The following is a 121,896-nucleotide window of genomic DNA, read 5'->3' on the forward strand; positions in this document are numbered from 1 at the left end:
AACACAATGATTGAAAACCCCAAGATTTAGGCTATATTCAGTATTTCTACCATAATTATGACAAAGTTGTTTGTATTGCAATTTTTTTAATTAACAGAAACTGAGACTATTGATGTATTTAATTAACCGCCGTTCACTGTGTGATTTCAAAAGTTTCAAGAACTCAACATTCTTCAATTAAAACAACACTATACAATAAAATCATTATTACATTTCAAAAATGTAATTAAATTTAAGGTTATATTTACATTTTTTTTAGCATTTTAATTCAAATTAAAGTTCAATTATTTTTTAAAAATGACTATTGATTTACAAGGTCATTATAGTTAATAATAAATAACCTTTAATAAAAAACATGGTTTATTTCAGCTAGCTGCCAAGGCAACATTTCTCAATTTCATTTAGTATAACTTGATGTACTAAAAATAATTAAAGCTAAAATAAAAAATAATAAAAAATTATACATATTTTATATTTTACAAAAATGAATAAAAATGACAAAAACAATAAAATTACTAAAACTTCACTCTAAAAATTGCTGGGTTGTTTCAACCCAATTTTAAGTCAAATATGGACTAACCCAATTGTTGGGTTTAAAATTTAATAAACTAATTTCCATATTTGACCCTAAAGTTTTTTAAAAGTGTTTAAAATTAAAATAAATAAATTCAAATATTCAATATTCAATGTCACTAAAATACTTTGAAGTTTGCTGAGGCCCCCAAGTGGGCCCTGGGCCCCTGGTTGAAAACAACTGCTCTAGAACAAGAATGTCCCTCCCCCTAAACCATGATAACCACCTGCCTCTGCAATAGTAAGTAGCAAATGCTGGTTCGGGGTGCCTTTAGCACTAATGCTCATAATTTATTTTCTCTTTCCAGGCCATCAATTTGCTGCAAAGGAAGTGGCTAGAATTCATTCATTTCGAAAGTGACATTTCGTCCACAGTACTTGTCAAGGGTGGTTTTGACAAACTAAAAGCTATTAGATATTAAAAAAAGGAATTTGTGGTATCTTGACTGATATTTGCATAATGTGGATAAATCAATGTCGTTTCATGCCTGTGAATTTAAAAAGCATTTCAATTCATCTAACCTACTTGTGAATATTACACTGATGACAGTGGGGGAAAAAATTGAAAAATTCTGTTAAAGGCTGTTCTTTTGGACTTCAGATTTCGTTGACTCAATTACACCTCTGCTAACATGGCAGTGGCAGTGATGCTAATGCTGAGAACACGTCAGCAGAACATTATGCATGTGCCGATTTACACCAACAGCCTTCGTTTCGCAAAACCTGATTAAATGTTCCCTCCAGGCCAAGGTAATGATCCCTCACCCATTGTTATTCATATTCGCTAAGGGTTCAGGGCTAAGCAGCTCCTTGTATCTCCACTTTGGGCTCCATTAATAATGTCTATTCACAGCCGTAAATTCTGCATTCGTAAATGACACCTGGGGGTCCCCGCAAATGGTGCGCGATTGCAGATGGGGCCTGGTCGTGAGTGTATTAATGTCCATTTGTTTGTGTGTTTGTGTTTGCGTGACAAGTGGACATATGTTATCTAGCATTTCTAGCAAAGGCCCAGATTGCCCTCGCTAATGCTCAGATGCTCCCCAAAGAATCACAATGCACATATTTACATAATGCGGGAATGTAAAAACAATCAAACGAGCGGGCAGGAAGGAGGGAGGAGGAGGCGGCAGGAAAGAGGAGGTGAGGCTAAATTTCTTTCTCATTCTCACTGCAGCTATAATGGATGCTGCTGATTACCACTGATGGCGTCACGCTTCTTTCAACTTTTGCATTAAATCTCTGAATATTTAAAACAATTTATTCCAAATAATTTCTTTTTTTTGTCAAAACTGTGTTGTCAGTGAAACCGATGCCTGTTCACTCTGGACGGCCGAGCTAATTGGATCTAGAGGGATTTAGGGAGGTTCTGATGAGTAGAACTGAATGTTCTTGTTTTGTTTAAGTTAAAAATGGAAATTTCATGTAAGAGTAGGAACTAATATGGTCAAAATGTAGCACTTGAAGTTCAAAAGTTTAAAGGTAAGATTCAGCCTACACAACTCTAACATTCACCTGTAGCATTCAGACTAGAATTTGGGGGTTTTCGGGGGTTTGTGGTTTTCAAATAAATAATTGGATTGGCTATAGTAATGAGGTAAAAGCACGTATGTGACCCTGGATCACAAAACCAGTCTTAAGTAGCACGGGTATATTTGTAGCAATAGCCAACATTGTATGGATCAAAATTTTTCTTTTATGCCAAAAATCATTAGGATATTAAGTAAAGATCATGTTCCATGAAGATATTTTGTACATTTCCAACCGTAAATACATCAAAACCTTATTTTTGATTAGTAATATGCATTGATAAGAACTTCATTTGGACAACTTTAAAGGCGATTTTCTCAATATTTAGATTTTTTTGCACCCTCAGATTCCAGATTTTCAAATAGTTGTATCTCGGCCAATATTGTCTGATCCTAACAAACCATACATCAATGGAAATCTTATTTATTCAACTTTCAGATTATGTATAAATCTTATATTTACCCTTATATTTTATTTTGATTAAAGAAATGCATGGTGTTTCAACTTTATTACAAAAAATAAAAAATAATGTCTACTTTATTACATTGGAAAGTAATGTTGAATCAAAAAGATTCTCCAGTCATTAACATTGTCATCTTTCTGCTCAGTCATCTCCGTACTGCCACCGTTCCATCCAATACATTTTCTAAATCATCTTTCCTAGTTCAATACCTCCCCAGACCCCCAGCATGCAGACAATCAAGTGTTTTCTGAATCACTCGCCCCACCGCCTGATAAATTATTCAGCTGGATATAAGTAGACACTAAAAATTTAATGATTTGCCGAGTTGGATTCTGTTGAACAAACTGGAATACGAAGACAGGATCGATGGGGCCTGGATCTTAATATATTACTATAACGGCACAGCCGGGTTGTTTTAATAAAAGCCTTTTGAAATATTGGCCCATATAGGCAGATTTACTGATTTGTGATACTGTGAGCAGAGGAAAAAACTCGGTTTGGAAGTGATATATACACGTTCTAAGGTGAAAGTTATGTTCCTATGAATACAAATGCATCAACAAGCTGTATGTTAGGCAGCCTGAATCGCCATAAAGCTCCATAAATAAATAAACGCTCAATCTTCCATTCATCATCTTGGAAATGAAAGGTAAATTTAGATTTAATATGGGGTTGTGATTCACACACCTGCTGAATCCACATATCAACACAGCAACACAAGGCAGTGTCAATTGAAGTGTGAAGAAGCACTTTACACACACACACACACACACACACACACACAAACACACACGTATGTTTGTTTTTCTAATATGGTCAGGATTTCTGTCATTTTTATACTTGGCTAATGATATTTTCCATCCCCTGCTCCAAAACCTAACCTTCTCACCTTTTTAGATCATCATTAAAACAATTATGTTGTACAAAGCCTTGTTGTCCTTACATTTTAGCTTTAGTCGTACTCTTAAGTTGTACAGTAGTACAGTTAACATTTAAATGACAAATGTAGCAAAACTATTAAAAAACACAGAACATGCTGACTTCAGGCATCTCAGATCAGGTTTAATGTGTTAGTGGTTGCTACCTGCTACCTGCTCAAAATCTCCTGCTTCATTGGTTGGGTTGTGTCAAATCCACTGATCTTCACTCAGTAGGACATTCTGGAGGACAAAAAGTCAAAAATCAAAGTGTGTTAAGTAGTATTCCTTAGCTAAATTGTAATCATAAATGAAATACACCAAGCTCTTAAGATCACATTCTAAAACCACAGGGAAATTCTGTGAATCCTACCTTTGACTTTTCATCTATTCTACGTGGAATTTTATCACAGTGTTCAACACGGAGTCTCAAATCATGGGTCACAGATGGGTCAGAAACTAAACAGTGCTATAAGACCAGATAATTCTGTAAAACGTATTGAGCAGAGTATTTGTTTTATGATGTTCTGTGCATTTGTTTTTACTTTATTCTTACTTTTTTGCATCAGGTACTTTGCAGTATAGAAGCTGATTCAAACTGAGATGTCAATAAAAAATGTTTTATATAAAAGCATAAAAAGCCCCCAAAATCAAGGAGCAAATACTGATCCTTAATGAAAAAGTACATTTTTGACACTAGTTGAAGATCCGTTTGGATCATTTTAAGGACAGCATTATTTAAAAATAAATTATTTAATTAAAATAGATAGATAGATAGATAGATAGATAGATAGATAGATAGATAGATAGATAGATAGATAGATAGATAGATAGATAGATAGATAGATAGATAGATAGATAGATAGATAGATAGATAGATAGATAGATAGATAGATAGATAGATAGATACAACAGAAGGGTATTGGATTACAGACCATGTTTTGTGTCAAGTTGAGTGTAGAAATATCAAAATATTGATAAAACAAAAGGTCTGAACTGAGGTATCCTGTTCATATGTCTGTGGTATTGGAAATCTATGTCATTTCATTACAGCAGTTTACCTGCAAATCTCTACTGCCCCCAAATGGGATTGAGCCACTGCATAACATTTGCACAGAATTTGGTCAGTTCTGCATTTTTGCACACAAGTTTGATTGATAGTTCCATTGTTTTCCCAGTCCAATCCCTTTCTTCCTTCTTTCACCAAAATCAGCAATATCACATGATTGCTAATACACGGTTTATCACCAGCGACGTCACTTCCCTTCACCTTACGTGAGCACTTACACAGAGGTGCAATTCAAGCAATAAGCCTGCAGCCCTGAATCAATGGCTGGGTTTTGTAAACCTAAACACGGAGCTCCAGAGTCAATTATAGAAAGGACAAGACATGTGCCCACCCTCAAGAGCCTGGCCTTCAGACCCCATGCTATCCAAAAACAACACCAAACACAACAACACAATGATTGTGCAAAAGCAAATGCTGCTGACAAAATGAAAAATGGCTGTGCACATCTTCTATACACTAATAAGGGTGTCTGCACTTCCATGCTTTGTATTCAAGCTAGTTTGCGCTTTGTTTTAAAAGCTTATGCTGTATAAATAAAATTGTGCATGCAGAACAGATTTGGTCAACACTCTCAGAAGCAAAAAAAAAGGCTGACAAATAAGTGCTGAGAGCAAGAACACTCTTCCAGACCTGCAAGTCAACACTCACTGTGAATCAATAAGAGAAACAGAGCTCAGTTTCCCCATTTATTACTCCAAGAGGCGATAAATTACTGAACAGCACTTCACGCCGCACCTAATAAGTTCAAAACAGGGGAGTTTGCAACTTTCCAGGGCATTATCATATTCTGTTTCAAATCCCGGCTATTGACATAATTGGGCAGCTGAACACCGCGGTGACTATAGCAATCCACACTCTATTCAGTGCCATGTCAGCCAAACTGCGTGTAAAGAGACTTAAAGTAATAAGGTCTCCTGTGAATTCAACCTGTGAGAGAGATGCCCTAGGATCCATCATTTTGAGCTTCACAGTAAGTGGCACTGCAGAGTTAAATGCCCCATGTGTGTGTTGAATAGCCAATTCACAATGAGGAGTTTTGGTCAATCTCTTAAGAAAATGAATGCAGTGGAGTCTCTGAATTGTAGCCACCTTCCAAATAGGTATTGAGGCACCTACAGCCACTCAAATCCAATATTATACAGTGAGGTCTGACACTAGTAACAATGCTTCTATTATGCGTTATTTAATAAATAATTTAAATTAAATATTTATTTATTTAAATAAATAATCATTTAGTTTAAATAATTAAACAATAATATACCATTTATCATTATCCTTAATGTTATCATTTTTATTTACTTAGAATTTTTTATTTACTGTATAATGTTTTTATTATTATCTTAAATACCTTAAATATTTCTTGTCCATTTTACATCATGATGTTGAACATTAAATGCAGAAATATTTCTTCATTTCAAGTTTTGTTTAATTTTTTTAATAATAGAACATACTTTATTTCCAGTACTGTAAAAAAAAAATTACGTTTTAAATAAACAAATTATTGGAGTACAGTACATTTTATAAGAAAATACTATTTCAGTCTTTAATTCAATGTGTTTGCCATTTCTTTGTCATTATTTGTGAAATTAACTAGCAATTTCTGAGTGAAAATTGTTTCAAAGTAAATCCTGCACCCGTTTTTTGTTTTTTGTTTTTTCTTCAGTGAGATTTAAGTAAAAATGAAAAGAAATCCAGATTTTTAATGTGGTATACAACATTTGGACCCCACTGTCTGTTCCCATCAAGAGAACAAAGTTTTAGTGCGGGGGCCAGGGGGATAGATTTGGACTGTTTGTACAGACCGCAATGTCTTTCTGTCTGTCGTTCTTTCTCTCCCTCTCGCTTTTAGCCCCCTCGCTCTTCCTCCATGCCCTGTCATTACTTGCAGAGCAAGAAATGTCACAGTGGGGCACTGATGTCAGAGTGGTACAGTCCCCTCCTGAGCGTTAAATTAAGCATTCACACCGAAGAGAGACAGAGAATGACCCTTTTAGTTCTACTGTAGACATGTGATACAAGACTGTTTAGACCACCCGGTCACATCGGCAGATGTGGTTTTCTTTTTTTGTCCCCTTCTTCTGAACCTAAATCTTCTATAATAGAAGCCTACCTCTGAAATAACCTTCAAACCTGAGAAGATCAGCTGTGAATTTGAATTTTTTGTCCCTTTTAAATCCATTTTCTCCTGCTGACTACCAAGACACATCTTGACCATGATATCAGTGTTCCAGAATGCAACTCATATCTTAAATTAATCTTAAATGTTTAGAAACAAATTGTTGTTGGGTGGTTGCGATGGTGTTGCTACATGGTTGTTAAGGTGTTCTGAGTGGTATTTAGCCTATCATATTTGTATATGGTTTTTAGGTGGCTTGCTTATGGTGGATTCAATATCAGTGGATGCATGTCAGCAATATCATTTATATGAGTTGAACGCACATGAATGCCACCACAAAATCTCAAGAACCTCAAGAATTTCTTTGAGCTCTGAGTTTCCAAGTTGGAGAGAAATGAAAACATGGTGGACACATTGAATTCACTAAAATTAGTTTATTTGTTAAAATAATAAAACCAGCTAAGTTGCACAAAATACAACTATAATTAATCATACCTTTTATAGTATGGTAGAATATATAATCATATCAATAATATAATTAAAACATAAGCAAAAACACACATGAAGTGCATTCTTTATTCATCATTTTGCAGAAATTTCAATGTATTTCATTTTTGTGATCAACTTTTTAGTGTCTTTCAAATATAAACAAAATAATAAAATTAGGATAGAAAAACAAGGAAAGAGGAATAACAGACATATTACCAATAATTTAACAATCTGATAAGAAATTTAAAAAATTAAAAAATAAATACAATTTTAAAAAATAAATAAAGAATAAATAAATGAGCTTCCCAGGAGGACTTGAAGTCAGAAGAGGCAATCTAAGAAGTCTCTAATATTCTGGTCCTTAGAAATTTGAGTTGTTTATTTAATTCAAATATATGGGATTTTTTTCTGTTTTACCTTTCAGTCAGAGAAAAATCGACATTTGATTTTTTTAGAAGTAATAAAACATCCCTCATCCACAAGTCACATGATTTGGCATCGCTCATATTCGCAAACATATTGCAGGATAAGTTTAATCATTTTGCAAACCCCCTAACCCTATAATACCAAATATGTATTCGTGTTAGAAAATCAGAAGCAAAGAAAGGAGAAAAGTAACAAGTTGTCCAATCTATCAGTTCCTCCTCTCTCTTCTACTGACAACTGCAAATGCATGGAAATGACCTGGCTTTGGCCCCCTTTCTGACATGTGACAAAGACACCATACGCAAAGTATTTTCGCCTTTGTGAATGAGAGAGAATTTTTGCACCTGTTCACCACAGGACTTGCGGGGGAGGAAGTCACAGATGGAGATACACAGAAAAAAACAGAGGGAACATAGAGGAAGAGAAGGAGAGATAATATGAGATGAGAAGCAGGCATGGCAACAGGTTACGAGGGAAAAGCAAAAGGTGCCGATATCTTAATGGTTCAGTAAATTGGCTGTTTGCTACACATCAGCCCACAGACAGACACTCAGCACCACAGGGCCTCCCAGAAAACACAGCAGAACAACAGAGAATTCTCCTAATTATGAGCTGATTGCACTGACAGCAATCCGTGCTCTGATTACAGCTGGAATAAATTATACAAGCCTCTATTCATGGTTAAAGGGCTTGGTCTATTTCTGGCTTCATTCCTTCGTTCACCACCACAGATAAGGCCTGTCTGACTGTGCTTGGCAAAGATCACTCTATACTGCTGATTTGGTGATTCCAACATTTTGTGTTGCTATTTTTTTACTTAAATATATACACATACTGTATAACCTATTTTTGAGTCATTAATGTAAACAGTCCTTTGTTTTGACAGTTCCACTAATGAAACTCTAAATAATTAGTCAAACGCTTATGAAAAACTGCTTGAATTATTAAATTAGCATGGAATTAGGACAATTTATGAGCATTATGTTGAAAAATACATTCAGGAAGCCCTGCATCAGTGGTTGTCATCCTTTTTGACTCCAAGGCCCCTCATTGTCAAAAGCGATATTTGAAGGCCCCCCGAGACACTTCTGCTATAATGAAAAAGCTGACATATTTTTCAGACTTCTTAAGTTACAGAAATTTGCGGCAATATTTTTTTTTTTAATTATAATATTTTACAATTTCAATTGAATAATTTTAATTAAAATAATTATTCATTATTCATTATTTTACCTGTTCATTTACATTACACAATTCTGCTATAATAACAAAGCTGAAATTCTTTTTCAGACTTTTTAATTTACAGAAATTATTTAAAAAAAATTAAATTAATTAATAATTAAATAATTATTAATATTTTACCAATGAATTTACATGACCTCTGTGATTATATTCAAACTAGTTTGTGATTATAGAATGTTTAAATACTTTTTTAATATTTAATATTTTTAATTAAATTATTTCTACCCAATAAAATATTTTAGAGCTTGACAATGTTCATAAAATATACAATTAATTTATTTAAATTAAAAATTATAGTCATTGTATAAAATAAGATCACCCTTTTTTGATGCAAAAACATTTTCTCTTAGATTAAGATGCAAAGACCTTAACATGTTCTACAACATAAATTACAATCAGTCATACTTCAAAAGTGAATTTCAAAAATGTCATGTCATTAGTTTTTAAACTATCACAAAAATGTGAGATTTTTTGCATGATAAATCAGGCAGCCATTGTAGTCCTTATTTTGGAACTTAGATTATTTCATAAATTGCTTTAAAAAAAAAAAACATTAGACATTCCAAAGGGAACCAACAAAGTATTAGCCTTCCAGGCCCTACAAACTGACGTCATGTACAGGAAAACTGTTTTAATTTTTTCATTAGTCACACAGAAATTACATGCTTCAGCTTTAAATCGAATAATCTTAATAAAAGCGATTTAAATTGTCCCATAGTGCACTCTGGTGGCTTTGTCTTCATTCATGAGTGTATTAGCTTGATCTGATATATAAGCATAGCACAATTTGTTTTTCTCTCACAGTTCATTGCACTAACATAGTCTGTTTAGATCTGTGACAGGTCTCTCGGTCTGTCTTTGCCATGTAAGTGAGTGAAGCGTCCATTATTCCTCCCTCAGTGGCTTCAACTCGTGAGCTCCTCACTGGCCTGACAATTACCATGAATTATCTTCACTTCCAGACAATCAATTAAGAGAATTATTGAACTCCTCCGAAACCTTATCGGTTCTCCCCAGCAGGGCAGCACAGTGGAGATAGATCGCAGATTTTGAAACCTCTAAAGACCGACTCTTTATCACCTGAGAATTTGCTTTGCGTACTACCGCATGGGCCTGCAGTCGCTCTGTCACAATGCTTAAGGATAGGCTGGTCTAAACAACCTTTAAATTAAAGCTTTATGCAATAAACTAAAGTGGACTGCAGGTCCTCTGCCAATAACAAAAGATGCCAAGCTAATGGAGTGAAATTATATCCATTATACAATTTCCCCACTGATTAAACTGCATTTTTAATACAGAAGCGTGCATTAACTGGATTAGATGCAGACAATAACAAAATTAAATAAACTGTACAAAGTCACAAACTCTGGTTTGCTCAGTATTGGAGAAATCTGACATTCAGTCAAACACAAACAAACACACACTGTTGTCATCACAGTCGTGTGTGCCATCAGTCTTCATCCAGCAACCCAAAAATGATCATTTTCTGCCATCTAGTGTTACACATAAATCAAACGGACGCATTTGTGATACTATATTGCCCTCTTATGGATGTTCTTAAACTTAACAACGGTCATTAACTCTTTTATCGTCTGGTCTAGTCTCGTGATCAAAGTTACTAAAAGACTTAAATAGATAAGAAGTTCACGCTGGCTTTATTAGACCTGTGTCATGATTTTAGACATATTATCTGCAAAAAACATTGCCTATTTTTCTTTAACGAAACGAAAACCAAAAGTACCAAAATTCACCAAATTCAAGATTTCTATAGATAAAACAAAGTATGGACACCCGATCGCGTCTTTTCCGTTCATTCATACACGTCCCACAATGATCAAGAATCATCAAGGTTTAATGCGAAACAGGTGTCTGCAGTTTTTTCCCAGGGACTTTTATTTTGCATTAGTTTTTATTTTGAATTACAGTTAAATATGAACGTCTCGTCCAAAAAACAGGAAGGATAAGGATATGCATAAGAATAGATACAAAAAAAAAAAAAAAAAGATTTGCCTTCCTGCCAACATAACATAACACAGGAAATATTTTATCATAACAAGGTAAAAAAAAAAAAAAAAAGATTTAAATATGCAAAATAAAATAAATGCAATGCTATATAATCAATAAAACGTATAATTAAAATGCAATAAACATTTTTTGCACCATATTTAATGAACACTGTATCTTATTTCACGCTAGTTTAATTTACAGTTAAATCTGAATGATCCATTTTCATTCAAATCAAGGAATATAATGACAGATGACACATCTAAAAGCAATACAGTTACAAATACCAACATAAAAGTATATATTTTGGAGAATAATATTTCAGACGTTTTATTAAAATGACAACAATAAAATATTTTATATATATATATACTAAATTATTCAAAATAAATAGATTTATATAATATAAATATAATAAATTAATTTAAATAGGTCTATATATTTGTTATTACATTATTTTCTGTTGCTCCATCCTGCATGTTGTAATTATTCTAACAAGAGAAAACATTTTATTATAACAAAATGAACAATAAAACAGATTTAAAATACCAAATTAAAATAAATGCAATGCAACAAGAAATAAAACGTATAAAATTTAATATTAACATATATTTCATTATATTTAATAAACAACTCATTTCACATTAGTTTAATTTACAGTTAATGTGAATGATCCACAGCAAATCCAGGAATACATAAGGACAGATGACACATCTGAAAGCAATGCAGTTACAAATACACACAAAATGCTTTTGCTAACATAAATTATACATTTTAGCCAATATTAGGAATCAGACATTTGATTAAAATAACAACAATAAAATACATTTTAAATAAATAAATAATTCAAAGTAAATTAATTTAAAAATATTTATTTCTTTATTAGTTTATTATTCTCTGTTGCACCATCCTGCATCTAGCATCTTTTAATTATTCTGACAACATAATAGAAAACATTTTGTTAGCAAGATGAGTATTAACAATAAAAATAGACTTGAAATGATCAAAATTAAATAAATACAACAATATAATACATAAAACATATAATAAAAATGCAATAAATAATAAACATATATGTGATCCTGGACCACAAACCCAGTCTTAAGTCGCACGGCTATATTGTAGCAATAGCCAACAATACATTGTATGGGTCAAAATTATCCATTTTTCTTTTATGCCAAAAATCATTAGGATATTAAGTAAAGATCATGTTACATGAAGATATTTAGTAAATTTCCTACCGTAAATATATCAAAACTTAATTTTTGATTAGTAATACGCTTTGCTAAGAACTTTATTTGGACAACTTTAAAGGTGATTTTCTCAATATTTAGATTTTTTTCTTTCTGCACCCTCAGATTCCAGATTTTCAAATAGTTGTATCTCAGCCAAATATGTTCCTATCCTAACAAACCAATGAAATGAAAAGCTCACGTATTTCAGCTTTCAGATGATGTATAAATCTCAATTTCAAAAAAATTGACCCTTATGACTGGTTTTGTGGTCCTGGGTCACATATTCCACTATATTTAATAAACAACTGTGTAACTTATTTTGCATTCATTTAATTTACAATTAAATGTGAATGACATCTGAAATCAATGCAGTTACAAATACACTCACACACACACACACACAAAACTTTAGTTTTAATAGTAATAATATAGAATATTGTTAAGCCATGGACCGTGTCACAGTTTTTTTCAACTGCTTTCAAAATCCTTACTTGTCACACAATTTCTGAAACCCAAAACACCAGAACCACACACCAAATCTAAAAATCCATACACTAATTCTCATCCTTTGACTCTTTGAAAACACTTTTTGCAAAACACATCACACAATTCTCTATGTAACACACAAAAAATCTAACAGGAATTAATATTATGGCAAAGGTGTTTGCTTTTGAAATGTGTTTGTGATATTTTTAATGCAGTGCTTCATTTTGCATTTTGCGTGTGCAATTCTTGGATTTGTGTGTAAAGTTTTGAAAAAAAAGAGGCAAAGTTTTGAAAAGGTGTGTAAGCAGCTGAAAAAAAAAAAGTGTAAGAACAAGTTTGACCAACTAGCAGTTGCCAAGGGGTAATCAGTCTTACGTTTCCAATACAAATAAGACCTATCTAACTTTTTAAGACTAGTCTAAACAGTTTATGCAACCGGCCAGGCTTTGGTGTGTAGACTGAGACTGAGAGGGAGGGGCGGGGTTTGTTCCGCGCGCACCGCTCGGGGCCGCGCAGAGGCCAGGACGCGCGCGCTCTGCCGCTCGTTCTTTGTCCTCCATTGCAGCTGGTGATCGCAGCTCCGCCGCACAGCGCAGGCCCGAAGTAGCGCAGCCGCTCTGAGGTTAGTGCCCTACCGCGCAATCTCCAGCCATTTCAGCCCCGGCGCAGCCGCACCAAACAACCCGGCAGCGTTTGCCTTTCACACACTCAGATGCAGATCGCGACGATGCGACACTGAACTCGGGATGATATCGAGCGCGTTTGACAGGATGGCAATTATTATTTACCCCGCTCAAATTGGGGCAAAAAAAGAATCATGGCGCTGTCGCAGGCCTTTGGCCTACTGAATTTAGATGTGCAATCGATTCTCTACTGTTTTGTCCAGATGCTAAATGGGATTTCAAGGCTTGGTGGCTTGTGTTTATATTCTTGATTAAATTTGAATGCGTGTTTAATGTCATATTAGCGCTGCAGTGTTATCGATCACTCGACTTTTTATATCGCTTTATACAGAGCCGACAGCGGTGCCCGGCTAAATTTGATCTAAAAGATAATTTCAGGTGTTTTGTAGCTTGACTGAATGTTTACTTTAACTGAATGTGTTTGAAATAACAGTTTGAATTGTGTTAGTGTTTTATATTTCTCTAATAAACTGCCCGCTCTCTTTACACGTAACGTAACGTTATTATTCACAGTTTGAAAATAACCGCCATTTATATATTTGTTATTGATGCTCGACTTCACTAGTCTATATCGATGTCGTTATTTCGGAGATTCAACCCTACCTTTTTAATGACTATCTGTAGTTGTTAAATGTCTTTTCGTGTTTGTGAACGTTTTTCGTGACTTGGTCAAATCAAATGTACGTTAGCGTTTTCCTTCCAGAGCCTGGGACTGTCAGGCCGTTGAATTGAACAGAATGATACTGTAGCTGCGCGAGCTGCTTTATTTATCAATAAATAATTATTGTGTGTGGATAAATCATAGCACCCACGTCATCCTACGTTATTCACACACACACACGTTTTTATTTTTGTTTCATATTTTTAAAATATCTAAAACGTTTAGTAAATGTAATCCACACTGCTTGCTGTCAGGGACATGTCATTACATTGTCATATTATTCAATAAAATAAAAACATAACTTAAAGCAATTTTCAATCTGTGTCATTTAGTTTATTGATACAGCTTTAAATTCTTGCTGAAAATTAATAGTGGAGTATTTTCATACGATTGCATATCGCCAAAATATTATATACAGCAAATGTATATGCTGTTATCGAGTTCGATTATTCCCATATTATTTTGGATCAATACCGAAAGCAGGTAGACTTATAGACTTTACAGTCAAACCTCGTCAAAACATTAATAATGTAAAATAAATATTAATCTTTAGAACAAATTATGTTGATTATATGTGATGATTAGTGCCCCCTAGTGGAGTGATGTTTAAAGTAGCAATAATAGATGCAATGTTTTATGAAAGTGATTATTAGAAAGGAACAGGCCCTTTTCCATACACACTAAATGTAAACTACTTGGGGCAAATATATACATTTACACACAGTGTAAATAGCTGCTGCTGAAACCTTTTTGGCTTATTTAATGCCATTTTTTTGACATTGAGATCACATGCAGTGGCAAATTAAATGTTTTGTCATGCTGTTTCAATATAAAAGCATATCTCCAAACACTGTATTAATAGAATGTCTTGTCACACTTATGCATCATATGTACTAGTAAAAGGTGATTTGGTAGTCATTATAAGACAATATCATAAGATGTGCTCCCTCATATTTTTTTAATGTGTTTTAAATGCATATGCAAATGAAAATCTATGTATTTGAGCACTTCTCCCCCCTCAAAATAACAGGTGCATTACACTCGCCTCATCTATGAATCTGAATGATGCAGTTGTTTGTGGAATCTGTGCTATTGTATTGTTTGTGTTTGTCTCAGTGTGTTTGAGAGAAACTGTATCGGGTGATGGAAGACCACACGGTGCATCAGACGGAGCACATGACCACTATCGAGGCCCACGCCGTCAGTCAGCAGGTCGGGCAGGTGCACGTGGCCACGTACACAGAGCATGGCATGCTGAGCGCTGACGAGGATTCGCCGTCCTCGCCTGATGATGACGCTTACGACGACTCTGATATACTTAACTCAACTGGAACAGATGAGGTCACTGCACATCTGGCTGCTGCAGGTAGATTTTTCCACATTGTTGTATTCTGATTTGTGGTTATCAGATAAACCACTAGATGGCGTACTTAAACCATAAATTGTCAGCCGCTTTATTGCTCAAGATAATGCAGTTGTCAAGTTCATGGGTTCAATTCCCATGGAATACACAAACAGATACAATGCATATCCTGAATGATATAGAATGTCTAAAAACAACTGATTTTATTCCCATAATTCATTTTTAGGGCCTGTTGGCATGGCAGCAGCTGCAGCTGTGGCAACAGGGAAGAAACGGAAACGGCCGCACATCTTTGAATCGAACCCTTCAATCCGTAAAAGACAACAGACTCGTTTACTTAGGTGAGTTGTTTTTTCAATATTGTTCATTGTATTGTAATTGAATATGAGATGGTTTTACAACATAAAGTAAAATAACTTTATTGATAGATAGATTAAAAATGTACTGTTACCAGTGTTGTTTATTTTAGTGTTATTAATACACTATTGTAGTATTAATTTAATATTTGAATTGTTTTTTTATATATATTTTTAGTTTTCCTTTTAATTTTTGTTTGTCATTTTATGTTTTTCTCATTTTATTTCTTATTTTAAATATATCTTTTTAATTTAACGTTAAGTAATTTCAGTACTTTAAATTTAAATTATTATATTTAAATTAAATAAACCGTTAAATATTTTTCACTCTATATATATATATATATTTAGAAATAATATGCTCTTGCAGTGCTTTTAGTTTTATTTACTGTATAGTATTTATTCATTCATATTTTGAATTAGCCTTCATTGTTTTCAATTTGTAGTTTAATTTTAGTTCAGATTTTTAATTTTAGTTATCTGCTTTTGTTCTTCATATTTAAAAAAAAAAAAAAAAAAAATGTTTATTGAGCTATTTTCTACTTATTTTTATTTGCGTTTTAGTAATTTTAGTACTTTCAGTTAGTTGCCAAGGGAAAAAAATCTAAAAGTTTTTTTAAATTAATTAGTTTTTTTAAAAAGTAAATTTTAATTTTTTAAATCTATATTTTTGTTCTGCATTTTTTCCAATAATGCCAAATCCAGTTAAATTGATTTAATAGTTCACAATGACAAACCTGTCTCTTACTATGTCTGCAGGAAGCTTAGAGCAACTCTAGATGAGTACACGACACGGGTTGGCCAGCAGGCTATTGTGTTGTGCATCTCTCCCTCTAAACCAAACCCTGTATTTAGAGTATTTGGAGCAGCACCATTAGAGAATGTGGTGAGTATATTTGTTGTGCATTTTGCCTTCATATCATTTGCACTGTTTCAGATTTCATCCCTGTTTTGGCATGTCTTGTGGTCAGGTGAGAAAATACAAGAGCATGATTCTGGAGGATCTGGAAAACGCTCTGGCTGAACACGCACCCCCTGGTGGTGGAGAACTGAGCTCTGAACTGCCTCCACTGACTATTGACGGCATACCAGTGTCTGTGGACAAGATGACACAGGTGGGCAGCAAGGTGGCACTATGAGCCAGGAAATGCAAGTTATTGAGTTTTCTGCTTTGGCATGCAAATTTGAAATTTTCTAGGCTCATGGGACAGCAGTTAAAGTGAGAATAAGTCTCACTTCATCCACTACAGGGCTTTAGCACAGGTTACTTGAAGCCTTTTATGATATAAGACCATATAACCACTACATTTACCAGCTCGCCCCTTACTCATTACCCCGCACTGCTGATAGCTAGTGTCCCTCAGGACAGACACACCTTGCTTGGTTTGTGGCAGTTGGAGGCAGGTCTGTGCATGGATCATCAGGTGAGGCTTGTACGTGCGAGTAATTATCCAGCACATCGTGGCTGAGCACAGAGGTTTCTGATTGGCTCCCAAGTGGATTAAAAGCAGAGCTGGGGGAGGGAATGGGCGGCTGATCAGTGTGTTTGGGGCGTGAGATTCCTCTTAATTCCTTCGCCACGTAATTAGACCATCTGCACAAACACAAGGAAAAGCCTACAACTCATGACGCCACTGTGGACAATCTGTTACATGACTTTAAACAGTGTACTTAACAACCGTATTTAAGTTCAGATATGTACGTTTAAGCAGTCGTCAGGATTTATTTTTGGCTTTTATTTGCAATTAAATTTATTATATTCAAAAATGTATTAAGCAAGTATTTTATTATGGATTTATTTTGTATGAATGTATACAATATATATACAGAGAAGAGCACATTGGTCAATATATACTGTACTATATATATATATATATATATATATATATATATATATATATATATATGTGTGTGTGTGTGTGTGTGTGTAATTTAAAACTGTTTCATATATACTTTTTTTCTAGTTATGCTTAAACTTGTTAATTTGATTAATCATGATTTATTTTCATACAATGTTTTTTTGATTGGCTTTTATTATTATTAAATAATATTTGACATTTTATTTTAAATATATTATGAAGCAAATATTTTATTTGAACTATTTAATTTGTAGTTATGCTTGAATTTGATCTTTATCGGTACAGTGTTGAAGAAAAACAATTTTTTAAATTATCCAACAATCATGACTGGAAGAATCAAGTTAATTCGTCAAAAAATTCTTTCTTTTTTTTATGTTGAATTAGTTCTATCAGAACCGCTCTTTTTCTGAAATCCTCCTTCACTAGCTCTTCGCCATGTTGTCGTCTATCACTGTCCAATGTCAGGCTTACAGCAAGTGTGTTTGTGACAGTGAGAGAGCGGGAGGGAGGGAGGGAGGGAGGGAGAAGCTCTTTTGGGAACTGATTTATTCCTCCCAAGCCAAATTTAGCCTGTGATGTCGAGGTGAACAGACGTTGCTACAAGAGCGCTGTGCAGTACAATCCCTGGCCTGCCTATGGAATTACCAAGGGCACTGAGGGCGCTGGGATAAACTCCAACTTCACCCTCAGGATGGCTCTGTCTCTGGGCTAATGGACTGCCCCATACTACTCAGTGTGGATTTTAAAAAAGTCTTAAGCCCCTATATTGTCAAGTTAATACCTAAAAATTCCTCTCTAGCACTGCTTTTTAAGGGTTCTTATGGCATTACCCTTACACAAGCAAGTTGGCATTCTGGCATTTTGCATTTATTAGTATATTTATTTATTAACCATATTAGCAGATTAGAGGAATATAATAAGCGATTCATCATATGGAGGCAAAAAGACAGGAAGTGCTTGCAATACAAGTTTCAGACATCGTTGAGATTAGTACAATCTAGAACCAGGAGGGATTTTAATATTTAGATATTTAAGAAGTGATTATGTTAGCGAACAAACAGAGCACAAATTTGTATGTAAACTACTGTTCAAAAAGTTTGGGGTTGGTTTTATAGTATTTTTGAAATGCTCAGCATGGCTGCATTTATTTCTTCAAAAACAGTAAAAACTGTAATACTGTGAACTTTTATTATGATTTGAGAACTGTTTTCTGTTCTAATATATTTTCAAATGTAATTTATTCCTTGTGATGGCAAATTTTCAGCATCATTTCTCCAGTCTTCAATGTCACATGATCCTTCAGAAATCATTATAATAGGCTGATTTCAGGATTCTTTGATAAATAGAAAGTTGAAAAAAGAGCATTAATTTTAATGAAAATATTTTGTAACATTTATAAATGTCTTTACAGTTGCTTTTGCTCATTTTTAATAAAGTGTTAATTTCTTTAAAAAAAAAAAAAATCTTGCTAATAATCTCAAACTTTTGAATGGTAGTGTACTAACCCTAAAAGGTTTTGTTTTTTTGTTCTACATAATCTGTAGTTTAGTGGTGTATGTTCCATCTCTCAATCTCCTGCAGTCAGTGTGCACTGGAGCCTTACCCATAGATTAGTCTTTAAATAGAAACCTAATAGTCTACTTTTAGCTTTTCACAAGCTATATGTGTGGACAGACTGTCTGCACTCAGCTGCTGAAGGAAGAGGAAAATCAATGGCTTGCTGTTTCCAAACTCTTTTTCACACAGATTTTATTTTTCCAGAGGCCATGCTTCACTCTGCCACTCCCAGTATTAAAACTCCCACAGTGATTATGTGCGCCCTTTGTTGCTTTGCAGGCCCAACTCCGAGCGTTCATTCCAGAAATGCTAAAGTATTCCACAGGCCGTGGGAAGCCTGGCTGGGGGAAAGAGAGCTGCAAGCCCATCTGGTGGCCGGAGGACATTCCCTGGGCCAACGTACGCAGTGACGTCCGAACAGAGGAGCAGAAACAGAGGGTAGTGTTGGGTGCTCATAATACGACTGGGCTTTGAAAGATTATATATATATATAGACATATAAGTGATGACACAAACAAGTTATTGAATCAGCCACACCATAGTTTTGTCAGCTTTCCACAAAATGACATCTGAATTGAAACAAATGAGCGAAAGCTTGCATCATGTTGACCTATCGAGGGCTTACTTCCGTTGGAAACAGGTGTCATGGACGCAAGCCCTGAGGACTATCGTTAAAAACTGCTATAAGCAGCATGGGAGAGAGGACCTGCTCTACGCCTTTGAGGACCAGATCACCACACAACAAGTTGCCACAACAACCACTCACAGCATTGCACACCTGGTGCCGTCACAGACCGTAGTGCAGACGATCAGTAATCCTGATGGAACCGTCTCTCTCATACAGGTGAGCTCAGGTCCCAGCTGTGGGAACAGCTACACGGTTGTTTTTCACTATGATATAAACTAGCTCCACTGGAGGACTTCATTTAGATCAGGGGGAGACCAAAATATTGAAAAATAGCTAATAAGTCATAGTCAACACAAAAATATATATTTACTGTTTACTTCTTCAGGGCTTCCGTGTGTCTTAAAGTCTTAAATTTAGTTGTATCAAATTTAAGGTTTTAAAAATCTTAAATTGTACAAGAAAGTCTTAATTATGATTTCAAGAGGTCTTAAATTTGGGGACAGAAAGGCCAGAATTGCGATATGGCTGAATGTGACGATTAAACTTCAAAAGGCTATGATTTCATGAAATAAACATGAGCACTGCACGTTCAAAGTCCTGTGCTGCTTTGTGTTCTGCTGTTACTGGGGAAACATTTATATTTCTACCAAACGCTCCACCTGCTGTCAGAATGAATGAGCATTTTCAATAAAACTTGTTTTGTTCAGACAAATGCAAAAATCGACCCATGTTTTTACCCTGCAAACACGCATAGCTTTAAATGTGAACTGGTGGATCGATGAGACAATGCATTATAAAGATCTAAACATTATAGGGTGTGCGACATGTATGGTCTGCGATACTATCGTAATTGTTTTAACGATGTGTGATTTGATATTATCGAGTATATCGCAAAAAGCAAAGAAAACATCTACAGAGTATGCGCATACATTACACGATGAAGTCTAGCAGGTTAGACTGGTGCGTGTGCACATTTAGAGTGCGTTCTTTCACTGCATGAATCGGTCAATTAAAATGCACTTAGAATTATCACACAATTCAAGATATGGGGCAGAAAATGTATATATTTCTATCATTTCATGTAGTTAACATCACACGAAGAGTGCTGTTTTTTTACAAATGTGATATTGATTTTATACAACAGTTCCGTAAACGAGAAGTTAATATTAAGAGACTTAGGTTTTAGACACCACATTTCCTGTTTTTGCTCTCTCTCTCCAACAAAAATCATTCCAAACACAGCCACAACACTGTTTTGCTTCTCTGAACAACATGACCGTGTTTCGTTCCTGAATGAATCAACTGTTTAAATGATTCGGTTCAATCGCAATGACTCTCTTAACAGTGACTTGCTGCCACCTGCTGGCAGTTTTAATTTCACATTTAAGGTACCTTTTCATTTTTAAAATAATTTCAAACATCAGTTTTCAATGTTTTATGATTAAAATATAAAAACATTATTTATGCATTTGTAACTGCAGGTTAAAGTATTCCATGTTCCTCAGAGCTGCATTAAACAGTGTAAATACATCTAATTGCCACTTCTAATGCAGCTTCTGTGTTTCTTCTGCATTGCAAAGATCAATTTTGTTGATACTGATTTCATTTGCTTGTTAAAAGTCTAAATGCAAGACTTTGACTCAAAAGATGGTGCACACTTTTCGAAAAAATGGCTTAACGGTAAAAATGCCCATAAAACAGAATATGAAGAGTATCAAAAAATTCAGGAGTCAACTGGCAGCACAATTAGAGATAAGATATCAGCACAAGCATCAGATTTTTTTTGTCAATATCACACACCCCTAATATGTTATTTAATTAATATAATAATTTATTGATAATAAATGTATAATAATATAATAATAATTAATACTTTTGACTAATCCATTTTCTTAAAAATGGTTTAAAGGCTAAAATGTAAAGTTTATAATTTTATAAAACCTTTTGTTTTTGTGAAAACTTGTATCTACACTGTAAATTATGCTTTTTACAGTAATTTTAGAGTTTAATATGGTACTATAGACATTGCCCTACCCAGCTCATATGGTATTAATTTTATTTGTGCAGGTCTTAAAAATGTCTTAAATTTGAGCTTAAAAATCCTGCAGAAACCCTGTTCTTTAATACATGTAACTTGTATAATTTGTCTAAATTCTATCTACTATTTAGTTGTTGTGGAAAGAAAATAAGTGTTTTTCATTATATTGATCAAAAGTGAAAAGTCTTTTACAATGTTACAAAAATCTAATAAATGTTGTTCTTTTGATCTTTTTATACCTCAAACAATCAATACACAACTGTTTTCAATATTGATGATAATAATACGTTTTTTGAACACCAAATCAGCATATTACAATCATTTCTGAAGCATAATGTGACACTGAAGACTAGAGTAATGGATGCTGAAAATTCAGCTTTGCCATCACAGAAATAAGTTGCATATATAAATGAATATAGAAAAGTTCTAATATATTGAAATATTAAAATAATTGTAAAACTATTTGACAATATTTTATTATTATACTGTCTTTTTGAGATTTACAAACAATTCTTTAAGCATAAGAGACTTCTTTCAAAAACATAAAAAATTCTTACCAACTCCAAACCTGAAATGTTCATTTTTCTTATGCTTCTAATTATATATATATATATATATATATATATGGGGGGGGGGAAATTACAGTTACATTACAGTGTTTAAATATTATTACAACAGTATTCCAACATATAAATTATTAACTAATCCACAGGTTGGGACTGGAGCCACGGTAGCAACTCTGGCAGATGCGTCAGAATTGCCAGGCACAGTGACGGTGGCCCAGGTGAATTACTCCACAGTGACAGATGGAGAGGTAATGTCAACACACACACTTTCATATCTGAATATTCCATGAGTTTGCATCTCCTGCTTGTTCTGTCCTGTCCTTACACACATACTGTGCTTTTAGGATATATCTCTTTCTTCACACCTATTATTTTTTGTCTGTCTCTAAGGTGGAACAGAATTGGGCCACACTACAGGGAGGCGAGATGACCATCCAGACCACGCAACCGTCCGAAGCCACGCAGGCTGTGGCCTCCTTAGCCGAAGCTGCGGTAGCTGCCTCGCAAGAGATGCAGCCAGGGACAACTGTTACTATGGCACTCAACAGGTACTCATGGGAAGTAGCGGTGAGGTTGGGGTCGGAGAAACAGAGAAAGGAAATTCTGAACCGCAGCAGCACCTAGGTGCAGGTTTATGTCCCCAGGGGCTTGTTACCTGAGCCTGTTCTCCTGTTTATCACAGGCGAGTAGCTGCAGCAGCAGCCCAGAAATACAGCACAGCGGGAACAATTGGTTCATACTCCATTCCCACAACAATTAGGCTGAGGAGGCATTGTTTTCTGCTCAGAGGCCTTCATTAAAGCAGTAAATCCACCATCAGTCTGCTGAGCATAGTCAAGACATCTATAAACGGAACCAAAAAAAGTGTTATTTTCCTCTACTAAAGTCCCATAGCACTGTAAATAGCTTCATTTTTATCATTATCTCAAAGGAAGTCATTAGACTTTAGAGTCTTTAAACTCTATTTGGTATAGAAACTCATTTACATAATGCAAGAAAAAAGTACTTTGTTAAATTAAAATTATGCCATTAAACGTCATATGTATAACATAAGTCAGATTTGTAAGATGCTAAGTCGTAATGAGTGTTTAAAAATTATTGAGATAAGACCAAATTATAAGAAGTCAAAGTAACGATTAAAATTGACGTTCAAAGTCAAAGGTGTGAATTTATTCAAAATGATCAGGTGCTAAGTTTTACTGAGGTAATTCAAAATGATGACAGAAAAAGTCCAAATTAAAACAAAAACAAAAAAATGTCTAATGTAGACATTTTATCAAGGGCTTTTTAAATAATTTTGGTGCGTTGATTTAGACTTCACGTAATAATCTCAAATGAACTATGACACACTAAAAAAAATTTTATGACTTGTCAGTTTTATCTCTTCATGTCAGCTTTGTCATAATTATGACATGCTTCAATTTTGACTTTTTATCTCATCTCATTTAAATTTATCTCATAATTATGACCCAAAATGTTGAAATAATGACAAAAAAATGTCAAAATGATACCTTGTCAATTTCATCTTTTCATGTTAGCATTGTCAATCTCATTAATTCAACTTTTTCAATGTTGTAACTAATGACAAACTTTGTCAAAATGATGACTTTCAGCTTTTTATGTCAATTTTCACTTTGCCATAATTATGACTTGGTATGTCAGTTTCAACTTTCTCATATTTACAAATTAGTAAATCTAAATTATGGCATGCTTGTCAATTTTGGCTGTTCATGCCAATTTCCATTTTGTCAATCTCAGATTTTTCTCTTAATTGTAATTTAGAAAATTTAAATGATGATGACTTTGTCATAATTATGATTTACCACAGCATGATTTTTTTCTTAAGTGACAGAAATGGACTTGCATATTTTGGACATCTATCATCATGAGAGCCAGAGGAACTTGTTTGGGAGAGTGTTTATATTATTTTCTAGTGACTTCCTACACTAGGGGGCAGTACACACCAGTCCACATCAATGCACTTCAAATCCTGCTTAAATCCTGTATAAAGCATTATGGAAAAAACATTTATGAAAGCGGGGTTATTGTGAGATTATTTCCTTATTTTTTGTGTGTGTGTGTTGCAGTGAAGCAGCAGCTCACGCAGTGGCGACGTTAGCAGAAGCGACTCTTCAGGGAGGAGGACAAATCGTGTTAGCAGGAGAAACGGCAGCTGCAGTCGGAGCTTTAACTGGCGTTCCGGATGGCAGTGGTACGAACCTCCTCTCTATATCACAAGCAGCCACATTTACCCTCTTTAGTCTCCTTACACACTCACTGAATGATGAAGCTTAAACAGGAAAGTTTAGGGTGGGCAAACATCCCTTTCGTCATCAGTCGTCTAGCTATGTGAGGGCACGTATGCATCTCATGTAAGGTGTGTCAGAGCGTGAGGAAGTCCGTGGAGGTCTACTGTAATCCCCGGGGTGTTTGTGGGACAGATGGTGCGTGTGTGACCTGTGTCACAGACTCCAGCCTCTACACTTCTCGCTAATCCTCACTTTGCTTCAACCACTAAGCGCTCTGCATATGCACGGCAGCCTCTAGTACTAGTGCGTACACATGCATTAGAAGCCATGTTACAGTGGAATAGCAGCGCTAATGTGTACTGGAGGCATTCATTACTGTGTAGTGAATGGCACATAACACATTTCCTTTTTTAGCTATGATATATTATAGGTTTGGTTGAAAGAAACTAGAATATCATCAAAAATGTATGCATTTTTGTCTTCTGACTATAACATTCTTCCAGTCAAAGTATTGCAACCCATTGTATTTCTGTATTGCAACATTTCCGATGTCAGCGGAAATGGAAAATTATTGGAAAGGAAAAGCAAGTTGTTTGATTTTCATTTAAGATGATGTTCGTTTAAATCGTTTGATGTTATGGCTAATAATCAATAAATGGCTAATATCAAAAATAAAAATGCTTTACAATAAGGTTCCATTTGAACGCATTCCTTTAATATGAACTAACCATGAAAAATAATTATGAATAATAATTGTGTGGTAATGTTAATTTCAACATTACTAATACACACGTGGTCAGAATTGTTGGTACCCTTGGTAAATATGATCAAAGAAGGCTGTGGAAATAAATCTGCACTGTTAATCCTTTTGATCTATTATTTAAAAAATTCACAAAAATCTAAGCTTTCATTGGAGAATAAGAATTTAAAATGGGGGGGATATATCATTATGAAATAAATGTTTTTCTCTAATACACATTGGACACAATTAACGGCACCCTTTTATTCAGTACTTTTTGAAACCTCCATTTGCCAAAATAGTATAGGATTTTTATAATACCTGATGAGGTTAGAGAACACCTGACAAGAGATCAGAGACCATTCCTTCATCCAGAATCACTCCAGACCCTTTAGATTCCCAGCTCCATGTTGGTGCTTCTTCTCTTCAGTTCACCCACTCATTTTCTACAGGGTTCAGGTCAGAGGACTGGAATGGCCAGCAGAAGCTTGGTTTTGTGCTCAGTGACCCATTTTTGTGTTGTTTTTGAGGTTTGTGTTTGGATTATTGTACGGTTGGAAGATCCAAACATGGCCCATTATAAGATTTCTAACAGAGTCACTTTTTGATTTTTGATCTGTTGGTAATTGATGGAATCCATGAAGCCATGTGTTTAAACAAGATGTCCAGGACCTCCAGCAGAAATATAGGCCCACAACATCAAAAATACAGCAGTATATTTCATTGTACACGTGGGGTACTTTTTATCCCTGTGTTCACCAAACCCATCTTGAGTGTTTGCTGCTAAAAAGCTCATTTTTTAGTTTCATCTGACCATAGAAGCCAGTCCCATTTGAAGTTTCATTCGTGTCTGATATATATATAAATAACTGAATATGAGATTGTTTTTTGGTGAAAACATATATATTTTTTTCCTCCTTTTTTTTTTTTCTTGAAGCCCTCCCAAACAACATGTTGTGATGTAGGTGCTGTTTGACAGTTTTTTTTTGTTTTTTTTTTAAGGTTTTCTGACACCGAGACTCAACTATGTTCTGCAATTCTCCAGCTGTGGTCCTTGAAGAGTCTTTGGCCACTCAAACTCTCCTTCTCACCGTGCATTAGGACGATTAAGACACATGTCCTTTTCCAGGCAGATTCATAACATTTTATGTTGATTGGAAATTCTTAATTATTGCCCTGATGGTGGAAAGCTCTTTTCTTAAAGCCACTTTCTAATTTGTGAAGCTCAATTATCTTTTTCTGCACATCAGAAATATATTCTTTGGTTTTTCTCATTGTGATGGGTGATTAATTTGGAATTTGGCCTTTGTTTTCCCTCCTATTTATATTTCTGTGAAACAGGAAGCCATGGCTGGATAATTTCATGTTCGTAATCGCGCTGGTGTGCTCAAAATTGTGAATATGAATGGGAATATATTTCATATATATTTTCATCATAAGAATTTCTAGGGGTACCAGTAATTGTGTCCAACATGTATTTGAGAAAAAACATTTGTTTCATAATGATATTTCCCCCCCAGTTTAAATTCTTATTCTCCAATGAAAGCTTAGATTTTTCTGGTTTAAAAAAAAAATAATAATAAAAGATCAAAAGGATTAACAATGCACATTTATTTTCACAGCCGCCTTTGATCATATTTACCAAGGGTACCAACAATTCTGACCATGTGTGTGTATATTATTAAAAACTGTATCTGTTGATGTCATTTAATGGACCTGAGCTAACATGAACTGACAATGACAAGTTTTATTTTTATTAACTAACACTCACAAAGATTAATGAATACATTAATCAATACAACTGTATTGCTCATGTTAGTCAATCCATTAACTAGTGCTACACAAAATTCTATAGGAATTAATAAATGTAATAAAAATAACACTTATGAGTTTAAATGTAACAATTCATCCAATATCATAATATATTACAATAATATATTTTTAATATTCACTGACAACAATCAGTATGGTGCATCCTTATTTTTTTCTTTTTATAATAATTCATTCATTAACAGTAAATCAAGAAACATGCATTGAAGTATGAGATTTAAAAAGTCATATTTATGACATAAAAAAAAAACAATATCGTGAGAGAGTCAAAACGATCAAAAACCGGACATTAAAAGTCATAAGTATGAATTTAGTAGAAATTATCAGTTACTAAAAGGAAAGTCATGAGGAAAAAATCAGAATTATTAGATTAAAAAGTCAGTTATAAAAATTTGATGTCATATTTTAGATGTTTTCATATTGACTTTTTATCATTATTAAGACTGTCTATTTACACTTTACATCATAATTATGACAAATAATGAACAATAACAATTGATGTGGTGCATCTTTTAATTTTTTTGTTTAATTATTCAGATGAATTCATTAACAGTATGACCAGGAACGTGCATTAAAGTAAACGGAGGCAGTTTTGATTTAATGTTGATTTTAATGGGTAAAATGATTGGTCCAATCATACCTGGCCATTTCCCAGTGACCTATCTTACCCAGTGTCCTAGCTTACCCCATTGCCCTCAGTGACCAAAGAGAAGCCCCTCCTCGTCCCCCTCCTAACCCCCCAGGAACCCTCTTAAAGGGCTTTGATCCTCTCCATTATCAGTGCATAGTCTAATCACAGAGCCAGCTGTCAGCACCGGGAAGCCCAGTCTATAAAACGACACACACACACACACACACTCACTCACTCACTCACTCACTCACATGACATTAAGAGAATAGACTGGAGCAAGGGGTGTATTTAAACATAAAAGCTGATTAGCAGGCATTAAAACTACATTTAAAGACATGGGTGTCAGGCCTTTCCCCACTCTTGGTATAAATATTTGACCATGGTTGTGATATTTACTTTCCTTCTAATAGTTCATATTATTGGATCACTCGAATGTAAAAATTGAGGTTTATTAGGAATTGTACAATGGAAAATGATTTAGCTAACATAGTGTCCCACTGCTTAGAAGGGGGATTGTAGACTCACTATCTCTTAATTGACCATCTGTTGATTTCTTTTTCCCCCTTTATCTTTGAATTTTTTTGTGAATGAAGAAAAAGTTGCATGATAAGAGGATGTCAATTTATATAATGCTGTACTGACCTTGTGTACAGAGAATGCTAGTACGTCCCGTTTCCCACATGCGTAACCGAGCGTGTTGACTGCTCATCTGAACCAGCAGTGAGTCCCAGAAAGCCGCTTCTGCCCAAAATGAGGCCCTCACCTTTAAGCTGCACAATTAAACCTAATTTACGCTTCAGCATTGGGAGGCTTGGGAGAGAGCGTAGTCAACAACAGACACTTGACGGACAGCCAGCATTTATTGACCTTATTCAATCAGTGAAATGGCAGTGCGGGTGCAGCTTTGAAGTGGCTGGTCTGAGGTAATCGTGACTGATTTACGTTTCCTGCTCCAGTGGCCCTCTTTCGCTCCGTAAGCCTCGTAGAAACCTTCAGTGTCAGAGTGATTGAGGGTTTGTAAGCACTTCACTCAAAAAAAACAATGCTTCCAAACTCCCCGTCAATTATTGAGACACGATGTGATTACGAGAAATCAGAGCAGTTGGATTGAGTCACTCATGCCATGTGGGGGGAAATGATTTTCTGATGTTCTTTTTTAGGAGTGAATCTCACAAAGAAAAAATTGTTTTTAATTCCAAAATAAACACATAGAAATAGAGAGAGACACTTTTTTTTATGTTAAAGAAAAATAGCAAAATAAATTGAACAAATAAAATAAATGTACAGTTGTGCTGCACGCACACTTTTTTTTTTTTACACCCACATACGTCATTATTCAGGTGTTATTTAAGGTTTTTAATATTTAAATATTAAATAATATTTATTTAGTATTTTAATATGAATTGTTTTATTAGTTCTAATTATGACAATGATTAGGAAACTTAATTGTCATTGTTTTATACATTTATTATAAAAACTTTACCATTTAAATTAGTATAACTGATATTTATTTGAATTTACAGTAATTCAAATTAGGTGGGTTGCTTAATTGTCATGTCAAAGTTGTCTTTAAAAATGAGCCTCATTTTATTACCTATTTTATTTATTTACCTTTTCATTATTATTTATTTATTTGTATTTTATGGTGAAAATTTCTTGACGGGTTTTGTGAGAATTACCTTAAGAGGACATGAAAAGGATTCTGAGGCAATAAGACATTTTTTTTTTATGCCTGTTTAAGATACATTTAAGGTCAAAACTGATCTGCTTTTGTGTTAAGCTGCGATTATAAGCAACATTTGAAAAGATAAACTAACTGACAGGCTAAATGGCGAGTTTGATTGAAATATGAGCCCTTCCTTGAGACACTGAAGCGGGGTTGCGCATCGTGAAACTATTTTAGGCACACTTATATCAGAAACACGTAATGCACAAGTACAGTGGCCAACTGGTACCATAAAACTGACTGGATGGGTTAACTAGTCACATTTCGTTCTGACCTTCCGCTTTGCCCGTATGAGTTTGTGGCCCGGAGAGATTGGCCACCCGCCCGCCTACCCCCTCCATATGACTGCAGCAATAATCCAGGCTGCTCCGCTCACAGCTGGGCATGGAAAGAGAGGTAGATTGAGAGAGAGAAGGGTTTACGTAGAGTCAGAGAGAGAGAAACGGAAGCTGGGAGCGGTTGCCTCAATTACTCCATTGTTCCGCATTGCAGTGTGATGCAGCAGCCCTGCCCTCAGCCCGCTTTTTAGGGCCGGCCCTATCCACGTAGCACGCAAACTCTTAACATGGCCGCTCGATTGCGCACACGCTCTGCAGCCTCATCCGACCGCACTTCTAAAGTCCCCTCCCTCCAGCAGTCTCAGATAACAACTACGAATGTCCCAAACCACTGGGCCGCCACCTACACTCATGACATCACAGTTGTGCCAGCTAAAACAGAAATGGTCTTGTATAAATATAACGGGTCTGTGTCTCATCCCAGGTCTCGTCCAGATTCCAGTCAGCATGTATCAGACTGTCGTCACCAGTTTGGCCCAAGGAAATCGACCCGTTCAGGTGGCCATGGCTCCTGTAGCCACGCGCATCGACAACACGGTGACGCTTGACGGACAGGCAGTGGAAGTGGTGACCCTAGAACAGTGACATACTCTACCCCTGCAGGTGTGTGGGACAGGACATTCGGCGCCTATGTGAATAGCTGCTGGAATAGAGTGTAAAAATAATATTTGAAGCTGTTCTCATACGTCTGCAGGGGGCTGGAAAGTTTTTTCTTTTTTACATTGTACACAGTTCATCGTTTTTTTTTTTTGTTTGTTTTTTCCTAGTGTTGTTAAATTTGTTAGTCTTTTTTTTTTTTTTTTAGCTGTTGTTTGATAAATGTATTGCAGAGGATACTTAGAAATTACAGGCTAATTGTTTCTCTACAATTACAGTGCAAGAAAACAAAATCAACCACATTTTCAGCGTTCAAAAACTGGTATAATTTAATTTCTTCCCATGCAAGCTTTGTGTTGGTCATTTCCTCAGTCTTTAATCTAGGTTTGTGCGTGTATATACATATATATATATATATATATATATATATATATATATATATATATATATAAACATCTTGTGCCATATTTGAGTCGTTTCATTAATATATTGTGTAAATTGCATTATGATTTTAGTGTTAGATCCCATTGACTACTGAGATGACATGCATGTTTTTTCTTTTTCTTTTTGTCAGTCTGTATAATGTAGAATTTTTTGTATGCATTTCACATTAACTCCCAATGTAAAAAATGGTATGACCTTGAATGATTATGTGGTATATTGAATGAGACCACCATTTCCTGTCGGTACAGAATTGTTCTGAAATTTGAGCACTGTCGCTCAGTGCTATCTATAGACTTTCACTGAATTGTACTATTAATCGATAACTATAAATGTTGACGACTTACCAAGGATGAGGCTGATGATGTAGCACTCCATATCGTTCAACTTTTATACTTCAGAACATGAACTTTGCATAGCTGATTCTGTTATGAAACTGCTGGGGAAAAGGTTTTATTTATTTTGTATTTATTTTTCTAAATGTTTTTGTTTAGATGTGCACTCATATCTTTAGAACAACACAAAATCACACATTGAAAGAGGTAAAGGTATGATGGAGGATGCATTCTGATTTTATTGCATATATTGCAAAGGAAAAGAACCATAAATTCATATCTCTTCCTTTATCTCTCAAGCTCTCATATTGTTTCTACAATGCAGATTTGTGTGGCAAATATGGATGTTTTGTTACTGTTTAGCACCTCTTCCACCCATAACCCATCAAGTTTTCTTCTCCTGGTCGGATTGAATTTTTATACGACTGTAAAACCTCATACAACAAGATCCTTTTTATGTAAATTTTGTAAAATATAAGGTTTGATGAAACCAACCTCTCCAATGTTGCCGGTGAACAAATAATGGTGACGTTGGTGGAGTTTGTCTTTCCCTTTTTATCCAGTCTTGGAAATAAAATGGCCACTATTCAAAATTGTGCCTTTGAAAATTATTACACAGAAATAATCACAGGTGACATAAAGAAAGTGCATTTGCTTTCAGAATACAGATACGTAAGAGTACATAATAAAATACTTGTACAATTTATTAAGGAAATTCACAGTGCCATTATAGTTCATTATATTCCAGAAGTTAAAATTTGGCCTCAATAGGAGATCAACATGTGTTTTACATCATAATTGTGTTCATGTTGCTCAGCTGTATTGACCAATCAGCATCCAGAACTAAAACTGTATTGTGCCTTACTAAACCAATAGTGTCATAAATCCCCAAATTTAAGACAAAAATCAATATAAAAGTTGATAATCTGTGTGCATTTAGATCGTCCGCTTGGTTTTATAAAGTTAAATAATCCCATCACTAAAACTCCATGACCTCTTTACAAAAAAAAAAAAAAACACATGGTGACATCCGCACCCCACCTCCAGCTTGTTGTGATGGATGGGGCTCCTGTTGCATCATAAGCCCTGATCCCTCCCTCCTGGCTAAAACCTGGATTTAAGGCCTGTGTCCTTCTGCCGAGGGAGGAGGAGGAGGAGGGATGCGCACTAATCCATCAGGCACCGCACACATCCCAGCATCCCACTCCACTTCCAGATTATCAGTGCGGAGCAACATGATCGGAGAGAGACTGTCTAATCCCTGTCCCACCACATCCGTTCTGAACAGAGCAAAACGAGAGGGAGATGTTAAGGGAATCATGTAGAGAGAGCGAGGACTTGTGTGTTTGTGGTTTCCAGGTCATGGTGGCAGCTGGCAGGAGCTGCTCAGTGCACGCGTGCGTCAGTCGTGAGCTGCAGATTAAGGGACTCTTATTAGCACGCTTTCTGAGAATCGCCCCTGGCCCCACCCTCATCCCGTCCAAGTGCTCGGGCCAATCTGTTCCTCAGTCAGGCCCATGTTCACAGAACAGCGTTCAGCTCCAATCCTAATACATAACCACAATTCTATCTTAACATCAGAGCGTTACGTACCTGATTTAAGTGTGATGTCATACATAAGACCATTGACAAGTATAGTTCAATCACTGAGCAAATTTATGCATACCGGATACTTATGTAACCTAAATACAAGAGGTTCAAAGGGGTATTACTTTTTTATTATAATAATAATAATAATAATAATAAATTACAACAAGGTTAAATTCATGGCGTTTTCAATTTTACAACATTTATTAATTTAGGTTCATTTATAAATATCATATTGTTCAATGCTAATTCAGAAAACATTAATGTCAATTTATGCAACTTGAATGTTAAAAGTGCATTAGTAAATGTAGAAATTGTTATTATTGCAATTGATTGATTATTGCAATCACTTGTTCCCCAAAGATCAACTTTAAAGATTTGTGTAATCAGCTAATACTAGAGTTGGACAGACAGAGGGAAACACAAGCAGGCCAAAGTTACCTCAAAGTCTCTGAGCTGCAAATGTATAGGAATCCTCATTAGTTTTATCTTTTTATGAGGGTTGCCATTAGCTCGGACAAATGGCTGTCTGGTGGTATTGTGTCATCAGGGGAATATGGGGCAGAGGTATTGATTGTGTTAAGGAGAGGATATGGCTCTGACGGGGCTGACGGCTCCAGTCTCTGTGGGGGGCTTGTTCCTCCAGCCTGGAGCTGCACAAACTCTGGGGCAGAGCTTTAATCTCTACTAATCGTATCTTAATACACACTACATCCCTCTGGCCCTCTTTCTTACACACACACACACACACACACACACACACACCCACACACACACATACACGTGCATGCTAGCAGTAGCTCTGAACTAATGGATTATCCCCCTACTAAACCCAATCTACCTGTCTGTCTATCTATCTATTTGATATTTTATTCAGAAAATATTCAGAGTATTGTTCAGAAATCTATCTATCCGTCTGTCCGTCCGTCCAATCATCCAGTTAGAATATTCAAGATCTATCTGATTGATATATTATTCATATTGCTATTCAGAATATTTGAAAATCAGATTATATGATGATATACTGTTCGAACTATTCAGATTTTTATTCAGAATATTATTTATAAATCTATCTATCTATTAATTCAGAATATTCAAAAATCTGACTGAATGATATATAGGTCTATTATTCACAAATATTCAGATTGTTATTCTGAATATTATTCAGAATCGGTCCATCCATCTATTCATTGTAGCATATGATATTATTGATAGAATATTAGTAATTATCTATTTCTAAAACAACATGCAGATACACACACACTTATACTGCCCTTAAATAATTCTTTCCTCAAAACAAAATACAGTGAATAAAAATGCAGATGCTTCCTGGGGTAGTGGATTTTTTCCCATCACCACCACCAACATCATCGTCACTTTCTTACATCGATGATGTTCTCACCATCACACACACCTCGGCACCAGACAGTGCGTAAGAGAGATGGACCCTAATCTCATTCCACTAATGCTCTCTTTACATTAGAGTACAGACCGAGCTCTGTCTCGGCCATGCTCTTTCTTTCTCTCCTAACCAGGGATTATTCACTGAATGAGAGAGAGAGAGAGAGGGGAGGTCGGTACAGAGGAGGGGGCCTGAAAAATGCTGTGTAACCCGACCCGGGCGGCCCATCTGGAGAAGGCCCACATGGACAGAGATTTCCCACAAAGCAATTACTGCAGCAGAAGTTTCGGCAGGAATCTGACACAATGTTCCTTTCTTCTCCAATATACGCATATTTGCTTTGGATTTTCTGACACAGGCAGGTAAACAACACACAGGTGAACAGCACTAGCAGAGATACTGATAATAAACCAATGGATAAACCGAGATATTGATCAAAATAAAAAAACAACAGAGAAACCTATGTTTAATGGGATATTGCAATGCATTTGGAAGGGTACCTAAAGTGAGGGCTGCAACCACTATAGTAGGTCAAAATGGTTCTTCAGTGACCAATATTGAATTTTTGACTGCATTGTTTTCTGTTTAACTGCTCCTAAATAATGCATAAACATAAATTGTCAAACATTCAGATTCAGTACATCCTCAACAGAAGCATTCACCATCAACCAAAGACCTAAAGATAGTGATTGACACTAGGAATAATAACATTAAACTTCAATGATGGCTATAATGTTTTCATATTGTCATTCATTCTGTATGAATAGATTTATGCAAAAGGAGATAAAGAGGACTTAATCCAGCAATCCTCTCCTCACCTACATTAGCAGCCCCTGACCCAGATACAGGGCCGGCCTCTCCCTTTACCAAGCGACAAAACACAAGCTGTTTCACACAAATGCCAAACCACTGAGTTCTCCAAGAGCTGTTTCATACAGTCATTTTTTTATTTATTTTGAACATGAGACTTTGATTAGCAACCTATAATACAATGCACTATTTTGCCAAACACAGCCCAAAAAAGATGAATAAGCTGGACCAATCCAACACAATGAGATTCACAATGGCACTAGAATGAAAACTGAACATGGCCGACTAGTATCAGCGAACAGCTTGGATCAATGATAGAAGCATCAGGAGCTTTGAGACTGTGGTGTGCAGTGGGGGAATATTTGAATTTCACCCCAACCAGCACTACTCGCAGTCACTCGCTCAGGGGGTGGAGCCTGTAATATCACTGAAACGCAGTTTCAAACCAGTGCTCTCAATTCTTCAGAGATTGATATCCACGCTTCACAGTGGAGATGTTCTCAGGTAGTAGTTGGCAAGTCTAGAACCACCGGATCTGACTACCTCACCAGTGTGAGTTCTACCATTGCCAAATACCGTCGGAGAACCTTCGGGTTTTGTCCTTGAACTCTGTAGCAGAAGAGTAAAGGGCTGTTCTTTGCCACAACAGACATTCAGTAATACAAATGAACTTTTATTTCATATTAAAGATACTTTGGATGAAAGGTAAGAGATGAAAAATGATTGAAGGTCTTCATTGGGCCAGGAAAAAATGGCACTTACTAGTACCTCTTAAAACTAAAGGTTTCAAAAGGATTATATAAGAACCATTTTGGGTTTTCCAAAGAACCCTTATTTTTTATTTAGTGTGAAGAATATTTTAATAATCTAAAGAGCGTTTTTCCACTTTAAATACCCTTTTGTGCAATGGAAAGGTTAAATGTTCTTTGTGCAACCATTAATGCCAACTGATATCAAATACCAAAAAAAACAACTTTATTTTAGAGAGAATATATGCATAAAATAGCCTCTAAAAAGTCAAAAAACTCAACTGCACATCCTTTTAATCAGCAGCTATAGCATTGCATACAAACACAGCATGAAATATTTTGCATTGATCGATGAAGATGCAGTTGCTTCCAAGAGGAGATGAATATCTGAATATCCGTCCTCCAGTAATGACAGTTCATGGCGTCTGATGCAGACAAACCATTTTGGTGTCATAATGCGTTTGTGCAAATCATCTCTCTGCAAAAACCACCGCGACTACTTCTTTTGGGGTTCAGCTGCAGTGACCGAAAGGAAAATGTCTTCATGAAGATACGAGATTATTGAACTTTCGGCTTTCCGCAGCAAAGGTCGCTTCTTATGTTACACTGGGCAGAAGGACTGAAAATAGAACATGACTGCCAAAGAGAGGATCAATCACGCCAATGGCCTGCTGTCTGTCCTTTGTGATCACATGATTTTTAGCAGCATTTCTGTCTTGTCCCATATTGGCACTACACATAATTGCTCAACATATATATATAAAAGCAAAAATGTGCTAGTGCCAAAACAGGCAAAGAAGAGGGACAAGAGCGCATCCGAGAGTTTTGAATCCGTACCCACTTACACCAGAGAAGCAAACCGGATATCATGTGGTTCTTTCTCTGCTCTGTTTATGGCCCTTTGGTAATTCACTGATAGTGTGCTTTCACAGTGAATTCTACCAGTGCCATACACAGAACAGGAGTCTGTCAGCTTCACCCCTTTAAGAAACCTGCAGCCTCCAGCAACACCAATGAAAGAACGACAGAGCAGCGGGGAGGTGGGGGGTGTATGAGGGAGGTGGGGGAGATTTGGTTAAGGAGGTTGAGAAGAACCCTTCTTCCTAAAGGGAAAAGAAAGAGAGAGACAGAGAGTGAGAAAGGAACGCAAAAGTGCATCATAGGAGATTCAGAGAGACAGCAAGCTAAGAATGCAGTACAGAATAACCCGGTGTAATGATCAAAAATATAGTCAGGACATCTGGCAGATGCTTTTTGTCTAAAACATTTGCACTGTATTTAAAGATAAGATGCTGTATTTCAGTTCACATATTTCCTGAGAATCGAACCCATGACCTTGGCAACCTTGGCTTTTCTATCACCAAGCTCTATACTGTTTGAGATTATGGAGAATGAAAACAAAAATTCAATTTTTCCGAGCCATTTCTTTTGTTGGATTATCATTGTGATTATAAAGAACACACTAGTGATTCTCCACATGGATAGATGGATAGAGCATTTTCAGTCAAATGAATCACAAAATGCTGACATTATCCTCCATGGTGTACTCAAACAGACATTTTAATTAGCTTTTGAGAAGATTAAACCAAGTTGTATACATAATCATAATACTTTATACCGAGGAAGGACTTGCATCTCCTTAAGAACGAAGAGTCTCTTCCTCGGATGAAATTGTCTTTAGATAATCTTCAGAGATTATCAAACAAAGTTCTGGATTTACACCAAAAGGATGATCCCTTTACTGTGAAATGCATGTCCAAGTATGATGGGGGTAACATCACAAAAGCATTTATGTCCTTCAAAACACAGCAAACAATTCCTAGCAATAAAAGCCTGCAGAGATCCATCAACATGAACATCATCATAACCACTGTCTAAAGTGACACGAGAGACGCCATGTTGCTGGGTTCACTAGCCTTAAGCAAAAAACCCAACACTACATTATCAAACACACAGCACCCAAGAGAGCTTGCTGCCTTTGAGAACCCATATCTTCTGGTTACACGCCATCTGCTATAGAAGAAGCCACCAGACCTAGAGCACCCTCCTCCCCTATAGGCGAATCCTGCAGCCCCACCCAGAAGGACCCAGGAACAGCCATTAGCTCCTGCTCCCTCTGCTCCTGCAGGAGATGGAGGCCAGATTGATTCCAGATCAAAAATGATGTTCTAAGTGATTTTTCAGACGCCCAAATGGCTCCCGGAGCAGGACTCCTCTTGCAATTTCCTGGAATAATCAATACCTCTAAAAAGCCAAGTTGAGAAGCCAGCATAGTCAAATTGGTCTGGCTGGTTCTGTTTCGCCCCCACCCCTGCATAATGAAAGAAAAAAATTCTCATATGATAACATCATGACGACTTAATGGTCTATTTTTGCTGGCTGTCTTGGCACAAGGCATCATTAAAAACGAAAGTGCTCAGAACAAAATGTCATCACCTTCACAATTTCCCAAATAGTGAATACAAAAGCGTGAAACCATATAGTGCCAAGACCAAAACCATATAAAATGTTCAAAAGATCTACTTTAACAAATCATCCATATATGTTTATTTCCGTTCTGTAAATAAAGAAAACAGGCAAGGTTTATAGAAATAGAATAAATGAATAATGCACGTAGGCCTATTTGTACTGTAGCAACGCAGATTATTATTATTTTTTCAATCCAGACTCAATAAGTATTATGTGATTTTATTATTATTATTATTATTTTTTTCTAATTCAGGTCAATCCATGATAACTAAAAGACTAATTCATTTGAGCCTGATAAAATTATAACCATTTTTTTTTTCGTTTAAGGTAACCTAATGCAGTGTCTTTGAACCCTACATGGCATTATGCCTGCACTGCGTCATATCCATGGCCGGTTGTTTTTGCGTCAAACAGATCCAGAGTTATCAAAGTTTTTGGAAGATTTAAGTCTCATCATTTTTATCATTATTAATAAGTTGCGTGTGGGTGCGCTGCTCACCTCTTGTTAACCTCGGTCTCAAAGCTCCCGGTTAATCGCATTTGTCTAATTAGCGAGCATCTCCTCGAACTTCAGTTATTTTAGGAAAGATTTGGCCAGACCAGTTCAGTCTCCCCCAAAAGGACAACGCCCGGGGCGACTTGTGCTCTCAAGGTGATTGAAGACAAAACAGTCGTTGTAGATAGGCATCTCGTGGATTGTTTACCGGAAAATATACAACTATTTTCTTTGGTAGAAAATGTGAATATACTTTTAATTTTAAATACTAATGTAGCTACATTTATTTTTCTGCATTTAATTCATGCATTTATATATATTTTTTTTGTGGTGAGGCGTGACAAATCAAATGCACTTGAAAGTTACACTGCAAATAAAATAATAAAAATATATATTATAATAAATTGTAAAATGTAATTAGGTAATTGTTTGTGGGCTTAATGTTTGGCATCGTACCAGAATCATTGTCGGCGTCATTGTTTTCGTTTTTTATAGCAAAACATCGTTCCATAATAAATGTAAGTTATTAATATAAATAACCCACGCTTTTTGAGGTTGATTGTGGGTTACTTACTACGTTTTTTTCCACATGAAGTTGCTAGCATAACGACATGTACTTACTAAACAAATCTCTTTAAGCCTATGCAAACGACGCAGGGCAAACTGATAAATCAAAGAAAAATTGGAGAATTACATTTTTGTTACATTTTGGCGGGATCCTGGAAAAGGTGTAGATGGGTTGATGACATGAAATACTTTTGGGAAGCTGACATGCTATAGCCTACTCCATCTAAAAAACACATTTTAAACTAAAATAATTAGGCTACTTATTATTTTACAGCTACTATAATACAGCATTTTTTTATTTTACAGAGTTTATTTTGGATTATTTGTATTTTTACAACCATCAAATTTAAAAACTACAAATAAACGAATTAGTGATAGCAAAAAAAGTGTTTAAAACTGCAAAAAGGCGACCAGTTACAAGACCTAAAACATTCGTAAAATAATGATGTTGATAAAAACGTTGCGTCAACCATCCAAATAGGCTATCCAGCCCTATATTTCCAGAGGGATGCTGTGAATGCACTTCCACACACGCTCCTTATTTTTGAGACTACAATTATCCTATGTAATAAATGATTTTTTTTTTTTTTTTTTTAACATCCAATTCAATGGGATATATTTATATGTTTTAGTAGTAAATAAATAGCCTATAAATAAAACTCATTTTTGTTTCCCTTTTTTAAAACCCGTAAAAATAAGGTAAACACGCAGGGTAGCATTTCAAAAAGAGGACAGTAATTATATAAACAGTCTATAATGAGTCTAAAATTTCCGTATGATTTCAAAGAATTATTCTGGAGCTTACCTGATGCGTGCGTCTCAAAATCCTAATGACTTTTTCAGACTCGGCTTCTTCCTTTAGTTTTTTTATGTATTAATTTTTTTCTCTATACACTCACAAAGCTTTAAACACAACTAATATCTAAAACCCGGTCTTATCGACCTGATTTGCACAGACTCGACGAACATCTGAGCGACTGCTATCAAAAACGACCCGACTTTTTCTCCAAACACGGCACGCAGAGCTTGCGCTGATTTAAACTCATTCGCTTCCATGAGTGAACACGGACTTATCAAGCTCTCTCGCCGCACAATCGAGCATTTTTCAATGAGACAAAGAAGTCAAAGCGTCGTCACTGACTTCCTGAGTATCAAATAACAAATGCAGCCCAGTTTCCCCCCCTTACATATTCTCCCTCTCTCCCTTTTCCACCTGGAGAGTCGCTGTACCTGCGCAGCTCCAGGTGCTCAAACGACTCCCAGAATATCGGCTTTTCTTTTCGTAACATGCAGACAAAATTAAACGCGTTGAAACGAACAGAAGGCAGCCCGCTTGTTTAGTCTGCAACCGTGAGGATTTGCCAATGGAAAGATAATTAGTTAAGCATCTTACCCCAGTGCCGAAGGAATAATCCAACCCTCCTCTTGTCTCCTGCATTTTGCGATGTCACTAACTCAGGTGCTTTTTTTCTGTCCTTTTAAGGTGGAGCTGAAGGGAGGCGAGGCTCTCTGATTGAGCTCTGCTGCAGTTCGACCATACAGCTGTCACTGGTTTACTTCATCTTCGGATTAAAAGATTTTCAAACCCGAATTATTCTGGAGACGAGTTTTAATTTTACCATACAAAAATGATGAAGCGAGCAGCTTTTTAATTGCAACGACAGCATCTTATTTTTTCATAGTCTTGGGCAGTGTGGGAATTATTTCCAAGATTGTCAAGGCGCTCGGCTTTTTACAATAATTCCTGTCAGGATTTCGTTTTGCGCGACCTAAATTGTGCACAGTTAGCTAACCGTCAACTAGCATAAAACCGTTTTAAGCATAATAGGTACTAACGATTTTTAATATACATTTCTGATAACTCTACAACGAGATAAATATAATATCACTTATGTAGGCTACTTATATGTTGTCAGCGTTAGCTGTTGCTATGGTTACCTCATCACGCGAATGTTTATTTAACGAATGCGTAAATTCTAACTTTTTGTCGTTACTGAAACGTTATATAGAGCTAACGTTACTTATTTTTAAAAGGATTTTACACCATTGCCTTCGTGGTATGACTTGAAGTTACGATATATTCGTTTGGCAAAAATACAGCATCCGACACTTTTTAAATTTCGTGCTCGTCCATCACGCAACGCCGTTTTAATTTAACTGCGTAGCATAGCCTAGATTTGACTCTGACACGGTACATTTTGACCTTTATTTATCAGTACTGTAATAGGCATAAGTAATTTGAAAATTTCTAGCCTCAATAAATCACAAATCTGAAAATAGTGCTTTAGAATACGATCTCTTTAATATCGCAAAGTTTTGTCTAACGTTAATTTGTCCTTCTGTTTAGCAAGTGAGCCCACAGACTCCTACAAACAAACACATCTTTGGACCCAATGTGACGTGTTGTGTCTGTAGAGGGCCAAGACAGGTGTTTACCTGTATTACTGGCAGACAAAGAGGCTCTGTCTGCACAGAGAGAGAGAGAGAGAGAGAGCAAAAGGGGGAATGAAAGAACTCTGCTGAAGAAAAAAACCCATCTTGAACCAGACTAAATTGTTTTGCTGGTCTAAATTCTGAGCTGGTCTAATCAAAGAGGACCGTCGACCGGTTTTAATGAGGTTTTGTGCACCTGTCAGTTGATCCGTCTGGAAGCTAAACCAGCTTAGGACCAGCTAGACCAGGCCAGGAGGCAGACTAGACCACCTTTTCCCAAAAACAATATTTCTATGATCATTTAAAAAAAAAAAAGAAAGAAACGAGAAAAGAAAGCAGCCTATATTCAGCAAAGCCTATCAATATGTGATAATGCATTGCCTTGGTTTAGGATTTTCTCCCTGTGTGCGTCCCGCAGGTCTTGGGTTTTGGGATCAGATGACATCATCCAGATGGCCAGTAATGAACAAGCATTCAAACGCACCATTTCATCTGCTCTATATGCCTGCAGGCCCTACCAGCTACGAGCATCCTTTTACATAACGGTCCTCCTCAGTTAGCAGCCAGAGTCCATCTTTGCGCTCAGCATGTTGGTTGAATAGTTAAAAAAAAAAAAAAACTTAAATAGGACTGTATGCTGTTATATAATATATTATATAGTCTTTTTAATTCTGTCAAATCTGAATCTATCACTTCAGTCTATTATTATTATTAATGATAGGTTTAGGCCTACCAGCCTATGCCCCAATGTCAATTATTCACAGACCTAGGACAAAATTTTAGCAGTCTAAAAATAAAATGATCTCAAGTTAAACTGGTATAAATGGTTACCCCATGCAGGCGTCATCCTGGAAAGCATCAGGACCTCTTTAGAGCAGCCGCAGTGCAGTCGGTGCATCACACTCCAAGTGCTTCTACAGAGTCTGGAAGCGATGCTGTCCTCCATTGGGTCGCTCTTCGTATATATACCCATCCACGTTACCCTCAACCCCCGAGTCCACTTACCTGCTGTTGATAGTTGAAGCCTATACTGACACCTCAGTGGAAAAAAACGGCTCTATATTTTTAAATTATGCCAGTGGTGTTAGTCTGGCGGCTCTGGTTACATCTATTCAAACCGAATAGCCAGAGTGAAATCTATCCCAAGGGCTCTTTGTTGACCAGTCAGCCCTGGCTGAGTCGTCCCCTCTCCCGTCCACTCTTCATTCACCTGATTAACTTCTGGAAAAGTCGAAACACGAGCCGCGGATCACCTGTATGAGGGAAGCTGAGTGAAGCTCTTGAATTTTTAAAATAGTCATTTCGTTGCAGCTACCTGTCGGTCCATATGACGATTAGAGCCCTCCCCACCTGCCAGGATGGGTATCGGGTGTAACCGGGCCACTCTTCTGGCACGACTGACACCCCTCATCGAATGATACATGATACGGGCCTGCAGAACAAAGAGCATGGTGGAATAGTTTACAGATGACCAACGGAGCATTTGATGTATTGACAAACTCCCATCCACTGCATGAACCCCACCTGTTATATTATATATTACATATTATACACTTATAAGTATAATAAACTTATGAACACATGCTCAGACAAAGTGTCACCAGCAGTTAAGTCACCGTTTGTGGTTTAGGTTTTATGATATTTTATGAAATTCGGAATTGGGACAAAAGTCTGTAATTGGACTTATAGACTCTAAAACATGTTTTAGTTGGAAAGCTAATTATTTGCCTTCTTGAGTTTTTAGTGCATTTTAAGGTCAGCATTACAATTTAAATAAAGAAATGTGTTAAATTTTGGCAACAAGTTCCAAGTTTTTATTGTGGAAGGTATTTTTTTCATGAAAAAAAAAAGTATTTATTGGTTTAATAATTTTAAAAATAATTTTTGACAAATATTTTAAATTAATAAATTCTTATCATATAAATAAAATAATTTATAATAATATAAATCCTTTACATTATCTAGTCCTACTCTTCAGTTTATGATATTAACAACAATATTAGAATACTACATATTTGTATTTATTTTCTATTTATATACGTTTTTATTAATGCTGAAATTAAAAATAAATAAATAAATTAACTTTAAAAGTTAACTACTTTCACAAAGAGTTATGTGATATTATTCAGTTGCAGTAGGCTAAATATGCCTGTAATGCACTATACAGATTAAATCTTTAATACTTCTTAAATAATCACAAAAAAATTAATCCTGATGAGACAGAAATTTGTTAATTCAATATGCTCCATAAATTATAAATATTACAATCATACCATTGTTTTGAGCATATACACATTTTAAATACAGAAAGAGATAAAAGATCAACTGAAGACAATATTAACAATTTTTTGGAGCCAAAAGATTGTTTTATGGAGCCATTTCTGTCACTCATAATTTAGACACTTATTTGTAAACAAATAAATGCATGCATTACAGTTTAATTTCTGAAGAATATTTCACAGCATCACTTACACTTAAAAGCTTTAAAACAAGCTGCAAAGACACAGGAAGAAGAATCTTCTTTGCAGACTGTCAAAAAGCTCATTTTTACCATACAAGAAGGAATGACGGTTTGAAAATATATTGAGACGCTGTTAATAGACTGCATGGGGATGTAATATAATTAATATCGATCTGATATTGTTTGCTTCGGCTCTAAATGGCAAGAAACATTTCAGAAGATAACTTAGTATAAAAATGCTTATGCAATTCGATAGTAATTGGATTAATACAATTATGCAGTTATTTAGCATATTACAAAATACCTGAATATAATGATATATTCAACTAATACTAATGTCGTTCTGCATGTCATCACCTTACCATCGGCAACGTTAATTTTGACCAAGTTGGCATTATCAGTAGCCATGGAGACGGTGAGTCAGAGCATCTGCCATTTGCGTTTTTAATCAGACGGTCATCCATTAATAACGGAGTTGGGCTGGTTTAGTAACCGAGTCCTCGACATGAGACACGCTCGTCGCGGTCAAGATCCTTCGTCTCACATGTCAGCATCAGGATGCCATTTCACACAAGACGCACTCTGACATGAAAAAAAAATTATAAATAAGGCAGTAGTTTAGCCTCTGATCTTGTTGTTTCTTACACTTATATTGTTATATTTTATCGTACAATAACGCGGTCGTATCAGCCATCGTGTTATATGATGCTTCGTAAGACATATGATGATTGTTGGGTGTACCTGGCAACTCATTTACTAATGAGAGTTCAAAAGTGCAGGAGCGATTATTATTGTGATGGATATCAACTGAGCAATCATAACAAAGCTGGAGTCCTGATAAATCCGTCCTCCATTCTGCAGCACTTTGAACCCCTTTTTTTGTATATCGTTCCGTAATTGCGTTTTCTGCGTATGCCATCTATCATTTCTTGCGATAACAAATCCCAACACATTACCTCTAAGCTCTGTAGTCCGAAATTGTTTTAAGTGAAAATAATGGAGACATTAACGAATATCAAAGAGTATCAAGCTTCTCCTGTTAGTTCTGTGAACCGCTGGGACTGGTCACGTGACGGCAAACTCTGATTCCAGCCAATCACCGCGGCCGTCTGGGGCTGGGCATTACGTCATGTAGGCCTGTAGCCCTCTTGACCATCGCACTGCAGATAAAGGCCTCTAAATATTTCATTGAGGAGCTCATGTTTCTCCAGCACTGGAGGTCAGGGCTTTGGAAAGAAGCGGTATACGCACTGTCCCGTCTCTGTCTCCTTCTCCTTGACTGTTTACGGACAGGTTCTGACTCAGTGGAAGAGTAATAAGTTATAATGGAGTAAAACAAGTGTGCTAAAAGTACAGAGAAATAGAAAAGGAGAGGGAAATGTGGGAGGGTGAAGTAGAGCTACAGTTTGTGTTCATTTTTAATTCCATCTCACAAGAGAGGACAGATTGCTGCGTGACAGAGACATTTTGGTTGAAAAGATTAATTTGCCTTATGTTACTAAATTGTTTCCTCCCTTGTAAAACCAGTGACATCGTCCTCTGTAGGTCACTGATGGTACTAAAGTTGGATTACGATTCTACTTTCTGTAGCTTGAGGGACACCTGGTGGTCTATGTTGAATTCTGCACATAAAATTGGAAATTTTATATAATATAAGTTAATAAATTAGATGATGCAATTCATAGGCCCGCTTTATAGGCTACATTGATATGGCCTGAATTATTTCTGTGTTGTCTTTATGCTGTAATCTATAAAGTCTATTTTTGGAATCAAATGAAGAGGATTTTTGTTGGACTTGGAACAATTTCAAAATATTTTATTTGACTTCAATGTATAATATTCTCCTCTTGACCACTTTGATAACATGACTGCCATCTAGTGGTGGTACAGAGTAACAACAACATGCAAATAAATGATAAGGCTGTGCCCTTCAGGCTTTACAGTTTACCCACTTATCGAAATTGAATTGTGGCTGGCATTTAGAATATTTTTGTATATTTGTAATATACATTCAAATATATGTGAATATCATTTGGGTCATTCCTGCAGCATCATTTGAGCTTTGTATTTTTTTTTTTTTTTTTTTAATGTGTGGTAATATAAGTATTTTTTATTAAGGAATATAGCAGAATATAGAGGAAATATGCTCTAGTCAACCCCATGGCTATATTTAAATTGGTTATGATAGTTTGTGAGGATATCTTATTTTTAAACGATTATATGATCATGCTTATTTCTGTATTGTGTGAAATGTCAAGTGAAACAGGTCAGCTAATAACGCAAACACAATAGAATGAATCAGACTGATTTATAAGAATTGACTGATGTTTGTGCTGTTATTTTCGCACCAAAAATCATGTCACTTCCTGGAAGATGGCGTCATGAGCAACTGTCTTTTTTGATAATTAAAGGGACATTACAGCGTTTCTACCAGAGTGGAAAACAGTAAAATATTCGCTCTAATTACCAATTAAAATAAAATACTTAAGAAAAAATGCTTTTATTTTTGCGTTTTATTTAGCAACCAAACAAGGACATGAACATGACAAAGCAACATACTTATTTAATATTCATCCCATGTTCATTTACTTGTGATATTGTCTTAAAACTTATTTATTGTGAGTTTAACATTTTACCCAATGTATAAGCCTATACGATGGGGACACTAAAATGTCTTGAATACCAATATAGAAACCAAACATGAGTATGACAAATAAGGAAACATTCACTCAGAATTCACACCATGTTCATTCAAATGTGATACAATTTTTTTTTTTTTTTTTAAATGTATTTAACATTTTACCCAGTATACTGTATTAAGATACAGAGTGAAAGTGGGCCACATTTAGTTAAACTTGTAATTTAAATACCCATATATGTTTTTTTCTTGTCTTTTTTTTATGTATTTGCTAACTTTAAAGTTATAGTTCACCCAGATATGAAAATTGTCTATTTTTTAAATTTTGTTCCAAACCTTTGAGTTTCTTTGTTCTGTTGAATATAAAATATTTTGTTAACCAAACAGTTGATGGTAGCCAACTTTGGAAGTCAATGGCTACCGGCAACTGTTTGTTACCAACATTCTTCAAAATATCTTCTTTTGTGTTCAACAGAAGAAAAAAACTCATACAGGTTTGGAACGTGAGTAAATGATTACAGAATTTATTTTTTTTGGTGAACTATCCTTTTAAGGTCCAGCTATAATATTTACTTTTGAATTCAATTCATATCATTTGTTATTTGGAAGGTATACCAATAAATATTTTGGGATCATGCACTCCAGACGAATATATATATATATATATATATATCTTTTTCTTTCAAGTCCAGCTGGTCAGGTAAAGTGTGTCATCTCTGAATTCATCAAAAAAGAAAATCCTGTATTTTAATGAGAAATTACAGAAACATTTATTTACACCAAAATGTTCAGAATAAAAAGACTGACCATTTTTTCACAGAAAATAAAGATCCAAAGCAGTTTGTACACATATTTAATATTTTATTAAAAAAAGAAGTTATTACAGTTTACTGTACACAGCTATTTAAGAGATTATAATCCTATAGATAAAGAGCATTTGTCTTTGTGACAGGCATGCCCACTTCACAATGCAAAAGAAAAAAGAAAAAAAAAGAATGGCAAAAATAGTGTGTAAGATTAATGGATAAGGAAATAAAAGGGGCAAATTACCATAAAACCTGGGATAAAAAAATAAAAGAAAAGAAAAAGTAAAAGAAAAAAAAAAATATTTTTTTTAAATCAGCGTATCACACACTAGGTACTAGATACAGATACTATTTATAAAAAAAAAAAAAAAAAAAAAAATCCATGCTGTGTGCCCACATAAGCCCCATGTCTGAGCACCCTCTTGAAGCACAGGTATAAGGGACTAAAGGAGTAGACAGCCAGGACTGAACTAGACTGGACTCTACACCGGACGCATGCAAAGTGCACTGGAGAGTTCAACACAAATGCGAGACGCGATGCCATTGGCTGAGAGGGCCAGCAGGGGGAGCCTCTGAGGCCACGGCAGCAGCCGGAAGACATCTCTTCTTCCTCTCTCTCTTTCTCTCTCTCTTTCTCTCTCTCTCTCTCTCTGGCAAACAAACAGCTGGAGACCACAACATTAATAACTGCTGTCCCCTAGATGTGCGCGTGTGTAAGCACTGGGGGCTTATGGGTGCAAAACACAAAGGACACACTGTAATAATTTATTTCACCCCACCCACTAAAATAATAAAATGAAATAATAATAATAATAATAATAATAATAATAACAACTCCCTTCAAACCCAAACACATTTTTAGCATGTATTACCTGCTCCAGATGGGCATCTCTGTTATTGACATGGGGGGAAAAAACAGGAATCCAAAAATTAGTAAAATTCTCACAAAAAAAAAAAAAAAAAAAAAGCAGAATTTCTAATTATAATGGAAGCACACTTATACATGTTTATTTGAGATTCTCAGACTCTTTAGTCATTTTACTCTGACATGAGTTAAAAAAAAAAAATTAAAAAAAAAGGAAAAATATATAGTTCAAACTAAATGTCCATATTTCGTCTCTCATATTAAAGTCCAGGGATCAAAAATGAAGCAGAAATGAAATAGAGAAGCTGAGTTTGTCTTGTTTGTCGGGGGTGCATGTTGCTAGGCATGGCAAAATGTTTACCATAGCAACCAAACCGCAACCGAGAAGCATTTTCTTCCATGAGTGTCTGAAAGATGTGAAACAAAGCCACCTCTAAAAGTATGCAGTCTCTCTCCTTGTAAGATAACTTCTTAATACAATACTGCATATAAGTGGTGTTTTTCTTTTTTTCTTGAAAATATGAACAGATTTAGACTCAAAACTGAGACTTTTCTTTTTTCCCATTGCACAATTTGGCCAATTCTTGACTCGGGCTATAACAACATCAAATGTTTAGCCCATAAAACATCAATTTAATATGAAAAGAAAAGTTGAGAACGTAAAAAAGCCACTCCACGGGAAAAACAAAAAACAAAAAAAAAAAAACAGGCAGCTCTGGATCAAATCACATGAGCCGAACTGAAACACCTCCCCTTATGCCATTCCATCGGGGTCGACGTCCGTTTTTCTCTACACTTCAACCCCGTTTCATTTACATTTTGGACGATGAATGGATCTGCAAGTGCATTCTGAATGCGAGATTTGTGAGAATACTGCAAAACACACACACACACACACAAACTAAATCTGGTTCTTCATGGTACCAACATGCCACTGATGATATCTGCAGATGTTGAAATTCAAAAGCTCTTTATACAGAAGATATCTGCCTGTGTCCACACTGTCGTGGCGAACACTCACCCTGTTACTCCTAAAACCACAAGTCGTTCCAAGGCAGATCTTACCAAATGGGATCCTTCGGATAATATCTGTATTCAGACAAGCAGGTTACAAAACCTAAATCCATATGAACATCTAATTTTGATTTCACCACCCAGTAAAACTAACTAGATCTACATGAGGTCAAACAACAGCTATCATAGTTATGCACAAGCAATAGGAAAAGATGATGAACTCTACAAATGTTAGTAAAAATCTTGTTTTTTTTGTCTCTTTTCTCTTTAAGGTTTTTCTAGGCTAGACCAACAAAGTCCTACACAACCACTTCCAAATGTACAAAAAAAGATGCTCGTAAATAGGGAGAGGGTGCGAGACAGAAAGAGGAAAAAGACAAACACTCTGTGCATACATTGTTGGTACAAAATAAACGATTTGTGCTCCGTAAAGCAGGACAGTCACTTCCTGGTCGTTTTGTGAAGGTCACTGTGGAAGCGTAGAGCCATGTTTGGTGGTGTGGGGCTTCCACAACGAGGGAACAAAAGCCAGAAACATCGAGCTAGTGGAAAAGTTGAGCTTCGGTGTGCTAGCCTCTACATCTACATCCTCTTTAAAAAGACGCTCGAGGAACTTAAAGGGAGTCGTATTGAGATTTTCCGCTGGCGCTGTATCGTGGGCTTGATCGGTGAGCGGCGTTCGGTAAAGTCCTGATGATTGCTTTAGCATACAGCGTCGAAACTTTCCCAAATAAAAGAAGAGAGCTCCTCTCTTGAGCGTTTTTATCTTAAAACAGCTGTTTAAAGAGAAAACAAACAAAATGAAAAATAAAATAAGGGGGACAACCAGGGAAGCAACGATAATTCAAAATGACTTGCGTTGGGAAGGTGGATGGAAGTAATGAGGCAAAACGTGTCCGATCCAATTGCAACAACTCCACCTGAGGACCGTCCTGGCAAAAGGTCTAAGCCAAGGGGATTCGTGTATCAGAGCATCACGGACACAACTCTCAGTACATTAGTAACATCACAAGGGGACATAAAAATGGGCACCCCCGTTTAAATACAGCCTCTGTCCGGTCAGTCTGCATCGGAAAAGGTGGATTAGGTAGGCGATGACATGCATTCCAGCTACGCAGCTACCAACGTGGAATCAACGGGCAAAACTACAAGCCTTTCTTTTGTTGGGGTGACGGAGAGAGCGAGTGAGAGAGTGAAAGAGAGAAAAAAGGGGGAAAAAAACAACCACCAAGAAGTAGAGATAGAACACCTAGAGAGGGTGCCGTATTCATCATCAACGCTAGATATCCATAAAAATCCTGGTTTAGTAATAATAACGATAAAAAAAATCAAAAAAAAAAAAAAAAAATCACCTTGTTTAAATATGAATCTTTTATAGTCTGCTTCGCATGGTTAGGAAATAATATAGTCTCTGTGGTAAAGGGGAGAAACTGTCACCCTTAACTACAACTCCATGTCCTGAGCTTCGTCCTCTGAAAAGTCGGACATGGAGCTTTCTGAAGAGGAGTCGCCCGCTCCTTCCTCCTGCTCCTTCAGAGCCTCCTCTGTTGCATATTTCTGGATGTATTCTGAATAGAAATGGGGATGGGAAAAATATGTTAGACATAGAAAGCAACTATTTCACTACAAAAAAAATGTATGTAGGCAACTAACTTGATGCTAAAACAGTAAAATCTTTTTTTTTTTTTTAAATCTAAAATGATGTTTATCACTTTTGTATCACTAAATTAACAAATACATTTATACTACCATTTAAAACTTTGGGGTTGGTAAAATTAAAATTTTTTGCTTTTTTATTAAAAAAAAAAAAAAAAGCAAAGCTCACCAAGGCTATATTTATTTGGTCCAAAAACAAACAAACAAACAAACCAAAAAAAACCACTATTACGATGAATTTTTTTTCCAATTTAAAATTTGAAATGTAATTTATTCCTGTGATGACATATTAATTTTTATTACTCCAGTCTTCAGTGTCGCATGATTCTTCAGAAATCTTTCTAACATGCTAATTTGGTGCTGAAGAAACATGCATTATTATTATCAATGTTGAAAACTCAATAAAGAAAAGCATTTATTTGAAATAGAAATGTTCTGTAACTTTATAAACATCTTTACTGTCAAATTTGATTAATTTAATGCATACTTGCATACAAAAAAAAACAACAAAAACAACTTACTGACTCATCTTTTCAATGCAAACAAACTGTTGAACCAGTTAGAATCATAAGACAAGAAAGGGTCATGAAACTAACATTCACGCTTTTGGAAACAGTTGCCTAGCAAAAAGCACTGAAATGACAACACATCCAGCATGTTGCTTAAAAACACTTTGAAATACATACACTGTTATTTGTCTTTTTTTATTATTAAAAGTCTTAACTTTTGGCAGAAACAGAATTTAAAAGTCATGACTGATATAACTTCTACTTTATATTTTTTTGTTGGAATGGAAGGTCAGGCCAGGGTCAAGCAGAGCACCTTTCAGCAAATAACATAGACATGTATAGAACATTTTTTAGAGCAGAAGACATCGTAAAACTGTGATGTGAAATATGGTGACAGATATAAAACCAGAGGCCAGATGGAGGTTAAACGACTCGACTGCAACTCTTCAAATCACCTTTGATTTTCTGTTTGTAGTCCTCTGGCCGGTGTAGGTACATGGCTGCGGCGTCCCCGTTCAGAGGGTCGATGGGGTTCGGGTAGGCCAGCAACTGTGGCAAAAACGACTCGAAGATATTGGTGAGATCTGTGAGGAGAGAGAAAGAGAGGAAGTAGCCTTTAATACAGGAGCAGAGCAAAAGTCTTATGAGCCCTACGCGCAGCACAAAATGGAGGATTTGTGTTGAGTGACATGATTATGGCCTAATCTCCCTTTCAGTGTGGGGGCTGTGGACATAGATCTCTCTTTCTCTCCGTCTTTCTCTTTTTCTCTCATAGGCTGCACTGTATGTTCTAGCTGTCGCTCTATTACACAAACACAACCTGGTCAATGGCACAAAGCAGCTGAGTACATCTAAACTAAATACGAGAATGTACAGTCAGCCGGTCATTATCACAAAATAAATCCCTGATGATCAGGAGGCTAAAATAAAATAAAAAATAAAATAATATAAGATAAAATAAAATTAATTAGGATTTATTATGTGGGAAAAAAGACCATAGAGTGATACTTCAGTACAAAAGTTAATTAAATAAATAAACCAATAAATTTATATACACAACTATTCAAACACAAAACACAGACCAATCAGAATCAAGTATTTCAAAATAATATCATCAAATCTAGGCTGCAAAAAATCACTTACACTACTGAATAAAAGATCAAGTCACCATATAGGACAATTGCAATTATTGTATTATAAAGACAAAAACAGACAGACATCTGCAAAAAGACAGACAGTGGTGCTGAGAATGATAACTGGCTGGATGAGGCCACTTAAGTGTGGTTGTTTAGGGGAGCTGATGCTGTTTTCTGACCTTGCAGGTATTAGCTCATTCAGAGAGGGTAAGAGGATTACAGTGCACTGCGATCCTGTCTAAGGGGCCGGAGACTTTATTCTACTCCTCAGGCAGCATCAATGCAAGTTATGAGTTTATTCTCAATGTTCATGAAAGCAAACACATGCACAGTGACCATGCTCACATATACGTACCATAAAGAGCGGTCCATGTCTGGTTGATCACATCTAAACACACGGTCCCTGACCTGGACAAAGAATAATAGTCTTGGCATTAGAGGGTAGGTGATATGACACACCATCACATTGTTTTACTTCCACTTTTCCATTGCAGAATAATGTTAGCAGTTAAATTTTGCATGTATGCAATCTTTTCTAAACAGCATTTTTCTTTGTCGTATGGCTCTTTGTGTCAATAGACATTAAAATAATAGATATCACACATACACACACACACACAGTGGGGGGAAAAAATTTATTTTTGTATGTTTGCCCTCAGACAAGGAAATTATCAGTCTATAATTTTAATGGTAGGTTTATTTGAACAGTGAGAGACAGAACAACAAAAATTAATTAATTAATTTTAAAAAATAATAATAATAAAAAAATAAAGAAAAACATTTTAAAAAAGTTATAAATTGATTTGCATTTTAATGAGTTAAATAAGTATTTGACCCCTTCGCAAAACATGACCTCGTACTTGGTGGCAAAACCCTTGTTGGCAATCTCAGAGGTCAGATGTTTCTTGTAGTTGGCCACCAGGTTTGCACACATCTCAGGAGGGATTTTGTCCCACACCTCTTTGCAGATCCTCTCCAAGTCATTAAGGTTTCGAGGCTGATGTTTGGCAACTCGAACCTTTAGCTCCCTCCACAGATTTTCTATGGGATTAAGGTCTGGAGACTGGCTACGCCACTCCAGGACCTTAATGTGCTTCTTCTTGAGCCACTCCTTTGTTGCCTTGGCCGTGTGTTTGGGGTCATTGTCATGCTGGAATACCCATCCACGACCCATTTTCAATGCCCTGGCCCTGACAGTACATGTTGTCCTGTCCCCTTAGCAGAAAAACACCCCCGAAGCATAATGTTTCCACCTCCATGTTTGACGGAGGGGATGGTGTTCTTGGGGTCATAGGCAGCATTCCTCCTCCTCCAAACATGGCGAGTTGAGTTGATACCAAAGAGCTGGATTTTGGTCTCATCTGACCACAACACTTTCACCCAGTTCTCCTCTTAATCATTGGCAAACTTCAGACGGGCTGTACATGTGCTTTCTTGAGCAGGGGGGCCTTGCGGGCGCTGCAGGATTTCAGTCCTTCACGGTGTAGTGTCACCAATTGTTTTCTTGGTGACTATGCTCCCAGCTGCCTTGAGATCATTGACAAGATCCTCCCGTGTAGTTCTGGGCTGTTCTCATGATCACTGAAACTCCACGAGGTGAGATCTTGCATGGAGCCCCAGACCGAGGGAGATTGACAGTTATTTTGTGTTTCTTTCATTTGCGAATAATCGCACCAACTGTTGTCACCTTCTCACCGAGCTGCTTGGCGATGGTCTTGTAGCCCATTCCAGCCTTGTGTAGGTCTACAATCTTGTCCCTAACATCCTTGTACAGCTCTTTGGTCTTGGCCATGGTGGAGAGTTTAGAATCTGATTGATTGATTGCTTCTGTGGACAGGTGTCTTTTATACAGGTAACAAACTGAGATTAGGAGCACTACCTTTAAGAGAGTGCTCCTAATCTCAGCTCCTTACCTGTATAAAAGACACCTGGGAGCCAGAAATCTCGTTGATTGATAGGGGATCAAATACTTATTTGACTCATTAAAATGCAAATCAATTTATAACTTTTTTGAAATGCGTTTTTCTGGATTTTTGTTATTCTGTCTCTCACTGTTCAAATAAACCTACCATTTAAATTTTAAACGGATCATTTCTTTGTCAGTGGACAAACGTATAAAATCAGCAGAGGATCAAATAATTATTTCCCCCACTGTGTGTATGTGTGCATGTGTGCATGCATGCATGCATATATATATAAAAAACACAATAAAATTAATGAAACGTCAACAAAAAAAAACCTAAATATAAAAATGCTAATTAAAAACATTAATAATACTACATAAAAAAATACAGCTGAAAACAAAAGAAAAAAAAAATAGACAGGCATAGTTTTGGATGCATGTCAAATGTTTCATGGCATGTAGAGTTAAAATATGTGATTTGAAAACTGTAAAGGTCATTGCACACTGAGTTTCTGTATGCGTTTTTTCGTATTCATAATCCTTGCACACTGAGCCCGATGCGTATTAATTAATCCATTGCAAAAAAATTCACAAAACAGTAGCCTACTAAATGGAGTCTTCAAGCATTGAGGATGATTTTGTTGTCCTCTCGCTTCTTAAAAAAAAAAAGAAAGGAAATACTGGGTCCATCCAATCTTAAAATATAGAGAGGAAGGAGAGTTCCCAAGGAGCAGCGGGATTATGACGGGCGATTCAAAGTTTACTTCAGGATGTCAGTGGCTCAGTTTGATGCTCTGCTAGCAATACTAGAGCCACATTAAATTACTCGAGTCACATTTCTGTGAACTCAGTGTGCAAGGATATTTTTGGTCAATTTTGAGTTGGAAAGCCTCTGTTAACTGTATGTGTGAAACATATGAGAAAGAGCAGCATGAACATTCTTCAAAACATCTCCTTATGTTCCACAGAAGTAAAACAAATGTTTAGAAGTTTTTAGAAATAACATGAGTGTGAGTAAAATACATATTAAAAAGTCTAATGTTTTCTTCAGAGCACACCAAAAGGCAAATTAAAAATCAAATTTAGACTAAAGATACTTACGCTTCGTCGATGTTTGGATGAAAAATCTTATTCATAAATCCTGTAGAGAGATTAAAGAAGAAAGATGGAGTGAGATCAAAGATATAAATAAAACATTCAGTTGCAAAGGTTAATGAATTTAATGAATTTATTTTTTTCTTTTCCATGCATTAATGAGAATTCGGGAGGAAGGGAATGTGCTTAATTGTTATGAAAATTGTGTCAAATGTCAAATATCTTAATGGTCTTAGACACAAATGACAGCATTTGATTGCACAACAGGCTATTCCTAACTTTTCTCCAACCACACCATCTTTACAGACCATTAAATATGATAATCACAGAAAAGTCATGTGCTTTTTTTCACCTTTCACACCTCAAGTATGACTGTTTGAATGTACTCTACCCATCATTTCACAACCATACCAACGTTCGTGACTTTTAAAGGGCACTCAGCTGGCACTTTTGGATAAATGTATAGTAAAACTTTACCTATAGAGGGAGATTTGAAGGGGTATTTGTCTGGAAGATCTACTCGCACCTTCCATACGCCCCCTTCATATGGTGCTGACAGGAAAAACAGAAAGACACATGACCATTCAATTCACATCTGCTCTAGCATGTAACAGAGACTATGAAAAGACAAGCGATAATCATATAATGCAAACTCTAAATGACTAAGCGTAGAGGTCTTTGTATTCAGAAGTGACAGTGTGTGGGAGTAACCGTAATACTTAATTAGATGATTATGAATTATATGTGGAATGACACACGTGTGGGTGTGTACACATGTGGACGGGAAGCTGTGCTGCTGGCCTCGTGCAATATGGGGTATGGTGCAACATGTGCTCGCTCCAAGAATAGCCCTTTGCAATCTGACCCTTGTGGCCAGTAGCTCAAACTACGAAAGGTAAAGCCCAGCCACAGATAAGACCTGCTTCTACCTCTCAAAGCAGAGAGGCGAAAGATCATTAACCGTAAAAGCAGATGATATGATAATTACAAATGGGTCGCAAGATGAAAACAATTACATCATGTCCCAAATCAAGAGTTGTGTAAGATGTGCATGCTTAAATATGCAAAAGTGTCATGATTGCTTCATGTGATAGCTAGGTAAAGAAATCTAATAAGACTGTGAATGTCACAAAACATGTCATGACATGTCCGGGTCTTATTTCACCCTATTTAGAAAGTAGTAAGAAATTACTGTAATCAAAAATGAAAAAGTCAATTAGGATAGTAGATGCCTTTGATTTTTGTAATAAAAAAAAAAAAAAAAAAAAAAAGTGATGAGTCATAAATATGACTGTAGTATTAACAAAAAAATACAACTGTCATAATTGCAGTAATTCATGTAGTAGTCATGACCTTAAAAAAAAAAACACACAAAAAAAAAAAACACATTTTGTTCTATTTTTATTTTATACATGCATACATATCAAAAAGAAAAAAAAAAGAAAATAGAAGGCCGTAGTGCCAAACACTCGTCCGAAAGTCCAATAGATCAGTAATATACGGCGCGTAGATCCAAAAAATATGAAGATTAATAGACCAAAAAGAGCCACACTCATCCAAATAGCCCAAAAAGGCTTATCATTTATTATTCAGAGGTCATGAAAAGTGCAAAAAAGTGCAAAGGTGCAACAGTACAAAACATTTTTGGGTATTACCCTTTGCACTTTTTTGCACTTTTCATGACCTCTGAATAATAAATGATAAGCCTTTTTGGGCTATTTGGATGAATACGGATCATTTTGGTCTATTAATATACATGTATACATACATACATACATACATACACATTTACTTATTTAATTTATTTATATAGAATCCTATTTTGTGCTTTACAGTAAAGAAAATGTGCCTAATTTTTAAAAATGAAAAGAAAAAAAAAATCAATTAGTATAGCACTTTCCTTTGATTTTTGTAAGAAATAAAAATATATGACATTCATTTTTTTGCATTATTACAATTATGACAATATTTATTTGTAAATATTATAATCATATTACGACACATTTATATATTTTCATAGCATTTCTATTATGTATTAAATAATTCCCCCAATTCTAATTACTATATTATATATACACATTTTTATATTATTAAAAACTTATTTTAATTTATTAATATAGAATGTTATTTTTGCATTACAGTAAAGAGAATTAGGGAGGAAGGTGAAATGAGACCTGTAATGTTTTCATGAGGTTCAATTCAGCATGTGTGTAAATAAGTTAAAAAAGAGACTTACTTCCTTGTGGTCCATAAAACTTCACTACAAATTCATTGAGTCCACTCAGGATTGTGACTTCATGTTTACTCTCGATGCTAATGGAGACTGTTAAGGCAAATTCAAGAGCTTTAATACTGACTGTAAGCAATTTACAAAAGCAAAGACAAGCAATAAAATTCACAAATTCATTTATAGAAAATACTTTAGGGGAAAAAGTTAAATAAGGGTCAAATAAGACAGACTCACTCAAATAAAAAAGACAATTAACCTCAAGTTAAGAAAAGATACAAGTGGGAGAATGCACCAAAATGACCTTTTAAACAACAAAAAGAGTAGATTTACACCAACAGATCAATCTCTCAAACCGAGATTCTTTATTCTTTGACCATCAATAATTATCAAGAGGTTCAGCTCAGGAGATCGGATGGCAAAAACACAATCCGTGGATCTGACCCACAGCTCTCCGACTGATGCACACAGGGCGTCAGGGCAACTCAATACGACACACCCGTCATTAGCTATGGTTGTCAGGCTGTCACTTCTCATATTGCTGGCGCAGAGAGTAGCAGTCAGACCCTCGCTGAGCAAGACAAAACATGCTCACCACCACACCAAGACCATGACGGAGACCCGACGCTCTCAAAGACTCACACACAGTCTGCCATCTCAGCTTGAACACAACATGCATCCAAAACGCAATTCTCAAGCAGACTTTGTCATGGTTTGCGTTTTAATTGAATGAGTTACCGATGCTCTGATGCTATCGTGTGTGTGTCATGTGTCAGCTGTTGTGTAGGCTGCACTGTGACTCAAACCGTACATTCTTGCTGCCCAGACTGGCTCATGAAGGCAAACATGTTTACGGTCTGTTGAAACTGTGATGTGTCCTGTGACTCGTGTGAGAATTAACCAGTTGAGTGCTCGTCTCAAGGGTGCCTGTATCAACTGATGATTCTGGGCTCTACTGGGAAACAGAGCTGTCAATTTCAAGTGGTCGTCTTTAAACATCTGCTGCGAGAGACTGCAGGGCTCCCGGGAGAGGTGTGGAAGCCGCTCTCCGTCAGATTATCGTTCATTGTGGCTTTTCGACGCCAGAGTCTCAAGTTGCATAAACTGAATGACTGTAATTTTACAGAGATTTATCTCCAAAAATCTGACAGTGTGGAGCCAATGAATTGTATACCACAAAAAGTTGAAAAATCATTTTCAATATTCTATCATTTAAATTTATCTGAGAGAAAAAAAACAATTTATTATTAAATTAATTAATTAATTAATTAATTAATTATATTTATTTAAAAAAAAAAACACTGAGACATTTCTCAAAATATCTTCTTTTAATGTTCCACAGAATAAAGAAGGTCAAACAGGTTTGGAATGACATGAGGGTGAGTAAATAATGACAGAATTTAAATTTGAATGAACCAAGCCTAAAATTGTTAAATGTTAAAATAAAATCATAAAAACAAATTAAATACACCTTTAATAACCTTAAAATTATTTTGAAAGTTCATTGATTTGTTCCTACATTCCAATGACTTTTTTAATCTATCGACAAGTATTTAACTATAAATTTAAAATAAGAGTAAAACATTTTTAAAAAAGCAAATATTATAAAAAAAAATTAAATTTAAATTTAAACATTGAATTTATGGTTTGATTACATTTTTTGTTACCCTTAACTAAATTTTACACATTAAATTATTTTAAATATGTATTTGTGAAAGTGTAATTTACACATTTCACCATTTCTTTTTATTTTATTATTTTTACATTAAATTTTTCTTTTCAATTAATAAACTGATAATTAATTCCTTCATTTTTTAATTCCCACTAGTCCTCCACAGTGATACAAGGGAGCCAGATTGAGAGAGGATGAGTGCGACAGAGAGGGATAGTGTTTTCTGTTACAAGACACCAGCTGGCTTCTTCATCAGTTGTAGCTCTAAGAGGCCGTGGTCAACAAGGTGTTAAACATCAAGGGTTTATTTTAGGCTGTGAAGCATCTGCAGAGGCTGAGAGAATAGTGGAAGCACCCAGTAACAGTGCATCTCTGCACAATGCGCTCATGCTTTTACTAATCCAAATCTGAACAACACAGAACCATCATTAGCTGCTTATCCTCAACCAACACAGAGACTCGGAACAAACGTGATCCTGAAGATCGGACTGATGACTCATGCATAATAAACATGAATTTCACACAACTTTTTTTTTTTTTTTTTAACACATGAGATCAGATTCCATTCAGGTAGGAATGTTGCCGTCTGGCAGCCCGTACAGGTTGCTCTCGAGGAGACTCGTGAGATAAAGAAAGGGGTGAGTGTGTGTGTGGAGCTTCAGCAGACCTGTTAAAGAATCTGTGCTCATTGCTGTGATCATGAGACCTCCAGTGGAGAAGCACCAAGCTGAGCTGTCTGGCTGTGCCCAATGACATGTGGGACTACTTTTCGCCTGTATATTAAGCCTCTTTTGGATAGACACAAAAGCAATTGCTCATGCATGTACAGACACACACACACATACACACTCTCAGAAAAGCAGAAGCCTGGAGGCTACAGGGGTTTTTCTCCATTCCCCATGCCTTTGAGGCAGTTTTGATGCCTGCTGTTTTCCTTCATCCTAAAGACTACACAGGAAGAGATGGATTCATACCGAAAACACAGGTTATATTCCTCTCCACCTTCATCCTTTGAGAGTCATTTATCAGCACTGTACATTAAAACCTCTATTGATTTGATAATTCAATTTTCCTTCAGTTCTTCGTCTGAACTGCAAGGCACGTGTTTCTCCTCTGAGGCATCGGTGGCACAGATTTAAAATAGATCATTATTAACTGTCCAGAAATCCTGTACGCATTAAAGAAATGGTTCTATCATTATCTATTCATCCTCAAGTCACCCCATACATGATACATGATGTTTTTTTCCAGTGTGGAACACAAAAGGAGATATTTAGTAGATTGTTTAAGCTGCCCTTTTCCTTACAACAAAACAGGATGGCTATTTTGACTCCATAAATGTGAAAGGAAGAAATAAATGGTCCATAGGATTCAGAAGTTATAATACAAGTGTTTGAAGCAGCTTTGAGTCAGAAAGACAAAATTTGAGTGATTATTTATTACAAATTTCAACCTTAAATCTTCAGAAGACTTGAAACGGAGCAAACAAGTTGTGTGGACTACTTTTAGGTATTTTTGAAGCTAAACAGCACGAGTCCCTATTCACTTTCATTGTTTTGAAAAGAGCATTCTTCAAAATATCTCCTTTTGCAATCCACTGAAACAAGAAAGTCATTGCATTAATGAAAACTAAAACTATTAAAAATCATTTTTAGTATTTTAAATAAATCTGAAATAAAATAAAATCTAAATATTAGATGAAAAAAAAAAGTTTAAGTCTAAGAACTGAAATTAAAGGAAAAAATGAATTAAAGCTAAATATAACTATATATATAAAAAAATAACTACAGCACATAGCAAAATTACTAACACAAATTAAAATTAAACTGAAAACTAAAAATAAAGGGGAAAAAAATTAAAGCTAAATATAAAGAAAAAATAACTACAGCACAGAGCAAAATTACTAACACAAATTAAAATTAAACTCCAAACTAAAAATAAATTTTAATTTCTGGGTCTACTCAACTACTTCTTAAAGTTCTTATAAAGCGAAACCACACTGTACTATTAATCACAGCAGTGATGCATCCCTTCCCCAAACATATAGGCAAGAGAAAAGCTATGATACGCCTCTGATACTGTTCAGCGCACACAACCTTTAGTGAAATTCTTGTAAACAAGGGTTTAACTCCTGCCCAAGTCTCAATCCGGGTGCTGACAAAGCAACCCAAATGTGTTCTCTTCTCACAAGATGCTGTCTTGACACCCACCTGTTTTCACCCATCTCAACGCTCCCCACCCCCCCCTTCAATGGATTTGTATGGATTAAGCCATAATCTACGGGAGACCCCTGGGCCAGTGTTCCTTTACGCACACGTATAATCTAATCATACTAAAGAGACTGATCAATCACCTCACTCAAAAATATCAGATACATTTATGGAACAAGAGCGAGCACCACTCGTATTAGCACTGAAACAACACACGCTTAGACATGGATTCCTACCAGCTGTTGTGGTCGGTTGCACAATGCCGTCTTATGCACAGATGATTATGAGTGTTTATAAACCTGTGTGAACGAACAGGTCCCAACAAGCACGTGTCTAGGTATATGATCTTATAGAGAAGCTGCTTTGTTCTGCTTTGCCCTTTGGGTTAAAAAAAGAACAAAAAGACAATTTGTGTAAATGGTCACCCCATGCAGAAGAAAACCACAGGGGGTTCACCTTCTTTTAGAAGTCTGTTGTGAGAAAACAACATACTAGCCTGGACAGACAAATGAAAGACAAACCCAGCATGGAAAGAAAGCCTTTGAATTTATGCTCAAATAAACACTTCTTGTGCAGTAAAAACTATTTTGGTCATTTTGTCAACTTAAATTAATGAACAAAGAATTTTGAGTTTCCATCTGCACTACTTTATATCGTTTTATGAACTGCTTTGGCAATTTATCATGTCTCACTGTTTTTTTTTTTTTTTAATTAAAATATTTATATTAGTAAAACTCGTTACACATTACAAGTACATATTATAGTAATAACACTAAATTATACATAATTGCAAGCAACTAACCCTAAACCAATCACAAATCTTAAACCTAACCATACAAGTACATGTTAATTAATATTACTCAGAACTTAACTGTATAATTAAACTTTAACAAGGACACTTTAAAATAAAGTGTAACTAAAAACTTTTTGTAGATTTTAAATTATCAAAGTTATTACACTATTGTATGTACAAAATTAAATAGACATCTTTGGCCATTTATCATGTCTCACTATTTTGTTTTCATAAAAATAAAAAAAAATTATTAATCTATATCTATCTATCTATATTATATTATATTATATATTTTTTTTAAATCTATTTTTACATCATAGAATAGTAATGCCACAACCAATCATAAAGAAAAACAAACAAACCCCCATCATTTTAGTATTTTAAAGCTGCTACAAATAATGCCCTAATTTTAACATTATGTTTAATGGTGTAGCAAAAAAGCTTTTTAGCTAGTTTTTTAGTAAATGTATCTTGGTTTAGGTTCTGTTTTTCCCAGTAGGCCTAATGTCTTTTTTCTTCTTGTAGGTCCATTTCGTGTGATTCTTGAGAATAAAAATTTGAACTAAAATCAGAACAAAATTGAAATACAGGTATGCAGACTGTGGAGTGTGTTCTCAGTCATTTAGAACCGGTTAAGTCGACGGCCACCGCACTGAATCACAGCATGAGTCACAGGGTACAATTACAATTAAATCTGTCTCTTGCAAGAAAGACAAACACAATAGCCAGGTTTACCCCCTCCCTGCAGGAGCAAATCCCTCCTGTTCATTCTGGATAGCCAAGGATGAAAACAGCGGGCAGACATCAACTGCCAAGGCACGGCGGCGTAGCAGCATGTTCTTTCCTGAGACGCATTCATTCATCATTACAGACAAACACAGAGAGGAGGGAATCTTGTTCTCTGACACCTAATGCTAACGGCTAGCCTTGGGGTGCAGGCAAAATATTTACCCACTGCCAACAGGGTGGAAACAGTGTTAGTGCCACATTATTTACAGATGATTAAAGACAATACATCACTATTCTTCTGCAGGCCAGTTCAGTTCATGTAAGAGCGTCTGCATAAAAGCTTTGTGGTCTAAAATATTTATGTTTATGCCAAAGGCTGTGGTCATTCTGTCCAAAGAGTTTCTATTTTGTAATCCACTCAGACACCTCAGTCCACTAACAGTGTGAAGTCTGCTAATGTTGGTTAAAAAACCAGCTGGAGCTTGTGGTGCACATTTACAAAACAGACAGGCCCTCACACAAGCTAAATGTGCTCACTATTTTTATTTAAACCTCATATTAAGGTATAATTGTGTGCAAAACTTACCACCTGGAATTTTCCAAGTGCATCCTTAATACAGAGCAACAAGCCTGGACACAAATCAACAACAATTTTTCAATGCATTTTCTAATAAGGAAACTTCTGCGAACAGGTAGGCAGATAGCTAGCTAGCTAAATAAAATTAGCTAACTGTAATTAGCTACTCTACGTCATTTTTTAAATTCCAGAACTGTTGCACTCTAATAGAAGAGTGACTTTTTGTGAGAAGGGAGGACCGTTTTTCTCTCTTGCTGCCATGCAGTCACAAGCACACCATTTTTGCTCAAATTGGGCAGATGAAAGACAGGAAGTGTGGCAGTTTTTAGTCTGCACGATGCTAAGAGGAAGTACACGGGTTCACTGATGGAGAAACAGACAAGATGTACCTTGAGGTTTAAGATTCCATTCAACCATCTAGTGAATATGGGTCATGATTTGCATCAGGTGAAATAGGGTTAGAAAGGCAGACGTCAAACCGAACAGGAAGCCATCTATGGCCAATGCCAGTACCCCTAAAACAACTTCCTATCCTAGTGTAACTTCACACCCTTCCCCAGCTGCCTGGCTCAATGACTCACTGTGTAAGTTTGCTCTGCTCAGGACTGAAGTTATGCTGTGTGCAACTTACCTCTGGAGTCACATGCATGAAAGTTCAAGCATTTTTCTCGAATCTGGTTAGCTCTCAGAAAGAGATTGGGTGAATTAGTGAAAAGTTATTACAGTGACCCTTCCTGAGTAACAGCGAAACACTCAAAAAGAACTGCATTAAAAAAAAAAAATTTTTTTTTAAATCTCCCTTCCCTTGTCCTAACTCTCTCCATTAGGGCTCTATTTAATTCCCTAATTAACTAGCTTTCATTTGATCAGCAGGCACATGCACAGTTCTGAGACGGTCTTCATCTCTCCTGGACATCTGCTGCACTCTAAGGCTGGGCAATATCTCAAAAATTCATTATGTAGTTGTGATTTGGCTGGAAATAAAAAATGAAGTAACATTTTGAATATGGCAATGATTTTAAGCATTAATGGCTCCTTGGCCATTATGTTTCTTAAAGACTGTCATTAGGAAAAGTTTGCAGTCTTTCCTTAGTATGCAAGCTTTAATAGCAATTTAAAGTGATTAATAGTAATCGTCATTTAAACTTCAGCAAAAGCAGTTTAAAGCGAAGTGTTTTATTTATTTTCTTAAATTAGTCCAAACTGTTAATTTCAATAAATGAATTTAACAACTCATCTGTGTCATCATTCTACATTTGGTTTTCGGCAAACGGTGCAGGCAATCGTGGTACGCCTGTTTCACACATACTCAGTTTGCAGTGTGTATGTGGTGCTTATTTTTCTCCACACCCATGTTAATGGATTAGAGCAGGGCTATTCAGTTAGCTTCATTTGAGGGCTGGATTATCGAACTGAAAATTTGAAGGGGGTCGTCCTGATCTCTTTCTGGGGGGACCTATAAAATTAGAAATTAAATTGAAATCAAAAATCTATAGAAAGGTTTACATTAGTGCTGTCTGTCAATCGATTAAAAAAAAAAATTAAATCACACATTTTTCTGTAATTAATCATGAGTAATAGCATATTTATATTGTCATAATTTCATATTGAACCTCCAAATTAATGTTGAAACAACATCAAGACAATATATTTTAAATATGTTTTTAATGGCATCTTTTTACTAAGTACCCTATTATTAATGAATGAATAGTTCATGTATTGAAGAGACCTGCACTCCCATGGGAGTACCACGGAACCCAACGTAACAGGGTGCGGTGCGGAATAACTCTTGATGGGCGAGTGCGGGTGGGAAGAGACTTGTGTGTGTGCGGGATGCGGGAGAATAAAATTATTTGCGGGACTCCCGCAAAATAGAAATGATCTAAACATAAAATGTCTAAAACATAAATTGTTATTTATCTGTTGCATAAAAGCAAAAAGAACAACTAATATTAACATTAAAATGATTAACATGCGCAAGCTAGGCAGAGATTCTATTTATAACACGTGTTTAAAGGGTTGCGCAATGTAGCCAATCACAGACTCAGCTGTTGATTTCTGGAATGCAATGGCCAGTCAGAGGTGACTCACCACAGTGCTGAAATTGCGTGCTCACGAATGGTCTCATTTTAATACACGATGTGTAGACATTGTGAAAGAATCATTGTTTATCGGGAGCGTTTATGCTGGGACGTTGTGGAGTTTAGGAGATGTACAGAAAAAACATCTATATAGATTACTTTTATGCGGGCTTCTGCGGGCGGGAGCGGGACAAAACATGAATGTCGCGGGCGGGAGTGGGACCAGATAAGATATATTTCTGCAGGAGCGGGCAGGCGCGGGACTGAAAAATCCGTCCCGCACAGGTCTCTAATGTATTGAACCATTAAATTAACATTTGTGATTTTAAAATAATCTTCACATAAACTATAAATTGTATATGCATAAACTATACAGAATAATCTTTATTCAAGCTACAAGTGTTAATCAGCGACTAGAGCAGTCGAGTGATCTTTTTCTTTTGTTCTTTGATTTACATCAATGACAGACTTCAGCAGGTTTTACTTTAAAAGCAGTGCTGTCTCTTTAAAACCTGATGCACATGATGCGGATCTGACACATATCTATCTTCTCCAAACTTTTGATGGTCATTTAAGACTACGTTTACGAGGTAACTCGCCAAAACCGCGTATTTTGACATAATTGTGTGTTTTTTCATCCGTTGAAGCGCTTCTGGTGCACTGTCTGATGTGGCTCAGCGTCTGTGTACAGCCGAACGAGCAACCTTTCAAACTATAGCCTACTTCACTGCACCGTTTAGCCGTTAACTCACCACATTCTCGGGTTATGAGGAATAAAGAAGGGAAAAGTTAATCTTCCGATCTGTAGCAGCAGTATCTTCTCATGTAAAAGTTATTAGAACCGTGTCTAGGGACAAGCTGGCCATCACACTGCTCTGACCTTAGCAGCCCGTTTGTATCCTATTATTTGATTCGCTTGTGTCGCTTATGACAGAACAGCTAATCACGACGATCTGGTCTTCGGAAAAGATTATTTTATTTGCTTACATCAGAATCTTTTTAAAAACTGGCTGTTGTTCTCACTACATTGCATTGTTATATTTCATAAAAGTTTTTCCTGCCAACTGGCGTTACATATACTCGCCAATGCTAGGCCTGTCGCAATAATCAATATATCGACTTATTGCACAATATATGTACATAATCTCTATAATTTTTGGTGATGCAATATATTGCCCATTGTATTTACAAAAAATTTGTCACATTCCACTTGCGCCTGTGTCTTTTGCAGCTTCTTGTACGTAATGTGGTGTAGTTATTAGGTGCTAGTATAATTTTTTTTTTTAAAAATGCTTCTATAAAAAAAAAAAGTTTAATATGCAGATATGGCCTTAGTTAGGTATCTGTGCCTTTGTGCATGTGGACATCTCTATGTTTTAACTTTGTCATAGTTCTTACATTAAGCATTTGAACTATACATGGCAACAATGGCTGTTTGACATTGTTATTTGCCACCATGCAATTAGAGCAAATACATACAAATATCTACCAAGAATACTTAAAAAAAAAAAAACACACAACAACAACATCTAGCAACATCACACAGCCCTATGCCAGAACAGAAACTCCACCCTACTGTGACACGACATCTACTCTCTGTGATACGTTATACCACATCACAGCACATACTCAAACAACTACAAGTGCAAACACCTATATAGGCTATGTGGGACTGTTGTAGATGCGTGCACTGTTCAGATCAACTCCAGATGTCTGTTTGCATTATGTCTCATAAAGGCATAGTCATCTGTAGCCATCTTCACTAAAGAACTGTTGAATAAACATTATGACACACTTGCATATTCCCTGCCAACGTGCACATCACAAACATTATGCGCTGTGCCAGCATGTCCCATAAGTGTGCATTTGTTGATTTGAAAGCGAGCAGCAGCTGCCTGGTTATATATGTGTGTGTGTGTGTGTGTGTATAAGAGCAGATGAGTGGGGGGGGGGTCTGGGAGAGAGAGAGAGAGCGGAATCTGGCTCTACCATTCACTTTTGGTAAAGCCTTAAGGGCTAAAACTGTTTACCTGTAAGATTAGCAACCTCTTCCACATCATCTCTTATAGCATTAACTAATAACGTAGCCACCCAGGAAACCACAGCAGGAAATTAATACTACGGAGACTCATCATATGCATTATCAGTGGCATTATGAACTATAGAGGACAAGTGGTTTAGAGAATGAATGGATGGATAGGTCATTATGAAGTCATGAAGTAAGACTCAGATGATCGAAACTAACCCTAACCTAAAAAAAAAAGAAAGAAAACAGAACAGTGACCAAAATATAGCCTATTATTAGTGGTTGACAGAGTATAAAGGGAAGCATGGCTGAAGGTTGGAATAAATTTGATGTTATTTTAGTATTACTGAGATGTTGGTTTTTTTTTGGATAATTTGAATAGTTTTGGTATTGATTTTAGTTATTTTAGTACATCAAGTTAAACTGAAAAATGTGAAATATTTCCTTGTGAACAAGATGAAAGGTTTCTTTTTAAATAATTTATATTTCATATTTTATTTCATATAACAATTTTTAATGGTTTTAGTTAAGTTTAATAACCCTGGTTAATATATATATGATTGAATTTATTGTAAAGATAGCAAATTATAATTTAATCACAATAATTAATTTGAAATGTACATGAATTATAATTACTTAAAGTTACAGTCCGTAAGTTTTGCCTCTTTGTCGCCATCTACGTTTGAAAACCTGGAATTGCAAGCTGCTTGCAGAATTATCTCGCTTGCATGGGTTGTGAGTTTGCACGGCTCGGATGAATCTAATGTTTTGAGGTGAATGTGTGGCTGTCAGTCACTGCACCAGTGTGGATGTTTACTGTACTTCGCAATCACAAATTCTAGCCTGTGTTTTGGAATATATGACCCAAATAAGAATTTTCACCGTATACTGCCATCTGAACAAGTAACAAGTCTGCCACATTTGTTCTGACCAGCTGAGGAAAAAAGCATTACCATAAATCACGCTACCAATGGTAATTAAAATCTAAAGACCGGTCAGCTCATATCACATCTAACCGTGCAAAGTATTATTATTGTTACACTTTATTCTCAAATTATTAAATGTTAACAACATCAGCATTGCGTGACTATGAGTACAGTGTGTATTAGCGTGTAGATTTCAGTTTCTGTAACGTTTCAGTCTAATATCTAATTATCACGCCATTTGAATTTCATGTTAAGAAATTCTTTTAACCCCAAAAGCAAATTATTCTCCCTTCGAACTGGTTTTCTTTAAAATACAAATCTTGCGTAATCTCAGGCTATCTGTAATCAGAAGCACATTTAAAACTAAAATATAATTTAATTTCATTCACATGCGTTTCATAAACACATAATCCTTTCTGGATTACAATCCACTATCAAAATGATACTTTTAATTATACAGGCTGCTGTGAGAAAAGGCTATAAACGATCCGTCACCTGCAGGATCCTCACATGCGATAGCCTAGTAGCCGGGACAACTTCTTTATGTTTACAGACGTGATGTAATGACGCAGTGCCATGCTCGAATTTCCCGCAGAAACCTACCCATACCACTCAAACTAGAAAACATTATTATACGCTAACCATTGTGAATCGGGCTAAAGTAAGGCGTTAGTTTTGAACACTGGCTCAAATATTGATTTCGGATCACTTTTAACCAAAAAAAAAAAAAAAGTGTTACGTAGTGCAGCTTCAAAAAAAAAGGAAATTTGAAAACAATTTGAATTTGCTAAAATAAAATAATGCAATTAAATAAATAATAATAGCTTTCATTAATGGTAGTCTGACGCTTCTTAAATTGTTTATTTTAAAAATATATCAAATGGCATGCATTTAATATATATTAAAAGAATTTATAATAAGAAGTTATCTTGTAATAACATAACTACTAAGAAAATGATCCAACAAGTACAAACAGGCAATATTAATAGTTTTTTTCCTTGATGTTGTCTCTTTGCAAGATTTGCTGGCATCTTCATCTCTATAATATTTTTTTCCCCCCAGGTTTTTTTAAAATCTCGTTATCTTGTCATAACATAATAACTACTAATAAAATGATCCAACAAGTATGATCAGGCAGTAATAGTTTTTTTTTTTTTTCTTTAATGACATTATCTTGTGTAAGATTTGCATCTTTGTGTGTAATTTATTTATTTTCATTTTATTTTTTTTGGCCAGTTGGTTTATTGCCTTAAACAACAATGGCAGTGTTGACCATCACTGCTGACCTCTGGCCTATCTAGCCGAAATGAACGCTGACCTTAAATACGGCATGCCGTGCCCTCTAAATAAGTGGAGCTGTTGCAAAACAGTGCTCTGGGCAGTGACATACGTGTGTGTCATTTCACACAGGGTCACGTAAAGACCTGGAGTTCAAATCCTGAACTGAACATAATAATGCATTCTGTTGGCAATACTGGAGAACAAAGAGCTAGATGCAGTTAGAATGTGTTTGCTCAATCTAACAGCATACAGCCTGAACATATCAAGGGTTTGGAGTCAAGTCGATTGCAATTTTGACCGTTGACAATTATTGAACTCTGATTATCTGAAGAAAAAGAGTTTATGCTAGACATGATTGATGTGAAGATTTTGCATCAGAATTTTTGTTAACTAAACTATTTAAAATATAAATATAGTAATGAAAACTTTAAAAACAAAATGTAGAAATGTTGCCAATTAAAAGTAAAAAAAAAAAAAAAAATTAAAGCTAAATAGAATTAAAAAAAGATTTCAACTAAAATTAATATGACTAAAACAAAAATTGAAATGAAAACTGAAAGTATAAAAATAAAGGCCAATTCAACATATTAATAAATACTATAATAGTACATAAACAATACATAAATAACATTGTCTCGCACATGATTTTCTCTGTTGTAACCTTAAGGACAGGAAATGACATCACGGAACCTGACATGGCTCACGTTTTCTGCAGTTAAAATGGTTTCAGATGTGCATGACTGTAGCAATAGTCTCTTGCAGAAACCAATATCATGGTACCCGACAAAACTTCACTTTTAATCTAACACTGGCAGCTGAGTTCATTACCGTTCTGATTCATTTGAGGTGCACTTTATTGTTCACTGGAGGGGAAATGATTGCTACTTGGAATCAGTGTTACTTTTTCCCGAAAGCCATTTTCAGAATGGCCACACACATTCTGGTCCCCTTCTAACAACCAAACTATTCATAAAACATACACAGAAGACGCAATCCTAAAGAAACACTACAAAATCCCATAAACAACAGTTACATACGGCACAGCATCAAGGTTGAGCGGCCCGTGATTTGCTGGCATGCTGAGGTGAAGTATTCTGATCTACTGTAGCGCAGGATCCAAATCTGTTTTGATTTTACTCCGCACCAAAGCAGCTAACTTCCCTTCCGACATCACAAGTTTCTTATTCCGAGTGGAATGTCGCAATCTGAAGCGCTCTGTTAGGATGAAAACTCTGATCCCAGAGGCCTGAACATAGTCTGTGAATACTGATGGAGAAAAAGAGACGAGGAAAGAAAAGCCTCAGCACACTTTACATATCAATGCCCGCCTCAGCCCGCAGTTCAAAGGCAGCAAAATCCAAATTGAAATGCCCTTGTGTATAAAACATCAACCTGTGCATTGCCGCATTTGACCCGGGAATGTTTGTTGGCATACATTGGACAATTCAACTGCATTTCCACAAAGAACACAAAATTAAGCATGACTTGTACTTTCAGAGCTAAAATGCTCTTGCTAAATCAATACAGTTTCTAAACAGAGCTGTGACTTTGACTAAACATGCATTTCATGCTAATGACTAATAAATGAGGCCATAAAGTTTACAGTTGAAGCATCACAAGGCTACGCTGCTATTATGAGTTACATAATCTCCTGTGAGAGATCTTGATCTCTTTCCTGCACTCTTAGGGCCGGCTCCTGAGAACACACAAACCAGCCAAACACCGCCTCTTGCCAGAATCTCAATCACATGCTGTGGCCAAGTGGACCCTGCTCTTATTTCCATAGACAAACAGCAACAAAACAGAGTGCCACAATGAGCTTTCAATGTTAGCCTGTCTGATGCTGCTTAAAATGTTTATTTCGTCCCTCGGCACACTGACCCGCATTGCATTTAAAAGTATTTCCTGGAGTATTTTATTTACAATGCTACTTTTTCTAAGAGTAAAAAATGGTCTAATCTTATTATGCTATGAATATTTATCATAATAATTACACATACAGTACTAATGTTAAAAGGCTGCAGAGGCTATATATATATATAGGCTATATATATTATTTTATATATAATAATTCTAATATATATATATATATATATATATATATATATATATATATATATATATATATATATATATATATATATATATATATATATATATATAAAATTCTAATAATTGTAATTCTATATTAAATAATTATTAATAAGAAGTTATCTGATCATAACGATAATTACTAATATAACGATCTAATAAGTACGATCAGGCAGCAATAATGTTTTATTTTTATTTTTTATTGACGTTGTCTCTTTACAAGATTTGCTGACATCTTCATCTCTATAATATTTTTTTTCTTTTTTGCTCCAAACTGGTTTCTGTGGGTTGAATAGGGCAGGGTCCATCAGCATGCAACAGACCATGGCTCAAGCAACCATATCACCTGTAACATCCTGCAGCGGCATGATAAAGCGCCTGTGCACTCAGCTGATTACACCACGACTCGTACAATTGCAATACCTCAAACTTCTCCGTCAAATAAGGGCACCTAAACTTGACATACATTATACATTAGTAGAGCAAGACAGTCTAATATAGGTCACAAAGATATTCATATACATCAAAGCTAATCTGATTATCTAGTTTCACCGTAGTGATTACATCTGTTTATCTGCAGCATTTAGATTTGATCTAACAGATAATCGTTGTGCGTTTTGGACCGTTGTAAAACACAACCCTTCTATTCTCAAAAGGGAAAAAAGCGCACATGCGGCACAGCCCCAAACATCATCAGACAAAGAGAGGAACTTCAGTCCATCTGTTTTCAGCCCGAGGTTGGCCATGCGTGCAGGAAACTGCAGTGTTATTGTGGGATTACAGAGGGCCTCAAATCTCCCACTGTCAAGGGGCAGACTCATCCACGACCCGACCATTTGCCCTCCCTGTCCATCAAACCCACTGTAACAGAGACAATCCTTTACAGTCAACAAACTCATCTACATTTAGACTCTAGCAAATAAATTGAGCTCGCATACAGAAACACTGGGTAAAGCTATAGGAATTATACGCTTTTGGCATAGAAACCGAAACGAGAGATTTAATACAAAAATGAAAATTATGTCCTCATTTACCTACTCACCCTCACACCTGTCAAAAACCATATAGCGTCTTTCATCTGAGGAAAGCAAAAAGATGTTTAGCAGAATGTTCAGGCTACTGTTTTCCATACAATCAAAATGGATAACAAATCCAACTGCAAAGCTTCACAAAAAGACAAATGAATGAATGACAATAAATAAGTATAATATATAAAAACAACTAAATTAATAAATACTAAATATAAAAAAATATATATTATTGCTGAGCAACGATTAATCGTGATTAATAGCATTCAAAATAAAAGTTTGTGTTTATGTGTACTGTATATTTATTATGTATATATAAAGACATACAATATACAGTATATATTTTAAAAATATTTACATGTATACATTTATATTCATATATTATATAATAAACAACATTTTTCTTAAATATATACACATGCATGCGTGTGTATTTATATATACATAATAAATATACAGAGTACACTCACATATATTATGCACACAAAAACCTTTATTTTGGATGCAATTAATCACGATTAATCATTGCCCGGCACTAAAAATGATAAAAATAAATAAAAATAATTCTAATTAATATAAATTTTTTATAACTTTAAAGCCATATATCAGATGGCAAATGAAACCATTTATTTTTGCATTTGCAAATTTGTGTTTATGGTTTTATCAAAAACAACTTGCAGTTCATTCAAGCTACAAGCCTGCATTTTATCAATAAACACATTCCTTGGGAATCAAACCTTTGATGCTGACATTGCTAGCGCCATGCTCTACCAGTGGAGCTACAGGATATCAATGCTTGGCAAACCTGACACCAAGCGTCAACCTTTCAGAGTCATTTCACTTCAACATGCACATTCTAACAATGCACAACAAAAACAGATGCAAATGATGGGGAATATCGTTCAGTAGTAGCCGTCAGACAGGTACCAATACAGCAGCAGTGCAGTCATAAGACTCCATGGGCATATGAAAGCAGGCTGGGGCAGGCCGGATGTCAGCTCGTGCACAAAGAGGCCGATCGCACCAGATAAAGCCCTCGGCTGGTCTTACACACTGGGGCCTCTGCCTCAGCTCCACAGGGATCCGATACACTCCACCAAACACAGGGGGCATTTCTAACGTCCCTGGTTTTCCATGCTGGCAAGGGCCCCGGAAAACTTTTGCTGCTCCCTGGATCTTTCCTCAATGTAGCGGAGCCGAACAATGGATGCTGGTACACTAGGAATCCCCCTCCCCCTCGCCGCCACATACATGGCGCTGAAGTGTTATGGCAAACCTCCAGGCCGACAACATGACTGAAACACAGCATTTTAACAACCAACAGTCTTACATGGGAATTCATATCGCTGAGCTCACTTCCATTAACAAATCCTGTTTACAAACAGCGACGCCTGGGCATCTAAGAGAAGGTGGGATTGCGTAATCATCTTTGTAACTAACAGTCAATCTCTTTATTTTTCCTGTGTAAAATCGCTTATGTGGCCTTTGTTTGCTCGTCTAAAGACTTGGCAGTCAAACAAGTAGTTCTATCTCAAGATAGAAACGAAAAGCATTCCTGAAGGAGACTTGCTTTCAGTTTATAATCCTCTACTTGTTTCTTAGTAGTCAAGATTAAAGAAGGACAACACCTAGATATTTTATGTGTTTGCATATTCAAAAGAACATGTAGGAGCTGGCAGTGATGCCAGTGGCCATTATGCAGACTATTAAACAGGCCCTAAATGCTCTTATTTGCCAAACAATTGCTCACAGTGGAAGCAAGTTTACAATAATCCAGCGCAAAAGTCCCCCGATTACAGATCAACGAGTTGTGCAAGAAAAATAGCAAGTAGTCATGGATCTACTGCATTTGTGTTAAGAGCATACCATGATATACAATGCTCGAACCCAGCACAAGTCATCAAATCAAAAAGGTTACGCCTTCTGAATGCTGAACTTAACATCATACCATGTTTTAAACATGTATAAATGCGGCAAGTTTCCAGTACATAATTTGTCTGTCCACATTTTTATATTTAATGTCATGTGAAGTAGAAGTTTGAATTAATGAGATTGTATTATGGGAAGGGCTACTCGGCATGACACTACACTATATGTAACGTCTGTTGAGACAAATTGAATATAAGAGACTTATCATGGCTAGTTCAGATTCAGTGTGTGTTATATATTTCTATAGAGACAGTGACAACAAACACTAAAACTTAAAAAAAAACAATTTACAAATACATTTTCTGAAGAAAAGTTGCTTGTCTCCATGGAAAATTCCATGTGGTTGCTAATGTGTTCTGAATAGTTTTTAAGAGCACTGCTATGGTGTTTACTGGGAGGATCCTTATTTACTCTATCATTTACTTTTTTAAATAAATAAAAACTTTTTAACATTTCAATTTTAGTCGAAGTAAATAATTCACCTTCTTAAAATATTTTGTAAAAGCTTTTGTCTAACAGAAATCAGACCACATTTTGTGAAGCTGAACTAAAAGGTCTAGCTAGATAATGCAATTGGAGCTTGGATTCATCCATTATGAATATACATAACTTATTAAACATAAGAACAAAGATGCAAATTACAAACAAATTAAATACAAGAAAGATACAACTGAAATAAACAGTATTTTTTGATACAGTAAGTCTGTTTAACAGTGGCATTCAAGTCTGAAAAGGAATAATCAGATGTAAAAATAAAACACTGCACACACTTCACTGTATGAATTAAATATACAGTGATTCTTATTAAAGCTTCACAAGTTATTCAGTCAAGAGCCGTGAGTGATCATCTCATTTTCGTTTGCTATTTGATTAACATAAGTGACACGCAACATATTTAATCCCTCATATATTTAATTGCGCATTGTAAATTGTATATATGGACGGACAGAAAGAGACTATAACAGCATATGTAAACCTTAGTCTTAAATTGAAAGAGATTTAACATTTTTCTGTTTAGTCATTCAGCAAGTGGAAGTCATATTTCACAAATGATAAATTATGTTCGTAGCACAAATGGTGTGCAATAGTTTAGTATTGTTTTATAAAAAAATTAGTTTTTAAAGCCAAGCTAAATTTCAAGCACAAAGAAATCTATGTTGATCAAAATAATAATAGCAATAAGATTAGTTAAACTCTGATGTGTCCAGTGAAATCTTAGTAATGACTTTCATAATGACAAATCATTACACTCAGTAGGTAAACTGACCTTGATAACTAGAGCAATTTGGTTACAGTTACTCTAGCTAATTAGATCAAGACGTGGTTTGGCAAAGTGAGAAAAAAAAAACATGAGATAAGAACCACTAGAGCTCAGTCCACACTGATTAAATCAGGAGGTCTTTGAGTTCCAGATAAATAAATTCAAAAGACCTACATCTCTCAGTGAACAGACGATAGGCTAAATGAGAAGTGCAACAGATGTTACACAACATATTGACATTATGCTATTCCATGCTGCCCTGTCAAAGCCAACAGCCAGCTTTGACCTGTTCTAACATGTTTCAGAAGTATCTGGTGATGTCAAAGACGGGTCATCATCTCTCTCTCTCGAGCTTAGGAAGTGCTTAAGGCAGCTCGGCACGGCGAGGTCATTCTGACATTCATTTTGTGAATTCCCAGTTGAGCGTGCTCCAGATCCGCAGCTCTCTGGTGCCTGCAGCAAATTACCGAGCGTGGATCGCGGTGTCCGAACATAACAGCAACTCTCTCTCTAAACAGCCCTGCTGCTTGCCCTTCATAAGGTGTGCATTTCAGAAGGAAAATGCAGAAAACAACTTATGCATAGAAAGCTCCACATCCCAGTTGCAAACACTTGTCCCAAGCAACAGGAGGCACTTTGGAAACCTGCTCCCAGTTGTCACATGTCTGTCGGTTTCCCCTAAAGGGAATTGGGTATTTAAGTTGTGTTTTCTCATGGCTGTTTTCTCAGTGTGTATTCTGGGGGATGGTGGGCTTCTTTGCATGTGTTTTGCAATGACAGAAATGAAACAGGCCACCCACCATATTGTTGCATAGCTGTCCTAGATTCCGTGAATAAATTCTCACGATTGAGCTAATTTAAATGTGACAAAAATCACCAAACTGAGCGGTTTTGAGTGATTAGGCTCCTTCTCACCTGCCAATAATAAGTCAGCCAACAGTAGTCCAGCCAGACAGCCTGGACAATTAAAGCGGCCTTGTTCTCCTAGTGAAAGGTTTGTGGGATCCAGCTGACCAAAATAATACAGGAAGCTAAATTACATCATTACTGTAATTATCTGTGTGTGTGTGTGTGTGTGTGTATTCCACCTCTGAACTTCCTTTAAATACTTTAAGAGGAAACTTTTAGGTCATACTTGCCACCTGCTTGAAGGGCTGTAAAAAAAAAAAGTTGCCCCTGCCATCGGCTGTTTTCAGAAATTAAAGCCCTTCAACTTTAACTTCTACCCTCGGATCTAGAAGTATTTTTTTCTGCACTAATAGCAATACCAAACAGGTTTCCTTGTGTGCTATTGGTTTATAAACCGATGACTCCACCCCCAAACTCATAGGGGCACAACAATGCCAGTCCACTTTTTTTTAGCTGCTTTGTTTCCAGAAGTATTTTCCCCCATTCATGTTATACCTTAATTTTCGAAAAACTACAAGGTGAATCTCAACATTATAAACTTTGATTTGAAGCATATAAGTATTTAAATTTGGGGAAAAAGACAAAAGTACAAGATTATGTACTTATCAGCTTTAATGAGGGAAAGAACTACAATCCCAAGAAGCACTGCAAGTGACATAATCGAAAAAACAACAATGATGAATTACTATATAACTTAAAGTTGTCGTTTACAGAAATAATATATTTATGTTTATTATAAAATATGCAAAAACGTAAGTAATTTGAGAGCTCAGGAGACTGACTTGTTTATGTCATTCGCAGTGCTTCATGGGAGTGGGCGGTTAGCTTCTGATTGGTGGAGATTTCTCTGAAGAATGATGGGTAATGTAGGTTTTCCACCAGGAATTCTGCTGCTGAACACAATCATTTAAAAATATGTTCAAATAATGCAGATTTATGGCTTCAACAACACCGTTAACAACTTTGTAGCCCAGAGTTGGGTTCGGATGTCCCGAGTTTGAGTCCCGGCTAGCGGACCTTTCCCAATCTCTCTCCCACTTCACCTCCTATAAAGTCCTATCACAATAAAAGGTAAAAATGTCAAAAATACTTTTTACATTTAGTTTTAGAACTCAGCTGTTGCACTCCATTGGTTGCTGGTCACTCATACAAACAGCTACGCTTTGACAGCATCACAGACCTACACGGTTCACACTTTTATTTAGAGAAATTAACCTAATAACAGCCCAATGATAAATGGCAATTAATATTATACAGGAAAAGGGTATTTTTAACATACACTTCAGCTTTAACTAGGAAATACTGTCACTCAACTCACTGTTTAATCCCACCTACTTGCAGTTTCCGGGTAGTAACAGAGTGGCCAATCATGAGGCTAGTTCCTACTGTTCGAGACAAAAACATAACGAGACATTCCCAGAGCCTTTCAGGACTTTACCAAGTGTTTCATAATTTACTTTTTAATATGTAGACGTCATAATCATACATAAGACAAGCACTAAACAGCTCTGAGTAGCATGACGATAGTCAGAAGCAAGACAACTTTCTTGAGCTTTAAAGCAAACAAATATATGCGGGTTTCTTTTGTTTAAAACAGCTCGACATAACTGCCCTTCATAAATGATCAACCAAACGTTTAAAAGACCAACAGAACTGCGTGTTCTAGATGCTTAGATAGACAAAAACCTCAACAAAACACAATGACAGCACAGCCAAACCACATTAGGAATAAAGGCAGTTACACGCACAATAGCCATAGCACTCGAGCAAAAGCGGACGAAAAACAACTCCACAAAACTTTTGCCGTTTGTCAATTATGTCATATAAACTAAAGGGATTCTTATGGACTAGTGACATAGAGACAAATATCCGCACCCAACCACTGTAGCAACAACACAACTTCCCATGTTCTCAAAAGCTTTAAAATCAGAAAAGATGGTAAATACAGGCTAAATTTCCTGTCAAAACATTTAACCCCAAACGAGAACATTCGATGTTAACAAAAGACAAAAAAACAAAATGGATCCTCCATGCAAAAGAAAAACACATTCGGACAGAAATCTAAAACGAGGCCGAATGTGAAGTTTGTCATTTGTGATTTGTTGTTATTTAAAGAGCATTTTAAAACGTCTACGTTTAAATCAACAATCTGTATGTGAGGATCTCGTTGTTTTCGTGTAATACTAATAAATCCGTGTTAAAATATCTCGAAAGGCTAACAAACGTCTGTTTTGATTATAAAACAGCAACAAAAACAATCAACAAATAAATAAATAACTGGCTTGTGAGGTTGTGCTAGCTCGCTAGCAGGCCAAATGCACATTAACATTCACTATTTTGTTCAAAAACACGTCTAGTTTTGTCAGATATCATATAAATATCGATATCCGATCGGTATCTATACAAATATGTGTTTAAATGCTGTGGATGTCAAGCGCTGGTGTGGATTTGAAGAGAAAAGCGATGACAAAACACTCAAAGGACACAGAGCAACATATCTGCTATAAATAATCCTCAACATTTCTGCCTTTGAACGCTGACAACGAACAAATCCCGTCGAGAAAAATCTGATTTCTAGGTTGAGTTGTGCTATTTGAGAAATGAACGTTTATGAATCTTGGCTTTGTTGCTGGCCGCACTGACAACCATCAAAACACTTTTGTCGTCAAAAGCTGATCACCATCCAATAAACCATTATACTGGCTTTGACAACTGTTTTTCAGACCAGACGGGCGCCCAGAATGGTTTTAAAGCAGTAGGAGATGCGTTTTAGGGCTGTTTTCGTGAATACTGGAGGTATTTGACGGCTATAACATTACAGTAATTGTGTTGTTTATATTTTAAAGGATACAGTTTCACCACGTCGGTGTCCATTCGTCTTTTGCCCGGACTTGGAGACGACATCTTTATACACTCCTCTTTCCGATGACCGAAGCTCGAATCTTCTGCGACTGATTCTCGATCCCTTGGCCTCTACCGAAACTGTATATTTTTGCACATTGGCATACGGCAAGCTGTCGTTCCGAGAGTTTTCGCCCTCCACTTTCTGTCCGCAGCGGATAGTACTGGTAGTCCTCTGCCTGCACTGCTCTCTCTCACAGCTATCTATCCCTCCGCCGATGACGTCATGTCTGCGCGACGAAAGGTGTCCCCCTCCTATGCGGTGTTTCGGCCACGTCATAAATAGCGGACGACTCCCATTTGTAGTATATTCGCAAACTTGTAGTTCTTCTAGTCTAGGATGACAGTTGGGCAATGACCTTTGTTATGAAGGCTGTTGTGTTTCAATATATTTATTTTGTTTTTGTATGCATTTGTTTTTAAACTGTTTTAATGATCAATTTTAGTACTAAATAAATATGAAAAGGCATTTCCACTCTTTTTTTCTTTTTTTAAAAAGGAACTATTAATATAGCATTTTACAAGCCATAGGAGTCAAAGGTTAAAAAGGTGGAGTATCTCTTTAAGACACTGTAATGAAAAGACATACATAGTGAAAACCAGCTAAACGAAAATGTTTATTCAATTTAGGCAGACATGCACAAGAATAACATGCATGATGCACTACAAGCAGCACTTCCAGAGAAAGTGAATCAAAAAGCTAAATCATTTACGTTGGCACTCTTTTCTAAACATGGCATCTATTTCATCTGGCATGTGGGTAAAAGATGACAAAGGTGATAAACATCTTAAAAAAAATGAGAGAGATAAAAAAGTTGTTCAGCCCATTCACATTTATGGAAGTAAATATAATATACCTACTTATACAATGCAGAAAACACACACACAAACCTGAAAACACTGGTTCTTCTCAGCTAAACTACTACGTGAAAAGCATTGATACAACTAACATGTCTTCCAGTGTAGTTCTTGGAGCTTCGCTAAAGCCCTAAATTTAGGCTAAAACTCTATGAAGCCTCATACCCAGCGAGGTGGCAAGGATTAGTTGGATATTAATGCGAGGTAAAACGCATCGGTCACCAGTCTTTTGATGTTCTAATGCCGACTCGACAGGCCCAGATTCAAAACAGTGTGGTAAAGTTACAATTTCTGAGAAGAACTCTGCCGGGCTTTCCTGCTCCAAGCCAAGGTCTTTCAGCACAGGCCGCTTGATCCGTGTGGATTTACTGTCCCTTTCCCAACCAAACCCAATAGTGTAAACAAGACTCATTTGATCAAGAAACACTCCGAAAACCACTGTCATTGTTACAAAGGACAGCGTACCACTATGATAACAATCACCAAGGTTTCCCAGTCCACCTTCTGAAACCACTTACTGGGATGGGGAAGATACCTGCCACTGTCGGAATATCGAGAACACCCTTTTTGATTTGTCATGAGGACCCTGGATGGATTAAAAAAAAAAAAAAAAAACAGGGCATTAGAGTGATGAAAATGATTGCTTTGGCAAAATACAGAATTGTCGTATTTGGTTCACCTGAGATGGACTGGCCCCCACTGGACTGAGGCTTCTCTTCATGGATAAGAACAGAGTAAATGCTGCTTTCCAGCCTGGCTGAGGGAGCTCAGCCTCACAGCCAACATAGACAGAGCCATCTAGATTGCCCTCCTCTCTTTCCACACTCACCCAAGGACACCAGTCTCTGTGCTGAGCTACTGGGTCAAACAAATTTCTGTGCATGAGCCCTTCCTATAACAGAAAAACAAAACAGGCTTTAGTGCTTAAATATGGTGTTTAAAATTTAATAGTGTTTATCCAGGTAGGTAACATAAATAAAATGTATGTAGTAATATTATATTGTTCTATGGTAATAATAACTTTATATACAGTAATAATAGTAACAGACCCCACGTGTGTGTGCATGTATAAAATAAATAAATAGAGTACATACTGAGTTATGCTGGGGGATAACATGCATTTATAATATTATAATATAATATTCTACAATCACAATAATAGTAATAATATAGTAAAACATTATTATTATACTAGTAGTTATTATTAGTACATTTAAAAAATAATAATAGATTGTCCTTACAGGGCCACTCGCAGAGGAGAGACGTGGCCGTTTTGTCTTTCGCTGTGGACTGGAGGGCACATCCAGAGCCAGGTTATCTCCTTGACCCCTGCTGCGAGTCATGGGTCTCTTGCCCCTGGACAGAGGGCTGGGAAGCTCCTCATGTGGGATAGGGGAGTCCCTGCTTCTGGCACGGTGGACCAGTGGGGATGGTGTACTCTCCATCTATACACATGTTGACATAGTTCAGATGGCTATGACTGAAGAACATCAGTGGAATATAATGGATACTACCAGTTTTGTTTATATAGAAAGTATACACTTAACTTTTCCTATATCCAGATATACTGTATAATATAAAAATGTGAAAGACCTACCTGCTCAGAGCGTGTGGTGTCTTGACTACGCAGCTTCATGCGACATGGAGTGGGGGATTGGGATGGTGAGGTGGGCATCCCCTTTTCCCCACTTGTGCCTTGAGATGGAGTCAAGGCGGAAGTAGATGTTGGAGACTGCGGAGGGTTTTCACTCTCTGAAACGGTCTCCATTTGATAGAAGTTCCACATTCCAACCTTTCTCATGCAGTAAGAACAAGTGAGGATGGGCAGATTCATAGCGTGGAGTGACGGGCTAAATGGAAAAACAGCACAGAGTTAGGTGAAATAAAAGTTTAGCAGAAAATTTGCCAAAATTGCATCAAAGGTCACTGGTTGGATTTGTACCTGGCCGCCCAACCACAAAGAGCTATGATACATGCTGCCACCTGTACAGAGAGTGGATCTGTTGAGACCTTAGAAGGAGAACCACCCTGCTTCACTTGTTCATCTTCAATCAGCTGTAGGAGGACACTGATTACATCTTCAGTCAAGGTCTGCGGAAGAAAAAAAAAAAATTGTGAATGCACAGAAGAATTATTCTTGGACATCCCTTTAAAATAAGACATCATACCAGGGCTTTTAGTTGCTCTGGCTTCATAGCAGGCAGCTGCTGTTCTAGAAGGCAAGCACTCTTGTAACGGTCTAGAAAGGCACTGAGTAATACCGTAGGCTCATTAATTGGAACCATCCAGAAGCGATCTGGAAAACAAACAACACTGTTGATTAGCTATGTCTGATTAAGATTTCAGACAGACTAGTAGACCTCTCAACATACCTGGACATGGAAAATCTGGCCAGGAACAGAATTTCTCATGTTGCGTTTGAAGTTGCTGTAGCAACTCCGAAATCCTTCCTTCATCTAAAAAAGGAAAAAATAAGTGAATGTGTGCAGATATAAAATATGGCTTCACTCTAGAATATAAATAGTCCAAAACTCACATTTCTGGAAGTCCAAGGTTGCTTGGATTGATGCACAGAGGAAAGCCTGGCAACTAGAACACTTCAGCATGTCACAGTCTACATTGATCCAGCCGTACCGTGCACATCTGAGCGGCGAGAGTACACGGGGCTTTCCGGCCCATTTTAAACAGTGGTTATGTTAAGGATGAATTTACAAAGCAATAAATGAGTGACCGGCATCTTTTCTTCCTTATTTTGAATTAAACCCAAGTGAAAAAAATGTGGGGCAGAATATTAGTAATACACACTGCAACATTCTGTCTGGAGGAGAAAAAAAAATAAATAAATAAATAAAAAGAACTGTCAGTTCTGATTTCATGGTGACTAAGTCAGATTATAAGGATGTTTTTATTCATCACAGATTGTCTGGCAGGGTTGAATCACAATCATCACATTAGAGGTGTGATGCAACATTTTGAAATCAATGAAGAATCAATGGGCTGAGTTTATGATTAATCATACCAGGAATGCAATTAATTATGCAACACAAACTGGTTGCAAGCTTCTCACATCAAGCAACACGCAAAAGGATATCGAGTAGGATTCCACTCTGTTGAAAAACGCTTCTTTGTTTGCTGCCTCACAAGGAGCTTTCCCAAGGCCGTTTGGAGACAGTGTGTTTGGATCCTGCTGTGAACTGAGATATGGGGAAGAAAGTCAATCAGCCAAGTGTGTTATGCATAAACTATGCCGCCAATGTCCCCGTTAATCCATATTTTCCAGGCATAAATGGAACCCAAGTGCCTTTGCAGCACTTATTTAATCCTAACAGGAAAAGCCATGCATGTATTAGTCCAAAAACATCCATCAATCGTGCATGACCCTGCAGAAAAATACATTTTAAGATTAATTTGGAACAAGATGGCAGACTTTCAAATGTTTCAAAAGCCAGCTTGATGAGCTGGTTTGTTGCTGGTCTAAGAAGGTCTATCAGCTAGAAACCAGCTACAGGTTGTCAGGTAGAATGGTAACGTGGTTTGTTTCTAGTCTAAAGTCTAACTGGTAGTCTTCTTTAGCTGGATGATTTCCCAAGACTTACAAGCAGTGTGCATCAGTTAATGTTTGTTTTGGATCAGCTCCCATGTTCCAAAACACAACTACCATTTCAGTTCAATTTTCCACCAGGGTTTACAGTAAAAACTTATCCGTTTGCTAAATTGTTCACCGCCCCTGTCCTGTTTTCTTCGCACACATTCTCACCTTTTTGCAACTTTTTTCTCATTATAGCGAAACTCTTACCAATTTAACACGTTGTCTTCCGAAGCGACCCCTTCGTTAAGAAGTTCTCGCACTTTCAGGGGAGATACGAGTGGAGATTTGCTTTGTTTTTCGCCGTTTTCTGGGCGATTAGCACGGCTGCCGAGCGCCGCCATGTTCGGTGTCTGTCTCTAAATCCTTCCGCTGCAAGATACCAATGATCAACATTTTTACACAGTTCCGCCCCCTCCATAGCTCAAATGACAAGTGGTAACCGTTTAGGACACTTTCTGTCATTTTGCTAAATTTCTTATTTTGATGACAGTGATTCCTAACACCAAAATAATAATAGTTTAATTGTTGTAACAGTTTCTTCAGCACTTCTACCATACTGCTGCGTTTTGTTTTGATATGTTCCTCTCATTAACATCTTAGTTATGTTCATCAGAGACAAATAAATACAAAATTATACGATTTAACCACATATACAGTTTGTAAATATGGGGGTTGAATTATGAATACATTGTTAGGAGGCTTAGTGTTACATTCATTTGATACAAACAGGTGGTTTGTGCAGTAACAGATAACATTTAGCAGTTTATGAAAGAGACATTTGTTTTTCTGTAGTCAGTCGAACTCATTGTGAGTAGATACTTTCAGCTGAGATACAAGCTGTTGGCCTTGAGTTGAGCCGGGAACAAAAATAACCACACCAAGACATGTCTCATACTGGTGTTTGACGCAATGGATTTTGAAGCAGAAGAGTGAATGAAACATCCTCTGTGTTGTAAAAAGATTTTACATTTCATAAATCCCTTCTCAAATATAGGCCTATCTAAGCCGTTCTCAATATGCAAAATTATTTAGCAAGCACATTTTTTAATTTGATTTTTTTTAAAACTAGTGTGCAATTAAATCATCTTTTTGTGAGATATACAAATTAATAATATGACCCTGGAAATTCAGTCCTTCTCTAAATATTAAAAGAGAGAGAGATGAAAATTCAAGTACAAGTCACACTTAAGTCAAAAAATAAAATGCCTTGAGCAGTTCACCTAAGACTTTACTAGTGAACAATAACTCTTTATACGTGCAGGAAATATACTTTCTTAAAGCACCAGTATTGCTTATATAAATGTGAGTCTCTCATGTCTTCATAAAATTCTTATTAACTGACCATTTACAACAACAACAAAACCAACTTGCTTAAAAGTTGTTCAGTTTTTCCCCAGGTAAACGGTCCCTATTTTGCTGATTTCGTGAATAACAAATAAACTATTAATTTTGAAATAAATGTATGACATTTGACATGACAGTTAGTATTACATACTGATGTTTTTCTAAATCTAAAATATCAAAATATAGTTTATGCAACAAGCTATAGCATTTTTTTTAGGATTGGACATTTTTGGGCCAGCTTGAAGTATTTAGACCAAATTTATCAAAATTGTACAACTCAAAACACCCACCATTTTTATTTCTTGGCTCCATTATTGTAAAGTTTGACGTTTATTATGAAGACCTTTATTTTGAAAGGCACAAAAAACATCCAATTATGTCTGATTATTTTCATAGCTTGTGTTTTTTTTTGTGGCCATCTTGAAGGTTTTCACCAGCGTTTCTGCCTTCACGTTCATTGCAAAGGAGATCCGGTCAGGACCATCTATTTCATTTTAATCGTCTCTTCCAGGGGAGAATGGGCTGAGTTATGCTCTGCGGTTCGCCTCTGTCTGTTGAAGGAAGCCCCGTCGTCTGCGAGTGCGTGTAGGTGGATGATTTCAGCGTGATTTCTGGAGCGATGTCTGCCGCAGAAGGAGCGCACAGCCCGGACAGACTCAATCAGTTTGAACGGCTGTCTGGAAGGCCTCCGCTAAGAGCCGCAGGTCAGTGAGGACTCAGTAACAGCTTGAATTAAGCACAAAAATAACATTATTTCTTCCATAAACACCCATTTTCTATCTGTTTTTATCATAAAATAAAGCACAGTTATTTTATATTCCACATCTCTTTCGCTGCTAGCATCTAACGTTAGCGTTAGCCGTGTCGCTAATGGCTTTGTTTTGATTACAAACTGTACAAATTCACATGTGTTATTATTTTGTTTATCGCATATTATATTTGGCAAAAGGCTGTGCATTGTAGTCGTCATTTATGTTAGTTTGTCTATCAAAAAGCTGCATAAAATACTGATAGTTTGTGGATCTAACTTGACAAGTTCATTTGCATTTTAGTTACAGCTGTCAGACTTATTTTTTGATGTCAATGGAGTGATAGGAATATTTTTAATTATTTTATATCTGCATTTAACGTTTCCTTATTTTTAATCAACTATTTGATCAACTTGTCAAGTGCCAATATACTACGAAAGGTGCCAATATAGATATTAAAATTTATAATAACAGTTGATGCTTTAACTCTAACTTATGCACTTGGTTTCCAGATTTAATTTGTTTCATCCCCAAATAAACCTTTTTGCGATCGTTTTGTATGTGTAATGATCTACTGAATAAATGGGGTAAATTTGTAAGTGTAATATTTATTTATATTTCTAGATTAAATGTTGAAGCTAAATTCTGTTTGAATGTTTGGCTAAGTGATTTTTAATGCACACCTGGAATAAAAAGAATGGATGTGGCAAGGCTTATACACAGAATTACTCAGTGTTTAGTGTAATGTTTGTAGTTCAGGGATGTATTTCACTTGGTCGTTTGTTTGGACTTAACTAGTGCCACAGATCAGCACATGGGTAAATGCAATTTCATGAGTAAATAAAAGCCCAGCTCTGTCATAGAGTCTGGTTCTACTCAAAGTCATTGTGTAAATATCCCGTGTGCTTTGCTTTTTTAATCTTTCATTTGTAAGACACATGCGGCAATTGTTTCTGTAGCTGTAGTGCATTAAAACAGTGCTGCAGTGTCGCTTTAGGACATTTAATGATATTCAACCACCCATCTCATAGCCTGCAGCTCTAGCCATCTGTATCATCCTTCCTGTTTATATATGATGAGTGATTAAAAAAATCCACAGTGAGCACATCTTATGTATTGATCACAGGCTTCATGGATTAGAACGAATGCAGAATATTAAATGGTATGCAAAGGTTGTTCTAAACATGTATTTTGAGGATGCTGGGTGTCGTGCACAATACACGCTTCTCGTCTGGAGGCAGCTGGTTTATTGTAAAATGTTTCCCTCACATGATGTTTTGCATACGACAATCTTAAAAACCTCAAATCTAGCCATGTGACTTGCTTGGTGCAATAGTAATACGTCCTGTCATGGCCGGCGGTTTTCATGTCTTCAGTGGACATCTTCGGGTTGTCTTTTGACGGGGCTTACTGTCTGTTCTCACACTTGGGGTGACTTTTGACTTCTTGACACCCAGAACGCTTTAGCAACTGCATAGCAATGCTCTGTCAAACATCACTGGTGTGCAACTATCGTTTGCTTTTTGTGGAGCCAATAGAAACCAGTACATATGCTTAAACCAAGGCAAACCAGTTATCAGTGTGTTTTCAATTGTTCCCAAACATTGAATTCAGATGTATCAACACAGTACATTAAACAGAGTTCCAGTGGGCATGGAAAAGCTGTAAATATCAGGATTTTTGTTTTTGCAGGCCGGGAAAAGTCATGGATTTAAAAGTTCAGATGAACAGTATTTATTTATTTGAAATATCTTTTGTAACCTTGTAAATGTTTTTGTGACTTTTGATCAATATAATGGGTCCTTGCAAAAATAAAGATGAGAGAAAAAAAAAATTACAAACCCCAAACCTTTGAACATTATATACACACATAAGTAACAGTGTCAAAATGGCAATATCCAATATCCTAATAAATCCTGTTAACTTAAAGGGATAGTTCACCCAAAAATGAAAATTTGATGTTTATCTGTTTACCCCCAGGGCATCCAAGATGTAGTTGACTTTGTTTCTTCAGAAGAACACAAAGATTTTTAACTCAAACCGTTGCGGTTTGTCAGTCAGATAATGCCAGTCAATGGGACCCACGGCTTTGAGAGTCAAAAAAAAAACATACACAGACAAAACCAAATTAAACCCTGTGTCTTGTGACGATACATTGAGGCCTTAAGACACAAAACAATCGGACAATGCGTCTACTATGCCAGAGCATGTTGACGCGTTGGACAGTTGGACATTGTGGTGGATCAGAGGTTAAAAAGAAAATGTATAAATACTGTTCAGTTTCTTGCACAGACTAATCGTTTTGTATCTTTAGACCTCAATGTATCGTCACGAGCCGCAGAGTTTAATTTGGTTTTGTCTGTGTATGTTTTTTTTTTTTCCTCTCAAAGCCGCGAGTCCCATTGACTGACATTATATGACTGACAGACTGCAACAGTTTGAGTTAAAATTTGTTTGTGTTCTACTGAAGAAACAAAGACACCTACATCTTAGATGCCCTTGGGGTAAGCAGATAAACATCAAATTTTCATTTTTGGGTGAACTATCCTTTTAAATACTGTTTTGGGTTTGATAATGGGGAAAACAGGTTTTTTTTCACCTTTGGTTTTTTGTTATAACTTTCCTCCCTTCTTCAGACAGGAGTATATTGTTGTGTTATGGAACAAATTTACATGGGTTTTTTTTTTTTATCCTGTGAATATATTATATTGTGCGTGCACTAGTACCAAATGGGTTTTATGCGGCTTTTACATGCTAGTGAACTCTTAAGTATATTGTGGTCCTCTTAAATGAGCCTCTTAATGTTTTTCTTGGCTATTGCACATATTACTTAAACTTTGAGACATGTGCAATGAGAAGTTTTTATTTTCCCGTGGGATGTGACATACCAACTCTTTCTCTATTCCCAAAACCCATTTGTTGACCCCTTGAGAGTTGGGCAAGGTGTTTGTCTGTTTATGTTGTCCTTCATTTTGCCGTTGTCCTTCATTTTGCCATTGTCCTTTTTTTGTTGTTATTTTGTCTGTCTGACTGCGGTAATTGTGGTAACAGGCTCTAAGAAGAGAGTTTCCTGGGTACAAGCTCGAAGACTCCTTGGCCAGCCCTGCCCCAGTCTACGGATCCCTAACAGGTTTTTAAGAGAAGGTGGGTAATAGGTGAAATCCGCCTTTAACTGAACTTCAAAAAAGAAAACCCACATGGCAAATTTGGAGGCCTCCCCCATGCTGTCCCCACCCTCCCTCTCTTCAAAACTGCTTTCCTCACTGTGGTTTAAAAAAAAAAGACCACCAATCTTTCGCCAGGGCTCTTTCTGCTACGCTTTCATTCGGGGCAAAGCTGGGGCAGGATGGCTTGGGTGTTAAAAGAAAAACAGGAAAGGTCAAAGTGTTTGTCTGGTTGTGAGTGAGGTGTATTGGTTATTTTTATTGATTTGTGTCAGTATTTTTTCAGTTCCCTCCCATCCTTATTAGCTCATCCCTGTGATGCTTTCACTCAGGTGCAGTGTCCGGGTTTCAAGGCAAATTCACTGGCAAGAAATTTGCATGGGTGAGGTTGCTAGCATGTTGATGCTGTGATCGTAGTGGACATGTGGGCTGTGCAGATCAATTCTTTTCAGAGATTCAAAAGATGAATCAACCAAGTTGGGTGTCAGCTTATCAAAGTTTTGTACACTGGGACAAAAAAAAAAAGATGTACAGTGGGGAGAATAGTTATTTGATCCCCTGCTGATTTTGTAAGTTTGCCCACTTAAAAAAAAAAAAGGGTTTATCATTTTTATGGTAGGTTTATTTGAACTGATAGAGACAGAATATCAAACAAAAAGTCCAGAGAAAAGCAGTATACAAATGTTTAAAAAATTTACATTTTAGTAAGTCAAATAAGTATTTGATCCCCTACCAACCAGAAGGAATTTTGGCTCCCACAGATTGGTTATGTGCACATGTGGAACACAGATTAGTCCTGTCACTTTAAGAAGATACTCCTAATTTCAGCTCGTTGTGTGTATAAAAGACTCCTGTTCATAGAATCTGTATCTTCCATTCCAACCCCTCCACTACCATGGCAAGACCAAAGAGCTGTCAAAGGACATCAGGGACAAGATTGTAGACCTGCACAAGACTGGAATGGGCTACAAGACCATCAGCAAGAAACTTGGTGAGAAGGAGACAACTGTTGGTGCGAATATTCAGAAATGGAAGAAATACAAAACAACCATCGATCAGCCTCAAGGGAGTTGGGACCACAATCACCAAGCAAAACATTGGTAACACACTACGCCGCAATGGACTGAAATCCTGAGCAAGGTCCCCCTGCTCAAGAAGTCACATGTACAGACCTGTCTGAAGTTTGCCAATGAATATCTAAATGATTCAGAGAAGGCTTGGGAGAATGTGCTGTGGTCAAATGAGACCAAAATTGAGCTCTTTGACATCAACTCGACTTGTCGTGTTTGGAGGAAGAGAAATGCTGACTATCACCTCAAGAACACCATCCCTACAGTCAGGCACGGAGGTGGAAACATCATGCTTTGGGGCTGTTTTTCTGCTAATGGTACAGGACGACTTCACTGCATTTAGGGGCCAATGGACGGGGCCATGTACTGTAAAATATTAGATGAGAACCTCCTTCCCTCAGCCAGAACACTGAAGATGGGTCATGGATGACAGTATGACAATGACCCAAAACATACCGCCAAGGTAACAAATGAGTGGCTCAAGAAGCACATTAAAGTTATGGAGTGGCCTAGCCAGTCTCCAGACCTTAATCCCATAGAAAATCTGTGGAGGGAGCTGAAACTTCGGGTTTCCAAGAGGGAGCCAAGAAACCTCCATGGTTTAGAGAGGATCTGTTAAAGAGGAGTGGACCAAAATCCCTCCTGAGAACCTGTGCAAACCTGGTGACCAGTTACAAGAAATGTCTAACCTCTGTGCTTGCCAACAAGGGTTTCTGCACCAAGTACGAAGTCATGTTTTGCTTGGGGATCAAATACTCATTTGACTTACTAAAATGTAAATCTTTTTATAACATTTGTATGCTGCGCTTTTCTGGATTTTTATTTTTTTTTGTTTGATATTCTGTCTCTATCAGTTAAAATAAACCTACCATAAATGATAAACCCTTCTTTGTTTTAAGTGGGCAAACTTACAAAATCACCAGGGGATCAAATAATTATTTTCCCCACTGTATGCAAATGTTATAATACCTTTTGCCCTTTTGGTTAATTATAATATTTTATTCTTCAATTAGAAATATTTTTCTCTCTCTCTCTCAAATGTATTCATATATTTTAAAATGTATTGTTTTCATTTTAATAATATTAACAGTATATTTATGTATACATTTACACTGAACAGAATTATAAACAACACTTTTGTTTTTGCCCCCATTTTTCATGAGCTGAACTCAAAGATCTAAGACTTTTTCTATGTACACAAAAAGCCTATTTCTCTCAAATATTGTTCACAAATCTGTCTAAATCTGTGTTAGTGAGCACTTCTCCTTTGCCGAGATAATCCATCCACCTCACAGGTGTGCCATATCAAGATGCTGATTAGACAGCATGATTATTGCACAGGTGTGCCTTAGGCTGGCCACAATGAAAGGCCACTCTAAAATGTGCAGTTTTATCACACAGCACAATGCCACAGATGTCGCAAGTTTTGAGGGAGCGTGAAATTGGCATGCTGACTGCAGGAATGTCCACCAGAGCTGCTTCCCGTGAATTGAATGTTCATTTCTCTACCATAAGCCGTCTCCAAAGGTGTTTCAGAGAATTTGGCAGTACATCCAACCGGCCTCACAACCGCAGACCACGTGTTGCCACACCAGCCCAGGACCTCCACATCCAGCATCTTCACCTCCAAGATCGTCTGAGACCAGCCACCCGGACAGCTGCTGCAACAGTCGGTTTGCATAACCAAAGAATTTCTGCACAAACTATCAGAAACCGTATCAGGGAAGCTCATCTGCATGCTCGTCGTCCTCATCGGGGTCTCGACCTGACTGCAGTTTGTCATCGTAACCGACTTGAGTGGGCAAATGCTCACATTCGATGGCGTCTGGCACTTTGGAGAGGTGTTCTCTTCACGGATGAATCCCGGTTTTCACTGTACAGGGCAGATGGAATTCCTGGAAGCTGAAAACATCCCAGTTCTTGCATGGCCAGCATACTCACCGGACATGTCACCCATTGAGCATGTTTGGGATGCTCTGGATTGGCGTATACGACAGCATGTTCCAGTTCCTGCCAATATCCAGCAACTTCGCACAGCCATTGAAGAGAAGTGGACCACCATTCCACAGGCCACAATCAACAACCTGATCAACTCAATGCGAAGGAGATGTTGCACTGCGTGAGGCAAATGGTGGTCACACCAGATACTGACTGGTCTTCGGACACCCCCAATACAGTAAAACTTCACATTTTAGAGTGGCCTTTTATTGTGGCCAGCCTAAAGCACACCTGTGCAATAATCATGCTGTCTAATCAGCATCTTGATATGCCACACCTGTGAGGTGGATGGAGTATCTCGGCAAAGGAGAAGTGCTCACTAAAGCCCGGCTCACACTGTGCGATTTTGGCCACGATTTGGTCGTCTGAGACAAATTTTGAAAATCCTAAAAGATTCCTATAATCCTAGGCTAAAATCCGACAGCCGATTAATGGCCGTTGCGATCAAATTTCACCTCCGACTAAATTCTGGCAGTGTCAGAAGATTTGGCGCACAGTCCTGCAGTGTGACTACCCCTACGATCAATGTCAAACTGTCTCCGTTTTTTTAAGACGAGCTATGAGCAGAATTAATGCTAGAGAATTATTCTATTAGCCATAAACTCCGGCGCCCCTGTCCTCCGCTCAAGGAATTCATCTGTTATGTTGCCTTTTCTATATAAACACTGGTTGCGCCGCTGTTTTCATGTGGGTGTGTAGAGCTGCATACACTATTCTTCTTAAATACGCCGGTATTACTGCCGTTCATATACTTTTCATGATAGCCAACATTTCGGTCCCACGTGCAATGCAGTTCGCAGTCACTGGACGTGTATGGGTTGATAATGTAAACTCTGGACAAGTTTTCTTGCGCGCAATCGTTTTTAACTCGTCTTGACTGTCGTACAGTCTGACATTAATGACAACTGAGATCCCACAGTCTGACATGATCATCATGTTCGTACAGTCTGACAAGTACAATCCTTAAGGACTTTTAAAAAATCGCACAGTGTGAGACCGGCTTAACATAGATTTAGACAGATTTGTGAACAATATTTGAGAGAAATAGGCCTTTTGTGTACATAGAAAAAGTCTTAGATCTTTTGAGTTCAGCTCATGAAAAATGGGGGCAAAAACAAAAGTGTTGAGTTTATAATTTTGTTCAGTGTATTATTGACAAATTGATTATTGTAATAAATAGAATTAAATATATAAAATATTGTTTATTATACAAATCATAGTAAACAAAATAATGTGGTGTGTATACATTTGTATATTATGGATTATAGTAATAATAAATATAAATCAATGGATAAAATAGTGTTTATTATAATACCAATCATAGTAAACTCTATATATACAGTGGGGCAAAAAAGTATTTAGTCAGCCACCAATTGTGCAAGTTCTCCCACTTAAAAAGATGAGCGAGGCCTGTAATTTTCATCATAGGTATACCTCAAATATGAAAAAAAAAAAAAATCCAGAAAATCACATTGTAGGATTTTTAAAGAATTAATTGGTAAATTCCTCGGTAAAATAAGTATTTGGTCACCTACAAACAAGCAAGATTTCTGGCTCTCACAGACCTGTAACTTCTTCTTTAAGAGGCTCCTCTGTCCTCCACTCGTTACCTGTATTAATGGCATCTGTTTGAACTCGTTATCAGTATAAAAGACACCTGTCCACAACCTCAAACAGTTCAACTCCAAACTCCACCATGGCCAAGACCAAAGAGCTGTCAAAGGACACCAGAAACAAAATTGTAGACCTGCACCAGGCTGGGAAGACTGAATCTGCAATAGGTAAGCAGCTTGGTGTGAAGAAATCAACTGTGGGAGCAATTATTAGAAAATGGAAGACATACAAGACCACTGATAATCTCCCTCGATCTGGGGCTCCACGCAAGATCTCACCCCGTGGGGTCAAAACGATCACTAGAACTGTGAGCACACGGGGGGACCTAGTGAATGACCTGCAGAGAGCTGGGACCAAAGTAACAAAGGCCTCAAATCCTGCAGTGCCAGACGTGTCCCCCTGCTTAAGCCAGTACATGTCCGGCCCGTCTGAAGTTTGCTAGAGAGCATTTGGATGATCCAGAAGAGGATTGGGAGAATGTCATATGGTCAGATGAAACCAAAATAGAACTTTTTGGTAAAAACTCAACTTGTCGTGTTTGGAGGAGAAAGAATGCTACTGTGAAGCATGGGGGCGGAAACATCATGCTTTGGGGCTGTTTTTCTGCAAAGGGACCAGGACGACTGATCCGTGTAAACGAAAGAATGAATGGGGCCATGTATCGTGAGATTTTGAGTGAAAACCTCCTTCCATCAGCAAGGGCATTGAAGATGAAACGTGGCTGGGTCTTTCAGCATGACAATGATCCCAAACACACTGCCCGGGCAACGAAGGAGTGGCTTCGTAAGAAGCATTTCAAGGTCCTGGAGTGGCCTAGCCAGTCTCCAGATCTCAACCCCATCGAAAATCTTTGGAGGGAGTTGAAAGTCCGTGTTGCCCAGCGACAGCCCCAAAACATTACTGCTCTAGAGGAGATCTGCATGGAGGAATGGGCCAAAATACCAGCAACAGTGTGTGAAGACTTACAGAAAACGTTTGACCTCTGTCATTGCCAACAAAGGGTATATAACAAAGTATTGAGATTAAATTTTGTTATTGACCAAATACTTATTTTCCACCATAATTTGCAAATAAATTCTTTAAAAATCCTACAATGTGATTTTCTGCAATTTTTTTTTTTTTTTTTCTCTCTCTCATTTTGTCTCTCATAGTTGAGGTATACCTATGATGAAAATTACAGGCCTCTCTCATCTTTTTAAGTGGGAGAACTTGCACAATTGGTGGCTGACTAAATACTTTTTTGCCCCACTGTGTATATGTGTGTGTGTATTGTTTATTATTATTGTAATAACTATTATTATTATTATTATGTTAAGTAAAATAAATAAGAGAATATATTTAGAAACAGTTGTTTCAGTTAAGATGTTTGTGTATCCGTGTATTGTGTTTTGGGGACAGTGGCCATAGTTTCTTTGACACGTTTAATTAACTAGGGCTTGTCAAAAAATGAGGGCTTATGAGGACTTTAACTAGTTGTTGTTAATTAATTTGAGGTTACTGCTGTGTCACTGTTACCTACAAGTATGCTATTCTTTTGTTCATTTATCTGATACTGAACAAATATGTGATATGTGAAGCTTTGCCTAAGAGAAGTTCATCTAAGGCTAATCCTGATTCCTGAATCAAGTCACTTCCACATCTGTCCATATTTGTATCCCGTTGTAAAATTCTGCTGCATTAAATATGAATAAATGTGGTTGAAATTAATACGTGAGGTTGTAAATTAAAAGTAAGCAAGCTTCATAATCTCCAAGTAAGATGGATCTAGTTGGATTTGCTCACTTTATTCATAATATTGCTGATCTAATTAAAAATGAGTGTGTTCATCTAATTTATATCTGAATTGCAGGTACAATTTTTGTTTTCCAACTGCTTACCTTTAAATTTAGTAAAATCATAATGGCTAATGTGTCGTAACTAAACTAATAACACAGTTTTCCTTTCACAGGTGACTTTGTGAACTCAAATGTGTCTTTAATCTCCCATTTTCTTTCCAGAACTGTCCCGCTGATGTTGTATTGTGCTTACTCGGAATAATAACAGTTCAAATCCAGCAGCAAACATTGGATCTCTTTTTTTTTTTTTTTTTTTTCTCCTCACACATCTTGAATCTTTCCTTGTAACTTTGAAGACAGAAACTCAGTGAGGACCTCTCATCTTCGCCACTAACTGAGCTGTGTAGCTATTTATCTTTGTCTCGTCATCGATAGGCTGCTATCTGTCTCTGTAGGTCACAGAGCCCCACCAGCCCGGAGCGGCCATCGCTGTGTGGCTGACAACACCAACCTCTATGTGTTCGGAGGATACAACCCCGACTACGACGAATCAGGTGGCTCAGAGAACGAAGACTACCCGCTGTTCAGGGAGCTGTGGAGGTTCCACTTCGCCACAGGGACATGGCAACAGATCCGTACCGAGGGTTTTATGCCTACTGAACTGGCTTCAATGTCAGGTAACATGATTTTTAGTTTTTATTTATATATAATCATTTTTTTTGTTTTAGTATAAATTATAGTATAGTTTACATTTTAGTATAATTTATTGTTCTAGTATATTATATAATTTTTTTTTGTTTTAGTTTATTCGTTTGTTTGTTGTTGTTTTTTTGTTTGTTTTTTTTTTTTTTTTTTTAGGTCTTGCTTTTTTGTTTTTAGATTTTTTGTTTTGTTTTGAGGATGTGCAGAAAGGTAAGTCAGGTATTTTAAACCTCTTACCTCACTTGACCTTCTGTGTTCATCAAACAGCTGTTTTGCACGGAAACAACCTGCTTGTGTTTGGTGGGACTGGAATCCCGTTTGGGGAAAACAATGGAAACGATGTTCACGTTTGCAATGTTAAATACAAACGTTGGTCCCTCCTCAACTGCAGGGGCAAGAAACCCAATCGAATATATGGACAGGTACAAAAGCCTTAAAAAACCTATAAATGAAAACCAGTTACTAGTAAGCATATTAACTTGCATTGATGAATTTGAGTGATCCCTGATTTATTTTGCAGGCGATGGCCATAATCAACGGCTTCCTCTATGTATTTGGAGGTACGACAGGCTACATCTACAGCACAGATCTCCACAGACTCGATCTGACGACACGTGAGTGGATTCATCTGAAACCCAACAACCCTCCAGATGACCTGCCTGAGGAGCGGTAAGTGACTTTTGACCCTTTAATTTTATTTTAAACAGAGCTAGGGTCACTAAACACATTTATGCACACTGTTTGATGCTAAAATGTCAGTCTATGAGGAGATATGCCAAACTTCCTTCTAAATTTGTTTGGTATAGATATAGGCATGAGATAGCCCATGATGGACAGAGGATATATATTCTAGGAGGGGGAACTTCCTGGACTTCCTACCCATTAGACAAGGTACAAATGTTTCCATGAATCACCATTTTAGTCAGTGTTACATGACTTCATTTGTTTACTGGAACTAAATGGGCCTTGCTCATGAAACATGAAAACATCTAAATTGTCTGAATATGTATTCAGGTTAGACAATTTACATATTAAATGGATTAATTAATGATTTTTTTTTTTAATATAAATGACAATTGTCCAAAATGTTTGTATTAGATACATGCATATAACCTTGAAACAAATTCCTGGGAGGAAATCACAACTAAGCCTCATGAAAGAATAGGTTAGTAATGCAATTCTCATCTCAAGAAATTCAAAAGAAAGCACAATGTGAGTGTTTGTATTACATGCATTTTCTGTGCTTTTTTTTTTTTCAGGATACCCAGCCCCTCGAAGATGTCATAGTTGTGTGCAAATTAAAAATGGTAAGACGTTAATGTAAACATTGAATTTAAGACTCTTTGTAGAGCTCAGTGTGTGATCACTGTTGTTCTTTGTGGCAGATGTATTTATATGTGGAGGTTACAATGGTGAAGTAATACTGGACGACCTGTGGAAAATCAACCTGCAGACGTTTCAGTGGAATAAACTACCTGCAGTGATGCCTGAACCTGCATACTTCCACTGTGCTGCTGTTACCCCGGTCAGTTCAAATTTGTAATTTTTTTTTGGTTATCTTCGTACATTTACATTTATTCTGCTGTTAATGCCGTTAACAATTTTCAAAGAGTCACTTTTATACAGGTAAGAGACTAAAATTGTCCTAAACGTCTTTTATTTTATTTTTTATTTTTTAATCTTTCAGGCTGGCTGCATGTACATCCACGGCGGCGTAGTGAACATCCATGAGAATAAGCGGACTGGTTCCTTGTTTAAGATCTGGCTGGTTGTACCCAGTCTGCTGGAGCTGTGCTGGGAGCGTCTGCTCAAAGCCTTCCCACACCTGGCCCAACTTACCCCGATACAGCTGCTAAACTTGGGCCTCACCCAGGAACTCATTGAACGCTTGAAATAAAGAGGCGAGGGAGTTGCGAGCGTGAGAGACAGATCGTGTATGTACTATGTGTGTACCTTTTTATTTAAATTAGTTTTTTTCGTTTTTTGAAGCTGATCATGGGCAGGACGACGGCACTTGAAGCCAGCTTGTGGACGAGAAGAACAGGATCAACTAAGGAACCCCATCCTAACACAGCCCGCCTTAAAACCAAAAACTGTAGGATGCCTTTTTTTTGTTTTTGCGTATGCACCTTTTATTGATTTGAAAATCAATACAAAACATAAATATCCATTAGAAGGCCCTTTTCTCAAACACTACAGGTCAGTGACCTGAATGAAAGCTGTTGTTTTCTTTTCTTTCTTGAGATTGTAATATTGTTATTTATTGGCCTTCAGTAGTGATATGGGGGACGTGTTGAGTTGTTTTTACTGATGTATCTTAATTCTATCTCCTGTCAAAGAATTATTTAAGTTTTATGAATCACCAAACCATGGCATGAATATTCAATCAGCAGTGATGTAATCGGGGTTTAATTGGCAATGAACTGTTTGGACGTCTAAACCGACTTATGCAGAATTATTGATGCCTGGGATTGTGATTTAAGGTTTTACTTCAGTGAAAATGGTGCAAAACAGTGTTGAGAAGTTGAATGTTTTAACAAAATGGGTTTTCACAGAGATTGTTGATTTTTAGGTTGAATGCTGTTGCTCAGATCTGCAGTTTCATCTGCACTTAAGGCACAAACACCAGACCAAGTAATGTTTAACAAAGCTGTACAGTCATAGCAGAGCTGTTCCCATGCTTCACCCAGTTTTGTAAACCAATCGTTACATCACTGTGAACAAGGTGCTCCTTAATTTACTTTTAATGCTTTTACTGAAATAAAATGTTTTTCCTTAAACGAATCATCCCTCATCCAAATGTTTAAACTGACACATTGACACATTTAATTGATCTAGTGCCTTTGCTGAGCAAGATGTGAAAATGTGCTAAATTAAACAAAGCCTTGCTAAAAGCACTTTATTATTATTATTTGACTCAAATTCTGTTCTAGAAAAAGCTGACCTGAATTTCTAATACAACAAAGATGCGCACTTACCATTTTCATCAAGCTTTATAGCACTTAAAACGACTTAAACTTAACTATTCGGTCAGCACAATGCTAATGATATTTTGGGCCTTGTGTATATCTGTACAGAAAAACGGATAACCTTCCTGTCATTTAGCAATAATGTAGCGGAACATCTTTTTCTATGCTGATCTAAAAAAAAAAAATAAACTCTGAATTCAAAACATCTCTGGTCGAAACGCCAAATACAGCATCTTGAATTCAGAGTTAATGCATTTTGCCTTGTTGGGTTCTTTTTAACCTGTTACAGTTCATGGCCATTTAACTACACTCATTAGGCACCAGCAATTGATGTAGTCGAGTCAAATGTTAAAAGATTCATAATTGCTATTACACACCCTTTGATTTATGTTGTCGAAGTAGCTTCTTTCTGGCATTAGGTCACATACATGCCCATAATATGTGCCTGGCCACCCACCACCTGACAATTTCTTTCTGCATGACTGGATTCCTGTTTGCATGGGTCAGGATTTAAGGGTGCTTTGTCATTCGGGCGACGTGCAGACCGTGACAACGCCACATTTATTTCCAGAAATGATTTCGGCGACAATTTTCACTCGGTCTGCATGGAGTGATGGGAGTCCCTACATTCGTGTTTTTTTTTTTTTTTTTTGAGACGAGGGGTCTCGCTGGACTTCGATTCCTCAGTTGTGCAGCAAATGTTCAAGGTACTCACTGGTTACCTGTAACTTGTGTTCCAGTTTTGTGTTTTATTGTTGAAAAATTAATAAACTTGTTCAAACTGGTGGTTGCATTGGATCTCCGCTATTCATACATACAAGTTCAAGAAAGGAAAACAAAATTTATTTCATTTTGATAGACACATCTAATTCTTTTTTGTGAATGTAAAATATTTTTATGCATTTTCAAGTAAACAGTGAAAATCACTCATCTAGCTCACAAGTAAGAGCTTGCATACTTCACATGCAGGAAAATATTACAGTATATGTAAGACAAGAATACACAGAAACACTATACAAACATGTCAACAATAAAAGATAACAGGGGAAAAGTCATTTTTCTCAACATCCAAGAGGAGCAGGTGCAAAAAAATATAAAGCCAGAAGAATAAGGTACACGACCACCAGAGCCGTTCCTGTTAACAAAAACAAACGTAGGAGTTAATCACTATTTTATGCAACAATGCAGCCTGAAATAATTGTACTAATCAAACCGAACTGTATTACATTTAATGATGCCATTAACTGTCTTAAGTACAAGAGAAATTCGCAGTAAACAAACTGATATACGTTAGTTCAAACATTATACCTCAAATTAATATTATTTTAATAGCTCCCCAAAAATTTAAATTAAGTTATCAGCCTTTATCAGGTTCTCAAACCTGTAAGACTTGCTTTCTTCAGTGGAATACAAAGAAGTTATTTATAGAAGAATGTCCAAGCTTTTCTTTTCATACAATGAAAGTAAATGGCTGTCAGGCAGGATTTTCAAGGCTGTTCCTCACATAAAGCTATGATGGTGCGTAAATGATAGAAGTTTAATTTTGTACAAACCATTCATTTAATCAATAATACTAATAACACATACCCTGGAAGTAGTCCGACTTTCCATCCATAAATATGTAGTTGACCAGAATAACACTAAAGATGCTCGCCCAGAGGTGTAAATCACTGAATATGAGAACGAATCCAACGTCCTTGGGAGAAACGGAAAGAACTTGTGTCATACTGCAGAACCGAGTAACAGAAACAACCCTTTTTTGTTTGCTGTTTTTTTTTTTTTTTGAGTGTGACTTACATAAAAAGCATTGAACAAGATCAGTAGCGGTATCTGCAACATGCACACCTGAACTGCAATACAGCTCCCCACTTCCAGGCTACATGATAACAAATACCCATATTAAAGCCACATCCAGATTACATAGTGAAAATAGTGAAATGCACATCTATTTTAACACCAAATTATTGTAACCTGAGGCTGATGTTGTTCTGAAGAGCAAACTGGATCCCATTGACTATCTCAGGAAGCTCGGGAACCATGGCCAATACTGTAACTCCAATAAAATACTGCAATAAAATATGTGAATATTCAAGATCAAATACGGAGCAGGAACAGGGACCGTGCATAGGAGATATTTAATTTTATTCCATTTGTGAAATATAAAAATGGGAAAAACTTACTCATTTTATAAAATAAAATACTTATCAATTATTTTAAAGTAATATAAAAAAAATAGTATCAAACCAAAATAACATGAAAATCATAAAATAAAATGAATTCCATATGCAAGTAAAATAAAGCATTTTACTTTATTGTATTTATTAAAAAAATTATATTAAAACACAAAATGAAGTACCTGTGAGACACTGGAGTTGGAGATGATAGGTTTGATGTGCTCAGTGCTGAGATCAGCGCAAGCTGCCATCAATACTGTAGCCAAAATGAGCACCACTAGAGCTCTCGCTCTAGACCAGTGAACCACTGCACCATGGTCACTAACATCTAACATAAACACAACAATTAATACAATAAATAAAAGCATCCAGATTGGCATGATCCAAATGCAAAACCACAAATACGCACCATGGGCATCACTGATGTGGATATCATAAATATGCGAATGAGTCTTAAGGGTGAAGATCAGACCGATGAGATATGCAGTAGGCAACAGGACAGAGATTGTGTACACTAAAGGCCTGAAAATGAAGATGTCATTTAGACATTTAAAAGTCTTTATGCCGCAAAACAAATGTGTTTAGATACTCACTCAATGTGACTCAAAAATAGGGGTCGGTTGTTTTCGCTCTGTATAAAAATATCAAGGTTATATATTTAACTACTGGCGTTTGCATTATTAAAATATGTTTAAATGGCTTGAATTTTATTAAGTAAACAACGTACCAGGTCATAGTGGCAATTATTACATAAGAAAGGCTTTGTGGTGTTACCAGGCAAGTTGTCACAGCCCTCACATATAAAGTTTCCATAAGCCTTTGAAAACAGCGTGGGAGCGAAAACACCTGTGGTCAGACAGAGGAGAAAGGTCAAAAATAATTCATTTTACTTAATAAATACAGTGAATTTTTAGCTCCCTCACCTCCTATTGATATAAAGAGCAGGGCTGAGCTGACTCCTGCTGATCTGCTGTTGAACCGCTGCTCTCTGTGTTTGCAGCCGCCGATGATCATACAGATGCCCTAAAACACACTCACACACAATGCAGCTGTTAGAGGAAATGTTATAATGTACAACATGTACTGTATGAGTGGCAGTTTTTACAGAGTGTGAGGAAGCAGCACCACAGGGACAAACACAAACACAAACTCGCTCTCACAGGTATGAAGAGGATGCAGCCCAGCAGTGTGCCGGTCAGAGCAGATTTGACGATCTCTGCGTAGCACTCGTTTCCTGCACGTTGACCCTGCAGCAAAGCTGTGATGTAGAAGGCCATCTCCGTAATCGAGCCGAACGTGGCGTTTACTACCGCTCCCACTGCAAAGTTACTCTGTGCAGAAATACTACAGGGAAAACAAAGGTATTCCGACAGAATTTGCATGTAAAATTAATCTTTCTTTTTAACAAATTATTTGAAAATTATTAGTAAAAAAAGAAGAAAATACTCTGAGGAAAGTAATATAATATAATACTATAATATAAAAAATATTAAGCTAAAATTTTAACAATCAAGTTAGGATTTTTAATGTTACCTTGCTATCCCCATCCCAATGTAGTAAGACAATGGGATAATAGAGCTCACTGCTGTGGCAAACTTTGTCTCTGAGCTCACATAATAATTATCTTTGTCCATATAGCCGATCACCAGAGTGATAATAACCAGAGGCAACAGATCTGAAGAAAGTTTTTTAAAGATCTTACCATGACAATAAATGGTGCATATCATTTATTTTATACAATAAAGCTAGCAAAAGGTATTTATCAACAGGGACCATTTCAGTGTTATTTATTTATTAAAAAAAAGCGTAGAAACATTTTCACTCAGAAAATGTCTGGTAAATTTCACAAACAAGTACAAAGAAATTGCAATTAAATTAAATAAATGAAAAATATCTGAGGGGGGAAAAAAAAACAAATCAATTTTGTTTTATTTACAGCTTTTTAGTGTACTATTTAATGAGTATATTTTTATTATTTATTTTTTACTATTTATTATTTTTACATATCTTATTATATTTTCATGATTATTTTCACCTCGGTTTTATCATTATTTTCTCCCACCCTGTATATTTCACAAAAATTTAATAAATCATACATAAAAACGGTACCATTTTATGTGAGCGAGTTTTATAAACACCCATAAACAAAGGATACTGACAGCAAACACATTGATCCCATCCACAGTAAATTTGTAGTAGTACCAGTTAAAGGCATGGTAACAGCACAGCAGAACTCTGGTCTCACAACCTTGTGGCTAAAGAAAAGAAAACATGGCAATCATTAGTATAAAAAAAAAGATGATCTACTAATGTAAACAGCAGAATAATACATACTTTTTTCACAGTCCGAATTACGACCTCCTCTGGTGGCATAAGCAGGATGATGCTCAAGGTCCTGACGTTCATCTTTGACACCGGGATGGTGAAAACCAGCATCCAGGACAGGAAGATAGCCAGGAAATGAACCACAGCCAGCAGGGGGTATCCCAACACCAGCCAAACATACGTACTCAGCCGACACTAGGAAGAAAACATTGAGATAACATTTATGAGTTCAAATTTTAGTCTTATCCCTCATTGGTCTTCAAACCAACAACCTTCTGGTTAAAAATCCTCAACTTTACCAACCATGCACTAAACCCCAAGAATGATTTACAGTATAATGATGGCCTATCAGCTAAATAAACTGCTCAAAACTGACAGTCTCACCCAGTAACGAGTCTGTTTTGGAGGCGGTGTAGTCAAAGGGATTTCTGTGGTGATGGCAGGAGCGGAGCGCAGCAGAGGTGTAGACTCTTTCACCTCTGAAGAATCCTTTCTCTCATCCACCTCCGGAATGGCCTCACAATGTGGGAATTTAATACAACATTTCCTCAGCAGGCTGCTGCTCTGAAAGAAGAATTTAAAAACGAGCAGTCAGATGAGAGAATTCACATTCGGTTTTGAAATCAGCGACGTTGAATTCTTGGAAGTCAAAATTGATTAAAACATGGAAAACCGCAGAGTTTGGAATGAATGTCATGTGCCATGCTGCAGGCATAAGAGAAGCTTATTTAACTAGGCTTTGCAAATCGAATCAACAGTGTGACAGAATTTTAAAAATACAGTACATGAATAGGCTACCTGTATATGTTTGAGGAAAGCTCTACAGATTTTTCACTTACTTTCTGTAATGCCTTTCCAAACGGCCATAAGAAATAAAGTGACAGCTGCAAACAGAGTTTTCCTATCATAAAATATGAAAGAACAGATTCAAATAAGAATAAAGTGTCAAAATTCAACTGAAATGGACCATTAACAAAAATAATTCACAAAAGATTCCTAACATACCATATGGGATACCAGCAATGGTGCAAAACATCAACAGACTAACCAAGAAGTAAAATAAGGAGATCCACCAGCCAAAGAGCAATACATAGATCACATTCCCAGGAGTGACCAGTGATCCTAGGAGTAAAAACATTACAGTTAACAAACACACTATAATTTAAACATTCAAACCACACTTAAAAATTAAGGAATGCCATTGCATAGACTGCAAGATATAAAAGTCACATGGCATCTGCAAACAAATGATGCTAGACTTTTCTCAGAAAATTTATTCTGGTCCCAAACTGGTAACATTTTTGTGAATTGTTCTTAATTGAAAGGCATGCTTGCGCTTTTTAAAAAAAATATTTCACTATGTTTAACAATTTTTACTCTATGATGGATACATTTTAAGGTTGGTTTGCATGTCTAGTAATTTTGGGGATTTTTGGGGAATTTTCTCAATTTCTTTTCTAACCTGAATGATGTTTGATATAGTTGAGGTCAGAATAAAGCTCCTTAACTACGTCAGACCTGTCTTCAATGGGTCGTTCGGTTACATGACTCTTCCATTTCCTGAAACCAAACTGGCATACAGACATAAACAAATCATTTGAAACTTTTCCTCCAGTTATTCCAAGGATTTGCACCCTTGTTCCTTTTCTTTTTCTCACTCATTAAATATTCCTGTTTTAACAGTCAGAGATTTTTCTAAAGCGCTCATATTTACACACCCTGTAGTTGTTGGCAAGTTTATGTGCCTCCACCTCGTTTTCTGCTCGGATGGTGGTTCTGATGCTCGCTTCCTGCCAGACATCATCTGTGCACCGTGAATGCAGGGAATGCCCTGAAGAAAACAAAGAACTAAATTATTAATCCTTTTTTGGAGAAAAGTCTGCAATAATTCTTTGGAATAAAATGGGTGATTGCTTGTTCTTTCAAAGGCCAATTTCATAGCCAATATTATATGCATACTAAAATGTACAATTAAATAAAATGGCTGATTGCTTGTTCTTTCTAGGGCCAATTTCATAGCTAGTATTTCTTGCATATAGTTTGCACAATTAAATCATATTTTCACACATTTTGCAGAGTATTGCAGCTGGATTGGAAAAGATATTAACAACATATATATTAATATTGATAAAAATATTCATCTCAAGCATATTTTGGAGGGACATTATTAGTAAAGATATATATAAAACCTTTTAATTAGTTATATTTTTCATATATATATATATATATAAATATGTGTGCGCATTTATTTTACTTTATTTTAACTGTAGTTTTGGTTATATAACTATATAACTATAATAACCCTGAAACTTTCATATAACAAAATAATAATAAATATACGGGGCCAAGCACTAAAGAAGCAAACATCAGACCAACTGCAGAAATGAGTAACTGAAGCCATTTTAGGATGATTTTAGTCAAAATGGCTGAAAAATCATAAATAAATCTCTAGTAATATGATTTATTGGCTTATGTTTGACCAATAGGTGGCGCTGTTATCAAATCGATGTGGTGTGTTCTGTGTGAGTTGACAATGGCACACACAAAATTTGATGTCAATATGCCAAAGCATTGCAGAGATACAGCCTCAGAGTCAGTTTGGCATCATGCCTCAAATTTGTAGCAGCGCTATACGAAAACAGTTTCGTCTATCGACACGAAATCCATAACTTTTTGCCAGCATGGTTTGAAGATGATCCGAGTCAAATTTGGTGAAAATCGGACAAACGGTTGAGGAGTTTGAAAAAATAGGTTTTCAACATAAATCAAAATGGCAGACAGGAAGTTTGGCTGACTATGGCAACATTGGTATCACTGTTCTCAGCATGACCCAAGGAATCTATTAATACCAGTCTCATTACAATAGGCAAAATTCACAAAGCTATTAGCATTTATTTGAAATTTCAATATAACTTTTGACCACAAGGTGGCACTGTCTCAGAACTTTTTGAGTACTTTCAGGTCATGGTCTCCATGGTACATAAAACGTTTCGTAATAGTACACCAATGCATTTGTAAAACATAGCATTTTATATCATAATACTCTATTGTAGTCAATGGCAATTTCATGTTTTGTTCAATTATAGCACCACCAAGAGGCACAATCCCACCAAATTTTTTAAGTGTCCTTAGAGTGTGCCCATACATATGCATGTCAAATTTGGTGAAAATATCTCATTTTGTTTTGGAGTTATAGACATTTGTATACGAGTAGATGAAAAATGACTGACTGCTGACTTTGTTTGCATTTTTGTACCACTTACTATCAAAATTTTGTCAATTGGGCATTAGCGTTTCGCCGGCACACTATGTTTCATGTCGATCAGAGTAACGGTTTCTAAGATATTGGCAAATGTTTTTTAAGCGTTAAAATGCAACGTTGCACAAACCATAAGGCAAAACCTGACAAGTTTGGTATCGCTGGACACAGCAAGGATTCAGGAGTCAAAAAAGGTGACTCCCATGGAAATAAGTCAACCACACCCAAAGTTATAAGCATGTGAATTTGATTTTACCACTAGGTGGCGCTGGCTCTAAACTTCTCAGGCTCCTTCAGGGCATCGTGCTGATGACCCATACCAAATTTGGTAACGATACGTCAATGTGTTCGTAAAATGTAGCATGTAGCATGGGAAAATTGGTTCGACTCGGCATGATGCACCGAATCTAAAGAGACCAGTTTTGTGATTTTTGGCCGAACCATTCAGAAGTTATAAGCAAAAATAGCCATTTTTCGCATTTCCTGACCACTAGGTGGCACTGCGCCAAAACACTGCAGGCAGTCTCAGGTCATGCTTGTTATAACACACACAGTACGTCAAACCGTTGCAGAGATATAGCCTCAGATTCATTTTTGCGTGCTTTTCGTAGAATTCGTTCACGAGTTATTCGAGAACGGTTGGACAAATTGACTTGAATTCCATAACTTTTTGCCAGCATGGTCTGTAGATGATCTGAGCCAATTTTGGTGAAAATCGGACGAACTGTCTAGGACGAGTTCGAAAAAGTAGGTTTTACAAACAATTGAAAATAGCGAAAAAAACGAAAAAAATTATTTTCATTTTGTGGCTTACGGTTCAAAAGTTATACTTGGCCCCTAATAAAATAAAGTTTTTAATTACCTATTTTTGCACTTATGAATTGAGTAGACAGACTATAGGAAGACACTCACTGTGGGCAGAGAGGCATTTTGGGGTGTAGTGTCCTAAGTACTGGGAGGTGCAGGGGGAAGGAGTATCTGGGATCTCAAGATACGCTCCAGCTATACACAGTCTGTCACACTGGGAGCTACAGCGGCGGCCTTTGGGGTCATGGTCCCAGAGGGGCTCTAAAGGTCAAACAGAGAAAGAAATCAATGTCTCAGCAGATTTAGAGGTTTCTCATGGTCATCTGATGACTTGGTTGAGTCCCCAACCAGCCAGTCTGGAATTAATGAAAGACTCCTGATGGTCACATGAACAAATCAACTGTGTCTGATTGCATTGTTAATTGATATCATGGCATGAGATCATACATTTTTATTTATTTTTATTTTTTAAAATCAAAGCAGCAATAAAAATAACAAAACAGCAAACAATGTTTACTACCATATTTCAAAATAAGAAGCCAATTGTTCCTATGAGCATGAATTAATTGTTATATGTAAAACTTTAATATATATTTTAGAAGTCAAAGATCACAATACCAAATGATTCCCACAAAAAAATGCACATTCTCTGTAAAAGACTAAAAAAAGAAGCAATTAAAATCTTATGATTTTTTTGTTAAATCGAAGTAATGGATTGATGATATAAGTATGGAAATGGCCTTTAAATGTATGACAAATTAAAAACAAACAAATGCTTAAATATTTAACTTTTTTGCACATCACTTATGTTGTTAACTTTGTATTTGCAGTAGAAAAAAAAACATTAGTCAGTGGCATTGGTAGAACAAGTGAAATCAGTCTCTCCTTACAGGTGTGACACATTCCCAAAATCCCACTACAAATCGGAGTCCTTTCTTATTTGTCAGCATTCACTAAAACGACTAACTGATGTGAAAGTTTCTATAATTTAAAATCTCAAAAAAGTGACTAATTTCTATAGATTAGGAGAATCACTGGAACCAAAACAAACAAAGCAGACAAGCAAAGAAACTAGGTTAAAACAGTTCTAATCAATGCATAATGAGAGTAAAGTCTCTTTGAGCTTCTGAAAAACTGTAAGATGACTGTAATACTCGCCTGAGCTCTCAGTGGACCGTCGCCTCCGACTCTCGACATCAGTGGACATCGTGTGTTTGGTGTTTGCCATCCTGCTACAGTCGCGCGCCTCCACACCATCCACACTTCTGTAGCCACGGCCTGTGCGCGCCACCGACGCCTGCTGTGAACGCGCTTCTTAGCACTCCCTTCTTTCCCTTGGAATGTTTTTTTTATATATATATAATGTCAATAAGATTCCAGCTGGACCTACAGTATACCACGACTACTACTTTTAATATTACTATAATGATAAAGATATAAGGATTACAAGAATATAGACATAGCAAAACGACATAAAGTCATAATATAGGCCTATTGAGAATAAAGTCAAAATTGCTAGAGTAAAATTGTAGCAATTAAAGAATTGTGAGATTAAAGATGTTTTTCTCAAAATAATATCTTTAATTTCATAATTCTTTAATTTCTATAACTTCATTCTCGTAATTTTGATTTTGGATGAGACGAGAACTGGATGCAGAGTAGGATATAGGTTTTGTTAAACGTTTATGGTTACAATGTTACAGGTTACAACTTCTCACGCCAGAAGGTGGCGACAAATTTGACTTGTCCTTACGAGTGAGTCGCTGAACCATTGTTGCCAAGTCCGCGGTTTTCCTGCGTAATTGGGCTACTAACACTTTTTCCGCGGGATGTTTTTCATGTCCGCGGGTCGAAGGGACCCCAATAACAATATATTTAGCCCCTGGAATGCTACTTTTATGAGGGGAACCCCGCCAAAAACGTGTATTTTTTTGACACCCCCACCCTGAAAAGCGATTGTGCTGGTTTTGGGCTAGTTTTGAGTAGTATTTTGGCGGGTTTTACTGTGAAAACCTGGCAACCCTGACTGTGTCTCGGCGATTCAGTTGTTAAATTCGGTGCATGTGTCTCTGGCTCTCGTTTGAAACTTCGTTGGTGAAGCAAAGCAGACAAACTGATTTTCAATATTATTTCTGAAATATAAGTCACTTATCACTGGCTTCTTGTTTGTTGAACTGTGGTATAAAATCAAATATCATACTTGCAAGCAGAACAGCTCGCTCTTACTCTAACAAAAGTTTGTTTTGACTAGAATGAACGGTAACACAAACACAATTAAATATATTTTGTGTTTATTCGTATAAACTATGTAAAAATATAACTATTTTCAAAACACTGCCAGCTGTCAAGTAACAGAATGTTGTTATTCAGCTTTATACAATTCGTACAAAATCATTCAAATCTGGAGAAAATCTGTGAGTACAGGAATATCAATGAGAGGAAAATATATGGGCCAATCCTTTTTTACGTACTACTACATAAAGATACAGTTTTTCGTATAGTGTTGGGTATTCTCTACAAAATAAAAAAATATATACACTCTATTATATACACATATTGTCACATTAATTTTATTCAGCAATACTAAACATTATTTCCTTTTTCATGTGTGTAATGAAAATAACCTTGAAGCATTCAACATAATATGAATCCTTTAGATTTCAGTACATTTTATTCATTAATGGTACGTCAATATTAAAAATATATACAATGGAATGAGACTCCGGCAGGAAAACAGCAAAGATCACTCACACACATGAAAATACTGAAATGAAATACTATTGATAAGGACAGACTGGCTCTTATGAGGGAATAACAGCAACAGTGATGATGGGGGCAGCACAGCATCTTCATTAAACACTTTTTCTTAAAATACATTCTTGAAGGACAGCTTCAAATTGTCAGAAAAATGCTGCACAGCTGCTTTTTTGTTAATATTGCCACAGATATTAACAACGCTCAAAGAAAAATAGAAAAATAAAAATAATAAAATGCGTAAATAAGCTTAACATTTTAAACAAAATTCACACCGAGAAGCAAATCCATATGTGTATGAAACAAAAATCATTCCAATGGGTGTAAGAAACAAAAATGTGATATAAAGTATGTACAGTTTAAAATAATATAAAATAAAACTGGTGAAAAAAAAACAATATAAAGTACAAAAATAGTTTTTGTAATAGCACTGTACAGAAATAAATGTCAATGGAAACAGAATCTTACATAACCATTGCCCTTTTGAGCTACAATTTTTAAACAAAAGCAATGCCCTTTATATTCTCTTTTTCTCTTTGAATGAGGTGGACTTGTTTGTGATTGCACCAGGCAATTTTTCCAAAGCAAAAAAAAGTAACAATAATAGCTATGAATAAATTCTCTTTTTTTGATGAAATAGCACTTTTGTCAGTTCCGTTTCTCTATGTCTAAAGGTGTGGCCAAGGATGTTTAATTGTGAGGTTTTTCAACAGATACATTACAGACTGTGTATTTTTTGTTTGTTTAATTTTTCATACCAATGGTAATATAATGGCCTATAGGCCATTATATCACTATGAAAAAACTGGTGTTACTTAATATTAAACATAATTTTTCCTATCCCAGTTTATTATGTAGGGACAACTTTAAATAAGCCATTCGTACACTGTTTCATACACTGTATGTTTATTTGAACATGTTGACACAGTATCATTGGCTCAACCAATGGCATGTGTTCTGGGCACGGCTATCTCTTTGACTGACCAATGGCAGACAGGAAAACCTGTTCGAAAACAGTCAATATTCTTATCAAAATTGGACCAGATGATCATTGAACTGAGTTGCACAGAAATGACAGAACATTTTTTTTTTGGTCTCCTTTCAATATAATTATGACATTAAAGCAATAGTTAAACAAAAATGAAAATTCTGTCATTTGTTACTCACCCTCATGTTGTTTCAAACCCGTAAGACCTTCGTTCATCTTCGGAAAACAAATTAAGATATTTTTGATTAAATCCGAGAGCTTTCTGACCCTGCATAGACAGGAACGCAACTACCATGTTGTAGGCCCAGAAAGGTAGTAAGGACACCATTAAACTAGTCCATGTGACATCAGTGGTTCAGCTTTAATTTTATGAAGCTACGAGAATACTTTTTGTGTGCAAAGAAGACAAAAATAACAACTTTATTCAACAATTTCTTCTTTTCTATGTCAGCCTTCGATGGGCATTTACGAGAGTGCCACAACGCATTTGTGTGGTGCTGCTGATGCAGGAGCTGTCAGAATTTTCATTTTTGGGTGAACTATCCCTTTAAGATTAAGTTAACAATGTTGACCCAAAATTGGATTAGAGACCGTATCTTGGCAGTACTTCAATCTCTCGAAACAAAACTTGGCACCCTTCATTGGTGCCATAATCTGAAGGCAAATACCAAATTTGGTTACAGCGCCACCTACAGGTCAAGATATCAGAAAAATGGCTATTTTCGAAACGCCAACAAAGCAACACTGGCTCAGGAAATGGCATGTGTTCTGGGTGGGGCTATCTTTTTGATTGAAAGATGGGAAAACCTGTTTGAAAACAGTGATTGTTTTTGTGATTCCATTTGGTAACTCCAGTGCTGCAGAAATTACACAATTCCTCTTTAAGCTGAGATCCCACTTATGTGGCTTTCTTGAATAAAGCCCCCTTAAACACTAACCTGTTTCCAAACCAAGAAAGGAATCAAAATTATGTCATATTAGCTCAGCTAGCAAACTGAACAATATGTATTGTCACCACAATCACATGTGAGATGTTACAAAATCCATGTTGAAGGCAGAAATGTCTTTATGACTCTTTAATAATGTTTCATAAATCCAGTTCATAATTCATATCATGAGAGTTGCATAAAAAAGTATTATCCTTTAGACAAGCAGAGCCAGCACAGCAGTTCAATACCACTTCTGCTCCAGGTTCATTGTTTGGCATGAGTATCCAGCACCTTTCACTGCGCAAAATGAGCACCAACAACTCCTAATATTTAAAAATCTGAGTCAGCATCCAATAGCTCAGCCTCCATAAGATTGGTTCTGGAGTGTATTGGTACACCCCTCCTGCCATCGGCCCGTGACACAACAGTAGTCCTGCCAGCATCCATCGCGGAAGCCTCCTGCCCAAGGTACCGGAAAACCCCATTAGGCTGCCATGATGATTGCTGGAAGCCACCCAAATCATCTTGCATGCTATCTCGTAGAGTCAGGGGATTGGCAAGGGGGAGGCTGGAGGGTTTATTGTGTAAGTATCCCAGCCCACCATACCTCTCCTGATAAGGAAGAGGACACAAGGCCTGAATTCTGGGAAGGCTCCAGGTAGCATATCCTGTTCCTCCTGCTGCTGTCGCTGCTGCTCCCAAAGGTTAGCCACCAGACTCCGGTGACCTGGAAGTTTTGGGAGACGGGGGACTGAGCTGGGGCCAAACTCCCTCCGGTGGTAGGCAGGATTCCCTTCGTCCGCTGCAGGACCAGTTGGCCGTATTTCCTTCCTTCTCTTTTTCTTCTTCTTTTTTCTTTTCATCATTTCAGGAGAAATTTCTGCTTCAACCATCCAAAGTTTGTTCCTTTCCTCTGGAGGCGGAACTGTAGGGAAAAATGCATTTATTTATTATAGTAAATTATTTATTATTATTATTTTTATTAATATTGTTGTTGTTAAATTATACAAAACTGCTACTGCTGGTCATTGATTATAGTTAACTATTGATTAGGGGTGCTCCGATCAGGATTTTTGAGGCCGATCGCCAATCACAGAAAGCAGTATCTGCGGATACCGATCACTGATACCGATCTTTTTAAAGCCGTCTTTTTATCATGTAGAATTATTTATGTTGATACTCAGATTAGTATTTTTAGACATTTGTTCAGTGCCTGAATTCCATTTTTTAAAATGGGGGGGGATTCCCCTCTTAGGTGACTCTTGTGAGAGAGGATTTTTTAATTTGATGGGTGGAGGGAGGCATTTTTTAGACATTTTTTCAAAAATATACTTTTATCTCACCTAAATGTTTTATCATCCCATGCATTTTTGTTTTTACATTTATTGTTGCAGAAAAGCTTACACACAGCACAAGCCTGATTTCACACAGGGGTTCACTACTGATCCATCTGTTTACCATAAACACAAAATAATTTATCCATTATTTTGATTTCAAATCCAAACATTGTTACTGAAATGCTTTTTCATTGTGATTCTTTTTTTTTTCTTTTTTTTTTTTTTTAATACAGTAATACAATCTTTATAGACGTGTTTAAATGCAAAATAAACAACACATTATTCAATGCTTTTTACTTTTGCATTTACTTCTAGATTTATATATTAAGTTGCTCAAGCAAGTGGCAAAACATTTAAACTACTTTTCTTATGTTATCACAGACATTCTAAATTAACTCAAGACTGGCAGAAACTGTCAGCTCTACTGCATTTTCTTTTGCATTTAAATCTTTATTATTAACAATCCTGCTGTTCATAAAGAACTTTGCTTTCCATACTTCCAGGAGTGCCATCTATTATTGCCTTGTTTATCAAAAAGTGCTCTTTTCCTTTAAACCTATAGCCAAAAAGCCATATGTGTTGACTGTGAAACACAGTAGACTTTAACTATATGCATTTATAGTGTAATTACTACATTTTCGTGTCAATCCATGTTCATATTTACCGCAAACAATGCGCTGTCACTTTAATTCAGTGCGTGCAGTACAGCAAAGATAGGCTCGGTGCTGAAACGATAGCTGCACTGCTGCAGACGCACCGCTCACCGCGTGCACTGATCCGTTAACATGAGCGCGGAAAAAAATACACACTGCATATGCACTGCAAACGGAGTATAATAATGAGAACCTGGCATTATGTGTGTGCGCTTCGAGTTTACAGTCTCCCGGAGAGCCTGCGAGTGCTGAATGGCAAGAATTAACAAGAAAAGCAATTTATAAACTTTAATAACGATGCTGTTACACTGTCTCTGTTGTGCAAGTGACAATTCGTGAGTCAACTATGCAGCGTGCAGCTGGTTTATTATGCAGACGCCATTTGCGCATTTTGAGAGGGAAAGAGAGAGCGCGCGCGGTGATTCACACAGGCTGTTTATGAAATTATGTCTCACAGAAAATTTCAAATTACTTGATAAGTTATTTAATGAATAAATATGAATTGTACCTCACCTTCAGCATTATAATTATTTTACCCGCGCCGGACAGAGACTGAGATGGTGCTGCTGCATGTCGTGCGTCAACAGTTTGAGATCGGTTTATGAGATCGGCCTTTTTGGAGACCGCCGATCAAACATCCCAACGCGATTATCGGCCGATAATGATCGGGAGCCGATCAATCGGAGCACCCCTACTATTGATTATATATTAATGAATTATTTAAGAACTAGAGCACTAACCAGGTGTTCCGGTGGGCGTCACTGAGATATCTTGTGGTAAAATTGCCCCTCTTCTAGCCACCATCTTGGTCACATGTTGGGCCCATGCAGAAGACATTTCCATTGATGGCTCATTCAGGTCAAAGTTGATACCCGCTGTACAAATGGTTAAAAAATGGAATGTTGTTTATTTGTGTCTAAAATAGGGAGCGAAAACACTTTTAAATGTGGCTGATTGACTAGCTTTGAGGTCATCTATGTGCTAGTATACTCCTAAAAATTGAGAAAATGATCTTTAGAATAAAGGAGGAGGTGCTTACCCACAGGTCCCTCATGAGAAACGGTGTGCATGCTGAAGGACAGCTCTTTTTCTGGATCCTTCTGCAGTTCTTTTCGCTTTGAGAATGCCTTGGCAATCATTTTACTCTTCTTAATACGTTTCGGCTCATCATCACTTCGGCCAATGATTCTTGGATGGAGAGAAAATAGTTCATATTAGAATTTTTTATTTATTAAAACACAAAATATTACATAATCTTAATGAAAATGTATATTAAATGTGTATTATGCATTGCATAACATTTTTATAAAATGTAATTTCTTTTTTAATTAATGAAAAAAACATATTTGTCTATGTTTGTTACCTACCTGAACCAGGTGCGTTTCCAAATAAGGATGGTGGCCTTCGTCCAAACCCATGTGCTCATTGCAATGCCTGTGCCGAACATTGAAAAGAGGTTGATCTTCTCCACCAGCAGACTAGGCCTGTTCTTGATGGCACACTCTGGGATTGGCTTGTTGGTCTGGTGAGCTATGGTGACATTCGCCTCACAGCTGTATTCAAATTTTGAATTTCAAAACCAGATTTGTTACATGACAGCACTAGTACCTCTCTATGTTATCACAACCATAAAACAATGTATAGTAGATAAGGTAACATACATGATGTTATAGACACGTGTCTATAAAATGCTACTTTGTCAAGAAATGCTAGATGATAGGAAAAAAGACTCACAGTACATATTCCCTGAAGCTTTTTTCCCACTCAGCTTGGTTGAAAAAGTCATAGAAATGGCAGCCGAAAGTGATGAAAACAAAACCAAAGGCCAAGAATCCAAATATGCCTGACAAATGGAAAAAAAATGGAATTAGCACACACACACACTTGTTGTGTCACATTATTTGTGGAGAATGTTATTGTATATATTAAAAGTAATTCTATTAAACATATGTCATAATAAAATAGCATAATATTAAAACAGCTGCAGTACTCACTGTACACCTTTATTACTGACATTTGTACTGTCATATGGGTTGTATTTTAAATTAAAATATTTATATAATTGGGTAATAATTTGGGTGGTTATCATTTTGTTCTTAATGAAAGCTGTTTATGCTGTATGATTTGCAAAAAATATCAATAGGAATCTGAAACTTACCAAGCCTCAGCATGGTTTCATTGATTTTACTAGCAGCTTTTTCACTGAGCAGCCCTGGATGGTTACTTTTAATGGAAAACAATGTCATAACCCCTAGAAAACAACAGTCTTGTATCAATCCACACTGATAAAACCATGTCTTTATGCCATGTGCCACTGTCAAACAGAATGAAAATATCTTTCTCACCTCGTATTAGGAAATAACCGCCAACAACAAGGACCACCCCGATAGGAGCCAGAACAAACCCTGCACGGAATCTGTAGTTCTTATAGCCAACAAAGCAAATGCCGCTAACCGAATCTCCATCCACCTGTGGAATATTTCAAAGTGTCAAAATAAACCACTGTGAATATGCTGATATTAACCATACAAAAAAAAAAAAAAAAAAGACAAGAGCAGCCTCACCTCTGCAATGGCCAGTATAGCAACTGTCAGAATGAAAGGAATAGACCATGTGACCAGGTGAAAATAGGACGTTTTTCCATACAGAGGCTGGTGGGTGGTGCCCAGGGCTTTGAATGATGTGTGCCAGGCATAAGTGAGCATAACAAACCAAATGACTCCAGACATTAGCGAATAATACACAATGACGAAGATAATCACGCACGACAGTGTCTCGGTGGATCTAGAGAAAAATAAGCCAGGGAAAATGGGCATTATTCATACTAATTAATTTGAAATATTCATCTGGTAAGTCATAATTATATTATTATTATTATAGTTCAGTCCAGTTACTTTTCTTGGCTATCAAATGTTCCTGACAGTCAATATTTGTAATATGCAGCATAGCTAATTTAATGTAATCCAATCTGTGGATTTTCCATTGGCCTCATACTTACGATGGCTCTCCAAGCCGCATAGTGTCGTCGCTTTTGCAAACAATCTCCTTACGGGCTCCATCCATGAACTGAGCGAGCCATCCAATACTTCCGATAAAGAAACATGCGTTGACGTAAAAGAGGATCACAGCGGGGTAACGGTTGGAATTCTTCCAGTCGGCGAGAAATGTGGCCTGTGGGAAATTGTAAGCAGGAACAACATCCAAAATTAAAGACTGCAGCTCAAACTTGAAATACTTTCTGTCAGAAATACTGCACACCAGGAAGCCTGAGACTATGAAAACCCGTCTTCACCGGTTCACCTACCAGCGTAAAGAAGGTACATAGGAGAGTGATGGAGCCGAAGATGGCAATGTAGTTATGCATGTCCGAGTGCTCGTCTTCTGTGAACAGGGGATTGTTGCACTGGATCCCACAACCTTCCACGTCCTTGTACCAACTTGCCTGGATGTCGGTTTTGACCAAGGGAGCCTCACACTGTCCTGAAGTGTTGAATTTGATCTTCTGGACCTCATTCTGAAAGTCAAAATTTGGTCACAACATGTGCAATCCAGACCAAAGTTTTTGGGCGTATGCAAATGGGTGACTTACCTGGCAACCCTTAGGGAACTGCTCCTTGTTTTCACACTTGAGGAAGTTGGGCCAGCCCCTCTCCCGCTCCACAATACTGCAAGGTTTGCGTGTAGCTTGGCACAGGTGCTGGCTGGGCAGTTCAACCTTTCCATTTTCACATTTTGGCATGTAAATGGCACACAGCAACGGTTGAATGACGGCCCAACAGCGAGGAGCATTTCTCAACCCTGAGCACAAGAGATTGGGAGATTGTCTGAGAAAATAGTGTCTAATTCTCATTGGCTGTCTGGTTAACATCTGATAGTTTGTCAAAATAATATTTATAGAGTTAAATGAGGACATTTATAAAGTTATCTGCATCCTGTGGATATTTAAAGCCTTGGTATAATAGTTTTCTTTTTCATATTTATAGGAAATGACCCATGGGCAATGGACTTTCAGGACCAATACAGGAAACTTTGGGAATAAGGTGTGAATGTGAAAGGAAGGAGTTAATTGCTCATTATGGGGCTGTTGTGAAAATTAAGAACATGATGGCATTAATAACTGATGCAAAAGTAATTTAAAACTGTATCTTGTCATATATCTTGTCGTATAACTTATAAATTATAACTGACTTTGTTTAATATGAACGCCAAAATCATAAAGGCAAAAAATTATATTTTTTTGTTCTGCAAAACATATCTTTACTCCAACCAATTTGCATGTGAATTGCATTGGAAACATAATGTATTCAGCAATATTCAACAATACAAAACTGACATACAATCAAAAAATGTTAAATAGGCCTATTAAATTGATTTTATTCAGACTTACAGTTACTAAATTAATTTAATTGTCCCTAAAGGGGAACATACCAATAAAATAAAAAATGCATTTATATGTATTACATAATAAAATAGTAACTTACCAGACCACATGGCCAATTTCTCCAAGGCTTCCTCTTGAGTTTCTGAGTCTTCAGCCAGAATCAAAGATGTGTGCGTGTACGGCAAAGGTGAACCAAGGCACGTATTGTATTTTAATACTTCACAAGTTGTGGATTTCTTACAAAAGTCGTTGAATATCGTTTCATTTGGGTGCAAGATGACCGCCTGAGCGATTATAGAGGTTTCTGCCCAGATCCAAAGCATCCAAAAGCCTCCAACAATGGAGCAGAGGCGCTTGGAGGACATCTTGGAGACCCAACAATGTAGCGATGTTTCATCAAATGTTTCCAAATAAACTGTCGGGTCTCCACTCGTGCTCGATGCACTTGAAGGTTTTAAATCAAGTCAAAGAGTGGATATTTCCTAGATTCCCGATTTGACATTTTCCCCTTTAAAAGAAGTGTCTTTTCGTCCGATTCCAAAGTTTTTTATGCCTCCTTTCTGTCTCACATACTATTAAAAATCTCTTCATGGTACAAACGCGGTGCGTGAAAGCTGTAAACAGAGGTTGCGTTTTAAATTCCAACACAAAGTTTACCCCAGCTGCGTTTTTCGTTACTCTAAAAAGTTTGAAGAAACCAAATAGCGTTCACCATCCCCCACTTTTGTGATGGAGGAAAAAATGTTGCCTTGAAAAGTCTGGGACTGGGACTGTAACTTGATCCTGGGGCTGCGCGCTCCGTCCCCCTCGAGCGCGCCCCCGCGTCCCCCAGTTTACAGCAAAACCAGTGCGAGAAATGTTGTCAAAACTCATCTGCTCATCTGACGGAGACCTAAGATCCAGTCATCCCAAAATGTCTTGCACTTTCACAGGAATCCGTTTTTCCCCGACTCTGGTATGCACAAGGAGGGGGTGCACATACACACAAATAACAAAAACTTTTGTTCCCCTCCCATCCCCCTCATGCTGGGGAAAAGCAATCCATGCCAGCCTACAGAATATTTACATGCTTCACTCATTCCTGCCCTCATGTCTGATCTTATCTTATTTACCCTCTGCCTTTTGATATTTGCTTTCAATATTTTTGGGCATTTTGCCTTTTATGTCATGCTTTGGTAAACCATATTAACGCCATAAATAGACAATGTTTTTAATGTTTAATGTCAGAATTTTAAATTTCTTTTAATTTAGTATCTCATAATTTCAACATTTTTAAATCTCATAACTTTGACTTTCATAATTTTGACTTTTTTTCTTTCATTTTAGTTTTCTTTCATTTTAGTTTTAGTTATCTCAAAATTTTTACTTTATCTGTTGTAACTTAGTATCTCATAATTTTGACTTTATGTCATAAATATGACTTGTAGTCTCATAATTTCAACTTTTTTATGTCATAATTATGACTCTTTTGTGCTAATGGACCTTTTTCACATTCCCGGGTTTCTCAGCAGCAGAAGTCGTCATATGGGTTAACTTCAACAGCAGTCAATGGGAGAGTACCACAAACAGCAAAAGAAAAACTCCATGACTTTCAATAAAAGGAAAAAAATTGAGAGAGACTGATAACGGCAGTCAGAAGAGAGAACGATGTCAAATTTACCGTCCCTCCCAGAGATGTTGCACTAATGTTAACTAGTTTCTTTTGTTTTTTTGTAAATTGATGCAAAGGTGATATAATACAAATTATAGTGTTATAAATGTAAAATGAAAATATAAAAAACTTTCAAGGACTGTTAAACACGTCATCCCAGTCTTGTGAAAAGGGTCCATTATGATTTACCAAAGAATTTTTTCCCTTTTGTGGCGGAAATGGGCTTCCATAGTAATGAGAGAGGAACAGGATACTGGCAATTCACTATATACACAAATGTAATGATGGTAAAAATCTCTAGTCATGTAATGAAGAACACAATCTACTGGATACACAATACATACAAAAAAATTGTCTACTTGAAACAATTCCACAGTGTCAATCTGAGTGAAACCTTGTGGCATGTTTTATGTTGGTGAGTA

The 121,896-nt window shown here is 36.6% G+C and overlaps 6 protein-coding genes and 1 long non-coding RNA gene across 11 annotated transcripts; 2 read left to right on the forward strand and 5 right to left on the reverse strand.

Annotated features, from left to right (window-relative positions):
* Positions 1-13,013: 13,013 nt before the first annotated feature.
* Positions 13,014-31,740, forward strand: nrf1 (nuclear respiratory factor 1). Of its 3 annotated transcripts, none has more exons than XM_058773499.1 (11): positions 13,014-13,172; positions 15,011-15,260; positions 15,484-15,598; positions 16,373-16,499; positions 16,585-16,728; positions 19,309-19,467; positions 19,670-19,873; positions 22,408-22,509; positions 22,652-22,809; positions 24,349-24,473; positions 30,199-31,740. In XM_058773499.1, exons 2-11 carry the CDS (start codon positions 15,038-15,040, stop codon positions 30,357-30,359), a joined length of 1,518 nt encoding a protein of 505 aa, XP_058629482.1. In that variant the 5' UTR covers positions 13,014-13,172; positions 15,011-15,037; the 3' UTR covers positions 30,360-31,740. The 3 variants fall into 3 exon arrangements, with proteins under 3 accessions (XP_058629482.1, XP_058629483.1, XP_058629484.1); XM_058773500.1 differs by lacking the exon at positions 30,199-31,740 and adding an exon at positions 26,252-26,845; XM_058773501.1 differs by lacking the exons at positions 24,349-24,473; positions 30,199-31,740 and adding an exon at positions 24,108-24,274.
* A 10,897-nt stretch (positions 31,741-42,637) lies between these two features.
* LOC131538295 (uncharacterized) lies at positions 42,638-45,048 on the reverse strand. The gene is made up of 3 exons (XR_009270525.1): positions 44,863-45,048; positions 44,484-44,703; positions 42,638-43,092 (listed from the first exon to the last, which is right to left on the reverse strand). It is a non-coding gene; the product is annotated as an uncharacterized LOC131538295 (long non-coding RNA).
* Positions 45,049-47,601: 2,553 nt separating this feature from the next.
* ube2h (ubiquitin-conjugating enzyme E2H (UBC8 homolog, yeast)) lies at positions 47,602-80,604 on the reverse strand. Its single transcript, XM_058773283.1, has 7 exons — positions 80,335-80,604; positions 57,980-58,056; positions 56,221-56,295; positions 55,750-55,789; positions 53,101-53,153; positions 52,065-52,193; positions 47,602-51,012 (listed from the first exon to the last, which is right to left on the reverse strand). The coding sequence occupies exons 1-7, from the start codon at positions 80,385-80,387 to the stop codon at positions 50,888-50,890; spliced, it is 552 nt and encodes a 183-aa protein (XP_058629266.1). The 5' UTR covers positions 80,388-80,604; the 3' UTR covers positions 47,602-50,887.
* A 369-nt stretch (positions 80,605-80,973) lies between these two features.
* zc3hc1 (zinc finger, C3HC-type containing 1) lies at positions 80,974-85,219 on the reverse strand. The gene is made up of 10 exons (XM_058773308.1): positions 85,039-85,219; positions 84,334-84,436; positions 83,779-83,929; positions 83,615-83,698; positions 83,411-83,538; positions 83,185-83,333; positions 82,840-83,092; positions 82,484-82,687; positions 81,922-82,134; positions 80,974-81,828 (listed from the first exon to the last, which is right to left on the reverse strand). Exons 1-10 carry the CDS (start codon positions 85,170-85,172, stop codon positions 81,757-81,759), a joined length of 1,491 nt encoding a protein of 496 aa, XP_058629291.1. The 5' UTR covers positions 85,173-85,219; the 3' UTR covers positions 80,974-81,756.
* Positions 85,220-86,577: 1,358 nt separating this feature from the next.
* klhdc10 (kelch domain containing 10) lies at positions 86,578-100,027 on the forward strand. 2 transcript variants are annotated; one of them, XM_058773477.1, is made up of 10 exons: positions 86,578-86,879; positions 89,976-90,068; positions 97,001-97,222; positions 97,515-97,669; positions 97,768-97,916; positions 98,054-98,138; positions 98,346-98,412; positions 98,507-98,554; positions 98,633-98,772; positions 98,935-100,027. In XM_058773477.1, exons 1-10 carry the CDS (start codon positions 86,795-86,797, stop codon positions 99,142-99,144), a joined length of 1,254 nt encoding a protein of 417 aa, XP_058629460.1. In that variant the 5' UTR covers positions 86,578-86,794; the 3' UTR covers positions 99,145-100,027. The 2 variants fall into 2 exon arrangements, with proteins under 2 accessions (XP_058629460.1, XP_058629461.1); XM_058773478.1 differs by lacking the exon at positions 89,976-90,068 and having other exon boundaries at positions 86,579-86,879.
* On the reverse strand, positions 99,528-110,095 carry cax1 (cation/H+ exchanger protein 1). Of its 2 annotated transcripts, XM_058773475.1 has the most exons (20): positions 109,940-110,095; positions 108,887-109,042; positions 106,434-106,546; positions 106,178-106,286; positions 105,721-105,837; positions 105,555-105,616; positions 105,100-105,279; positions 104,725-104,910; positions 104,546-104,645; positions 103,924-104,065; positions 103,551-103,734; positions 103,314-103,413; positions 103,118-103,236; positions 102,984-103,021; positions 102,800-102,912; positions 102,573-102,718; positions 102,188-102,282; positions 102,014-102,092; positions 101,804-101,912; positions 99,528-101,351 (listed from the first exon to the last, which is right to left on the reverse strand). In XM_058773475.1, exons 1-20 carry the CDS (start codon positions 110,007-110,009, stop codon positions 101,278-101,280), a joined length of 2,292 nt encoding a protein of 763 aa, XP_058629458.1. In that variant the 5' UTR covers positions 110,010-110,095; the 3' UTR covers positions 99,528-101,277. The 2 variants fall into 2 exon arrangements, with proteins under 2 accessions (XP_058629458.1, XP_058629459.1); XM_058773476.1 differs by lacking the exons at positions 106,178-106,286; positions 106,434-106,546.
* A 982-nt stretch (positions 110,096-111,077) lies between these two features.
* smo (smoothened, frizzled class receptor) lies at positions 111,078-120,708 on the reverse strand. The gene is given in 13 exon segments (XM_058772110.1): positions 111,078-114,084; positions 114,087-114,377; positions 116,183-116,317; positions 116,482-116,630; positions 116,810-116,995; positions 117,177-117,285; positions 117,601-117,693; positions 117,788-117,911; positions 118,007-118,226; positions 118,441-118,613; positions 118,747-118,956; positions 119,032-119,240; positions 119,924-120,708. Coding segments are annotated over 13 exon segments (2,466 nt in total). The 5' UTR covers positions 120,189-120,708; the 3' UTR covers positions 111,078-113,782.
* Positions 120,709-121,896: the final 1,188 nt, after the last annotated feature.

This window comes from Onychostoma macrolepis, chromosome 04 (assembly GCF_012432095.1).
Source record: "Onychostoma macrolepis isolate SWU-2019 chromosome 04, ASM1243209v1, whole genome shotgun sequence".
Classification (NCBI taxonomy): domain Eukaryota; kingdom Metazoa; phylum Chordata; class Actinopteri; order Cypriniformes; family Cyprinidae; genus Onychostoma; species Onychostoma macrolepis.

Excerpts from the sequence above, each read along its gene's own strand:
- klhdc10 (XM_058773477.1), top strand. The coding sequence starts at position 86,795 with ATGTCTGCCGCAGAAGGAGCGCACAGCCCGGACAGACTCAATCAGTTT. Across the intron at positions 98,413-98,506 it reads TAAGCCTCATGAAAGAATAG|GATACCCAGCCCCTCGAAGA; the intron begins GTTAGTAATGCA and ends TTTTTTTTTCAG. Across the intron at positions 98,555-98,632 it reads TTGTGTGCAAATTAAAAATG|ATGTATTTATATGTGGAGGT; the intron begins GTAAGACGTTAA and ends TCTTTGTGGCAG.
- nrf1 (XM_058773499.1), top strand. The coding sequence starts at position 15,038 with ATGGAAGACCACACGGTGCATCAGACGGAGCACATGACCACTATCGAG. Across the intron at positions 15,261-15,483 it reads TGCACATCTGGCTGCTGCAG|GGCCTGTTGGCATGGCAGCA; the intron begins GTAGATTTTTCC and ends ATTCATTTTTAG. Across the intron at positions 15,599-16,372 it reads CAACAGACTCGTTTACTTAG|GAAGCTTAGAGCAACTCTAG; the intron begins GTGAGTTGTTTT and ends CTATGTCTGCAG.
- cax1 (XM_058773475.1), bottom strand. The coding sequence starts at position 110,009 with ATGGCAAACACCAAACACACGATGTCCACTGATGTCGAGAGTCGGAGG. Across the intron at positions 109,043-109,939 it reads ACGGTCCACTGAGAGCTCAG|AGCCCCTCTGGGACCATGAC; the intron begins GCGAGTATTACA and ends TTTGACCTTTAG. Across the intron at positions 104,066-104,545 it reads GATCAATGTGTTTGCTGTCA|ATCTGTTGCCTCTGGTTATT; the intron begins GTATCCTTTGTT and ends AACTTTCTTCAG.
- ube2h (XM_058773283.1), bottom strand. The coding sequence starts at position 80,387 with ATGTCGTCTCCAAGTCCGGGCAAAAGACGAATGGACACCGACGTGGTG. Across the intron at positions 55,790-56,220 it reads CTTCAAATCTCCCTCTATAG|GATTTATGAATAAGATTTTT; the intron begins GTAAAGTTTTAC and ends ATCTCTCTACAG. Across the intron at positions 53,154-55,749 it reads CATCCAAACATCGACGAAGC|GTCAGGGACCGTGTGTTTAG; the intron begins GTAAGTATCTTT and ends TTCTTTGTCCAG.
- zc3hc1 (XM_058773308.1), bottom strand. The coding sequence starts at position 85,172 with ATGGCGGCGCTCGGCAGCCGTGCTAATCGCCCAGAAAACGGCGAAAAA. Across the intron at positions 84,437-85,038 it reads GAAGACAACGTGTTAAATTG|TTCACAGCAGGATCCAAACA; the intron begins GTAAGAGTTTCG and ends CCCATATCTCAG. Across the intron at positions 83,539-83,614 it reads GCCAGATTTTCCATGTCCAG|ATCGCTTCTGGATGGTTCCA; the intron begins GTATGTTGAGAG and ends TTTGTTTTCCAG.